Here is a 126,734-nt window from a genome sequence, read left to right as displayed (position 1 = left end):
GATACTTGAAGGATGAGAACTTTTGGAATATACTACAGTGTATATCAGATTATCCATTTAACGTAAGGTCGTAAAACACTATAATTATTAGGTAAATTAAAAATAATATATAAACGTTTTGAAATTTTTTTACATAATTATATAAGTGATTCAAATACAAAATTTCTCTATTAAATAATATTTTTATTACTAATTGTTTTTTTTAATAAATTAAAAAATGGGTTGTTTGTGTATCGTTATTCGTTAAGCATAATATATAGAAATACATTTAATTATACAAATATAGTTATTATACATTTAAATATGTTTGTAAAACTGCGAATGGCAATTCTCAAAATTATAACAAGTAAATTTCAACTTTTCGAGTTAAGATCTACAGTAAGTTGTGGTCAATGATCCAAGAAAGATAATGAACATTGAAGTTATTGATATGCATATATACCTACTATATTGATATGTTAGGAAAATGGAAACTTGGTGAACTTTCAAACATAAACTCTATTTAGCAGTAGCCAACAATTAGTGTTGGTCCAACACTGTCGAGAATTAACTAATTATAAGTTACAAGTCGTAACAGTTACGGAAATATATTTTAAGGACTTAATTAGTAATATTTAATTCCATCTTTTAGATGTATTGATCTTACAATAATGTGTTTCGTTTTTTTTTATTAATGTTTGTGATGTTTGTTCAGGTACACGATAAGTAGTTAAAATATTGCTTCGATTATCTACTCCAGTATCTATTTTGATAGGAGACAATAACTTGTTTGCATTGAGCATTCATAAATAAATACATGTATAAATGCGCCTTGAGATGTCTTTGGTCTGCTCACATCGCCGAACTATAATAATAATAGAATCGCAGAAAAAAAGTCCGGGCAAAAAAGTCCGCCGTAGAAAAGTCCTTAGCCTAAAAAGTCCGGGATAAAAGAATCCGAGATAAAAAAGTCAGTATAATATTATATTATCAAAAAAAAAAATCAATGATAATAATTATAATATATTATAAATAAATATAAAACAATCAAAATAATTAATCATACAAATAAAATATAATTATATATTAAAATTATTTCTTAATTAAACTAAGTATTAATTTTTCCTTTTACCTAATTATATGACATACCTATATCCTATATCGGACTTTTTTACTCGGACTTGTTTTCCTAGGACTCTTTTACCTCGGACTTTTTGGTAGTCTACCATAAGAATATTACGGTGATAACAGTTGGTGAATGAGTTACTAGAGAGCAGTAGTTGTACAGTTGTAACAGTTGTAGTAATGTCGTAACCACGGTCATCACACGACACACGTCAATCGTCTTTACTGATAAGGAAAACATTGAAGCCGACGACCATTTTCCATATATTTGCTTCTTCCTCGTTTTCGTGCCATTCCATTTGGGCGCTGACATCTTTACATTCAAGTATACCTCAAAAATATAATAACTAAACGACCGGCGCTATTACTTATTTTTACTTCAACTACCTACAAGTTATAACGCTAGTTCTACTCGCAGTTACCTTTTATTCCTAGTTTCATTTGTTTGTTATTACTTGTGATTTCGTCCTACGATTAAAAATGTTTTCCAAAGTATTTAAAAATGTCATCAACCAAGGAGCTAGACAGTATTCCTCAAAGGTAATAAAATACATTTTGATAACGATACCTACTAAACATTTAAAAAAATTAGGTTGATAAAAATAATATTATAAGTTAATTTAAACAATTCTTTGTATTTGGTATATTAATATATTATTTTCATATCTACCCTATTTCATTGGTTGCACAATATTGCTCATGACTAAACCAAATCGGTATAATTTCAGTTTAGCTCCCAAGTGATTTTTTCGATTTTTTTTATTGAAACATATGTTTTTCAACGAGTTTAGAACGATGGTGCAAAAATTAGTTGCTGCGAACCATTATTTTGGAAGTTATAGCCTTCCAAAGTATGCGGTTGTATGACAAATAGTACGTATTGCAGCGTGCGGCGCGCTTATCATATAGCACAACAGCTGTTGACTTATGTTACTCTTAGGGTCTAAGTCTCTAACTGGCCATCGAGTATGGCGACCGAAGCCGGTAGGCAGAGGGAGGTCCCTTGAGTTTGGCGATCGGAGTCGTCAGCCGAAGGGAGCCACTATACTTGTGTTACTTTTACTAACAAGGTTAAATTTACTTGTTAGGTCATCCGCCTGCCCACAGGTCAAGTATGCTCTCCCCCCCGCGACCCCGGAGGGGTCGCCCCCCAGGTTTGCTATTTTAGCCTCGGGGGTGGCTTTACTTGATAATTTTGTTATTTAACTCTTAGCTATGTTTTTACCTTGAAATTTAAGTAAAATCATTTGAATACGAGAGTACCTTCATGAAACACATCACAGAATCTACCTAGTTAATATAATTATTATCCTAAAAAAAAAAAAAATTAAAACGTCGTATTACGCATGCGGCGCGCGATAAAAAAAACGTAAAATCGCATACTTTGAATTTGAAAGGCTATAACTTTCAAAATAATGGTTTGCACCAACTAATTTTTATAGATGACATTTTAGAAATTTCTAATTGTTCTAAAAAAACCATCGTTCTTAACTCGTTGAAATACATAATATGTTTCAATAAAAAAAATCGATTGGGAGCTAAACTGCAACTGTTCCACCAAATCATTATGAATTAACTTTAACTTATTACCTAGGTACTTCAATATAAGTATTGTGCAGAGAAATATATTAATTGTTTTTATATTTTATAATCTTGATAAATACATTATTTCAAACATGCAGCCCAAGGCAAAATAATTTCCACCTTCCCCCCTTACCAAAAAAAAATGTATATATATACATATAAATACATATCTATGTATAAAAGTTAGAATCTTTTGCCTCCCTCAAAAATTTTCTGCTTGGAGCATTTACCCTTTTCATCCACCCCCCCCCCCCTCAAATGCGCCACTGCAAACATGTGGTTTGTATTTAATTTCTTATGTATTTTTTCTTGTATTTTTGTCTTCATTTTTTAACTGACTTAGTTATATGTTCTTGTAAATATTTATAGAAAGGTTTAAAAGTAACAGTATGTGGAGGATCAGGCGGCATTGGTCAACCCTTGTCGCTGTTGTTAAAACAAAGTCCACTCATCACGGATTTAGCTATTTATGATATTGCTCCAGTCACTCCAGGTGTAGTGGCTGATCTAAGTCACATGGATACTAATTCAAATGTAACCAGCCATGTTGGTTTGGACAACTTAAAAGTATGTATTTATATAAATTAGTATTTAATAGATAATTGGTTTCTAATTACAAATAAGTATCCTTACTTAGTGCAATCAGGAAATTATCTGAATTATAAAAGTAGGTATATTTTGTTGGCATAAATTGGTAAAATATACACTTATTATCAAAAAATATCCAAAATTAAATAATGTTATATGTACCTATGTGCTGATTTTAAATTTATTATAATTCAAAAGTAATTTATATCAAACCGATGTTTTAGTCTTAGAAAATAGTATCCAAATTCATAAAATTCCATTCCTAATCAAATAAGACCTTTATGAATTGTGATGAACCATCCTAATAATATGACATCATTTTATAGAATATAAAGATTGTTAAAACAACATTAACAAACAAACGTACATAAAATAAATATATTTTTTAACCAATTTAAAATTATATAAAATATTTGATTGAAATATTAATATTTAAGATGAAAATATATAGTGTAATGTTTAAAATAATCAAGAATAGATGAAATTGTGTTATTTCATTAAGTTAATTTATAATAGGTAGGTTATGTTTTTATTTATAAGTATTTATTAATTTTATAATACTTAAATGTTATTGCAATACATTTTCAAAATTATTTGGTTTTATAAAAAAAAAAATTGCAACTAGGTAAATATTTAAATAATAATATAATATAATTAAAAATTTATCTTGTTGTTTCTTTACTGAAATCTTAATTTTAAAACTTTTTATAGAAATTAGTAAACTTGTTAGATCATATAAAAATATATACTTATCAGTAAAGATACAGTTTGTAAGATGTAACTAGCCGCTGTGACAACCGGGGTTACAACATATTATACTGCTCTCAGGCTAGTGTAATCACCACAAAAATTTTATGTTTAATAAACTGAAATAAATTTTAGTTAACTAGTACTAACATAGGCGGTCCCAAAAATTTACATCAGGTGCAGCACATTAAATTATAGTATTCACATAGGTATGTACTTATATCCCAAATTCCCAATATCATTACTAAACATATAAATACATACACACACACACACAAATAAACATTTTATTCCATTTTTCTACTTAGAATTTTAAATCTTATTTATTTTTATAAACAGTTATGAATAATTATAATTAATATTATTATGCCAACTGATAAAAAACAAAAAAGGTGGAGGACGGTTGAAATGTCAAGTGCAGCACAGGCTGCAGTGGCTGCACCCTTAGGACCGCCTATGATTACTAAAATATTTAAAAATGTATAAACAATATTTTATAGCCCATTATTTATATATATATATAATATTTACAGAACATTTAATTCCACATTTCACCACATTTCTTAATTTTTCAATTACCTACTTATAAATTATTGTATAGCACTATGATTATTCAAAACATATGTGTCTGAAGATTTTTTGTTTGTTTAGTATATAAATAACACAATGTCCTTAGTTAATAGTTTTTGCTTACATTATTGCCAATATGTTAGTTTCTTGGCAGTATCAAATTTTATAATTTCTATAAATAAATCATTATTTGTTTCAAGGTAAAGTTTTGATTGCCAATTTTTTACTTCCTAAATTGTGTTAAGTAATAAGGTGTCAATCTTTAAAGTTGGTATAATTTATTTCAACTACTTATTTATATTTATATAATATTATCTACTTAATTTTATATTTAATTTTAATCACATTTTATGTATTTAACTTTTTTAGGATGCAGTAGCTGATACTGATGTAGTTATTATTCCAGCAGGAATTCCCCGTAAACCTGGTATGACACGAGATGATTTATTTAATACAAATATTTCAATTGTATGCGATATTATTAAGGTTATTGGACAAGTCAGTCCTCACGCTCTTGTTGGAATTATATCAAATCCAGTAAGTATTTATTTTTATAATTTAACTAGTGGTTTAGTATCCAGTATAGTTTAGAGCAGTGTTTCTTATCCTTTTTGATATCACGGAACACCAGGCAGTAATATTTTTTTCATGCGGAACCCCTCTGAAAATATCTTTAAAAAAGAAGGGTACACAAAACATGGCGATAAGCGGCAACATTGGCAATGCACTAAACTTTAGTGATTAAAATACTAAATACACTGTATGAAAATACAATTAAATTATTTATTTAGAATTAAGATTATATTATAAACTTTAAAGAATGTAATAGCTCATTGTAAAGTAATAAACTAAAAACTTATAGGTACCTAAAACCTTGCCATTGAACATTTTTATTGTTTATATGTTTTTTCATTATTTATATTTACAATCTGTATTCATCTAGTTACACAATGAAAAAATTGGAGAGGAATTTATTGGTATGAAGGGGAAGTTACCTATAGTTACTTAAGACACCCCATGAGAAAGATTTTAAGAATAGAGTATAGGTCCTCATACCAGTTAATTTTAAGGCGCTTGGGTGGGTTACCCAGAATTTGCTTTGGTGAGATTTTATAATTTATAGTGATTATTTTTTAGTTTTACTTATTGGACTTAATAAAATCTTGATATAGGCTATCTTTTATAACTTTAAAAAAAGTTATAATTTTTTATTTAAACATTCTTTCTATATATCCTGAATATTTGATTAGTTAAACTTAACATGTAGTATATTGTATAATTATATGTTAAGTATTATTTGATAATTTAATATTATTGTTATTATTATAGAAATAAAAATATCTTAAAGCCTTGCTTTGAATGTAATTTATTGAATTTTAGTAAAATAGTACAACCATAAATTACACAATGGTTCATTGTGATAATGATTTATTATTACTCCAAAGCTGAAACACTATTATTATACTTAGAATTTTACAAATTTCGATCAAAAAATCAAAATATTAAAACTGTTTTTATCAAAAAGGTAAGAAACACAATCTGTAACTTTGTTCTTTTGAGTAAATACATAGAATAATGTAGAAAGCAATTGCTACATGGTGTATTAGGACATTAGGTATATAGGTAAATAACAAAATAGTAATTCGATGTTCAGTTTTAATATTCTAATTTAAACAATGGTAGTTTAGTTTTGAGTTTAAAAAAGTAGAAGAATAACAAGTATATACTAGGAAAGATTGAATCAATTAATCAAAATAAAAAATTATTTTTCACTTGATAAATAAAATAACTTAATGCATATAGGTTGTTTAAACTTTGTCTAACCTTGTTAAATCTTTTTTATTTTTATGATAATTAATATTTTGAATGTATAGCAATGATTATAATTATTACGTTTTGATTAAGTAATTAATGCAATATATCAATTTTAATTTAAGTATATTCAAAATAACAGTTACTATACAAAAACTATTGTTGATATTGACCCAACTATTTATAATATACAGTGTGTTTCCTTTTAAAGGTAACACTAAATAATTCTGTCCAGTGACATCGGATTAATATGTGGATTTCGGGAGGGGATAGGGAATACGTAAATACACATTTCTTGATGATTTTTACATTTTTATATCTATCCGTGTGCGCATGCGCAATACAACTTGCATTTTTTTAAATGGCAACAGGTGTTTTGAATACCAAATTCGGATAGACCCAATTTTTTTAAGTCGATTTGGTTCTTTTTACCATAGCTCTAAAATCAAAATTGACTAAATGGCAACCAGTCAAAGTTTCGATTAATATTATTGAATTTTTCACCAATCATACTAGAATTTTATGAATTATTATGAAATTGTATTTATTATTTTTGTATCCGTAGGTTTGCAGATATTATTAAATAATTCAATAATATTAATCGAAACTTTGACTGGATGCCATTTAGTCAATTTTGATTTTAGAGCTATGGTAAAAAGAACCAAATCGACTTAAAAAAATTGGGTCTATCCGAATTTGGTATTCAAAACACCTGTTGCCATTTTAAAAAATGCAAGTTGTATTGCGCATGCGCACACGGATAGATATAAAAATGTAAAAATCATCAAGAAATGTGTATTTATGTATTCCCTATCCCCTCCCGAAATCCGCATATTAATCCGATGTCACTGGACAGAATTATTTAGTGTTACCTTTAAAAGGAAACACACAGTATATATTTAATTTAGAATCTCTGGTCAAATTACATTGATAAGTTTTCAAAAATGTTATTGTTTTGTACTTATGTTTTTAAAAATATATATTGCAATATATTCACAGTACTAATAATGATAATAAACAATAAACTCTGGGTAAAAAGTGTTGTCATCATATTTAACATATACTTTACCTGTTTTACTCAATGAAGTATCATTTTCACATTTTCTTGGTACAACTAAGTTATAGTTGACACCTACTAATTCTATTTTCTTTGTAAGCACTTTACAAATTAAAAATGCTATAAAAATATTTGTGAATTAAAAACTAAAACCCATCTGATATGATATGAATTTGATATACCTCCATATGAACTTGAATGCGTGTGTGCATATTTAGGACATGTTGAAAAGCAAGCACCAATTCCAAATCTCGATCTATATGTCTTACGCCAGTCAATATTATTTTGTGAAATACTCAAAGCATTTGTTGGTGAAGTTGCGTGATATAGTTGTCTTTCTCTCAATTGGTAACTTTTGTTGACTTGTAATTCCTCTTTCCATAATAGATACATACCATAAAGTTGAGGATTGTATACTTTTTTCACATTAAGAATCTATAATCACCGTATGATATTAATATGGTATTACAATAATATACATATTATGCTTTTGCCTATTACATATTATAATATCTATTATGTCAAGCAAAATATTATCAACTAAATTATGATGAAATATTTTCTACTCGAAAACTAGTTCGACCATGTCTACTATATTATTTGGCTTTATTAAATTTATATTTATTTAGAATACTTACTTTAAAAATTGATTTTATTTTCAAAAATAATGATCTATTTGTGTAGTCATTACTATAGTCATAATCTTCAAGTACATTTTGTTGGTACACAGTTACCAATGGTGATGCTTTGGAAAAATCACTAAATTATAATATATAATATTAATTCTATTATACTAATAATATAATTTATTGTGTATTGTTTGTAAATTATGATATACAACATAAATTCATAAGTGCAAATTCCAAAGTACTTTTGCTTAAGAGGACGCTACACCCGCATATGTTGTCTCCGTCTTACAAGTGCGTAACATAGCAAATTTTATGCTCAGCAGATCACATTGAGCTCCGTTAGTTTAAAATTTAGAGAAATTTGACTTCTTACAAAAATTAAAGGTAACATTATTATCGAGGGCATGACGTAGGCTTTTTATTATATTTTAATTTTAAAGTGAGTTATGTGTATTTTAAAATTTTAAATTGTTTGTATATCTTAAAATACACATAACTCACTTTAAAATTAAAATATAATAAAAATCCTATGTCATGCCCTAGATAATAATGTTACCTTTAATTTTTGTAAGAGGTCAATTTACTATAAATTTTAAACTAACGGAGCTAAATGTGATCTGCTGAACATAAAATTTGCTATGTTACGCACTTGTAAGACGGAGACAATGTATGCGGGTGTAGCGTCCTCTTAAGAAGATTATGAACCCGCATTTATTGGCTCTATCTTATAAACCATGTCGTAAACAATAAACTTAGCTAGTTGCGTTCAGAAGTTCAATTTTGTATTATTAAATTTAACAATGGAATAAATAATTTACCTATTATTTAACTTTAAAATAAGAATATTATCTGTTATTGATATTTTAATTTAAAATTGTGTCATAACTTTCTATGTAATATATTATAATTTTTATATCATCATAACTAGTTTTAAAATTTTAATATCAATAAAATTAACCTAGATAATATTCTTACCTTTAAGTTTGACTATAGATCAATTCACTTTAATATTAAAACTAATAATACTAAATTAGTTTTATTGAATGCAGTTCTGTCATGAGTAGACTGGGACAACACTTATGGTGATTTCTTAACAATCTTTGTAACTTATAAATAAACTACATTCAACTACAAAATTTTCTCTTGGTTTAGAATTTAAATATGCATTGTTTTCATAATGCTTAATTTAAATAGATACTTACCAATCTAAAGACATTATTATTACTTTGATCAATTTATAGAAATTTAACTAATTCCAAACTTAAATGTGTAAAACACTTCTAAAAAAGTTATAATTATTTTATAAATTTATAATGAACATCAATCAACACACTTGAGCATTATTAGCTACTAATCCATTTTATTTCTAGATTGCATGTTCATAATTCATTATATGATATCTAAATACAATTGGGGGTATAGTTCTTTTTTCTAAATTGTTATGGATTTATAATTATTATAAATATATTTTATTTTATTTTTTGTTAGTAGATAGTATTCTATATTATTGTCTATTTTAATTTAAGTTCTAATGTCTAGTGTCTCAATAAGATGTAACATACTTTGCACTGTGTATGCTAATAGATTAATTTATCATTTAGGTTATATACAAAAATTAAATAATAATTAATATGTTATGATTATTATTTAACAAGAAAAATTGTTTACTCATTTATAATTAAATTTATAAACATAAAATATAATATATTGTATAATTATACCCTAAATATTATAACTCTCATAGATGTAAAGTTGGAAGTATTTAATATCATAAAATATAATGGCAGATTTTTAATTCTGGATTAAACAGCTTTCCAATATTTGTTCATTTAAATTTGTTTCTTATGTTGCATCACTTTATCTCAGTTTCAATATCCAATTACCAACTATATTTACATTCCTGCTTTGTGTTCAATACATTATTAATCAATACTTAATTTTGTTAATCACTAATTAGCTTAAGTGAATGTGAGTTAAAGATATATTTTATTCAATATTTTTATTTGTATATTTTATTAAGGTCAACAGTGCTGTACCAGCTGCTGCGGAAATATTGAAGAAGCTTAATGTTTATGATCCAAAAAAGTTGTTTGGTGTAACTACTTTAGATATTGTTCGGTCTAACAGATTCATTGCTGAACTTAAAGTAAATATTGTCTGTTGATATATTTCTTAGTTAATAAATACCTACTTTTTTAAGGGTCTTAATGCTACTGATGTCAATGTTCCTGTGATCGGTGGACATTCTGGACCTACAATAATTCCCTTAATATCTCAATGTACACCTCAAGTAAAATTTGATCATGATGTACTTGTCAAGCTTACAAAACGCATTCAAGTAATAGGGTTTTTTTAATAAGATTTGCCGTAATTTTATTTCCGCATATTTTAAAATGAGCCTATAACATTTATTTTATTTTAGGAAGCTGGTACTGAAGTAGTCCAAGCTAAGGCTGGAGCTGGTTCTGCAACCCTGTCTATGGCATTTGCAGGCGCCAAATTTACGACTTCTATGTGTCGAGCGATTCTTGGAGAACCAAATGTCGTGGAATGCTCATTTGTAGAATCGACAGTGACCGACTCGCCCTACTTTAGTACACCAGTTCTTATTGGGGTAATTTTTACTTTATTATTATTCATTAATATTTCACTCTGAATAATTTTCATAGGAATTTATCTTCCTGAGAAATATATATTTATATATTTCATGAACAATAAATATTTAATTTAATAAATTGTCATTCAAATCAATATCCAACAATTGTTATTTTGTTGGGTACCTACATTATTATTGTATACAAATTAAAATGGCAGTTTCATAATTACGAACTATTATCATATTAGAATAAACAGATTCAACTAATTCATTTCTCAATATCTTTATGTTGAATAATTTTCATTGAAGTTTCAATTAAAAGCTATTCTTATACCATGACCAGTGTATAATTTTTACTTTTATTTTTTTATAGAAAAATGGAATTGAAAAAAACTTTGGCATGGGAAATCTGTCAGATTTTGAAAAAGATTTACTTAAGGCTGCCTTACCTGAACTAGCTTCCAACATTAAGAAAGGAGCAGATTTTGGCAAGAACTACAAATAAATTTCATTATAAGTAGATAATTTATTTTCAATCCATTGTATTATTACAACATCATACTGCTACTTAAAAGTATTTAAATTGAAATTGTACCCTCTCTTTGTTATCCTTCTACATGACAATATCTTAGGTTTACCGAATATTATTATGTACAAGATATAAGAAATTGCTTGACATTAAATTATAAACATTAGGCTATGATTTGTTATTTAATATATCATATTATTATCAACTATGTCACAATAAATACTAGTTATATAATAAATAATTATTATTAGGAATACTATAACCTACTACAGTTTGTGTTTTTGTTTGTGTTTCCGTTGCTGCAATAATACCAACAATATTGTTGGAATATAAACCAACATCTTTCCTAATTTTCTTTTCAAATAACATTTGTTACAGTATGTAAACACAACTATTACATACTTGCACTTTGTATGTGTGATTAGTCCATGGCCAAACCGCAGAAACCACTGTTAACCGCCACAGACAGTCAAATAACTGTTGTTCTAAAGCACAACAATATTATTTAATTACATATGTGGTGAATATACTAATTTGTAAATATAGGTTTCTCATCAAACTTTTGCAAGTACCTACCCCAAATACATACTAGAAATGTAGCCAGGTACCTACTAAATTAATAAATTATAGACATCAAGAATTATATTAGACAAAAAGTTTTTAAATAATATTTAACCCTAATTTATTTGAAAAATATATATTTTTATCAAACAATATATTCAATTATAAAAAGAAAGTAAAATGATAATCCTTTTCAAAAATATAATTCTAATAATTTTATTCATAGATAAATCATAAATAAATTATAGGTACAATAATTTTATACCTATACAATATAATTTATTGTTTTAATTAGGTACACATTAATATAGATTTATAAATGTATGATAGTATAAATGTTATTTTTTTATTTCCAACTTTCTTTTCTAATTGAAAATAAAAAAAAATACAAAAACATATGCAATATTTTTAATACTATTGAGTTTTGTTTTAATATTGATCAAACAATTTAATCATTAATGAGTTGAAACAATGATATTAATAATTATTTGAGTATTTTCAATAGACATAATTTACATTTCAGTAAATATACAAACTATTAAATTAAATTTGGAAATTTCAGTCAAGACATCAACAGCAGATTTGTATTGAGTACACATGAATAACTTGGTAACAGGTATATATCAGTATTAAAACTTATGACTAATAACTCATTAAGAGCTATACTCTTTGAATACATTTCCAGCTATTACAAGCCGCTGTATTTCAGACGTTCCTTCATAAATTTCTGTTATCCGAGCATCGCGATAGTGCCGTTCAGCAGGCATGTCGGAAACATAACCCATACCGCCCAACACTTGAATACACTGATGAGCATTGAATGTTGCTGCTTCAGACGCAGCTAATTTTGCCATTGCTGATTCCTTTAAAGGAAAATTTATTTTTAAATTGACAAATTTAACAAAATATGTAATTATTTCTATGAACCTTTGTGTATGGCTTGTGTTCGTCTTTTAAAACAGCTGCTCTCCAAGTTAACAGCCTTGCGCTTTCAACTCGTAAAGACATATCAGCAATTTTATTCTACAAACAAATATTTATGATTTTTTTTAAATTCAAATACACAGTTCAATTATTAAATGACAAACAGTGGCGGTTTTACTGGGGGGGGGGCGATAGGTGCACCACCCCCCACCCACCTTTTGGGCCGTGTAAAAATATAAAAACAATAGGAAAATATAAATGGGATATGTATGTAAATTGTAAGAATATACAAAATATTTTTGATGTCCCCCCTTGTGGCTTCTCAAGAACCTCCCTTAATGACAAAGCACAGTTAAGGTGAAAATTGTTGCAGTACAGCACTCTATTCTATGAATTAATAGCATTTTTATTACAAATCATTACCTGAATACTTTGCAGTTTAGATATAGGAGCTCCAAATGCTATTCTTTTGGTCGCATATTCAACAGCAACATCCAAAGATGCTTGAGCTATTCCTAGTGCCTGAGAAGCTATCCCAATACGGCCAGCATCTAAAATAGTACACTTATTTTAGAATATGTATATATTTTTTTTTTTTTTATAAGAAATAAACAATCTATACAAGAAATGTAAAATAAGCTTATGTGTTAAGGGAATATATGGCATGAAAAATTGAGTAAGAAGCCACCCACTGGCAACACTTAGCATGATTTATTTATATTTATGTTTTGTTTTTTTTTTAATTTTTTAATTTTTTTTTTCTCATGTTGAGATTAAAATGAATATATACATGCAATGAACAAAGTAAATTTTAAATATAATTATAATTGTAGTAGGTCACGGCACCATTTCCTTTTTAGCCTGCGCCTTGGATTCCCAGGGAGGGTTAGAGAGGAGAGGTTTTTAATAAGAGGATTTTGGTGGGATAGACGTCGTGTGCGGAAGCGCAAGTAAAATGATTGAGCTTCTTCATTGATGGTTTTTAAGTGAAAATCATTATGCAATGTTAGGTTAGAGACGTATGATGGTGCATTGGACAGACGACGAAGAGCTAGGTTTTGGAATACTTGGATACTTATTGGTACTGGATTTTTTTGCTGAGCCCCAGAGCTGAATGCCATAAGTCCAAATAGGTTTTAGGAGGGTTTTGTAAATTAGAAGTTTGGTTTTCAGATTTGTTTTATTATTTCTCGTTATTAGATGGTTGAGGATGCACATTCGGGCGTTGAGTCTATTGGTTCGTATATGATTTTTCCATGTTAGTCGTTTATCAAGATTGAGTCCCAGGTATTTTATTGTGTCCGATACGCCATTTGTTGTACCAGTTAGACATTAAGTGGAGGTGGAGTAGCAGGTTTGATGAGGCGACTACCGGATTTCTAATCACTAATTGACAAGATTACTTTATCGTCAGCATAATCAGCCACCATGGTTTGAGGCGTGGTGGGTTGATCGGCGACATATATATTGAATAGAGTTGGAGATAGGATGCCCCCTTGTGGGACTACAGCATTGATTTTGGTTATTTCTGAGTATGCAGAGCGATAATTTACTTGAAAGTGAAGATCGGTTAAGTAAGATTTGATTAGCAGGAAGAGCGGGTGGGGAAGAAAACTTTTGAGTTTGTACAGCAATCCGTTGTGCCAAACCCTGTCAAACGCTTGAGATACATCAAGAAAGACACAGGTACAGTAAAGTTTTTTTTCCAACGAGAAAGATATTGCATCGACAATCCAATGGGCTTGATGAATGGTATTATGTGAGGGTCTGAATCCAAACTGAGTGTTCGGAAGAATATTGTTCGTGACAATATATGGAGTCATTCGTTTTGAGGATAAGTCTTTCGAAAATTTTCGATAAGAAGGGCAAGAGACTTATCGGCCTGTATGAGGATGGGTCGTCCAAGAGTTTATCAGGTTTAGGAAATAATATAATTTTTGAGAATTTCCAAAGGATCGGAAAGTAGGACAGTCTCAGGCATGCATTAAATATATATGTTACCATAACTATTGCTTTTTTGGGGAGGCATCTAGCTACTTCTGCCGTTAATAGGTCGTAACCCGGCGATTTTTTTAAGGAGTATTTTAGGATAGCCTGTTTGATTTAATTGGGCGTGAAATGTTTTTCAAGATGATTAGAGGTTGTATATGTATATAAAAAAAAAAGCGGGTAAGTCGTGTATGTCGCTCTGCTGTACAGTAGGTTACAAGTGGGTTACTGTAATGGATGGAATTAAATTTGAATCCAATGATATTATATCATTGTATACGAAAAACGATTCTGAGCGAAGACGGTTTATCTGTCTAGGATATATTATAGATTATTAAAAATTTTCAAATCTTAGTTTTAAAAAGAAAAATTTTTATGAATTTCTAGTTTGAAATCATTTGCGAATTTTCGTGATTTTTACATATGTTGTCAAAATTCAAACTTTGAATGTTTGTAAAAAAAAAATTGTGACTACGCATTTCTTTTATTTTTCAATTTTTATTGTAAAAATATATTATGAGCCTTGTATTAAATTTTCAAATCTTAGATATAAAAAGAAAATATTTTATGAATTTCTAGCTTAAAATAATTTCTGTATTTTCGTGATTTTTACATAATATTGTTGTAAAAACTCAAACTTTGAATGCTTAAAAAAAAAATTGTGACTATGTATTCCTTTTATTTTGCAACTGCTATTGTAAAAATATGTTAGGAGACTTGTATCAAATTTTCAAATCTTAGAATTAAAAAGGAAAACTTTTATGAATTTCTATCTAAGATAATTTGAATATTGCCGTAATTTTTACGTATTTAGTCAAAATTTGAACTTTAAATGCTTATAAAAAAAAATTGTGCCTACGAATTTTTAATAGTTTTTAACTTCTATTGTTACAATGTCTTAGAAGCCTTGTATTAAATTTTCAAGCTTTTCTACCGAACAAATAAATTTTTATCGATATTTATAGAAAAAAAAACTAATAAAGTTGAAAAATTAAAATGTCAGTAAACAGCTCAAAACAAATCTAAATATTTTGAAAATTTTATCAAATATATAACACGCCTATATAAACATTCAGTCAAAATTTCAAGTATCTGTGGTAATTTGTTTTAGAGTTACACCAAAATAAGGAAATCGCTAAAAGTGAAAATCCAATGTTGTAAACATTTAAATTTCAAATGCTCATAAAAATTTAATTTGAATTTCAGGTGGAATTTTTATTTGTGATAAAGATTGAAAAACTTGTAAGGAATCTTGTATTAAATTTTTAAATCTTAGATTTAAAAAGAAAATTTTTTATGAATTTCTAGCTTAAAATAATTTGTGAATTTTCGTGATTTTTACGTATTTTGTCAAAATTCAAACTTTGAATGCTTATAAAAAAAATTTGTGCCTATGAATTTATTTTATTTTTCATCTGCTATTGTAACAATTTTTATCGATATTAATTTAAAAAAAACTAATAATGATCGAAAATTTGAAATGCCTATGAATAGTTCAACTTAGGTCGAAATTTTTTGAAAATTGCATGGTGGATAGAATATACTTATATAAACATTAGGTGAAAATTTCATGTATCCATGGTCATTCGTTTTAAAGATTTTGTCGAAAAATGAGTGTGCGTAAAATTTCCCGTTTTTCCCTTAATTTTTAGTTTGTTTTTCTCAATTATTTAGAAAAGTATTAAGAGGTACTGAAGACAAAAATCGAAGCATTTTTACTGCCCCAAAACGTGATGACAGACACAAAAAAAAAAAAACACACATGTTAAAATCAATACATTCATCGCTCCGCTCAGAATCTAAAAAGCGGGAAAATGGATGTCGCTCTGCTGTACAGTAGGTTACAAGTGGGTTACTGTAATGGATGGAATTAAATTTGAATCCAATGATATTATATCATTGTATACGAAAAACGATTCAGAGCGAAGACGGCTTATCTATTAATCTATTTATAAATTTAAATGCTTGTAAAAAAAAATGTGAGTATGCATTTCTTTTATTTTTCAACTGCTATTGTAAAAATATGATAGGAGCCATGAATTAAATTTTCAAATCTTAGATATAAAATGAAAATTGTTTATGAATTTCTAGCTTAAAATAATTTGCGAATTTTCGTGATTTTTACGTATGTTGTCAAAATCCAAAATTTGAATGCTTGTAAAAAAAAATTGTGCCTATATATATATCTTTAACTTTTCACCTGATATTGTAAAAATATGTTAGGAGCCTTGTATTTAATTTTCAAATCTTAGATTAAAAAAGATAAACTTTTATGAATTTTCTAGTTTAAAATAATTTGCGAATTTTCGTGATTTTTATGTATGTTGTCAAAATTAAAATATGATTGCTTGTAAAAAAAAATTGTGACTATGAATTTATTTTATTTTTCAACTGCTATTGTAAAAATATTTTAGGAGCCTTGTATTAAATTTTCAAATCTTGGATATAAAAGGAAAATTTTTCATGAATTTCTAGCGTAAAATAATGTGAACATTGCCGTAATTTTTACGTATTTAGTCAAAATTTGAACTTTAAATGCTTATAAAAACAAATCGTGCCTATGTATTTTTAATATTTTTTAACTGCTATTGTTACAATATATTAGAAGCCTTGTATTAAATTTTCAAGCGTTTCTACCCAACAAATAATTTTTTATCGATATTTATAGAAAAAAAAATTAAAAAGTTTAAAAATTAAAATGTCAGTTAACAGCTCAAAACAAATCAAAGTATTTTGAAAATTTTATAAAATATATAAAATGCCTATTTAAACATTCAGTGAAAATGTCAAGTATTTGCGGTCATTTGTTTTAGAGTTACACCAAAATAAGGAAATCGCTAAAAGTGAAAATCCAATGTTGTAAAAATTTAAATTTCAAATGCTCATAAAAATTTAATTTGAATTTCCGGTGAATTTTTTATTTGTGATAAAGATTGAAAAACTTGTAAGGAATCTTGTATTAAATTTTTAAATCTTAGATATAAAAGGAAAATTTTTTATGAATTTCTAGCTTAAAATAATTTGTGAATTTTCGTGATTTTTACGTATTTTGTCAAAATTCAAACTTTGAATGCTTATAAAAAAAATTGTGCCTATGAATTTATTTTATTTTTCAACTTCTATTGTAAAAATATGTTAAGGGCCTTGTATTAAGTTTTCAAGCTTTACTGCCTAACAAATACATTTATATCAATATTAATTTAAAAAAAACTAATTATGATCGAAAATTGCAAATACCTATGAATAGTTCAACTTAAGTCGAAAATTTTTGAAAATTGCATGGTGGATAGAATATACTTATATAAACATTTGGTGAAAATTTCATGTATCTATGGTCATTTGTTTTAAAGTTACATCAAAAACCAAAATCAATTTTGTCAAAAATTGATTGTGCGTAAATTTTCGCGTTTTCCCTTAATTTTTATTTTGTTTTTCTCGATTATTTAGAAAAGTATTTAGAATCTTTTACTTTTGACCCCCCCCCCCCCCCCCCCAAAGTACCAACTAGATTCACTTTCTGATCGAACGAGGTACTGAAGTCAAAAATCGAAGCACTTTTACTGCCCCAAAACGTGATGACAGACAAAAAAAAAAAAAACACACATCATGGTAAAATCAATACATTCATCGCTCCGCTCAGAATCTAAAATATAAATGAAATTACCCAGAGTCATCATCGCAATTTTGAATCCCATACCAGGTTCACCCAAAATGTTTTCTTCTGGAATTGAACAGTCTTCAAATATTAAATTACTAGTAGACGAACCTCGTATACCAAGTTTATCTTCTTTTTTACCCAGTGAAAACCCTAAAAACAAATTTAAATTGATCATATCATACATTTATTAATATCTAAAACTATATTATTCTTAAAATACTTATTTTACCTGGGTATTCTCTTTTAACTAGAAATGCACTAATTCCTTTGTGTTTTTTAGCTTTATCTGTAGTTGCAAATACGACTGATGCTTTGGCTTCATGCGCATTAGTGATCCATGATTTAGTGCCGTTTAAAATCCAATTTGATCCACTCTTAATTGCCAAAGTAGAAGCTGCGCCAGCATCACTTCCATTACCTTAAACAAATTTCAAAATTATAGACTTTAATCAATAATACAAACTTTTACATTTGAATTACTAATAAACAAAACTAAGATGATTAAATATTTAATAGAACCTCTCATTCATATTGCAATGAATTATAAAGATTTTGTAGTAATTAAAAAAATCACAAAATAAGTTATATAATATTATCATTCATAAATAAATTATTTTTTACAAAGCTTGATGCCTTTAACTCTTTCTCAATATAGTACAATGATAACTAAGAAACACACTTGTGAATATTTAAAAATTTGCATATAGGACATAGGTTAAATAACTTATAAATTTTTTTAAGTATGTGTCCATTTTTATGGATCTTTTAAAAAAGAGTTGAGAAGTTAATACTTTTTTTTTTCTCATTAATTTGATTAAATCCTGTCAAAGCTGTAACATTATTAAATATACAGTTTGTTGATGTATGATAAAATTGAAACGTAATTTTAATCTCATTCAATTATAGATAAACATAATATATTAAATTAAAAATTATAAATAATTTGTTAAAGGTCATGTTTAATCTAAATTATTATTAGTAATTACTAATTACTATTTTGTTTATAAAAGGTTGAACTATTAACCCGAAATATGATTCAAATAATTATTCTGATTCTATTCATATTAGTTATTTGTATCAAAACATTAAATATCAATAATCATATCTATCTATTGATTGAACCATGAAATTTGATTGTTTTAACATAATTAATCATACAAGAATTATACTTGTCAAGAATCTCTATAGAACATACTGTGTATTGATAATTAAACAATAATTAATGTTTTATTCACCTGGTTCACTGAGACCAAAACATCCAATTTTTTCACCAGTTGTAAAAGGCCTGATATACTCTTCTTTTTGTTGATCATTTCCAAATTTATTAATTGGGCCAAGGTACAAAGAATTATTTACACTCATAATAACACCAGCTGATGCACAACCTCTAAAATGAACCAAATATATTGCAATCAAATAATGATTAGAGGTAATAAAAAATATATGTATTCTTATGTAGTTTTAATGTACCTAGAAATTTCTTCTATAGCAATAGCATATGCTAAATAATCGAGACCAGTACCTCCTAATGATTCTGGAATATCAATAGCCATTAATCCTAGTTCTCCCATTTCTTTAATCTGAATTACATAAAAATATATTTCAATAATGTAAACACACATTTTAAACATGACATGTAAAAACATTTACCTCAATCATTACAAACTTATTACAATTAATTAACAATGTTTATACCTACCTAGTCAATAATATACACATTTTTTATTATAGCCTATAGGTAATATATGTGATTTTATCTTATATAGGTATTTAAAATATTATCTTTAATCTATTACACCTATTTTATCTGTTTGGTACAAATAATCCTCAAAATAAATTAAGCAAATGACTGCAACAATATTATACTTGAAATGTAACAATAACCTTTGAATTCAATTATAGATGCATTTTAACATCAACTTAGAAGATTATAGTGCAAACATAAATATAAATAATGTAAATTACATAATATAATTATCACATTTAGTAGGAGTATATTTATCATATAGAATTATAGACATTACACATGCATAATGAGAATATAGAAATAAATATCTATAATATTTCAATGGCATAATTACCTAGCTAGGTACCTCAAGTTAAATTTTTTTTTGATAATAATAATATAAATAATCAATGCAAACATAATTTCAGAGCAAATGTATTTATAAAATAGTCCACAAAGGACTTTGTATCATAAAATATCTAGTGTAAGATTATTTCCATATAAATTTCATAGTATTTAGTTATATTACTATAACTATATGAGAGTATTAAGTTACCACATTTATTAATGCTGCAAATATGAATACCTACATTACCTAAATACTTTAAAGTCAAGTGTTAAAAACAAGTCACAGACCTGTTTTTCGGGAAATAAATGTTCCTTATCAATTTTAGCTGCAACAGGTTTTAATTCTCCTTCAGCAAAATCTCTACACGTCTTATACAACAACCGATGAGTCTCTGACAAGGATGACAACGAGGCTATTGACCTTTTTGTGACACCATTCAGAGCAAACTTAATACCTATACAATGAAACAAATCACAATACACATAGTATTAGAACACGACAGTATTCAAAGACTATAAACTACATTATTCATTTTGTATTAATTAATTCAATCTCAATTCAATTAAAATACTGCGAGACAAAAAAATTATAACGTTACCTGAGTTTTTCAAAAAAGAAGATAATTTTAAGCTCGACATTTTTTCTTGTTTTCACTTTGAAACAAACTTTTAATATGTGACGACAATCAAAAATGAACAAAATGACTAAGAAGAATTATTGTTAGTATCTATATAAATATGTAAGACAATATTATTATAGAGTATAGACTACGATTAAGGGCATACATATAAGTGGAAGTGATCGAGTTTAAAAGACAATCTTAGTTCTTAGTGTTCTTACAAGTCGACGTCTCCAAGGACCACGACTGGACTAGTGGACTGGCTGAATGCAGTAGTGCAGACAGTGCAGTACTGCAAATTGCAATACCAATTATTCAAATAACATTTCCGTGAACATAGTCCATCTGTTTAGAAAAATTAATGAAAATCACGACCGCACTCTAGTAGTAATAAAGAGCGTTATACATATTAGTAGACTTCTAATCTTAGTCCGTGGGTACAATTGTACAAATGGTACAATGGATAGAGCAGCTGCAGCTTACTGGCTAATAATATAAGCCAACATAACTGTGACATAACTAAGGTGAATTCTGGCTAATGCGCATGCGCGTTATTTATATCTTGCGCGGTTCAACCTCAATCACCTTAGATCATTTAGGGCGGGTTGCATAAAGAACAGTCTGTAAATTTGTTACCAGCCCTGTAATTTACCGGCTCTATAAGGTTTTTAATGATTGTGTAAACTATTCTCGGGTTGCATAAAGAAATATAAAATTATTAATAACCGTGGTTACCAAATAAATTAAACCATATTAAACCAAAAAATTGTGCGTAACCGCGTAGGTATATTAACTTAAAAATATTTTTTATTCTTTAATAATCGCAAAAACTAAAAAATATATAATATAAATTGAATATTGATAATCTTTGATATTAAAACTTGTTTATCTTATCATAATAATAATATTATATTATTTTAACCGATCTGTAATTAGTTACAGAGCCCAAATCGGATCTGCAGTTTACAGGTCCGGTAGCCGATAATTTACAGAGCCGGTAACTTTACCGAGCGTTCAAGCAACACCTAATTTTATTTACAGATCCGTTAACGTACTTACAGATCTGTAAGTAGTTACAGGACGTTTATGCAACCCGCTCTAAGTATTAAGTATATCATTAGCTTAGATCATATACTAGTATATGATCTAAGATCATTAGTATATGATCTAAGTCAATCACCATTGATTTTGAGTCTTTGAGATTTTGACAATGATAACACTGATAACGAAAAACAAAATTCTGAAAATTCCAGTTATTTTAAAAATTGTCATGAATCATGATAGACTAAAATTATATGTTATTATTGCTGCTTTAATTTTTCTTGGATGTGAAAACGGTACCTAGCTGTTACCTAATTAGCCAATTGCCAATATTGCATATCGAACATGTAGAATGTTTGAAGACTGTCAGTTGTCACAGGTCACTCAACATTTATATAATTTTGATAAAATGGAATTTGAAAATTAAGACTATGATAAAAAAGTTTTTCACCTATGCACTTGAAACTAAAAATGTAAATACTTGTCAACATTTATGGTGGATATGTCTTGTCTTGATATTATGACTGATAATATTATGAAATACTTTCTTAACCCAAAAAGTTTACGATTTTTGTTTTGAATACAATATTAAAATATTTTGAGACAAATCAGTAAAAAATGTCTATATGTTTATACAAGATTGACGTTTCATACAATGATTGCAATACCAGAAATATAATGAAATGCAATACCGCCATAACAATAAATATGAGCTAATAATAAAGCTTTAAAAAAAAATCTTATTAAAATACTAATAGATAATTAGTATATGTTGGTTAATATTCAATATTTGGTGAATAATAAGTAGGCTGGTACTTTTTATTCTCCCGGGTTGAAATCAGCTCTAAAAAAATTCCCAGTAAAATTGAACTTTGAACTTTCTATTGTTGTAAATAAAAAATAATATTATTATCAAAATTCATTAAACTCAGTTAATCAGCTCATAAAAAACTAATACATTTTTATTTTTGTAATTTATGATTTATATTCAAGAAAATATAGTAATTCAACCACACATAAATAAATATTTACAAAAAACCACATTTAATTCCATTCAACATTTTTCTTACAAATTATTAGAAACTACATAACAAAAACACAAAACAATAAACTTGCCGAGATTGACACTAAAAAAAAAACAATACCCTTATACATAAGTGTAATATTTGACAATATGAAAACAATTTTAAAATAATATACAACTTCATTTATTATACAGTAAAAATATATAATTAATAAAAATAGCTTTAGAGAACTGTAATTATATCATCAATGACACTTTTTTATCAATATAGAGTAGATTTTGTAAGTGATTCCAAAATTTTAAACTATCAAACACAATTAAAAATGTATGAATAGCCAATAAATTAAAACAAGGTATATTCTCTTTTATAAATAAAGACACTCTATCAAAATGACAGCGATATATAGATAAAAAGTTTCAAGTTCTTAAAACAGCAGCAAAAAAAAGAAATTTTCATCATATTAATTTTTAAACAAAAAAATTTAAAACAAAATGAGTATTTTAAGCGAAAAAAATACCTTGTATAATTTTATTGGCAATTAATAGGCCATAACTATATTCTGAGATTTTATTTATATATAATTTTGAGAAATTTTTAATTAGGTAAAATAAAATTTATATTTTATTATACAGGTAAATTAAAATACTATGTTTATCTTATACGACTATATAAATTACCTCAATTTTTCCAAGACTAAAACCATTTGTGATAGTTATTCAATCATTCTTTACCTCAAGTTAGGTCCTATTCAGTAGTGACAATTTTTTTAACTTGAACGTAAATTCAAAATTTAGTTCAATTTAAGAAATACCTTTAATATATTTTAAACCTAATATAATAATTTACAGATAAATATTGAATTAAATATGTAAGAGAAGTTAAGTACAAGTTGTGGTAGTCATTAAAGTATTATAATCATTAATAATAAATAACTTATTATTAACAACATTTTTGTTTATAGTATTTGATCTAAAATAAGTAAAACATTTAGCTAACTTTTTATGGACTGAATATAATAAAAGAATCAGCTTTTAATAATACAATATTATGATAAGTATTAAAAATAGTCCTTATTTATTTTAATAATATTGAAAATATTTAACATTTTAAACATAGATAGTAGAATATTGGTCTTTCCAGTATAACAAAAGTTTTAAATAAAATTAAAAAAATTAAGTTCAAATCAGTTTAGCTAATTTACAACTTCCAATAATTTTCATGACGAGTCACCATCCCTAGAAACAAAACTAAAACCATAATAATGATATTAATACATACATTTGTAATTATTTGTATAATAAACCTAGGCTATATAGTACTGATGATTGCAACTATAGGTAATTTATATTTAAAGAAATTCATGAATTAGCATTCTTACATCCATTGTCACATATTTACTATAGTATAACTTTTGCCATTCTTATTTTTACCGATTAAATTTAACTATAAAATATTTGTATAACATTCAGATTTTTGTTAAAGCCTGAAGTACAATAATCATTTAGTGTTTAACCCAGGCCCGTATACAGGGGGGGATTTAGGAGTTCAACCCCCCCCCCAATTTTTTTAAAGTAGTTATATATTTATAATATGTTATCACAATCTTGTCGGAAGACGGACTTTAAATATTTTTAATCCCCCCCCCCCCCTGAAAATTGATCTTGGATACATGATTGGTTTTACCTAACTATTTTATAAACTCTAAAATTTACCAATATCAATTGCAATTTGAGCATTTACCATCATCAGTCTATAATATTAATGGTATTCAAGCTCATACACCAACATAATATTTAATATTAAATAATCATTTACTTATAAATTTAAATAACTTGCATAACTTCAGGCAATAATATTTAATATATTAAGATTAATCACCTTTCAGATAATAATCCATGTTGTGATAAAATTCCTCTCAATTCTTCATTTTCCATTCTTAATTCATCATTTTGCCTATTAACGGCCTCCATTTGTTTCACACAATCCATCAATCTTTGATTAGTTGATTTTAATTCATTAATATAATCGCATGCTTTAGCTAGAATTCCTCCTTTGCTCTAGAATAAATAATGGTTATTTATAATAATTATTGATAAAAAAAATGTAAATATTAATTAATTATTTTGATTTTTAATTAATAGGTACCTAATTTATTAATTAATATTTAATAAATAAGAAGTTTACTACAAATAAATTATAAAATAATTATAAATTCAATTTTAACTATGAAGGAAAATTAATTCCAAAATACAGTCATATTTAACACTTAGGTTGGTAAATAACAGTTGAACTTAAAGCAATAATTAAATAAAAATTATGAATTTTTTTTAACCAATGATGAAAATATTAATATACAACCATACAATTAGTAATACGGGCAATTTTCTTCATATCATTTAGACATCTTTTTCTATGCATAAAATGAAAACAAAACCGACACATCTACTCTTTTAAGCTGCATGTAACAAGCATACTATTTAGTAGTATTATCAACTTTTTTGTAATCATTTCTTAAACAAAAGTTATATATAACAAAAAAAATTTAATATATCATTAAAAGGATCATAAGTTTTACCTGGTTATCATAATTAGTTTTGTTTTCTTCTGCACAATCTGGTATAATTTTGCTCATATACATTATCCATTGATTTATTTTATCACGTCTTCGACGTTCTACTTCATTATGTGTTAATCGTCTTTTAGCATCCCTCTTTAAACATAATCAGACATTTTCTTTAAGCATTTAAGTTAATTTATCAATAGTATGAATTTATAGTTAACAATATAATATATACGCTTTAAAATAATAAAAAATAATTGATATTTATTTCACATATTTAACCACTTCACTGCTACATTATTTATGCTCAGTAACCTGTGTATACTAAATAAAATAAAATACTTTTTATTTAATCTATTAAATTTTTTCAATTTAATTTTTATATCTATATGTATGATTATTTAAGTTGAAAATAATGTGAGCCAATGTTTCTAAAGTTGTACAGTTATCTGCAAATAATATTATATGATAAAATGACATAATAACACGTCTAGAGCAGTGAATGGAGCAAATGTTTTGTGTGTAATAGTATGTCTGGGGCATTGAAAGAGTTAATGATGAAATACTCAAATACATATTATGATCCTAGTATTTAAATAAATGTTGAGTTACTTACTGTTACAACAGTACGATCTACTCGTTTTCTGGAAACTTCACTAGTAAGAGGTACAATTGGTCTTTTAACAGTTGTTGTAGTTGTAAATAAATCATTAATTGGTTGTACAACAAAAAATTGAGCTTCAAACAATTAAATATATACATGTTATACATGTGATATATAATTAAACTAAATACTAAATGTATAGACTACTTACTAGCATTATTGTTTGGTCTGAGCTCATATTGTGTAATGTTTGTGTCGTTGGTTTTACTCATAACAATTCCAGTGACATTACCATTTTCTAAGACAGCAGCAGTAGGTTGTTCATCAGCAGATTCAAGAGATCCATCATCGTCAGTTACGATTAAGGTTTGTGCACCAAGAATATTTGATTCTAACTTAATAAGTTGACCATTGTGTGCCACTTTATATGTATTACTATAATACAAATTAAAATTAAAATTATAAATATATTCATTTAAAAAACTATTTAACCTTGATATTTACAATTCAAAGCAAGTTATTTTAAAACAAGTATTTAATTAATAAAATATAATTTACCCAACATTTAGTGAATCATTATCTGACATTTTAATAGACATAATTCTATTCAAAGTATACAATTACTTTACTACCTATTAACCTTAAGTTGAAAATTAAATACAATTATGAAATTTGAAAAACTATAAACGTAACTCGTTAGAAAATAAAGAGTAACTGAACAAGAAATAATAATGGTAATACCTACAGAATAAATATAGATAAAAATAAATTGTTTTCAATAATCTAAATCTTTAAATATTAAGTTAAAATACAAATATTTTGCTAATTTTAAGTTGATAATATTGATATCAAATCACACCACATGTAATTTTATCATGGATGAATAAAATTAAATATACTTATATACATAATACATAAAGCTATGGCTAATTTATTAAAGCCATGCATGAACTTACATTGAACACCATGAAAGATTGAAACTACGGAAAAAGGTATGTTCAAAGTCTGTTTACCTTTTAAAGTTATAAATTTAGTAAATTAAGCTGTATTAAGTTGTCAATATGTGTACATCATACGCCATACGCGTATGTTCTGTGGTATTATGATGCGAAAGGCGAATATAATATATTATTATTTTTTTTTTTATATTGGTTAAGCATCAAGTATAGGTTGTTACTTTAATATTAGCTTTAACAATAGTACATAGGCGCCAAATCATTCAAAAATATTAAGGGTGCTTAAGCACCCAAGAAATTTTGGAGGAAGCAAAGCCTATATTAGTTTTCTGTGCCGTGTAAAATTAACATTTTTTGAATAAGTCTAAGGGATCAGCAAGTTCGGCCATGTGTTATACTTATTAATTATAAAAATGTTTGGTTTATATAAAATATTTTATGACGTGTTACTGAGGAGTTCAGGATTTGTTTTTTATACAATGTTTTATGTACAATAAAGTATATAAATATTTGAATTAAAATAATTTTAACACCTAGGTACTAACTTTTCTCCAAGGCAGCGATATTACCAGCTTTCTGTACAATATCTTTACGCACGACATTCCTAAAACTTGCTTTACTGAACTCGGTTCCTACGCGGACGACACGGCAATTATGGCTTCCAATGAAAACCCAATCATTGATTCTACATATCCTACAAAGACACTTCAACATAATTGACCTCTGGACAAAAATATGGAAAATTAAAATTAACGAATCCAAGTCCTCCTTTATTACATTCATCCTAAGAAAAGGATCTTGTCCATTTGTCACAACGAACAACATCCCAATCCCCTCCTACTCAAGAAGCCAGAAGTCAAATATCTTGGTCTCATCCTCGACGATAATAAACTAACCTGGAATCCTCATTCCTCACCCCAAGGCCAAAAGCCAAATGAAAACCCCTATTAATACCCGCCCCACCTTCTTAGACCCCTACTGAAATCTAAGATGAATATAAACACCAAACTACTAATTTACAAGTCCTTATTCAGGCCACTATGGACCTACGGCGTTCAATTACGGAGTACCGCTAAACCTTCAAATACCCGTACATTCCATTCCAAACCTTTCATTCAATATGCCTTCGCCTAGTTTCATCTTCACCTTGGTATTTAACCAAAAACAATCTCAATAAAAATCTTAAAATTCAAAATATTATTGCTATTATTACATTATATATATTACATTGTTATATAAAGATAACAATGGATATTTTTTTTCATATAATAAATCATATAAATAATATAAATAATTTTAATTTGTTGTAAAATATATACAATATTGTTTTAGTTGCATTACTTGCATTATATTCATATCGGAGCAAGTGGAGAATTTTTTTTTTGTAAATATTACTTAATATATATTTTACTATTTGTAAAAAGCTCATTATTCTTTCACTTCTAATCAACTATCGAGAAAAACATTTCGACATGATTTAAGCCCGATCCACATACAGAAACAAAACCTGAAATATTATTGTCATTATTATCGACAAAATTTGACAAAATGTCTTCATTTTGTCAGGACCAATTCTAAATTACACCACTGAGGATAAATGATAATATTATGTAGGTATACTGAATATAAATTCTGATAAATCAGATATGTGTTTAAACTTTAAAGGCCATTATTTTCGATTAGATTGATAATTTTTGTAGATACCTACTACCGTGGATTATAAATACTATTAAGGGGCCTCAATACGGCTACTATTTAAGGGGCAATATTTCAGTAATTTCTTAACTCACCATCACACCATCATGTTCGCCAATGTATTATAGTTAAAAAACGATTATTAGTTGTAGTGAGGTTTCAATACGATTATTAATATAAAAGTACGAAATCGTACTTTTTAATACGAAAAATAAAGAACAAAATTTTACAGTGTGTAAACAAAATATGTTTTATTGAACAATTTAACAAACAATGTGAACATAATAATTAATGTCTGCTTTAAAAATGTTAGCAGATTATGCCGAAATATGACATACAATATAATACAATGCAAGTTGAAAAAAAAAACAATAAATAATAATTATAACAAAAAAAAAAGCATCAGAGAAGATGAGGCAATGTGGGTGGTACGTAATGGCGATTGGGTGATAATTGAATATGTTTCTAGTAAGTACATGGCTACTGGTCATTTCTACAACGTTGTTCAGTCGGTCCTGCGGGGCGTTCGAGAATCGCGGGCGCGTTTGCCCGAGTCGAGAAGACGACCATGGCAGCGGACGGAGCCCGACCACGACGGTTGCGAGACGAACGACGATCGGTGACGAGCGACTAGTGCGCGATGTTGTGCGCTTGACGATACTGCTGCAGCCTGCAGGTGCTGAATACGATGGTCGTTGTGCCGACGACACCGGTTACCTAAAATCTGCAGAGCTCTCGGAGCGAGCGACGAAGACTATATAATATATGATGGGTACTGCGGAATCGGAGATGACCTATAGCCGAGGCGTTGTGACTCGGCCGACAGTGTCAGACACCACTGGACGAAAAGGGGAGAGAATCTGTGGTGTGAGACTCTCCGTGATTTTCGCCCTGGCCATCACACCCGTCGGCACCGTGCAGTCTGCCGCGGCCGATGGTCCCGCCGTGGAGTCGCGCACCACCGGAACTCTGAAACGTTTCGTTTCTTCAAGTCCAGTGCTATACTGACATCCGTGTTCCTATCTACCCTGTACATAAATTATAGTCATCCATCACTAATCCATTATGAGCTCCGTGGTATCCGTCGCCGCCGAAGCCGCAACGAGTCGTATTCGTGCATTGCATGTCGTCGTGTTGTCCTCGTCGATCGCATCCGAAGTGGCTGGGCGTCCGCCGCGCCGCCAAAGGGTCTCGCGTGTCGGCGATCCCGAGCGCCCGACGTCCGCAATCCCGTCGCGCCACTGCCGGTGACCGAATAACGTGTATAAGTGACTTACCGCCGAACACCCACCTAAATGTGCTCTGTCGCGTACCTTCCTTGCCCCCACATTGCTTCGCCTTTGTCTGCTGCCCTCAACCAAGAGGGGTACTCTCGTACGGTTTCACTTCGGGAGAAAACTCAAAAAAAAAGAGCAAAATATGCGTGCGGCACTTTTCATGCCTCTCCACATGGCGTTTATGATTCGCATCAAGATGCCCGCTCGTGGAGGTTCGGGTATTGCCGGAGTGACTCCCGGGTCCAGCCTGACGAACGAGTCCCAAAAAGGGAGAGTGACATCCTTTCCCTTGGTTGGCGTGACGTCCAACGCTTCGTCATTTCGCTTAATATTTTCTTCTACGGGCGGCGCTACAATCACGTTGTCTGCAATTATTTTCATCTCATCCGGTCCATGAATGCTGGAGGGTTCCTCCGGTTGAGCGATCACGGTAGTCGACGAGTCGTCGCCCGTGAACTACTTAGCATAATTCAATAGATCCGCCAAATCTCCACAAGTTATTTCTTCTTTGTAATTATCAAATCTGTATAGCTTATTCTCCATTTCTTCGTACTCTGTGTTGCTAATTTTTTTGTCGACAGCTTCTCTAATGATGGTCTTTTCGTTGTGGTCGGATTTCTTGATATTGTAATATGCAGCCATATTGCAGGTGTTTAATAATACGCATGTATGTAGACAGAAAAAAATCAAATGAACCGTTTCCGGATTTCGTCGTAGACCATTGCCCATGATTTCAAACAAACACCGTCATTTATTAGCAGCCAGCTAGTACTCAATAATATTATTATAATCGGCCATCATCAGTTAGACTTGGAGCCCGTTTATTTTTTCAAAAACCATGATTATTATTATTATGATTATTGCTATACCAAATTACCGACTATACTTGGCAGAGATATTCTATTGTATTATAATATTTTGACGAGGATTTATATTTATCGGTTTTCATTATATAATATATACCGTTGTAACAACAATTCTTTTTTTTTAAATGTCACACTTTTTTTAAAAATCCATTCCCTATTTCATTATAAAACTTTTCAAGAATATCAAACATTTCATCATTATATGGAAATTCATGGCAATATATGCATAATGTAAATTAATGATGAAAATGCATCTAGTAACGGAAAAATTAATTCATTAACTTCAACTACTTTAGCAATATCATAACGATTCAAAATTCTTACGGCTGTTGTAGTCTAATGATGAAGTCTTATTTTTTCAGCTTATAAGTTCGATGTATGTTATTTTCTTCGTAAGCTATGGACAATGAATTTTCACTTGATTAATAATTCTAATTTTTTGTACGAACAAACTTTTAAATTAAAATTAATTCCAACTGCACTCCTTTTAGATTCTGAACAGAGTGATGAATGTATTGATTTTGCAATGATGTGTGTGTCTGTGTACAGCATAACTAGTCGAAATAATGCTTCGATTTTAAACTTTGGGGGTGGTTTCCGATGTAAAATTGAAGATCCTTGGTGCATTATATAGGTCAAAAGTAAACATTTTCCAACAGTTTTCAAAAAAATCGAGAAAAACAAAAAAAAAATTACAGAAAAACGGGAATTTTTACGCAAAACCAGTTATCGACCAAATCGATTTTCTTATATGGTTGTAATTCAAAAACTAATTACTGTAAATATACTTGAAATTTTCACCAAATGTTTATGTTAGTGATATTTATATACAGTTTAATTTTCAAAAATGTTTGACTTTTTTTGAGTTGTTTATAGATCACTGAAAAGAAGGTTAGGTTAGATTAGGTATATTTTATTTTTAACTTCATTCAAGTTAATTTATATACTAACAATTATTGAAAAAGTATTTGTACTATGTAAAATATAGGTATAGAATAATTTGGGATTCATAAATAAAATAGAAACAAATATATTGGTGCCCACATTTTTTTTATTACCAAAAATACAATGGAATGAAAAACAACAAATAATACATAAATATTAAGTAGGATGAACATTCACCAAATATTAAAAACATAAAATACTTTAGAATATTCATTAAATAACTAATAAAAAAACCAACAAATTATCACCAGATTACAATGAAATAGATGGGAGTTCAAATGTTATAGGTCAATCAAGTTATTAAAGATACTGTTTAAATGTAATATGCAGCAATCAATATTTTCATTTCATTAGAGCAGCAACCACTGCCTTTGCATTCAGTGATTTGAGATCTGTATATGTTTGACCAGTTCCCACAAATACTATTGGCTGACCTGTGATGTACGTCATTGAAATGGCAGCTCCAACCTAGAATGAAATTATTTTTATTATATACTAATTAGAAAATCTATTATTTTAATTTAGTTATTATTTTAATTAATTAATTTATACCTTGTCGTCAATTGTGTCAAATTTTGTGAGCACAATTCCATCAATCAAATGTGGAGTAACAGAAGACGAATAATCAGCTAAGGCTTGATTAAATTTTACCAGCTGATCAACTGCTTCATTTCCAACTAATGCTTCACCAACAAATAATACCATGTCAGGTTCATTGACTTTAATCAACTTAAAAATCAACAAACAATAAGAAATTTGAACAGGGTAAAAATACTTAGTATTTTAAGATTTTATTAAACAATAAACTACTTTGGTCAAAGCTCGCATTAATGGTTCATTATCTTGCATTCTTCCAGCTGTGTCGACAAGAACTACATCATACTTGGCTTCCTTAGCATGATTTATCGCTTCCATAGCAATTCCAGCTGCATCCTTTCCTGTAATCAACATAAACTTACTAATTGGTAGTATAATTTTTTTTGCTTCTTTTATTTCTAAACCGAATATTAACTCAATTTGGATTTAAAAAACGGTAAATAACAGTATATTGTACAAAAATAATATACAGGGTGTCTCATAGGATTTACCAATTGCGATATCTCCCGAAATATTGGCGATATCGAAATTCTGGTTTTGTAATAAGACTCCCAGGGATAACAACTACAATTATCTCATATTTTAATTTATTTTCATGTTTTGGTGAAAAAGTAAATATATTTAATAATATACATATGTATTTAGTTAAATATTTTTTAATATTTTAGATTCTGAACGGAGTAATTAATTTTATAATGACGTGTGTTTTTTTTTGTGTCTGTGTACAGCATAACTAGTCAAAATAATGCTTCAATTTCAAACTTTGGGAGTGGTTTACGATAGAAAAGTGAATATCCTTGGTGCATTATAAAGGTAAAAAGTAAACAGTTTTCAAAAAAATCGAGAAAAACAAAAAAAAAATGACAGAAAAACGGAAATTTTTACGCAAAACCAGTTTTCGACCAAATCGATTTTTTTATATGGTTGTAATTCAAAAACTAATCACTGTAAATACAAGAAAATTTCACAAAATTTTTATGTTAGTGTTATCTATAAACAGTATAATTTTCAAAAATGTTTTGACTTTTTTTGAGATATTTATAGACCATTGAAATTTTCGATTTTTATAAGAATTTTTTTTTGAAGTGTCGGTAACAAAAAATTTAGATGATCAAAAAAAGGAGCTGTTAGGTGCTTAGGGGTTACAAGGGTCTGTAAGGAACTGTAAGGAGCTAAAAGGGGCTGTAATGAGCTGTAAAGTGTCTGTAGGGGCTGCAAGGGGCTATAAGGGGCAGTAAAGAGCTATAAGGGGCTTTAAGGAGCCGTATGGTTCTACAAGGACCTAGGTATGATAATCAAAATGCTCTTAGACTATCACACATTACCCAAATTAAAGGTTGCACAAAGTTAAACAGTGGGTAGAAAATAGTAATAGTACTGAAGCCGAGTATAGTTAGGAATACTATGCTGAGATGTTCTGGTAAATAATAATTATCAATTTCAAAAACAATGACAGAAAACATAACATTTTTTTTTATAGCTAATGTAAAGATACAAAGTACCTCATTTATAGGCCTATAATCGTAAGCCAGATGGGCATTACAGTTTTAAACATTGACCTTTAAGTATAATTGAAGAATATGCATTATATAACACAATGTCATCAAACATTTAAAATAAATTTCATATTAAATACTAACCATATCCCTTTTCGTATAGTTGTACCATTTGCTGATCATTATGTTTTTTTGCAGGATGTAGTGCATTCAAATGTTTTGTATGAGTTCTTAATTGTTCAACAGCACCTGCTCTAAATGTATCACAAGCTGCAATTAATACTCTTAGATTATTTTCAATCAACCAAAAACATATCTGTAAATATAATATAATAAATAGATTAGTTAAAAAAGGATGCAATTAATTCTGAATAATGACAATTTTTATTCAACCCATACTTTTGCAAGATTTGTAGATTTTCCAACACCATTCACTCCACAAAACGCCATAACATAAGGCTTATCGTTTTTTTTTGCCATCATTGCATCACGCAAAATATCAATCCTCCGTTTTGGTGACAATATTTGTACTAGAGATTCAATCATAGTATTCTTTACTGTTGATGCAACTGATTCAAATGAACCAAGAACCTACATAAAAGTAAATATAAATTTTAAAATGTTGTATGATTATATTTTTAATGAAAAATAATATTTTTTACCTTTCCTTCAAGTTTAGAGGAAACAGAATCACAAAGCTTAGTTGCTATTTCAATAGCTACATTTTTTGCAACTAAGTGTTCTTTAAGTTTTTCCAATACTGGATCCATATCAGTTGCAGTCAAATTTTTCCTTCCAACTAAACCTCTAAAAAAGGTGAATCAAAGTTAATATTATCACTCAAAAAAATATTGAAAATTAATCATTTACTTGAACATAGAGAATACACTTTTTTTACTATCATTCTTCCTCTTGCGTTCAGCAGCTGTTTCAAATTTTTCATCAGACTCTTCTTCGTCACTATCACTATCAATTTCTATGTCTTTAATACTTCCAACCATTTGTCCAACAATCTAATAACAAATAGGTATTTAATATGATTCCCAGGGACAAAAAGTCTGGTATGGAAATAGTTGGACAAAAAGTCCGGATTCATTTTTTGATTGCCTGACAAAAAGTCCGAACACATTTTTAGCGTCGGACAAAAAGTCCGAAAATTCAAAATTGTCTATTCAATTTTCATTTATAATTATAATGTACCTTATATTATATTATAATATTATTATGTAGGTATATATATAGTATACACATGTAATATTATATAATTATATATAGTCAGTTCATGTATAATAATTATTTATTTAAATAATTTTAATACTTTTATTACATTATTATATCATTGTACCTACTACCTACTTTTTTAATATTTTCTTATTTCTTATTATTTCTTATACCTAAAAAAATATTACGGAAATCCGCTATAGTTTGGTAGGTAGGTCTATATGGATGTAATGTTTATCGCAGCCGTACGTCTACAGTTTATCTACCATAATATCATACCTACAATCTACATGCTACAATAGCGTTATTACCACAATTATAATATAAATCTTGATAATTTCTGTTGAATTTATGTTAGGTATAAGAAATAATAAGAATAAGAAAATATAAAAAAAAAATATATATATATATATAAAATATTATAATTACACAATTATGAAAAATTAGACAATTTTGTATTCACCAGACTTTTTGTCCGACACTAAAAATGTGTTCGGGCTAGAAATGAATCCGGAATTTTCGTCCAACTATTTTCATACCGGACTTTTTGACCAATTACCATTTAATATATTTATTTTCTTAAAATAGTGAGAAGTATAGCTTAAGTGTTAAAATACTACTTTTACTTGTCACATCGGTACATTCCTACCACTAGATGGTCCCTACTACAAGATAAGTATCTGTTTTTTTTTTTTTTAAACAGTTGCAAGAAGAGGTTATCTAGTGGTCGGAATGAGACACTACAACGAGTCAGTTCAATATTAATCTAAATGGAGTTTATAAATAGCAATAAAATAAAGTTTAATTCAATATTCATAAACATTTATTTACCTCATTGTTAGTTTCAATTTCAATAGGACTATCTGCGTTATTATTTGGCTTATCTTTAGTATAATCTAAAGAACGTATATCTTTTGCCGCTCCACCTAATGGCCATGTACGCGGTTGTTTGGTAGCTTTAGGAGAAGGTTTTGGAGCTTTTCTAAATCATATAGGTATATAAGTTACTTTCAAAAATAGAAAAGTAAAAATAAATATTTTTAACACTTACTCTTTATTTTTTTTTAGTTTATTTGAATTCATAGCACCCATTTTTTGAGCCATTTTTAATCGGTTTTGAGTGATTAAGTCTTCCTCATTAAATGAAACGCCATTATGATTAACTTCTTTATCATTTTTTTGAGTTTCAATAATTTTTGCTAGACATTAATAATTAAAATATAAGAAAATCAAAGTAATTTTTGTAATTATTATTCTCTTCATTTTAAATTTAATAAGTGTTTTAATTCCGCAGCATACCTACAGTTAAACATTCAAACTTACAATTTTTTTTATTTTCTTTATCATCCCCTTTTCTTTCAATCATAGACGCTACAGTTTTTTTAGATTTTGTAGACTCATTGAATGTACGCATCTGCTTTGGAATACAGGCTTGAGCCTTACCCCATTCTTCAGCAGACTTGAGAACTTCTTTGAAATTTTTACTGAATTCAAATTCCTAAGTTGAAATTAAAATATTAATATTGATATTAAATAAATACACAATAAAATTTTACCATAAAATAGTTTTTTCGGGCCAAGTCATTTTTATACTTATCCCTAAATTCCAATTGTATGTCGTCCAGAAATTTGTCTACATATGACAGTTGTAGTATTTTTTGAAATGCTATCACGAATACCAAATCAAACTCATTGTCCAGTCTATATTTTAAGGACAGAGAATCTTGCTCATAATTATTGTTACTACTAGTCCGTTCCTGAAATGAGTACATATTAATACTTTTAAATTTAATTGCTTGTGTAACAATTGAATATGAAAATAATTTGAAATAATATTGTATCTCTAATAAAATTCATTATTATAGTACTTATTTTAATTCATAGTATTTTATAGTTTTATAAGAATTATTTTTTAGATTTTAACAGATACACGTTGACATGTTTTAACAAAATTATTTTATAAGTGAAACCTATGTTTATCGTGTGACAAAGAAAATTTAGTATTTATTATTTACCTGAAGAATAACAGTTTTGATCAACGAATTTACCGAGGGTATGAAAAATTGACTAATTTGACTGGTGCTTTGGAAACACCAAAGGACGATTCCGCCTTTGCTGAATATTGTAAAAAGGTCCAACATTTTTGAATACGAACACGGAACCAAAATTTATAAATTTAATAGTATTTCATCACAGACAAGACTACGAGTGTGGCGCAAACTGCCAAAGTGCCAACCATTAAAGGTATTTCTTAATTTACATTTACTTTAGTATTTATCACGTATTCACTGTTTGATGTTTACGTAATCAATTTCACTTGTAAAACAGCTGAGTAAAATATATATGTACGTAAAATATGAATATGAAACGTGTAGTTACCAATTGTGTGGTTACCATTAGTTTGGTTACAAAATTGTAAAGATGCAAAGTGATAACAAAGCAAACCGCGTCACAGAAGTCAGAAATATACTATAGCTTATACTTAATATCATGGGCGTCACCAGATATTCTTCTAGCAGCGGGCAAAATTAATTTTAAAAATAAAACACCGTGCCTGGGTAACAGGATATATTCTAAGAAATTTTGTCAACAACGCATTAAATTCCCTCTACCCCTCTATCAAAGGTTACATTTATAACTCTATTCTTATATAGATACATGTTTTGTGGGAACAATAGTTTATTATTATTGCAGTTTACTATGAAATATAAAAGTCAAAGAAATTATTAAAATCCACTTGAACCATCTCACAAAATCCGTAAATACATTTCACATATAACTTATAAGTAAACTATATAGTATATAGGTAGGTACCGAAATGTGCCTAACAATGTGAATAATGTGAATACTATCTACGCTAGATATTAGGAACTATTAGTGATCGGCATGAAAATTAGGGTTACCAGACGTCCTCTTTTCTCTGAACATGCCCTTTTTAAGCTCAAATAAAAACGTCCCGGGTTTTTTTTCAATATTGGAAAATGTCAGGGTTTTTCATGAAATGTGATTTTTTTTAATAATTACCTCGATATCGGTACCTATATAATAGGTATTTATATAATTGTCTTATTCTGTGTTAGTATTTATTTATTTCTGAATCACAAAGAAATTCTATAGTATTTAATTTATTTTCTTAAGTCTAAATATCAACTAATAAATGTGTACAATTAAATATAATTTTCATGATCTTGAAAAAAATGTCCACTTTTATTGTCAACCAGAAATGGTAACCCTACGGCCTACATGAAATCCGAATATCTGAATTATTATCCGGATATCCAAATCCGGATTTATGGATTTGCTTTTAATGTGACTTAAGAATTACAAATATTTTTAAAGTATGGTAAAATAAATTATTTTATTATACTGAAAATTTAACAATAAATTAATACTTTGTATTACTATTTACTTACAGTATATTTATCAATTTCAATGATTATTTATTATTTGTTATTAGTTATCATACCAAGTACTTAGTACATACTAAGACACTAAATACATACTTAAGTAATTGTTTTTTTACAGCTAAGCGCAAAACATCGCTGGTACTTAAAATGCGTTCGAAATGCCCGAAAATTATGTTATAGAATTAAAATATTAGTATATAACAATGAGTCATTGAACGGCAATGTAAAATCAAGTTGAATAATCCGTGAAATCCGAATTTACTAAATCCTGTTTCGACAAATCTGAATAATTCGGATTTTTTAAATCCTAATATGCCCACCACTAAATTAGGAACACTCTCAAACAAATATTATTGTACTAGTACTTCAGTACTTCAAATATAAATACAATATAGGTACCAGTAAAATATTAGTAGAAAATTGACGATTTGTAAAATCATTATCGGTGGAATTACTGGAATTGAACTGAAAGAAACCAAGGCCCGCATACCTATTATAATGTTATACAGTGAAACCTCTAAATAATTTAGTCCGTTATTTAGAGGTGTCCGCTATTCAGAGTGAGGGGGGGGGGGGTTAAATTCCTCGAAGATAACTCGGAGAAATTAATAATTACATATTTCATTATTTATACAATGTTAATAATCAATGATATTTTAATATTTCTATTATTTTAATGCTAATATTAACTGTAGCTACTTTAACCTGTTTAGACCTTAATGCTTGATTTGGTGTATTAAGGCATTTTCTAATTCAACTGTGTTGGAGACAATACGTTTACGAATACGTTCGTATGTTTAATGGAATCACAAGCACAACTAAATACGAGTAGGAAATAGTAATGTAAGATATTTCACAATACATAAACTAAAAAAAATGTTTTAATGGACGCGATAATGGACAGATAAGATTAACTTAAAACTATAATAGATAAATAGATTTTTAGAAAGGCATTTCACGATTATTCTATATTTTAGAATTGTCAAAATCAAAATAAAATTATCATTAAAGTGTCTGTTATTTAAAATGTCCGGTATTTAGGGGTTTTCCTATATAAAAATAGTGAAAATGTCCCCATTTCCAATAAAATGTCCGCTATTTGGAAGTGTCCGCTATTTAGAGGAGTCCGTTAAGGGAAGTTTCGCTGTATTTATAACGTATATAAATAGTGTATTATGCAATATGCATAATACTAAATCATACATTCATACATAAGTACATGGGAACTATATCTATGTTCGGTGTAAGCACTATGTCGGTTACCTACCGATAAGGTAATCGAATTCCGAAAAATAATCTTTAAAATATTTTAACATGTAAAATTTAGAATTTGAAAATCCCTTCATTAAAATACCCAAAGTTCCCACAAAATGATGACATTGATGGATTTTTAAAAATATAATTTTTGAACCATTTCATAAACCTCCTCACTCGTAATATTATTGTTACAACATTATCAAGAACAAAAAAATGTATTTCCAACAGAGCAAACAATTTTCTCAACATCGCAAACAATGCTTAACAGAGCTTTACCACCACTGTTTAAGATACATAGTGTTATCGTGATCTCACCGGATTGATCTATTGACACCAAGTATCGTTGAGTTCGTCAATCCGGAAGTCTCTCGAAAAGGAAGATGAGATGTGATAATACACTGATAAGTGGGCCGGAGGAGAGGCAATGTGAGCAACAGTTCCTTCTCTGGCTCTCGGTTAAACCGGTGGAAAAAAAAATACACTGATAGGTTTAATTATATATGTAAAAATATTTATTGAAGACAAAAATTACTACACACTATCGTTAACTGATGCAGACATACATCGACTGACATCTGACTAGAATATAAAAATATTTATATACAATTTAAGGATTATTATATTATTTAAAATCTAATGGTAGGTATAATATAATGGGTATAACTAATACAATGTCATAGTGACATAATATGACAAAATCGATGTCTTGTATTTACAGTTGTTATTAAAAAATTGATATATTTCAGTGTAATTATTTTTTAATTATTAATCATTATTTAGAATAGATTTATTTCATAAACAAGTAAAGTAAAATGAAACCATAGATATCGGGAGATGTGGCTAGGATTGAAAGACCGGTACAGCTTGTGATCTGTTGATGGCAGTCGTTAGTCTACGTATACAAATGGTATAAATGGTTGCTGTGGTAACAGAAAACTCATTCACCATGGCGTTTAATTGCTATATACACACAACACAAATTTGCTAGTCATAACATTATTGTTTGTTGTGTTACTAGGACACTAGGTATTAGTTAACTAAATAACTTTAATAACTTACAATAACCATTGAAATAACATATTTAAATGTATACATGATTCAAAGATAGTGCATACTTCTTTCTATTCGTTTTTCATACCTACCTATCTGTAGTTGTTTAATCATGTTATCGACAAATTCATTAAAATATGTGATTATATGTTAATAAATGATTAAACATAATTATGTCGAGTTTGAATACTGTAGTATATTTATGCAAAGAAGTATTTGATGAAAATAGTGAACCAACACAAATCGGTAATGTATGTGATATATATAATTATGTTGAAGTAATTAAGTGAATTCTAATATATCAGTTTTTCACAAAAAAATTATCAATTTATAAATTAGAATTATAATAGTTTATATTTTGTGTAAAGTAGGTATAAAATATTTCAAATTTGAGAATGTGTAATTTCCAAATGTTGTTCAGGCCATTCGGCTAAATACGTACTTAGTTCAGTTTATAATATATTGTATTTTATATTATATTTCTTAATTTTTTTTCTATTTGTACTTATTGTTTGTCTTTTTTTATGTTGATAGAATTTTGTCTTACGAGAGCTGCAGCTTTTAAAATCTTATATTCCTATTGTTGATTTGAGGCATAAAATATGCAGTTTAGCTCTTAGGTACGTGTATAAATAATGTATATACTCATGGGCGCCCATTGAGGGGGGGGGGGAAGACAAGGCACTTGCCCCCACTGGAAAAAATATTATGAACTTGTAGCTCAATAAATATTACCACAATATTAGTATATTACCTTATTACCGAGGCAGATTATTTGTTAAAATCACTTTTAAGATATGAAATAAGTATTAAAATACACTCATTGTTATCGTATATTAACATAATAGATAGGTCGTAGTCTGTAGTCCGTATAGGTAGGTTATATATAGGATACGTAAAATTATTTATCGCAGATAATTTGTGGTAAATCCATAAAGATCACAATATAGGTACTACAAATATTTTTAGTTTTATTTTTATTTTTTATTAATTAAAGGCTTCAAATACAAATGTTTATTAGCCTACAATGGTTTACATGTTTAATTTATAATATAATGGAGATTTGATAGTTGTGATGTGCTGTCTTTGGTTCTTGTCTTATATGTTGGTTGTAAGGTCGGCCATCTTGATGAAGTTTACTATGTTTTTTTCTTGTCCTGGTCCGAGTGCGTCTTTGAGTGAGGAGGTGTTTATTTTTGCTTTTGATCTGGCGTTATGGTAAGTGGGGCATTCTAGGAATATATGTTTAACGGTGAGTTCGCAGTTGCATGTTTCACACCTGGGTTTGAGCTCTTTACGCATAAGATAGGAATGAGTGATTCTGGTATGTCCGATGCGTAATACTCTGGCGATCATGGTCTCTTCATGTCGTGTAAGTTTGACTGGAGGGTCCGGCCATTTTTTGGTTAATGGTTTTATTTGTCTGAGTTTATTGTTTTGGTTGGATTGTTTTTCCCATTGATTCTGCCAGAGGGTGTATAATTTCGTTTTGAGGGCGCGGATTACATCGTCGTATATTACATGCGGGTATATTTTGGTGTCCGGGGAGCTAGCAGCTTTCATCGCCAGTTCGTCAGCGAGTTCATTACTGGGGATGCCGATGTGAGATGGAACCCACATGAGTTTGATGGATTTGTCGGTTGAGAGAATTATGTTTTGAATGCTTTGGGCGAGGTTGCAATTTGTATGTACGTTGGTTATTGAGGTGACCGCGCTCATAGAGTCACTTAAGATGAGAACTTTAACGTGGTTAGAGGAGAGTGCGGTTAATGTGACTTCGAGTATGGCGAATGTTTCTGCTGATCAACAAATATTTTATCAGACAACATTGACTACATTTTAGTCGTCCACTTCTGTGTGACATTATATTTAGTGCTGACTGCTGCGAGTGTCATTAGTGATTATTCAATATTATTTTTAAAAATTTCCAATTTTTATTATGGATATTCGATCGTTTTTAATTAAAAAAAAAATCTGATGAAGATAATGCATCTGCTGTGCTTGAGCCACACACATCGAAAGATAGTTACAAGTGCTTTTCCTCAAGTAAATTCAAACCCGGAATGTTCTACGTCAATTAATACGGTACCTACCTACATTAACTATTATTTATATGCCAAATGATTGTGAGTCATATCCAGATTTAGGATTTTATATTAATAAATCAAATTTATCAGATGAACTTAAATATAAATTACTAACAAAACCATATGTTCCTTCTGATAATTATGATTTTAAGAATGACAGTATTGCACAAAAAGGAATTTTAAAATAGAATGACTTAAACAATATTGATGGTTAGTTTATTCTAGACATTTAAAAGGCGGCTTATATGCACACATTGTGTTGTTTTTCGTCCTGTCGTTTAAAGAAGATTATTAGGAGTGTTTATTGTTAGTGAATTTACCAAGTATAAAGATTTTCATTTTCACGCAAAAAAAATATAAGCAATCTGAATGGCATAGAGATTCGGTTTCTCAGTCAACAGATTTTTTAAAAATTATGTCCAACAAAGAAAAAAGTGTTATAGATCAATTAAATACTGCTCAACACTCACAAATTAAACAAAATAGAATAAAGCTAGTCCCGATTTTGTCATCAATAATATGTTGTGCGACACATGATCTAGCTACAGGGGTCACCAACTAATTTCTATGGGGGTCCGTTTTGAAACTTACCAAACTTTACGCGGTCCAAACAGTTTCAATGACTTTTACACACGTTAATAAATAGGTATTTATAATTTATAAATTTGTGATTATACTTATTTATTTACCCGTGGCCGATAAGGATTGTATTAAATTAGAATGATTCTCCTTTGCTAATAGTTCTGTATTTCGAGTATTTGAAGACGCAGATAACGGAATATTACGAATAGTCTCCATAATATCATTTTTACTATCAAATAACGCATTTCCAGCTTCAATCATACATTCTTTGGTTATATCAGCATCGGTAAACGGTTTCATGTGTTTAGCAAGTATCCATGAAATACGCATAGAAGCCTCTGAACATTTTTCTTGTTCACTCATTGCCTCGTTAATAATTTGAGTCGATGTCGAATAAGATAAATATAAACTCTCAATTTTGGATTTACGAAGATTACTTCCTACCTGGTACTTTTCACTAAACGATTTGTGTTTAGTCTCATAATGTCTTTTCAGATTTGAACTTTTGATGATGGCAACTGTTTGTTGACAAATCAAACAAACAGGTAAAGCTCCAACACGGTTAGGTAATGTAAAACAATATAAATCAGTCCATTCTGCGAGAAACTGTCGATTTTCAGCTACTACTTTTCTTTTTTTTCTTTCCATATTCAAAATTTGTACAAGAAAAACTAATAATCGAACACGAACAGAACGTCAACACACACAGTGCAATAAACGGTTTGAACTTATGAACACTATCTATACTCGAAACTCGTCTGTCGCGTCGCGGCGCATACGGATTACTGCGAACTATACACGCGTTCTACGTAGACAGACGCTCGATGTTATGATCTTATCTTATTATTTATTATCGGAATTTAATCAATGTAAAATGAAAACGCGCGCGCGGTCCGTTAAAAAAGTGCTCGAGGTCCGTATCCGGACCGCGGTCCGCCAGTTGGTGACCCACTGACCCCTGATCTAGCAATTAGAGGCAAATTGAGCTGTAGTGGAAATTTTCATAACATTTTAAAATTTTGTGTTGAATCTGGAGAAAGTGTTCTGTCTGAGCATTTATCAACATGTCATAGTAAAGCCTCACATCGCATTCAAAATGAGTTAATTTTATTATGTGATCAAATTGTTCGAGAAGTAAATAGTAGGTAGCTGAAGTTTTTCATTGTTAGCCGACGAAACTTCCGGTATTGAACAACTTTCGATTGGTGTTCGTCATGTTGTTAGTTCAAAGACTATAAGAGAAGGATTCATAGGATTGAGTGCATTACAAAAATTAGATACAGTTGGTATAACTACTTCTATTTTGACTTCTATTAAAAAATTCGGTTTGGATATGAATAAACTTGTTGGCTTGGCTTTTGACGGGTGTTCAGTAATGGCTGGAATGGAAAACGGAGTTGCGAAAATAATTTGTGATTAATATTTTAAAGCAGCATTTTTTCACTGTGCTTCGCATAGACTTAATCTGGTTATAATTTATAAATGATTTGAACGCAGTGACAGAAATACAAAATACTGTAAGAGTAATTAAAGAGGTTAATTTTTTTCGAGAAAGTGTACTTCGTCGAAAATTGGTTACAAACATACCCACTTTTGTGTGATACTTGTTGGTCTGCGAAATATAAATCTATTTGCATTTTTGCTGAAAACTTTATTAATATTAAGTCAGTTTTAGAAAAAACTATCTATAATAATGAATCAGATTTTAAAGTTAACACCACTACTCGCACATAATAGCACACCAATTATTATGTGCGACATCAACATCACAATTTATTATATCTAAATACTCAGCTCATTTATAGGACCAGCTACAAATAAACTGCAGGCAAAATCTATTGATTTATACTCGGTCCAAAATCATATTTAAGATTTATTAACTATATTTAATAATAATAGAGAACAACCAGATATCGTTTTTAATGATGTTTTAAATAACTCCGTATTTATCGTAGAAAAAAAATGGCGCAGAAATTAAAATTCCACGTATTAAATCCAAACAAAAAAATAGATCAAATTACGAAACCGATTCTGCTGAACACTATTACAGACTTTCTATTTTTATTCCGTACTTAGATTTGCTAATATCATTTGTTATTTTTTCTTTCACGACGATTTTCAAGTACAAATAAAATAGCATTCTCATTAAGTCTACTGCATCCTAAAAATATTAAAAAGTACACCATTAATGATTTCAAAGAAAAATTAAGCTGATTAGAGATCATTATGAAATTGAAAATATGATAGACGAATCTTATATTTGGTATCAGGATTGATAAAAATTTTATTGACTCCCAGTGTGATGGAATTTCGTTTATTGATTTATTAGCTCATTGCGAATATTTTTCAAATACTTTATATTTTTATATCACTGCCTCCGACAACGTGCACAATAGAAAGATCGTTCAATACATTAAGAAGAGTAAAAACGTGGCTTCGCTCGACTACAGGAGAAGATCGTTTAAATGGGTTGTGTATGATGAGTCTTCATCGTGAAAGAGTTAACGTAACAAGTATACTTTCATTCAGGATATCATTAATATGTTTGGAATAAAACGAAAAAAATTGCAGGTCTTATTTACTGATACCGAATAATATACTTAATTACATTATTTAATTTCTAGTTTTTTATATACTTATTAAAATTATTATTTATTTATTTAGTCGTATGGCAATTGCTAATTATTATTTATTCATATCGCAATTATTCCATTCAGAATCTAATATAACATGCATGTATACATTCATATTATGTGAAAAATACCATTAAATCTTTATTAGCTTTCATTCGAAAATTTTTAGATTCTGAACGAAGTGATGAATGTATTGATTTTACAAGCATTCTAAAGGTCAAAAGTAAACATTTTCCAATAGTTTTCTAAAAAGTCGAAAAAAACAAAACAAAAAATGACTGAAAACCGGGAATTTTTACGCAAAACCAGTTATCGACCAAATCGATTATTTTTATATGGTTGTAATTCAAAAACTAATCACTGTAAATACTTGAAATTTTCACCGAATGTTTATGTTAGTGTTATCTATATACAGTTTAATTAAAAAAAATATTTTGACTATTTTGAGATATTTATAGATCACTGAAATTTTAGATTTTTATGAGAATTTTTTTTTTGAAGTGCCGGTAAAAAAATGTTGGATGACCAAAAAACTTGAAAATTATAATACAAGGTTCTTTATGAGTTGTTCTTATTGTAAATAAAAAAAATTAAAAATTGTTAGTCACAATTTTTTTTTTATAAGCGTTTATAGTTCAAATATTTACGAAATCTGTCGAAAACGCGAAAATTTACAAGTAATTTTAAAGTTGAAAAATCATAAAAAATTTTGTGTTTATAACTAAGGATTAAAAATACAACATTAAGTTTTCCTTCAAGTAGCTATAGAGAAAACTCGAGTCTCGAAGCGTCATTATAGGAAAAATTTTAAGTGCGTTTAAAGTGCAAAATTCAAATCATCCCTTGATAATCAATGTAACCTCAAAATCACTTTAAAATCTCCAAACGATATCGATGAAGCCGTACACCTCCTAACCAAGTCTATACAAGAAGCTGCTTGGTCCTCCTCCACCCCAATGCCAATTAAAAACACCTCCATAAATCTTCCCCTACATATAAGAATACTAATCTCAGACAAACGGAGAGCGCGTGCAACTTGGCAAAGAACCAAATATCCCTCGGACAAACGCAAACTCAACAATTTAACAAATAAACTTAAAAGACTCCTAGCCTCTATTAGATCAGATAATTTCACCAAACGTCTCGTCTCCCTCTCGGCTACTGACAACTCGCTTTGGCAAACAACAAGGAAAATCCTTCGAACAAAACAATCTGTTCCTCCACTAAAAAAATCCGATGGTACTTGGGCTGTCACTGACCTAGATAAAGCCAATATATTTCGACATCATCTCTACTCTACCTTCCAACCCCACAACAATATTCTCACTCCTTCTCAAATCGAAAAAGTGAACCACTCTCTCTCTCACCCTCTTCCCATGACTCTCCCACCTAAACATATTCGACCTAGCGACGTTGAATATGCGATAAAAAACTCCCCTCGTCACAAAAGCCCAGGCTACGACCTAATCACAGCTGAGGTAGCTACACAACTCCCCAAAAAAACCTTACTTCTCTTAACACACATTTTCAACTCTATACTTAGACTGTCATACTTCCCTGTTCTTTGGAAATTCTCAATCATCATTATGATCCCCAAACCTGGCAAACCTCCCGACTCTCCCGAATCATACAGGCCCATTAGTCTTCTTCCACTATTTTCTAAATTTTTTGAACGAATTATCCTAAAACGCATCCTTCCTATCATTGAAGCCAGTATACCTAATACCCAATTTGGATTTCGTCATAACCACTCTACAATACACCAAGTCCATCGTCTTGTGGATAAAATATCATACACTCTTGAGAAAAAGCTTATTTGCACAGCTGCCTTCCTCGACGTATCACAGGCATTCGACAGAGTATGGCATGAAGGCTTACTCTTCAAACTCAAATCTACTCTTCCACCTTACTATTTTCTATTATTTAAATCCTATTTAGAAAACAGACATTTTTCCGTTCGATCTGGCTTCTCCTTATCCGAAGTTTCACCAATCCACGCAGGGGTACCTCAAGGTTCCGTAACAGCACCTCTACTCTTCAATTTATTCACCTCAGATCAACCTACCACCCCCAACACTACAACTTGTGACTTTGCCGACGACAAGGCGCTTCTAGCGATCCATTCCGACCCCGAAATAGCCTCAAACCTCGTACAAAATCATCTCAATCTCTTATCAACCTGGTATAAAGACTGGGGAATAAAAATCAACGAAACAAAATCCATCCATTGTACGTTCACACTAAGGCAAATAGTCTGCCCGCCCATCTTCCTCAACAATGTACCTCTCCCAACCGCCCAAAATGTTCGATACCTAGGTCTACATTTAGACCGCAGGTTAACTTGGGCAACCCACACCCACAACAAAAGACTTGCCTTAAATAATCGCTCTCGACAACTACGTTATCTCCTCACATCACATCATGTCAACTTAAAAAACAAGCTACTATTATACAAACTCCTACTCAAACCAATCTGGACATACGGTATCCAACTCTGGGGTGCAGCCAAAAAGTCCAACTTAAACAAAATTCAAATCTTCCAATCTAAATGTCTCCGTCAAATAACTAAAGCTCCCTATTATATATCTAACGACACTCTACATAAAGATCTAGCTATTCCAACAGTTCAAAACGTCGCAAAAACCTTCTACAAACGCACACACTCCAAGTTCCACAGCCATCGTAATCCCCTGATCTCCGAACTATCTACCAACACTATTCCTGGTGACCCCAGAAGGCGTCTAAAACGTACCTGGTGTCGTGACCTACTAATCTAAAATTGTTTATACCTCTATCTCCCTTAATTTTGTAATCACACCCTCTCCTACTAGCAAACTAAAATCCTAGCCTAAAATCCTAACCTTAAGTGCCTCCAATGGGCGGTTTCTTATTTCCAGCCTCTCAAAAACCATATCACCTCCATCACATGCACTTATTGTAAAACAACATTTACAGATTGTGTATATTTAAATAAACGTTAAAAAAAAAAAAAAAAAAAAAAAAATTTTTACGAAATAGCGTAACGATAACGATTTATCCTCAAACGATTTAAACATTTTTTATCATTCAAAAAGTATAAGTCGTAGATACTTGAACATTTTACCAGTTATTTAAATTGACATTTTCTTTACATGATTTAATTTTCAAAATATTTTGACTTTTTTTGAGATATTTAGAGACAACTGAAGTGTCGATACAATTGTTTTGGCCCGATCAAAATACTTGAAAATTTAATACAAAGTTCCGCATAAGTTATTCTTAAAGTGACTAAACAATTATAAGAATACATAGGCACGGATTTTTTTTATTAGCATTTGAAGTTCAAATATTGACTTAATACGTAAACATTACGGCAATGTTCAAATTATTTTAAACTAGAAATTCATAAAATATTTTCCTTTTATATCTAAGATTTGAAAATTTAATACAAGGCTCCTAACATATTTTTACAATAGCAGTTGAAAAATAAATGAAATGCATATTCACATTTTTTTTTACAAGCATTTTAATTTTAATTTTAATAAGTAATAACATACGTAAAAATCACGAAAATTCGCAAATTAAGCTAGAATTTCATAAAAAATTTTCTTTTTAAATCTAAGATTTGAAAATTTTTAATCATCTATAATATATCCTAGACAGATAAACCATCTCCGTTCAGAATCGTTTTTCGTATTCAATGATACCTATCATTGCATTCAAATTTAACCTACCCTAGTCAGAGGTTCACCCCCCCTTAATGTTACCTATGGGCGTCCATGTATACATATACTTGGTAGTTTATCGATTTTTTTTTTCAAAATTGCTCTGAATTTGGAAGCTATCGACAAAATGTTCTTTCTTGTTTTTTTAGACAATTATAAAAAAAAAAAAACAGGAAAATAATTGTTTTCCAAACGACTATAATAGTACTATTCAATTAATATATTATCCTAAATAACAATTTCAAAAAAATATTTAATCGTTTTTTTCTTAAACAATTTGTTTTCTTACGTTAAAAATTATGGATCAACATATTTTGACAATCACACCTACTTACTTTTTAAGTAATAACTTTAATAACAAAAAAACTGAAAAACAATTGTTTTTTTTTTTCAAAACTTACATAGTAGATAGTTATTATTTCAATCATAATTTCAAAAAACTATTTTGTTATTCGATGTTTTTATCGTGATTAAGCATAAATAATAAGAGTTTCATGGATACTAGACATTATATTACCTAGTTTAAAAGTTACGTAGTTTTGTTAGTTTTATTGTCATTATATAATCATGTAAAATCATAAATACAATTACATGTTCTCAAATTTGAATGAAAATTCGAAAAGTATCAATTTAATGACCTTTTTATATTTTAAGAATATAAATTAATATTAATCAGTTACAATCTCATTAAAAGGTCAATTTCACCATGTTACTGCAGTGTACTTGTATATTATATTTTATTAGTGGAAACGTATGGTATCTAATTTTTCACTTATTTTTAGAAATTGAAGAACAAGCATTACGATTAGGAATAGACATAGTCAAAGAGATACATCTTTTGAGTATTGCTAAGCAAAGTTTACTTGAACCACTGCCTTCCGATTGGTATCCTTGGTATTTAAAAAAAAAATAGTATTTATATATTATACATATTATCTAAAATAAAATTTTCAATTATTAAGATTTATTTAAGATTATTGTGTTATTATTTCTTAGTTTTATCGAAAAAGAAAATAAGTATTTTTACTACAATGAACAAAGTAAAATATCTCAATGGGAACATCCTTTAGATGAATATTACAGACAGATAGTCGAAAAAACTCGTTCAGAAGATTCGTCAACTGGTAAATCAAAATACAATATCCCTATATTTTTTTATTGAAATTTTAGTTAATAATAGCGGAATAAAAATATCAGATTTTAATTAATCTTCTGATTATTATAAACTATATTATAAATTTATAACTTATAACCTAAGTACTTATTTTTATTATTATTGAGTAGATACAGTAACTATTTGAATGTTATTAAAATGTATAGGTCAAGACATATCATTGAACATAATTCTAGACGAAGAAAATTTAGTCGACACAACTATGTACAACCATACAAAACATGTAAGTTTTTAAAATAATAAAGTTTACACAAATTCCTGATAACCCACCTAGATATCTGAAGACAAGAGTAGGATGTATACGTCTTCTCCACTCCGGTTCGAATAACATTTTCGCATGTACGAGTAGTATGTTTATGTAAACAGATTACACATTTAAGAAGTTATAATTTAATAATTATAACTAATTGTTAACTGAAATAGATTAAATTCAGTAAATAGTAATCCATACAAGTTTTAAGTTAAATTAATAAACTATAATTGAATACAGTGAGTTATATTATTATTATTAATAATAATATTATATAATAATTATATAATGCACTCATAAACGTGTATCTGCAATGGATCGCATATCTCGACCGCCATAAAAACTGTATTCATAAACATACTACAGCTAATATTTTTAAATGCCACATACACACAATAGTAAAAATATGTCATCTCTAAATTTTCGCTCTATAACTATATAGCTAATCTACAGTATGTCAATACTACTTATTGTATATATTATATAATCTACAGGGTTATAATTTAATATTTCAACAATTATAAAATAATATTACCAAGTGTATTTAAAAACTAATGCTATATGATTATTATTTTGATAAAGTTTCTACCACAATTTAAATTTATCTTACCACTTTATAATTTATTAAATCTGAAATAAAACATATTAAAATATAATATTATTGAATCAATGATTAAATTTATCTTTTGATATTACTAAGAGTAACTATGAAAAAAAGATGATTGCTGAAAAACGAACCGTTCGCTTTAAAACTCCTATTGAAGAATCATTAGATTTTGATCATTCCGAAGACAATATGAAGTTTTTAGGACCAATAAAGTAAGTAAAAATTAATTCTGTAGTGATAACATTATTTAAATATAATACTTTTACCTAATTAATATACCAGGTTAAACACACCTTTTACAAATACATCTTCTACTTTACACAATTTACCTCAGTTTTCAACAACTAATACTTTTGATCAGAGAAATACAGGTAAGATTTTAGATTAAATGTATTTTACTAATTATTAATTAACTATAGCTGCCAATTAAAATCCATTTTATATTTTCTTTGACTTGAATGTATCAATTTATACTCAACTACAAGTCTACAATCATTATTATTCTCACTTTTGAAATGATTAGCAAAGAAATTTACTATGTTTTTATTTCGACTCATCTCACTCAAAGAAAAAAAAAACGATTGATAAATAAACAACAATTATTTCACACGTTTTACGCATTCCAATAATATCCAATACTTAAAATTATATTTCTCGGCTACTTAGTAATTCAAGTTAATTTGTCGATTAAAATTCGTGAAAAATTACAAAAAAAAAAAAATAATATTATAATTTATGATTAAAATATATCATTTCCATAAAAAGAGAGCATATACACAACTACTATATAATATATATGTACCTACTAGTATACTACTACATATTAAAAACAAAAATATTTATCAAAAAACATAGTTTATGTTGATGGAAAAAACCTTTGTTAAATTTTCCGATTGGAAAGTTGTACGCAAAGATATTGCGTTATCGTAGACACTGTTTAAAAAAATAAGTATATCCCAGATCCCAAAATGTTTTTTCAAATTTATAGTGACAATAGGTACCTTACACACAAAACTTTATTTCACGATTGTAAATTGTAATAAATAGGTACTTTGAACTTAAGCATAATATTTTGGGCTTTGATTATTATACTCTAGTTAGTCGAAGTGTACTTTCCAAATACAATGTATTACCAAACAAAGATGAACTGTCCAGAAAATCTGAATTGAGTGAAATCATAAAAAAAACAAATGATGATGACCCATCAATGAATTTGGATTATAATACAGGAAAAAACAATTTAAGAAAAATTGATTTAACTTTAACGGAATCTTCTGATCGATCAGAAAGTACTTCATCTGAAATTCAAACTGATAATTTGATCAGCGACTATGAAGGGGCCGGTAATATATTTCAGATTTCTATAATACAATTTGAGTTGATATAATAGTATAAATAGTATAATACCTGTATTATAATATTTTTAAACGTATTTAAATCAAGAATGAATATAGCATAATCTGTCAGAGTTCTTGTAGACAAATATTTATTAATATTAATTTTTAATAGATCAAAAAGAAGAAGATAATATTGTAACAACAGTTCAATTAAATAAACACCACGAGATAATCGATACTCTCAATGATGATAAGAAATCTGCAATCGACAATTTCAATAAATTTCAATCCACAGGAACTACAAAACTACATAATGTTAAAAAAGATGATGTGATTAGCGACAGTGGAAATTCTACAGCAAAAGATTTTAAAATAATACAAACATCAGTAGCTTCCAGTAGTTTTTCTGCGACTAAAAGTAAAATGGCAGAGATAACTAAACGATTTCCACTCAATCAATTTTCGAAAGAAACAAAATTGCTTAAGAGGAAACCAATAGAAACTGATGAAGGTATTTTTAACGTAAATTCTAATCGCATAAAAACTAAAATGGAGCCGGAAAACAATTTAGAAGATGAGAAACCAATATTATTAGATGATGCACGTATTAAAGTTATAGTTGAAAAGCATTGTGATTTGATGAAAATTAACTTAGAAGATACAATTAAAACAAATCAAATCATCTTAAAGTAAGAACTAACAAATAATTAAATATTAAGGTGATATTTATCGGTAGGTATACAGGGTGTTTCTGAAATGGTTGAGGTAACTAATATAGACGATATAGTAATATATAGTATGATCGTACTCAGTGAGATGACCCAATGAAGATTTTTTGACATTTTTTTTAATATTAAAAATCTGGGTCATCTTATTTTTAGAACATTATCTTAAACGTGAAAATTAACACTCAAGTTGTATTTTTTGCAAAATTCTCATACGAATTAAAGTGTCACATCATTTTTACACTTGTCACGCGTTTTTCACGCTCGAATCGCTGACTAAAAAAAAATGGTGTGATACATCGATTCTTATGAGATAACTATAAGGTAAACATTGATGATAGTTATTTGTTGTCATTTACCATAAGTACAAAATGAAATGTTTATCTTATCGACTATCGAGTTAAAATAATTATGTTACTGCGATATCCAAAAATTGGAATTTTAGTATAAATAGGAACATAAATAGTTAGTTTCATTTATCTCTAACTTATGACTTATGACATTACGGATACAAGTTACCATATTTTATTACATGTGCATTTAAAATACATACCTAACTTAAATTCGATCATTTACAACTCTGTTAACACTAGTTTCGTTATTACTTATCAGTTTTATCAGATGACAATGTAAAATAATACACCAATTTAATCATGTATGTTAAATGACAATAAATAGCTATCACCGATGTTCATCTTGTAGTTTTCTCATACGAATACCTACATGGGTCACACTATTTTTTTTTAGTCGGTGATTCGAGCGTGAAAAACGCGCGACAAGCGTAAAAATGATGCGAGACCTTGATTCGTATGAGAATTTTGCAAAATATACAACTTGAGTATTAATTTTCACATTTAAGATAATGTTCTAAAAATAAGATGAATAAACCCAGATTTTGAAGATTGAAAAAAATTTCAAAAAATCTTCATTGGGTTATCACACTTTTTTTATACGGTATCACAAGGGGCCAGAAATACCACTTGGGGCAATTTGCCAGCTCCCCTGCATCGTTAATTAAACAATGTATATATACATCCATTCAAAACAAAAAAAAAAAAAAAACACACACATCATTGTAAAATCAATACATTCATCACTCCGTTCAAAATCTAAAAAAATAATAATAATGTACAAACAAAATAGATGGCCCTACACAATCTCAAATTGGCCTTAGGCCCACATAATACAACACCTTAACTAGGTACGTGCCATATGTTCAGCCGCTTCCCTCTGCCTTAGCCTTCCTCTTTTTCTCTGGTGGAGAGTACAAGTTTGATGTATTCAGCAAACTCCAGCCAATTGCTCCGTGATTTCACCATCATCTGACCTGCGGATTTGGGTGTGAAGTCACTACAAAGCTTGATTTCTAGCTCCCTTCTTTGCCGCCACCACCTGTCGTACTTGAAAACGACGTGTTCAGCATTGTCAATGGGTTCAAGGCAATCGACACACTTGGGGACTTCAAGTTTTTTTAACCGGTGTAGGTATTGCCCGAAGCACCTGTGACCGGAGAGGAATTGGGTTAGATGATACTCCACATGACTAAATCCTCTTGCGCAGCACATTTTAACATTGGGATTAATTCTCTACGTCTATCGTCCGGAGGTTCCACAATCCAACCTTTCTTGCCATTTTACAAATAATGTCCGCTGCTTCAGTTCGATGATGGAGATGCCGTCTTGTCCATTTCGTCTGCCTTCAAAACTCCGCTTCACGTTCTCTAGCCAGTAAGTTGGCTGGCGGTATCGATCCGATAACATTGGAGTTGTGCGGTAGGTGCAAATACATCTAATTATAACCTTGCGTCTTGTTCAGCAAGTTTGCGTTTCTGGGCATTATATCAAGGGCATGGGCCCAACTGGGTGCGCAGTATAATAGCACCGAGTGCAACACTGATTACAATAGCCGACACCTGTCCTTCCGTGGACCACTGATGTTCGGCATGAGCCTGACCAACTGCGTCCCAATTCTTTCGGCCTTCGCTGAAGCGTTCCGGATGTGGCTTTTGAAAAGTAGCGACTTGTCGACAATCATACCGAGATAACGCATCTCAGACGATAGCGTGATGCGGCTTCCACACACCCATAGATTTGGAATTTCGTATTAATACTTATAAGTCAACAAGACCACCTCGGTCCTGTTAACCGCAATGCTGAGGCCGAGGCGAGCAATGCGATCGCCAACCTGCTGGAGAATCCGGTTGGCTAGGGTCTCCAACTCAGCAATCGCCTTGGACGAGACTATTATGAGGGTGTCGTCAAAAAATCCCAAAATCTTAGCTCCACGCGGTAGCCCCTCCCTTAGGACGGAATCGTAAGTGATGTTCTAAAGGAGGGGGTCGACGACGGAACTCTGGGGAACACCACCTGTTATAACAACGTTTAAGTTGCCACCCGGCATTTCATCTGAGGACACCGTACACGATCTGCCTATGAAATAGGAGTGAAGCATGCTGTATTATGTATGCCGGGACTTCCCATCTTCTGAGCACCGTAAGAATATCAAGCCATTTGATAGAATTGAACGCGTTCTTGATGTTAATATTCTAATAGCAACGCAAAATTTGCCGTCAAACTCCCGTACAACAGTATTGTGAAAACTGCGGACTGCGTCATCAGTGGACATTTTTTTCCGGAAACCAAATGTGTTTGAAGAAAAACCACCGTTCCTGACAATGTGATCTTCCAGTCACTGCGCGAGAAGGGATTCAAGCAGCCTCCCGGCGTCATTCAGCAGGCAGAGCGGGTGATATGAGGACCAAAGGACGGGACACCTTCCGGCTTGCTACCTTTCTTAACAAGAACGATTTTTGAAGTCTTCTATTCTGAGAGGAAGGTTCCGTGGCGGAGGCAATCGTTATACAAGTCGACTATAATCCGCCAGTCTGCCTTGAGGACGGGCGAAAGGATATTACCTGTAATACAATCAGGGATGGGGGCTTATTTTTGTTCTTTGCCCTTAAGATGGCTGCGTCGATCTCCGGCTCAGTGAATAGTATGATGTCATCAGAAGGCAACAGGGGTACGTCATTGACTGCGGGGAGAGTTGGAAACAGAGCACCGGTCACGGAAATCAGGGTCTGTCGCTTCATCGTGGATGCTGGGGGACCTCTCAGCTTCTGTAACACAAGTTTGTACGGTTTCCCAAAGGGGTCGCTGTCAACCGTGGAGATAAGCTCCTTCCAGCAGGCCTTTTTGCTGCGCAGGATCGCCGCTTTGAGTAGCCTTTTGGCCTCACGATAAGTATCGTTGGTCCTGGTGAGCTCGGCATTGACTCGGTCTTCATCTTCTTTCATCACCGGTGCACCGCTGCCGGAGTAGGGCTACAGGGGACACCATCCTAACCTTGCGGCGCCTGGCCTTGATGCACTCTAAACGGAGAGAATTAATCTTCTCATTCCACCAGTGCACGGGTGGTTCACAGGCTTAGGTGCTTGCCGCATAAGAGTACACATATACTAGTTACCTCAACCATTTCACAAACATTCTGTATAATTTTCATTAAAACTAAAACCACGTTCTGTTAAAATATTTAAGCAGTAAGAATGTACTTATTTACCAATAGGATATAGTAAAATATTATCGATTTATATTTAGTTATATTAAGAACTTAATTAAAATTATTATGCTTTAGAGAAGAATTGATTAAAAAGATTGATGACGTGATTCATACACAAAGTGATTATTTTAAAAAATACGTCGAAGAAAGACACAATGAGCTTTTTACTAAAAACGAATTACATCTAAAAAACATACTAAACAATGTGTAAGTACATCTTAAGGAAGAAAATATTTATCTTAAAGTTTATTTATTTCCAGTATTGCCTTTTTTTAAGAATTTTATTTTAGATGTTATATCGTTGTGACTGTTATGAGTATTTATATTATTTTATTATTTACGGTAAAATCTTCAACGTTGACACCGGTCAAGTGTAAGAAATTTCTAATTGTCTTAATAATACAGAAAATAACAATCGAGAATATTTACACTATGTAATTTTTCAACGAAATTCCAAATTGATTTATTTTTATTCTTTAAAATATGTTACTAATTTTATTATTATTATCTAGGCAAGAAAATACTGGAAAGTCCTTAATTGAAGAATGCAATAAGACATTTATTCAAAATATTTCAAATACTGAACAAATGTGTGCAGACAATTTTCATAAATTTAAAAAAGATTTAGAGGACTATACAGATTTATTTAAACATAAAATACAGTCGGAACTTGACGAAATGTCAAACAAAATAAAAAAAGATTTCTTTAAAAAATTCGAAACAATAACCGATGGTTGGAACCAAACATTAGTATCGTATAAAAACGTTGAGTTGGAAAACGTAAAACATAATTTTGAACAAACTACAGAAAATATTAAACGTGATATGAATATTGAGATGCAACAAATTCACATACAATTTCAAGAAAAACTCAAAGTTGTATCCGAAGATAAATTAAATAGTATTGCTGAGCATTTGGATGTAGCTTTGAGAGAAGAAATCAATTTAGTTAAACATCGTGTCAACGAAAGTTCTGAACATTATATAAATAATAAAACTACGAAAAATATACCACAATCAAAATTATACGGTGATTGTTTAGATCGTACAGAATTGAATTTACTGTAATTAACGTTCACCAACAATATTTTAACTTACTTATATTATTAGGGATGGGTCAAACTTGAATCATTACGGACATAGTCTTAATTTTTTATCAATCTTGAATTATAGAAAATTGTAAAATATAATAGTAGTAAAATAAATTTTGGTTTTTAAATGTTAAGGGTTCACTTGAAAACAACTTGGCAAAAAAAAAGAATAAATTGATCTGCTATCATGAATTTTACTCAAACATTTCGAAATTAATTATGCTTGAACCACAATTTTTCTCAAACTTTTCTGTTCAAATGTCCTAAAATTCGAGGGTTCGAGAATCCATTCCTAATTTTAAATTAGTAAGTTCTTTAATAATTACTATTTAATTGTAGATATCAAACTGAAGGTTTGCATGGGGTTCACTGTAACAACATAAGAAAAAAAATTCAACACTGTTCGGATGAATTAAACGATGCTCTAAAATTGGTTAACTTAATGTCATCAACAAATGAATACATTGCAAGAGGTAAAATTTTATAATAGACTTATCATAATACCTCTTATTATTAATTAAGTTTATAAATAGGTACGCACTACAAATAATATATTATAAGTTTATAACATTCAGACCAATATCACCATGTTCTTGAGATAAAATATTAAGGTTAGGTAAAAGAATATTTTCTTTCTAGACTTAATTTTTCGCATTCACATCAATGGTTATAGGTATATTGGTGATGATTTGTATAATTTTAATTTTAATAGGACACCAAAAACAATATAAAACTTTTATTAGGTAACATTAAAATTTAAAAAATATTAAACGTTTGAATAATTTTGCGGAAAAAATTAAAAATGATAATGAGCATGTTATTATTAGGTGATATTATAACATAATATATATTTGTAAACTCTCCCTACGAATGTAAGTAGTAAATAAAGAGGTACCAATATAAATTTTAAAATCTAACACAATCAGTATTTTAAATTTTATCTTACAGAACAGTACACGGATTTATGCCCAAATAAATGTTCAGTTTCATGTCAAACCGAGAATATAACTAATTCGGATAATAAATCAAGTCCCAAAGAATTTATATATCCGGCCGAGTCGTCAAGTATGCACTCTATATTTAATAATTCACATGGTTTGTACTTTGTTGTGCCTGTAGGTTATAATTTATAATAACCCGATGTATCTAATAATCATTATTTTAACCGTATAAATACTATAGTGTATTTACAAGATGTTAACAGAAAATACGCTAGTTATTTGGACCAAGCAAAGATTTCTGAAAATCTATGTTCCGACTACTTGCAATCATATTCTCAACAACTTGATTACAGCCCGTTACATACTTTAAGTCAGGTAATGATTTTAATTGATTTTTTGCCATACACAAATAAAATTAATTTAATATTTAAATCAGCAAGAGTTAAAAGTTAAGGCCGCAGAACAAAATATATGCCGTTTAATCGATAAGTTTAACAATTTCCAACACGAGAATGTCATCAATCATATTCCTATCAATACTAATAGTAAGCTATAATATTTGATTAATTTTGTTTTTTATTTTTTATTAGCTTTTAGCAATACTATTACAGCTCAACAATTATGTACATAATTAATTTAACAATAAAATATTAAACGACATAAATACAACAGTTTAAAAATAACAGTTATCTTGAAAATTATATGATAAAACCAGCATCCAGGATAAAATTGGTAATTAAATTGACGACATATTTATAATTGGAGTTGAGGATGAAGGAAATATTTAAGGGGATATTAACGGACTAAAGGAAATTAAACAAAGTAACGAGCTTCGCGTGTAGGGAAGGGCAATCGAAGAGAAGGTGAGAGAGATCGCACACTTTCATTAAATATAGTGTACAGAGCGGGGAGTCGTCTAACTCCAGCTTGTAAGCGTGAGCAGGTAGTAATATGTGACCTGTACGTAGGTCGTTGAAATGTATAATAGTTTCGACTTAGGTTAATAATTAAGGTTGTTGAACCATATTTTGATTGTTTGGTGCAATGATTTTACAAACTCAGCTGGAAGGTTAGACTACTATGTAATATGTTGAACAGAGAGGTTGGATATATGACAAAATATATAGGTACATAAGACAATGAATAAAATAACGAAGAAGAGTTAATAATAGAGATTCAGATAGTTTGAGAGATAGGGTATATATCCTAGAGAAATTGTTTTGGATATTTACTATTATGTTTATTTAAATAACTTTCGCTTGGAGGAGACTATGATTGAACAATTGGTAAAGTGATTCTTTCTTTAGTTTGTGGATGGCTGAATTAATGCTTAATTTTCTTAGAAAAATCACAGAAAAAGTGATGAGTGTCATTTAAGCAAAGAAAATTACCGTTGTAAAGAGGGGTGTTAATATCTATAATTTTAGCTGGAGGTTGATTGACAATTTTTACAATGTCTGAATATTTAAACGCGAGTGTATAACAATTCATTTTCTTAAAAGTTAACGCATCCTTGTATGAGATACTTTCAACTTCCATGATTTTTTTGTTGGGTAGACCATTCTCGGCAACTACCGTCAGTAACCAGGCGTGGACGTTTACAAAAAAGGCATAACGGATCGGTGACTTGGGCAGAGGGACATGTGTCGTAAGCGTGCTTGGTTTCTCTTCAATGACTGCATCGTACTTTGCTATGGTAGAATTTTGAACAGGAGAACGAAACTAGGCTTTACTTCGAATAACGAGTTGAATGCCGATATGACGGACGGGATTTTGATTGCAATATATTTCAATTCCACAGTGAGAGTCTGAATAATTGTACTATATTTTTTGATGGAGATGCATTTAAAATTGTGAAATTGATGAAAAATAATTTTGCTATTTTGAAACAATTTCAATTTCCTAGGTTTTTGTTTTGGTCAGTGCATTCTGCGAATATTATTACAGAACCATTATTGTCCGGTAAAAAGGATCGAAGTAGTGTGTTATTAATATTATTTAATTGAGTATTGATAGTCGGTTTGGTTTGTTAATGAGGTATAATTATCTGTAGATGGTCCCTGTATCGGGCTCATAAGATCGATCGTTGTTGTTAATAGTATCATGGACGATAATTGCCTCGTGCGTGTCATCGGGTATGTTATAGTAGTAGGCAGTGCTTGATATATTTAGAATTGGTGGGATATTCATTATTTGTTCAATCCTGCAGAGACAGAACTGGTTGGATTAGTTTTTGCTTAATACTTACGTGTGTGAGAAACGAGAGTATTTTCAGAATTGGGTCCCAAATTTTTATTTTACGTTGTAGGTTTCATTTTGCTCGTTAACGAGTAGCTGGCTGGCGTGAGAATCGGCGCCCGAAGACGACGACATGAATAATGTATTGATTAACTTATATAACCAATAATATGCTTATACAGGGTAATCCATTTAAGTGGGTAGGTAGACTAATTATCTCGAAAAGTATTAACTTTTTTTTAAACTTTTAGGTTTATGTTTTCATAAAACCATATAATATTATAACTGTTTTCATCCTTATATTTATTGGTGAAACTACTATCAACTTTTGATTTTCAAATGTTAACATGTAATTAAAATATCATGAATCAATAAAACCATTTATTTCATGAATTTACGTGTTAACGTTTTTATTTTTCATTGATTGGTTTGTGAGATACAGCTCTTCAAAATATTGGTGGTTTTTACTATTTTTCCAAAAATTAAGGTAACAAAATAAATCCGATTGGTCTAATTAGTCGATAATTAATGATTAAAGTTCAAAGTACAATAGTAATCTTTAATTAATTGTTATTGCCTAAAAAAATATTTAAGGCTTTATTATAATAAAGTCTGGACTCTAAATTGAATTTTTTTATATAGCCAACACCTTATCCTAAATTCAAGAAATTTCACATATATTCTTACATCATACAAACCATTCCTATTACGATAAGAATATAAGAATAAAATATGTTTGAACACAACATTTATTTATACGTAAACTCCTATATATTTTGACCAAATTCTATTCACCCTGACCAATTCAATTTAGAACTTTACCTAATTATTTACGTACCTAACTCCGATGCAGCCAAAATAACATAGCATGTTATTATAATGAGTTGAACCAAGCATTTTCATATTTTTACTGGGCCATCGTCCTTTTTTTTTCCTGTTCAAAAACCAGGAAGGTGGGAACTGTTCAACACAATACTGCCACCCGTACCTGTATCGTTTATTCACCAAATAAGACAATCAATCTATACAAAATCGGGGGCCTCTAATCACCCAAAAACAAAAACCAAAAGCAAAAAAGCTGGCCTTCGGTCCATAGAAAACAACATTTCTTATACTGCCCGTCCACCTCTCGTCTGCCTGACGCGCTCTGCAGCCTCCTTCTGCCCATGTATCGTCTCCACCATCCTGTCAAATGCAAGCCTCTGCTTCTCTGCCGATGCCATAATCCACCGTCTCCTTGTTATATCATCAGGGAGGCCCTCCTGCTCCGGCCCCAGAATGATATCAGGGACATCCTCGGGCCACAGACGCCAAACAATGCACTGCTCCGTCTCATGTCTACCTTCCTCCCAGTACGGACAATGAAACAGCGTGTGCTCCACTGAGTCTTCCAGTTCCTCGCAGTGGAAGCAGTGAGGATCAGGCGCCCTCCCCCACCTCCATAGAGGACAGCTGGAAGCATCCATGTCCCGACAGTGCTTGCGCCATAATATGGAATGATACATTGACTATCCTTGTCTGGTTCAACCACCTCCGGATGTCCGGGATCAACTTTCGCGTCCACGCTGCCTTTGACGTGTGGTTCCACAGCTCCTGCCACTTACGCAAAGTAACCTCCCGCTCCTGCCTCTTGATGACTGCCACCGTCGTAACTTCACACTTGCGCTCTTCGATTCTAAACCGTTCTTCGGCCAAAAGGTGGGCAGGGGGTTTCTAGCCAGGACTAGTACAGCCATATCGGACACGGTTCTATATAACAACTCGCAACCCGAATAGCAACCCCTCTTTGGATTTGACTGGGCCATCGTCCTACGTACATTCCTATTTTACAAATACAGTGCTATTTGCAAAGTAAGAACAAAACAAGTTTCGCTAAAGTGTGATAAATGTAAAATTCGAATTCTTTTAAAACATAATATATAATTTTTCCCGTTAAGCCTCAACTAGGCCGATTTGCATCTATAATTATTACTACCTACCTTTATAATTATAAATAAAAATAAACAAACTGTATACCTAAAGATATTTAACTAATTTTATCTATTTTCCCAAATTTTAATCTGATTATATGCGATCTAAATTTTTAGATTTTAAGTAATGACAAATTGTTTCTTTATCGCAGTGTCTTCAAAATAGTTTTAAATTAATTGTAAATATAAAACATAATTAGCGCCCTGTTTACTTGTTTGACGTATCCATAACAGTTTTAAAATTGGTGTCCTGTTTAGGTTAGATTAGGTTAGGTGCCTACTCATAAAATAATTCTTATAGCTTTACAAGATTATATAACTCACCAATACCCCCGCTAGTGTGTTTCGCTGATGAAAATCCATCATTTAACACTGAATATTTAAACCAACATTATTAGTGACAGTCACCTCACAACAAATACTAATAATTATTTAACTATATAATTGCGAGTTTTTTCATTTTTCCCTTTAAAAAAATTAAATAGAAATGTCATGCTACATAATTTATAAATTAATATTTATTTTTTAGTTTCTGATGAGTACAAGTATACCAGTATTTATCAAGCGCTGACACCAAAACAAATAGCATACAATCGGACGAAACATTTAAGAGAATGGCTTTACAATAAAGACTTGAAAAATAAAAATAATCGAATTCTCTAGTGTTAGGTTTAAGTTACTTTTAAGTTGTGAGTTTTGACTTGAGTTATTAGTTATTACTTTATTAGTTATAAATTACAATTACAAACAATAAAAATAGTAGTATACGTAATATAAAATAAGTACCTATTATATTTGTTACCTTAGTAAAAATTAAATGTATCATATTTTAATTTCTATGTGTAAATAAAAAAAAAGCAAATAAGCTATAATATTATGTTTTTTAATTTTATTTTTATTAAATCAGAATTTTAGATTCTGGACGGAACGATGAATGTATTGATTTTACGATGTTGTGTGTGTTTTTATTTTTGTGTGTTTGTGTACACGATAAGTTGTTGAAATAATGATTCGATTTCCAACTTAAGTAGCTTTTCCAGTTAGAATGTGAATCTAGTTGGTGCATAGTTTTCAAAAGCGCTAGGAAAAACAAAAATAAAAAAGAATTAATAAAAAACGTGAATATTTACGCAAAATAAATTTTTGAGAAAATCGATTTTAGATATTGGTGTAACTCTAAAAAAATGTAACATAGATAAATGTTTAGACTGGTATTTTCTATACATAATACAATTTTAAGAGTTACTTAAAGACATTTCAAATTTTCAATGTTTTTAATTTTTTTTTTTTTATATATGACAGTAAAATTTAATTCTTTTGGTAAAAAAGCTTCAAAATTTAATACATGACTCCTAATATATTGTTAAACGATAATTAAAAAATATTAAAAATACAGTCACAATTTTTTTTAATAAGGATTCAAATTTCGAATTTTGATGAAATACGTAAATATTACGAAAATTTGCGATTTTTTTTGAGTTGAAAATTTATAAAAGTTTATATTTTTAAATTTAAGTTGGAAAATGTAATACAAGCGTTTTCATGAGTTAGCTTCTTTTATCAAATAAAAAATGTCTACGGGAAAATCAAATTAAATTTTTATGAGCATTTGAATTACAACGTTGGATATTATTCACTCAATTTCTGTTCCACGGCTTCCACCGGTATTCTTATTTTGTTGTTATTCAAAAACGAATTACTGTAGAAACTTGAAATTTACAACAAATTTTTATTTTATCACTTTCTAAATTTTTTTAAATGTTTCAACATTTTTAAAGTTATTTATAGACATTTGAGATTTTCCGTTTATTTAGTTTTTTATTGTATATAACATTTCAGTACAATTTTATTCAATGGGTTAAAAATCTTGAAAATTAAATAAAAGGTTCCCCATAAGTTGATATAATAACAGTTGAAAGATATTAAAATTACATATAGGCACGTTTTTCTTTATAACCATTTAAAGATCAAATTTTGACAAAATTTATAAATTGAAAATTTATCTACTTAACTTTTGGTTGTTAAAAATTTATAAAACATTTAACTTTTATAGCTAAGGATTGAAAATTAAAAACAAAGTTCCCTGTAACTAGTTAATTCTGCGGCGAAAAAAAATCTAAAATCTATCAAAACACAGTTTATTTTATAGTTGTCGTAAGTTCATATTTGTATGAAATTATGTATTAAATAATCAAAAATAACAATTTAGCTATACTATTATAATTCAAAAATATTATCCGTGGGTACTTTGAATTGGATATACCTACTACGAATGACTGAGTGAGTCGTGTGCATAATAAATCTGATTGGATTAATTTGGAATTTATTTTATAGGTAGGTACCTACATTTTAGATTCTGAACAGAGTGATGAATGTATTGATTTTGCAATGATGTGTGTGTTTTTTTTTGTGTCTGTGTAAAGCATAACTAGTCGAAATAATGCTTCAATTTCAAATTTTGGGGGTGGTTTCCGATGGAAAAGTGAATATCCTTGGTGGTTATAGAAGTCAAAAGTAAACATTTTCCAACAGTTTTCAAAAAATCGATTTTTTTATATGGTTGTAATTCAAAGACTAATCACTGTGAATACTTGAAATTTTCACCAAATGTTTATATTAGTGTTATCTATATACAGTTTAATTTTCAAAAATATTTTGATCTTTTATGAGTTATTTATAGACCACTGAAATTTTCGATTTTCATGAGAATTTTTTTTTTGAAGTTAAAATTTTAAGTGCTTTGAATTTTAATTTTTTACGAAATAGCGTAACGATAAAGATTTATCCTCAAACGATTTTAAATATTTGTTATTATTCAAAAAGCATAAGTCGTAGATACTTGAACCTTTTACCAGTTATTTAGATTGGCATTTTCTTTTTTATATTACATAATATTGGCGTATTGTGTTGCGGTGCGTTGCCCATTTACCAAATAAGTCGTTATTGACGTGTGTAAACGAATAAGATAAAAATTAAAACTAATTGTCTAAGACAAGTTCCATCCACACATTTTTTCAATAAGATTGTTATGGTTGTTACATCCATAAAATTTTTAGAAAATAGATAATATTCCACGAATGTTAATTTTAACTAAATTTCGCTCGAAATATGTTTGTGACACTTGTTATTATATAGCTCGATGGTTTCATGTAAAATTGTTAGATTGTTTATAACTATAAGGATTAAAAATACAACACTATGTTTTCCATAAGTTTTCCTTCAAGTAGCTATAGAGAAAACTCGAAGTATCATTAAAGGAAAAATTTGAAGTGCATATGAATTTTAAATATTTACGAAATAGCGTAACGATATGATTTACCCTCAAACCAGGTATATGTATATCTATGATAATTGATAATATAAGGACATAAGTTATTATGAATTATGATAACCACGTGCGATGTTTTTGGAAAAATTGATTAACCATGCAATATGCAAAATGCATCCTTATTGAAAAATAAAACATTTGTTTCAAAATAGAATATATGACAATATTTAAATATAATATATCCTATATCATATAGACTGACAAATCATTTCCGTTCAGAATCGTTTTTCCGTTTTTCGTATACAATGATACCTATCATTGCATTCAAATTTAACCATCCCTAGTCAGAGGTCCACCACACCCTCTAATGTACAGCAGAGCGATACCCACTTACCCGATTATTTTTTTTTTAAATAATAGCAATATAATTAATATAGGTAGTATAATATCTTAGACAAACAAACCGTCTCCGCTCAGAAACGTTTTTCGTTTACAAAGATATTATATCATTGAATTCTAATTTAATACTATCCATTACAGTAATCCACTTGAAAACTACTTTATTTACAGCAGAGTGACATCTACCTACTTACCCATTTTTTATTTTGAATTTTTAACACAGATTATTATGTAAAAGTTATAAAGTGACATAACTATAATAGGTAATTACAGCATACTCATTTGCGAAAATTTAATAACATTTTACAAAGAATCGTTACATATAAACATGCATTTAAATAAAAAAACCCAATATAATTACCATATCCATATTTCATAACACTATTAATGGGCTAAATATTATGTTGTTTTCCTTTGTCATACTCACAAGTGTAATACTTATTGTAATTTGTAACTATCAAACTTGAGTATCAAATATTTATATGTGTGATAATGTTTTAGTTTAAAAACAATAACAAATCATTCCAATATAGTTTACAAATTATAAAGAAATAATGGCAATCACGACAAGTAAAATTTTGTCGTGTCAGGAGAGGTAAAAAGCCTCTGAAATACCCATTACCCAATCATTGGAGTTGAATACCTACATTTAGGCACTTTTACTTGTTAATTGTTATTAAGTACATATTATAATTTATAAATGATGATTAAACAGGGTTACCAAAACGATGGTAAAATAAATTATAAATTATTTAATATATATTACAATGTTATTGAATTATGCATTATTAATAAGTTGGTTAGTATTATTAAGGAGTTGATCGATCTTCAATTTTAATGAACTCAAATCTCAAATTCTATTTAATTTTAGAAAATTTAAAATTATCCATAAAAAATTTAAAATATAAAATAGTCGCGGTCATAAAATAAACTCTTAAATTTTAAGAGTTTAACATTTAATTTTTAAACATAACTAGGTAAGTATAGTAGAAACTCATACTCATAGTTACTACTTATAAGTATGTACCCCTAAGTTCCCAACCCTTGTTTAAACACTATATTACGTTATTACCTACTGTACTTCATAGCTAGTTTACAAAAATACTGTTAAACCCTAATTTATGATTAACTTTAGTTGTCCTGAAACTGATATAGTAAAACTAACGGCTGACAGCATAATTTTACTAACCAAAAACTCCTTTATAATTATATAGTATAATTATTCAAACAAAAATAATCATTTTAATATTAATTAAGTACAATTTATAAAATGATGACAGGCCTATTAATTTTATAATATTGGTAGGTACTTATTTTTAATTAGTAATTATAATTTATAGATTGTAAATTTGTAGGTTCACAAGAAAACTAATCCATACAGAGGCTAAGTTATATATATTATATATATGATATAAAATAGTTAAATTATAGCTAGGTAGTCAATTATCTATACTTAAACTAAAATATTATATTATGCTGGCTTATTATATCTACATTATTTTACCGACAAATTACAACTCGCTCACCTATTAGTTAAATAATTAAATATCAGTAACCATTATATTAACTATTTTATCTATACATACTTTTTAAATATATAGTTATATAATATTTAAATGTTAATGTTGAAAAATTGTCCGAGAATTGACAATTCAAACGAATTCTATGACTGATCTTTAATGTACCTTTATGTTTGCTTTGTATTTTATTCGAAATTAAACATAGTTTTCATACATGTCAATAATATGTCATGAGTCATGGATATTATGCTATAAAAAAACAATTGTTCAGTATTCTATAAGCTACTAGGTGATTATTTAGCAATCTAATATTCGTTATTTCAAAAATTATAAATGTTTTAAAATAGTGTACCTACCTACATGGTTTCTAGTCATTATCAAACAACACTAAAAAATTAATGTTTTTTTTTCTCCAAATATTTTAAGTTTTTTTTTCTCTTTTGAAAGGCAATATACAGTTTTAACTTCGTATTACAACTTGTAATATATTTCTTAGTATTTCGATACATAAAAATTGAATTTAGGACGAGTAGTTTATGAGTTATAACTGTTCTAAGTATTTCAAGTTTAGATATGGCTGATTAAAGTGGTATGAAGTTACTATATAATTAGGTACCCCGAAGACTTTTTGTCCATTACTCCGCCTTCATCTAAATTATTTAAATATATTTATAAGTTATAAATCATAAACTATTCATCCTAAATTAGATTTTTATGAATCGGAACTAAAAAAAAATTTTAAAGATGAAATTAAAACTATATGTTATAATTCAAAAAATTAACATCTCAAAAATTTTGAAGATTAAAAATATGAGATTTTAATGAAAACCGTTTTTTGTGTAAAGATTCGAAAGAACGAAAAAAAGTATTAATACTTTTTGAATACCAAGTGTTTTATGTTAAATTAATCACCTAGCTGGTATAATTTATTAATTTAAGAACATTAAAACTGTTACCTATATACCTTATACAATATAATAATATATCATATCATGTTTGAAGACATAAATCCTCGAAAGCTTAATTTAAAAAACTGTGATTAAAAATAGACAATTGGCTGGAGCGCGTATATTTACTATTTAGTAGGTACCTATTTTACGTACAATAATACATGCATATTTTTATACAATAATAAACGTCACATTATGGGTATGTACGTGCGTGGAGAACGTCAATGATCAGTAAATATGGGAAAACCTCGATCTCGGAACTGCATTACTTAGGTATGACGTATGAAATATGCTCTTATAGTCGTATAACATTCTCCGATCGAATGCAGTAGGTTAGTAGGTATATAACGAAAAATTACATTGGTAGGCATGCGATATGTCTCCTACCACATTATTATGAGTCACGACTAAAGCTGATTCATAATGTGGTTAATAATATTAAGAAACTCATTAGTGTTTGATTAGAGTTGCATACTTGTACATAAGACTATTGCTGCGTACAGTTGTATGCTACGCGAGTAGAAGTGAGATGAACGTATGGTGCATACAGCATACCTAACATTCACCTATAAAGCGTGCCTACGGTATACCATAGATTTAACACGGACCACGAGCGCTGACCCAGAAAAACAATCTTTAAACATATGAGTAGGTATATATAAGTACTGTATTTCAGTAGTGGTAACACGATAGTCGGCGATTCAATAATTTTTACACGTACATAATCTAATCATAATTTTTGAACCGCGGTGCCTTTTACCTATAGTTGATATTTACCAATATATGGCTATAGACGCATAATTTCCTACATTGACCATTCAAAGTCTGTAAGGACGCACAATAGATATATAATTATTAATATCTATAGACATACGTCATAGTGGCGTTTCGGCGATAGGTCGTGTTTCAGTATTTGGATTATAAAAACATTTTCGCCGGCATGGAAAGGTGGAGCAACAGAGTGGCCATCGTGACTGGCGCAAGTAGCGGCATAGGGAAAGCCATTGCCGTAGCTCTGCTGAAATGCGGCATGGTCGTCGTCGGTATTGCCAGACGAGAAGATCTCTTGGAGGTGAGTAGAGGACGTTATAGCCGTATGTATTGCGTATTTTCCGTGATTCGTTACAAACGGATATATATATATATCAAATATTTGAGTCCTGTGACTCTTCTAATTTTGTGTTTTTAGCTTTAATATCAGAGTAAAATATAAAAATCATCAAATTAGAAGTTAAGAACATTTGGTTTTAAATTGTTATTTTTTTTAATGATATTTATATTCTATAGTATATACGTAAAATTAATACCTACTTAAAAATGCTCATAATTCACTTAAAAATTAAAATATTGTAAAACGCTGACGAAACAACACAAATAATGCTATTACATTAAAGTTTGATGATAAGCCACTCTATTATTTAAGTCAACAACGCAAAATTTAACTGATGAACGTAAATTTGTAGACGGTATGTTATACTTATACGGACGGAGACAACACCTGCAAGATGCTATAAAAAGTGATGAGCACTAGTGTCAACTGTTTAGCGCACTACTAAATAATAGAAATAATAGAATAGGTAATATTAAATTTGTAGTTCGTACCTATGCTATCGACTATCGAATAAATTCGTCAATCGATGATAATTAGATACAAACTATACAAATATAAACGTTCAAATCATTTGAATAGTAAATTTTCATTGACTAAATAGTAAAATATAGTAATATACTGATATGTAAGTATTAACTATCGATTATGCTTTAAACTCAATAGTTTTTATTTGAATAAATAATCGATAGTTTTGTTACAAATGACACAATTTATACTTTATATTGATAAAATAATAATAATAATATTGATTATAATAAGGCATTAAATAAAATATTTCTATAACAGCAAAAAAGAAAAATGCTCATCGATTACTTTAAATAAAACCAAACTAGGTACTTTTTCTAAGATGAGATGGGTTTACCATAAACAAATATTCTTAAATTCAAAAATGTATTAAAATAAGATCATGCGTAAATGATAATTGCAATTTTTTAATGTACCTATTATTGTAATTAGTACCTTAACATTGTTTTTTTTTTTATCACCCGATGTTTTTCATAGAAACTAAGCGAAGAAGTTAATAGTTATAGAGGGAAGTTCTATTATAAATCAATTGATATTAGAAATGAGAAATATATAACCGAATGCATTCAGTGGACCGTAACCAAATGTGGAAGTATCGACGTGTTGATTAACAATGCTGGAGTCTATGATGAAACTGAACTATTTGGTAATATTTAAAAATTTATAAAATTACCATTTACGTCCATTAAACAATAGAAATTATATTTAGTAAATATTACATATAACATAAAATATATATTATATATAATATATAACATATAGATATACGTGAAAGGGCCTACTATAATAGATGGTGCATTACTTTTAATGCGAATTCCCAATTGGCGTATAGATAAATAGTCTATACTGGTAACTGGTATAGTATTAGAGTATATGATGACATACATATTAATAAATAATAATAAATAAACGTAATTACTGAAAGATGCTAATATCATAATCCCAATAAGTGTAGGTAGGCTGCAGGTAAGAAATAATTGTTTTGTAGTATTGCCACATACTGGGGATGAACTATTTACACAATACTTAGAGAGGCGGTACCTAACTATAGTCATTAAGTATATAATTTTTGCAGTGGTGCAAAACCAAATCTAATATTTTGGGTTGTAGGAACATTATTGTATGGTCACCTAGAAAAAATTTAAACCACAAAGAGTTTTTACATTTCAGGTAGAAAAAAAATTATGCATATTACATAATTTTTAACACAGATAGGCAGTTAATAACAATAAATAATAATAATAATAGTTATTATAATAAAATCGTGCTTCGTGAATTTTCTTCAAATCCGGTTCGAACTTTTTTCCTAAGTTGCAGACAGAAGAACAATTTTCTACAAATTGGTATTAGCGTAAGTTTTTTCAGCTTAAATGTTTATCACTCGAATCGTGGTTATAATCAGTCCATTTTGTAAATAATTCATACTATGATTAGTATGATTTATAAGTTATAAGTTATAACTCGTCGGTTCATAAAGGCTTGTAGTAACTTTACTCGTACAGTTGTACCTACAAGTCACTTTGAAACACATTTTTAGATTTAATTTTGTAGTTTGGTTTGGTGGTGTATTTTAATGTATAGATAATGTTCTATTCGTCTATTGTGTCACTAAACGCGACACAATTCACGATCGCTGTCTAAAGTTTTGAGCAATTTGATATTATCTTATCTTGCAGTAAAATATATTTCACGGATTAGTTATATCGTACAAAGTGTCCACGATCGATTTTCACCAATTTATTTTCACCGTAAAAGTGTCCGCGGTAAGCAACTAACGTATTAAACAATAGTAGGTAGTAGGTACTATCTGTAAGACTATAGTCTATACTTAATACTATATACTTTTACAATATTAATACACGTCAAACGCATAAATATAAAAAAAATGTATGTTTTTACTTTTTTTATAATTAAGTTTTTCACGAAGTAAGATTGTAAGGTATTTGAGAGGACTAAGCCTAAATGTACAATATTATAATATTTTTACTTATTTGCTAAATTAATAAGCAGGACCTATGTGGCTATATACCTAATATTGTACAAAGTGTCCGTTTACTAATATTTTGTACTTTGAGAGGCGATGGAAAAAATACCTACATACCCGACAACAGACATTTAAAATACATCTAATAATTTAAAGAATGAAAATATTTAATTTATTGTCAATTTAAAAAAAAAAAAAACAGGGAAGTCACTTGGCTGCATAAAAGATTTCGAGCGTACATATCATACATACATGTAGGTCGTTAGACCATAACCATATGGCATATACTATATAACTACCTATATAATACCTATAATATGATCTGAGAGTAGATTGCCGTGTTAAATTGGAATTCAATATGATAAATCAATGCATACATAAACGGACATTAGGGAGTGCTTGAGCGAGGAAACTTTTAGGCCCACAAAAATAAAAATATATAGTTTTTCAGTTCTGTAGGATCGAAGTCTCCCACTCACATTGATATTAAAAATTTTAGCCTCCCTAAAATTGTAATGGATTTTCGTCTATGAATGCATGCGAAAACACGATTCTGAGCTCAGACACACGTCTCTCTATATAGTCTCTGGCCACACATATGGAAATATCTTATGCCCCCCTGCACGGTCTAATTGAATAGTTAGGATTTCCAACAACGTTTCTTTAGAAGAACAAACTGGCTCTGATTTAAAATTTCATGTAGATGTAATGTATAAACATAATTAATATTATTTATATCATTGATTGCATAATACTAATATTAATCTCGAAAATAGTTGCAGTTAACTGATTTACTATTCCTTAAGGCTTAAGAGAACGCTACCGACTACACACATATTTTATGTCCCCGTCTTGCAAGTGCGTAAAGTAGCAAATTTACGAATTTACAAGATCACGTTTAACTCCATTAGTTAAAAAATTAGATTAATTAGAGTAAATTGACCTATTATGAAACTTGATTTTAAGAACATTATTTGTATTTGTATGTGGTTTTTTACGATAACTTACAGGTTTTTAAGTAAGTTATGAGCATTTTTAATTTACGATTTTTTATATACGCATAACTTGCTACAAATTGAACTATCGTAAAAAACCCACATGCCAACATAGATAATGTTCTTAAAATAAATTTTTATAATATGTCAATTTACTCTAATTTTTAAACTAATGAAGTAAAACGTGATCTGCTAAGCGTTAATTCGCTATGATATGTACTTTCAAGATGGTGACATAAAATATGTGTGTAGCCGGTAGCCGTCCTCTTAAGGAATAGCAAATCAGACGCAACTACGACGTTTAAAATGGTTAAATTACTATTTTCGACATTAATATTAGTATTATACAATCAATGATATATATACACAAATAGTTGTGTAGCGTCCTCTTAAGGGTTAAATAACTTAGTTGTCAGATGAATATCGAGCAAACGATTTCAGGTGAATCGATGGACCATGGGAAAATGATCATGGAGACAAATTATCTGGCTGGATTTATTTTCACTAAAGAAGTTATAAACGTGATGAAGTTGAAGGGTATTGAGAATGGGCATATTATCAATATAAATAGGTAAATGGTTTTGGACTTATAAGTTTTTAAATTTTGTAAAAATAATAATTTCATTCAATAGATATTTATTAGCATATCTATAAGTTAGGAGTGGCCACTAACCTTAATTTTAGAAGCCTAAAATTTATGAAGCAGATTCAAAGTGAGTTACATTGTTATTTTTTTAACATATATGTTAATAAAATGAAGACAAATTGTGTAACAAATAAAGGAACATTATTTTTTACACTACACAGAACATTTTTGTTCAGGTACACACTAAAAAATGAGAATTTACTTTTAAGAAATGCTTTTTATATTATATTAATTAATTTTACTCTTATCTTGGTGTCAAGAGCCACATGAGACTGAATCAAAAGTCATAGGCGATAGCGAGCATCTTTGTGGCAATCTATGCTACCTATACGTAATACGTTATAAGTTAGGTTTTTCACCCTCAACATTGCACATTGAGAATAATAAAATTACCTATACATGCTTAACGATACAAATTACAATATTTGTTTATTCGCAATATTTAATAATAATAATCAATAACTTAAATAAAAGGTAAATTATAAGTATAATTATTTTTATTAAAGCAATTCTCTGTCTTCAGTTTTCAATTGATTTGATAATTCTTTTCAATATTAACAGTGATAAGTGGGCAATTAATTCTTGTGTCATTCAAGTCTGTAGCTAATTTTTTTATTCGTCTTATTATACAAATATATGGATTAAAATTATTTCTGATTTAGCGTGGCAGGCCATTATAGGGCTGAACCAATAAAAGCACTTATTCATAATGCCAGCAAACACTGTATAACATTAACAACGGAGAGTATTAGAAGAATGTTGGTTAACGAAGGAAGTAAAATTAAAATAACGGTATGCAAACAAAGTTAATAATCTTGTATTTGCTTAAGAGGATGTCAGCGCACTATTTTGTTTTCTCTCTTTTACCCACGCGTAACATGGACAAAACGCATTTACGCAGAATCATTTTTTCTATATCTAAGTAATTTTAGAGTAAAACCTTCCATTACAAAAAAGATAGAGAATAATATTTTTGAGCGAATGACATATCGATTTTATATTTTATTGATATTTGACTTTGTATTCGACTTTCAAAATAAATAAAAAATACTGTTCATTTGAATGTATGTTTAGACAAATCGATATGTCATTCACTCAAAAATATTATTCTCTATCTTTTTGGTAATGGAAGGTTTCACTCTAAAATTACTTAAAGATATAGAAAAAATCAGCGTCGTAGATACGATTTTTTTCTGGGGGGGGGGGGGGGGGGGGGGTTAAATATAGGTATTTATGATACAAATTACAAGTTATTAGTTAAATTAAACGTCATTTTTATTTTGTTTCAAATTGGTATTAATTCCATCATCGAAAAATGAAAAAAAAGATTACTTTAAAAATAATCAGTATCACAGAAGATAAAATACCAATATAAAAAGTTTTTTTGGTTGGGGGGGGTTTTGGAAACCCCTTAAACTCCTACGTTAACTACGCCACTGGAAAAAATGATTCTGCGTGAATGCGTTTAGTCTATATTACGAGTGAGCCAAAAAGAAAAAACAAATACTGCGCTGACATCCTCTTAATGTTAATTGAGAATGAGTGTTATTTTACACTAATGTTGTATTGGGGGAAAATTTTCAAATTTACCATATTATTTTAACAGTGAACAAATTATATGTCGTTTACTAACGACCTACTCAATGGTTTGTTTTAGAGTTTAAGTCCAGGAGTGACTATTAAAGAATCGACAGAACTAGAATTGAAATCAATCCCTAATATGACATATCTAGAAACAGAAGATATTGTTAATGCCACACTCTACATTTTAGGAACACCACCAAATGTTCAAGTACCTAAATATATACATCTTAATAAATAAAATCTTATTTTTTATAAACTATTAGGTAAATTAATTTAAATTTACTTTTGTATCCCCATTATTTAGGTATGTGAATTGACAATCAGATCTGTTGGAGAAACCATGTATTAATATTTGAATAACATTTGTTTAATTGCAATAAAATATACAAAAACTTTAATTACCAAATTTTGTATAATTTCTACAATTTTATTTTATTTTTATTACATCATTTAAAAAATTTTTCAACAATATTGTGGACTGAATTTTCAATTTAAATCTAATCTATTTTGAATCTCACTAAGTTTTTTTATATTTTATTATTATTAAATATTTAAATGAGTTATGCTTTTTAAATTGTACAATCATAGCACCCTCTTGATAATTTTGTTTGTTTTTAATGATAATTTGATACTTTGATGTGCTTATTATTTTTGTATTACTTATCTAATATTATATATGAATGCGTGCAATTTTTAATGAAGTATTTAATTTTAATTTTAATATGCCAACATCCATAAGCGTGCCCAAACATTACCAGTAGGACCGTCAAATATAACATCATATTAACACACACATACATATATAATACCTGTATTCTTATTCATCACTAAATTATTAAAAAATTAATTTATCTGATTTATTTTGAATGTACCTACTAAGATTATTGCTTGGATATTATGATGTTATTGAATATTAGGAGGGGAATGTTCGCAGAATATATTCAAGTGCCTACCCTGACTACACCGTGCAAACGTTTATGCCAACATCCAACAACATGTTGGATTACAATAAAAAATTAATTTCTTAAAATTAATTCTGTTTTTACTATTCTTAAAGATGCTAAATTTATATCAGTTTCACACAATAGTTAACTTAATCACTTTAAGTCAGATTTTGAAATTCTAGCTATAAAAGTTTTTATTTATGAAAACCTTTAAACTCAAATTAACACAACTCTATTTTAAATAAAAGTCAAACTTTAGATCCCAGTGTTCGGTTCAAGTTCATAAGTTGAACTCAATTTAAAAAAAAACCAGCCAAACAGTGCTCAAACATACAACAATATATAAATAATAAATCTAGACTTCGAACAGTTCAAACATAAATAAAAAATTGAAACACATAATACATTTAGAATACAAAAAAGCGAGAAAGTGGGTATCGCTCTGCTGTACATTAGGTGGTGAGGTGGACCTCTGACTAGGGTAGGTTAGATTTGAATGCAATGAAAGGTATCATTGTATACGAAAAACGAAAAAACGATTCTGAACGGAGATGATTTGTCAGTCTATATAATATAGGATATATTATATTTAAATATTGTCATATATTCTATTTTGAAACAAATGTTTTATTTTTCAATAAGGATGCATTTTGCATATTGCATGGTTAATCAATTTTTCCAAAAACATCGCATGTGGTTATCATAATTCATAAAACCTTATAATTTATATTATCAATTATCATAGATATACCTGGTTTGAGGATAAATCGTTATCATTACGCGATTTCATATAAATTTAAAACTCGAACGCTCAAAATATTTTTCCTATAATGAGGCTTCAAATTTTTTCTATAGCTATTTGAAGCAAACTTATGGAAAACTTAGTGTTGAATTTTATAACCTTAGATATAAATACAAATAATATTATGCATTTTGAACTACAAAATAATTTGCAAATATCCATGGTGTTGACGAATTTTTGTCCATATTTGAACTTCAAATGCTAATAAAAAAAAAATTGTGCCTATGTATTCTTATAATTTTTTAATCACTATAAGAATAACTTTTGAGAAACTTTTTAAAGAAAACATTTTTCAAGTATTTAGGAAGAGCAAAAAAAATTTCAGTTGTCTACATATATATAAATATCTCGAAAAGAGTCAAAATATTTTGAAAATTAAATCATGTATAGAAAATGCCAATCTAAATAACTGGTAAAATTTTCAAGTATCTACGACTTATACTTTTTGAATAATCACAAATAATTAAAACGTTTCAGGATAAATCGTTATTGTTACGCTATTTCGTAAAAATTTAAAATTCAAACGCACTTAAAATTTTTCCTATAATGATGCTTCGAGTTTTCTCTATAGCTACTTGAAGGAAAACTTATGGAAAACTTAGTGTTGTATTTTTAATACTAAGTTATAAACACAAAAAATTTTATCATTTTTCAACTTTAAAATTACTTGCTTTCGGGTTTCGACAGATTTCGTAAAACTTTGAATATAAACGCTTATAAAAAAAATTGTGAATGACGCTTTTAATTTTTTTTAGCTACAATAAGAACAACTGATAAGGACCCTTGTTTTAAATTTTCAAGTTTTTTTGGTCATCTTAAATTTTTTTACCGACACTTCAAAAAAAAATTCTCATAAAAATCGAAAATTTCAGTATAAATATTTCAAAAATAGTCAAAAAACCCGTATATAGATAACACTAACATAAACATTTGGTGAAAATTTCAAGTATTAATTAAAGTGATTAGTTTTTGAATTACAACCATATGAAAAATCGATTTGGTCGAAAACTAGTTTTGCCTAAAAATTCACGTTTTTCTGTCATTTTTTTTTTTTGTGTTTTTCTCGACTTTTTGAAAACTGTTGGAAAATGTTTAATTTTGACCTCTATAATGCACCAAGGATATTTACTTTTACATCGGAAACCACCCCCAAAGTTTGAAATCAAAGCATTATTTCGACTAGTTATGCTGTAAACAGATACAAAAAAAAAAACACACATCATTGTAAAATCAATACATTCATCACTTTGAATCTAAAATATTTAATATTTGGATTTGATTTACACTAAAATGTTCGGTTTTAGACCATAATTTTGAATTCTATCCACCTAAAAATTTTACAAAAAATGATTACTCACAATTATTGTTTGATATCAATTAATTATATTGTAATCAACATTTGTTTCATTGTAATTTATAATTTAACTAATGACAACTATAGGTAAACAAGTCTAGTAGTTAGGTTCAATGCATAAAACTAACATGTCACCATCATATAAAATGTACAAGTATTTAAACATTATACAGATCAATATTATCAGTGTATCTTACTCAAGTCAGAAATGATTCTTATTAAATCTCAATGGGACACTGAAAATATTTTGCAAATACATAAATAGCTCACTTTCATTTTTAGATACATGAGAAGGAATTTTACGAGTATTATTAATCTGATATCCCATGTATGGTGTACTTTAGACATAAACCAATGTTTAAAACTGACCAGGAATTTGTGTTTTGATGACTGTTATATTTGTAAAGTACAGATAACCTCATTTATCCAAACACCATTAGTCTGGAAAGCTGTTTTTAAAATATATAATACTAGTATTATCAGAAAAATAATCGAATAACCTTTGTATTTTTTATATGAATGGAACATGATTTTACAGAACAATAAAGTATTTAAGTACATACCTTGGCATATTTTATACTTGATTCGGTTTAATCTAGACTACCTTGAGTCCCAATTAGTCTGGATTAATTAGGTTTTACTGTACATTCATTAATTATACTTTTGACTTTTATCACAATCACCAATAAACTATTTAGAAGGCCACTAAAAACTAATAATATTAACAAACATTGGCCAAGTATATCAGTCATTGTCCATAGAAATTTATCTTTATACCAACATGATATAACTTTTATTTATAATTATTGTTTTATGGTTAGATTACCACAATGAATATTTATTAGATTTACTATTTATTTACACAATTTTACAGCCTAAGGAGGAGGTGATCCATTCCACCTACTAAAAACCACCATTGAATCAAATATTGGTTAAAACAAAAAATTTATAATTTAATTTCAAACAAATACATTAATAACAGCAATTGAAAATACCAAAATGACACAAGAATATATGCACTTATAAGTATACAAACAATAAAAAAAAAATTACAAAGGTACTATTAATTGAATGTCAATTAAAACTAATTCAGTTTAGAAAAATTTGAAATGTATTACATCATGAACACAATAAAAATATAAAATGCAAATGCATTTGAATTATCATAAATAAAATATTTAACTTTAATATAATAAAATACTTATGAAATTATGAGATAAACTTGTACAGATACAATTTAGGATGACAATAATATCTAAACTATAAAATGTATTAAGTATAATTCAATGGTAAACTTAAAATTATAAAATAAATAAACACTTGTACACCTATTCATTAAAAATGCAAATTTCTCGAAATTTAATAGAAAATTATTGTTTTATACTTTGATAAAAAAAAAAAGAATTTAAGGCAACACCAATGGAATCATTATTTATAAATGATTTTATATTCTGATATTCATAATTTGTAATTTGCAACATACCAATGAATTATTAATTGAATACTAAAAAGTCTGTTTAGAAAAATTTGGAATGAAAAAAAAAACAATCAAAATTGAAAATTTGTGCCAGACTCATAATGCAGCAACAACCCTAGAGTAATTACTTCTGTGTACAGTGCACAAATATGAATCGCTTATTCAGTATTCTTCAATACATAAATCTAAGTAATTTTATTGGAAACACAAAATCTAATAAAAATTTTATTTAAAAAAAATGTATAGACAACTTAATTATATACAGACTAATACTATAGGAAACTAAATTAAAAATACCTTAAGCAAAATATAACTTAATAAAAACTATTACATCAGCAATAATTACCAAAAATATAACAATAATGGAATAATTATTTTAAAAACCGTTAATTTTGAATTTCTTTTTTTAGTGTTTAAAAAAATTATACGTGTGTAGTTTATGCAGTAGAATTATTATAATCCAAGCATTTAATATCTCACTTGTTGAAATCTAATTTGCTGATCATAAATTTACACTGGATGTAGATTACATAGTAACTATGATAGTTTTTAAAGTACATAATAATTGTAACATATGAAATAAGCGATTCATATAACATTTGCATTAAGAAAATTAGTGACTATTTCACAAACTTCCAAAAAGAATGTTCAAACAATTACATAAAGTAAAAAATTCTTAAGATAGTTTAAATTTTATACAGTAAAGACTTATATTAAAATGTTGTTTTATATTCAATAAAGCAATGGTTAAAACATTTTAAATATAAAATAATTAATCAACCTATAAACAATATTTAAGATAATATTTAAGATAATATTTTAATATAAAGGAATCATTCATTTTTTTTTTTTGTTAAATAATAGCCAATAAACAATTATTATTAATACCTATGAATGATCAATAGGTACACTCCTCACTAATTATTATTACTAAATAATTTTGAATAAATATAAATAATTATATTAATTTATTAATATAAATTGAGTTTAAACTCACAGTCACTTTTTAATGAATAATAGCATTATTCCCTTCTTCAAATACTTTTTTAAACAATTCAGAATTCTTTTCAATAACAATCGCATCAATATGACATTGATCATTTTTCATATAAGCATTTGAAGTAACCCATTTATTATCGTGAGGATCATATATTTCAAATGTATTTGAATAAGATGTATTAATCATTTTTCCTCCAAATAAATAAATATTACCATTCATTGCAACAGCACCTATAAATTAATCATAGTAGTTAAGGTATCAAACATTTTTAATTATCAAGTTTTTAAATTTTACCAGAAAACGATCGAGCGTAATTTAGTTCAGATAAGGATACCCATTCTTCAGTTAGTGTACAGTATGCCCATACACTTTTGTAACAATTTTCCATGCGCTGACCACCAATAATATAAATATTACCATTTAATGTGCAAACTGCTGAACCTTTATTAAACTCAGGTATTGGATCAATATATTTCCACTTGTGAGTACGAGCGTCATAATATCCAGCTTCATTCATTCCAATCTAAATTAAAAGTAAAATATTCTTTATTATTATGAATCAATAAATTAGCCAGAAATCAAAACTAAAATACTAAAAACATTGATAAAGCATAATAGAAAAACTGTTTTCTTTAACATACATACATGGAATATAATTTATAGTTAAAACAGTATTCTATACTTTTTGAATTGTAATTCCTTGGTTGAAAAAGGTATTTATTACAAATCTCTGCTGTAAAGTAGGTTAAAATTGGGGCACTATAATAGTGTAATGGATGGTGCTAAATTTGATTCAATAAGATAATTCATTGTATACAAAAAACAATAATTCTAAATGTAGCTGGTCTATCAGTCAATAATATATATTATATTTTTAATTTTTTTTAGAGATTCTTTATACTAATATCAATTTTTATCACAATTTAATATTAAAATAACAAAAATAATAAATATGACTTTTAAGTGACAGTATAAACTACTTATTTCCTACCTTGTTCCTTGTTTGAAATTTTTAATTCTTACATATAAAACATTTGGTGAGAATTTCAAATATCTTTCGTTATTGGTTTTTGAATAACAACAAAATAAGAGAATTGTTTAATGTGAATTTACTGTAAAAAATTCAATATCAGAACAAATTTAACTTCTAACTCTCAGAAAAAATTAATTAGATTTTCCATTAAACTTTTACTGCTAATTTATACTGAACTTTTTTTAAATTAAAATTAACAACTTATTAGGAACTTTATACTTAATTTCGAAGTATTTTGACAGAGCAAACATTTTACTAGAATTATTAAATAAAAAAACTAATAAAATACATGTTTTCTAATGTCTATGATAGCTCAAAAATGGTATAGAAAATGGTGATATAAACATCAAGTGAAAATATAAAATATCTTTGCATTTCAGTTGTTTTATTAAACCAATAAAACTTTATTGATTTTGTCAAAAAATCCTAATTTTCCATTTTGACCTCTCTTAAGTATTAAATTTCTAACCAGAAAACATACTCAGTACATATATACATAAAAAATGAAATCAACAATGTAATCACAACAAATGAATATTGAAAGAGGTTTAAATTAAATATTAAACCAAAGTGTAAGCCAAGGAAACAATTATACTAGTGTGTTTTTCTATATAACCAACTTTTTATCATGGTTTATGAACTTTAATTTTAACCACATTTCAACATTTTAATCAATTGTATTCTATGCATACAACTATTTTACCCAGCACTTTTATAAATAAGATATGTTTACTGTACATTTTGTATATTTTATACATTTTTAGAAAAAAAAAAATCAACTTACTATGTAAATTAATCCTTTAACGCAGGCAACATAATTATTATTTTTAAATGTCTCAACTAGGTTGATTTCACAATTTATGATAGACCATTCTTTTCTCTTTAAATCATAACATTCTATAGCACAGGCATCAGGTCTATCACTAGTGCAACCACCAATCTATTAACAAATTATACATGCATAATATTTCATTGTTATATTTTTTTTTTCAGTTACAATTTTTTTATAAATTAAAACATTTATCAAATTATTATAGTTGAACTGACAAATAGATATTATAAAGTATATATAAAAAAGATTATTACCACATAAACATAAGATCCAAGTTGCACTATAAATGGTTTAAGACGTTCAAAATGCATATCCATCAAGGATACCCATTTGTTTGTTTTTAGATCGAATAGATATGCCGATTTCATTCCAATGCCATATCGAGAACCTCCAGCCGCAAATAAGCGACTATCGTCGAGTAAAATAACTGTGCATAATGTTCTAGGTGGTAGTAAGCGATATTGAAAGGTTTTGCACTGACAATTTTCACACATGCAATTCTGCCATTGATCTAACGCAGCATCATACCATTCTGGAGTTGATTCATATGGATAATGACTTAACACTAATATGCCCTGTAAGAATAAGAGCCAATGAATGCACAGTAAAATCTAAAAATTTTAATTGAAATTTTTCAAAACTTTTAGAATATAAACAATAAATTGATTAATAAGGCACTACTAACTTTTCTAAATGGTCTTCTATGCTCCATTCGAAAAGAACTTAGTTCATTAATTTTAGCACCTGGATACTCATGAACCTTTATGACACCTTGGTAAGTATTAAGAACAAGTGGCAACCGAACATACCATAATAATTCAGAAGAATATTTAGATCTAGTTACTGGATCATATTTTATCCAATTCATAACAACATCATATACCTTTAAAATAATATAGATTCACAACTATTCAATAACATAATTGAAAAAAAAAATTATACCATGTCTTCTTTAGCAAATAAATCATCATTCTTGATTAATAACATTAATTCATCATAATTAGTCTTCATAAACTCTTTAGTGTTAGCTACAAGTCTAAAAATAATTAATAATATTAGTTTGTTTATCTTTCAATTAATTAATTTGTAAACAAACTAACAATTTATTGTATTAACTATGAAACTATATTTAATAAAAAAAACTATTAGTATAAGCACTAATCAAACAATGTTTTTATGATAAAATTAATGAAATAATTATAGGTTTTAAGATCTTCTTTTCTCTCGTACAAAAGACTATATGCACAGGAGTGTTCTTGTACATTGAATAGGCATTTGATTGAGTATGGCACAATGGGTTTCTCCACAACAATAAAGAAATCCCCTCTCATACCTGTACCTACTTATTAAATCTTAGTGATCACCACTTTTCTGTACGCTCAATTTTTTTAAATATTTCTAAAATAGAAGCCGGTGTATTGCAAGAAGCAGCTTTTGCACCACTTATTTTTAACGTTCACACCATAGACTAACCCATTACTCAAAACACAATAGTAGCAGACTTTGGGGACGACAATTTACTGCTTGCATGCCACTTTGACCCAGAAATAGCTGCTTCTTTTATGCAAACCCATCTTGAACTTGTAATGAATTTTGTTTAAAAATTAAAAGTAATACAGCTGTATTGAAAACAATTCATTCAACCGAAAAGTATGAATATTAGGTTATTACTAACAATTAATAAATGTAAATGCAGTAAATGTAGTTTATGTAAAAAATTGTATTGGTTAATACATTTTTTCAATTAAAATAAGGGATATTATTAATTCCCGTATATGATGCCCCGGTTTGGTGTTTTTAAAATCTGGCAACCCTACTCTACACTCCACTTAATCTATCATTTTTTTTTTGTTTTTTTTTTTTTTTTAATTATCTATTTACTTCCTCTATTGTTTTTATTGTTTATATTTTTGTAACAGATTGAATAAAACATTAAAAAAAAAAAAAAATTATAGGTTTAAAGCACTTAATTTCAGTTTTTTAATTAATGGATATCGTTGCCAAAATGTTCCCAGGACTTTTTAAAATCAATAAATATCACGCCACAATATACTTGATATAGTTATAATTGAAGCTCGTGATTTATTGCAATGCATATTTTTGTTTAATAAAAATCCAAAAAATGCCTAAGATATTTTTAAACTATAAGAAATTTGATATACTTCTATTTAATGGGACACCTTTGTTTTTTCTGAAACTCGTGTAGTTAAGTATGCTGAAAACAATGGTGAGTCAACATTTGGAACTCGGACATAGTTTTGAAGTTATGACACTTCAAAGTTAGAATATAATATGTTAAATAATTATAACAGTGAGGCGGGTCGTAAAGGCTCAGTGGTAGTACAGTTACATTGCCATAGAAAGTGGTCTGAGTTCTTGAACCCGGATTTTATATATCTCCGAGGTCCACTTGAGGTGGATTTACACAACAAATGGAGAGATATTTTCAATTTTAATTTCCAAGCAAGGGAGTGTGATTATGGTATCAGTAAATTGTACTATTTAAACAATATTTTTCAAATCCTAAGTTTAACCAAGTTAATTACAAAAAACTATAAACACATATTTTAGAAAAAATAATAACTACACTACAGTACTAACAAGAAGGGTATCAAATGCTGTATACTTAAATACTAATAACAAGATGCTACCACTGCACAACGGTTCAATATGAGAATATTATTATGTATTATAGGTATGTAAGGGTTATTATAAATAAAACTTTGATTAGCTATAACTTCAAAACTAACTTTTTGTGCCAAAGTCTGATTTCACTAACATTTTTTTCACCCAAAAAATGAATTTTTCTCTCTAAAAAATAGGTGTCCCATAATAAAGCAGGAAAGTTACACTAATTTTAAAACACGAAAAATTATATTTGCTGTGCATAATTATTTTAATACATTTGGAATGTGGGATACATTTTTTCATTTTATTTACAGCCAGAAAAATATTAGAAATTGTGTAATTATTAATATTATTTTCTAATGTGCTTACGAGTTTAATAATAATTTATAATTATCATACGAATATAAGATAAAATATTTTACTAAGTTTTTATTATTTTTATGGTGCATTGTCAATTGGTTAGTCAGGCTATAGGCATAAGCCTAAACGTCAGACTCGTCTCTCATATCTTAATTTATTATGAATTAAAATTTTTCATTTACTTAAAATAAACATATTTTATTTGTATTGTGATATCTCTCGAAATAATGGAGATATCAAAATTCTGGTTTTGTAATAAAACTCACAGGGATAAAAACTACAATTATTTCATTTTTAAATTTATTTTAATGTTTTGTTAAAAATTTAAGAATATAGTTTTTTATTTAATTATTGCTAATCAAAATTAAAAATGATGGCTATTTTGATGTTTATTTTTTTTTTAAATATTGACGTTTTAAAATTTTATTTTCATTAATTTTGAAGCAATAAAATATGATTATAACTAGGCACACGGAAGTCGTTCGGCCGGCCGTACAAGTACATGCACGGCACGGCATTTCACATTTTTGATAACTTTGTTAAATAATTCACAATTTTTTTCGAAACTAAAAATAAATTGAAATCAGGAATTTAATGAAAGTAAAATTTTGAAACGTCAATATTTTCAAAAAAATTAACTACAAAATAGCTATAGTGATATTTTAGAAAATAATCAAATAAATAAATTATATATTTTAACTTTTTTATCAAAACATTAAAATAAATTGAAATATAAAATAATTGTAGTTTATCCCTGTGAGTCTTATTATAAAACCAGAATTTTGGTATATCTATTGTTTCGGGAGATATCACAATTGGTAAATTCTTGCAGGACACCATGTATACAGAGTGTCCCAAAGAGATCTGACATTCTGACAAATAAAATAACTTTTGTTCTAATCAATATTTTTTAAAAATTTCTTTTAAATATAATCCATAGACACTTGCGCTACATTTTTTATTTTTTAACACTGAAAATAAAAAACTTAAAAATTGGTAAAAAAAATTTTCGAAATATTCAATATAGCCAATTTGTAAACCTGATTTTTAGAAAAATGTATATGGTAAAAACACTTATTTAAGTCAAATGGCTGATTTTTTACAATTTTTTTAAATATAAATAATTTTGTTAAGTAAATTACGATCTAGTTTATGTTAGAAACCTTGTAATTTCAAATAATAATAAAGTTTTTTAAAAATATTTTATAAGAACATTTTTAAATAAGTGCATGTTAAAATCTAATTATTTTTTTATTGTATTTATTTTAATAATATGTGATGTATAAACTATAAATTACTATAATTTACCAACGAAAATATTGATATTTAAAAAAATTGTAAAAAATCAGCCTTTAGACTTAAATAAGTTTTTTTACAATATAAATTTTTCTGAAAATCAAATTTACAAATTGGCTATATTGAATATTTCGAAAAAAAAATTTATCAATTTTTAAGCCTTTTATTTTCAGTATTAAAAAATAAAAAATAAAAAATGTAGCGCAAGTGTCTATGGATTATATTTAAAAGAAATTTTTAAAAAATATTGATTAGAACAAAAGTTATTTCATTTGTCAGAATGTCAGATCTCTTTGGGACACCCTGTATATTAAAAATATAAAAATTAACTTTAAGATAAATATAAATTATTTTTGGCGATTTACAAAAAATCAATAAGTACGCACTCTATGCAAATGCTCCCCTCCCAAACCACCAACCAAATAACATCCGTGTAAGGTATTAGATGCTGTCTCAAAATTATTAAAAGCAAATAATAAATATGGGTTAATGTAATTATGAATTTATTACATGCAAGTTGCAATGAAATAACGACATGAAATAATTAACCATTCAAGAACAAACGTCTGACAAATAGATTGACTTGAATCATATAATTTTTTTTTTAATTAAAACTAATTTTAGAACTAGATATGAATATAAAAATTACCTGAAATTATTTATTATATAAGTCATACATATAGAATAGAGATCATTTAATCCAAGAGTATTAGCAAAATCTTTCATATTTAAGCAATTTTCCGCGTCAATTATCTTTTTTATGTAGTTTACACATGCAGTTTGGATGTCATCTAATAAAAATATACTGGAACTTATCAACAGATCCTGAAATAAAAATAAAATTGAACATTCAGATATATTTGGCCAAGGTCTCGAGACACGGTTTAATTCTCTTATTGTCAGAGCATAATATATTATAATATTAATATGATAAAATGTTATAGAGAAAACAAATAATAAAATTATATACATAATAAATATTACCTGAACATTATTTTCTGTGATATATATTTCTGATGTGTAAAAAAATTGAACAAGAGTACTCAAAATTTCAAAGCTAACATCAGTTATATTTATTTCTATTTTATCTTGGAAACGCTCTTTGAAATAACTGTCAAACATTCTATCAAAATAGTCACTATTTGAAGCTAAAACATTTTTGTGGGCATTTAGTTTTTGGTTATTCACTACCAGTGATACGTCCATTGTACATTCATCTCTGAAATGTATTATTATTTATTTCAAGTTATATTAACAAATAAATAAATAATGAACTTTAATATTTAATTGTATTATAATTTACACAATTAGTTTACTAATAATTAATAATATGGTGAACTTTAATGTATACATACAATTGCATCAAACTTGGGTAAGGTTCATGTTTCCCTCTGTATCTTAATCCTTTAGATGTTAAAGCAATTTCGTTATCGTCATTTGGGTTTCTAAAAATCATTATAAACAAAATGGATAGGTACAATCTAATACTTGTTCACACACATAACTTAAAAGTAATTCTTTTATTAAGTAAAAATATAATATTTTTAGTCAACAAAATAAATTAGTCCAAAAATTAAATTTAATAAAAATGATAGTTGTTGTTTTTTTAGATTGAAATAATTGAATTAATCTATTACCTGTTGTCAACAATTAAATTAAGAACATAATCTGTGTTTTTACATAAGATTTTTTTTTTTACAATTTATGATTTTTTTAACTATTTAATATTTTACATACCTACTCATAATTTGCTTAATATGTATAGTAGAACCTTAATTATCCTAATCAATTTAAAGGTGAGTTTAGATACCTAGTGGAACTACTATCATAACTGGGAAAACTTTAATAGGTATGTTCATATGAATCATGAAAAAACATACATAATATAATTATAAGACATGAGGACATTTTACAATATATAATTATTAATATTGAACAATTAGGTACAGTCCGTATCATCTATAACGACTGTCAAGGGACCGTAAAATATACGTCGTTATAACCAGATGTTGTTATAACTAAATATTATTTTATTAGAATTTTAAATATTGCTTACATTATACATTTTTTTTTTTTTATAATAGAATTTAAAATATTGTTTACGTAATATATTTTTTTACACTTTCTATTTTACAAAATTATTTTAAGAAGTCAGTGATCTTTAGCTGTTTTGATTTATCATTTAATAGCATATTTTGTATAGTGGATGAATTAAAATTTTGATTCAAGTCAATATTATTTAGTAATGAAAAATTAACAATATTTTCTAGTGATTTATACGCTTCGTCTACAGTTAAATAATCTTTATCTTCATTAGTTATTTCCTCCTCTTCTTCATTTGGTTTGGATATTGTACTCACTATGTCCTCGTCACTTAATATTCCTATGTACGTATGAAAGCAGCTAATATGAGTATAGTAATACATTACAAAATAACTATGTGAAGATAGTAGATACCCTAGTCGTTATATACGATTAAAATGTGTGTTACGGACCGATTTTTAAGTCGTATTAGCCGATATTGTCGTTACTTCCATGTCGTTACAACCAGTTATTTTGTATGTTAAAATAAACGGAATTTTGGCGGGTACTTGAAATTGACGTCGTTATACCCCATATGTCGTAACGACCGGCGTGGTTATAGATGGTAGCGACTGTATATATATTAATTTATTATACATATTAAGACTTAGCTACTTGTCTAAATGATTATGTGTACAAGCATTACAACGCTCACTGATATTCAAATATGTAAATTGCATTTGATATTTGTTTACATAACCGAGGGTTTATTTAACTGGAGTTCAGATAATCAAGGTTCAACTGTAAGTCAATTCACTCTTATGGAAGGAATGTGGAGAAAAAAGTTCTCCCATCATCGTCGATTCCAAACAGGGTAATGAATTTACTCTGATATCAAAGATTATAACACAACATTTCTTCTGCTGAATACAAATTTTATAAGGTATGTGGGACCAATAAATAAAACAAAAGGTAGTGCACTAACAATCATATAAAGAAATATTGGTTAAAGAACATATTTTACAACCTAAGTAAGGTATGTTATAAATAGCAATTTAACTGTGTATATTGTATATTATATACGATATACCACAACAAATAGTCATTATGACTAGATAAAAATGTTATGTTAATAAAATTACCTATTTGAATTTAATGGAACTGTCTCCTGGTCTGATGTATCCATCGAAACATTCGAAACATCCATCTTACTGCCGTTTTAAGCAAATGAGTTCCGTTCAAAATGTCCAACCTCAGTTAAAAATTATATCAATCTCGTTTCTAGTGAGTGAACATCTTTGATAAGTTTGATATTTAAACCGTTAGATATTAATAGACGTTCAAAATGTTGTAGTCTCGAAAATCAAATCTACTGCATGTTTGTAAGTTGCAACAATTCAGCATCACGATATTGAATATTTACCAATCACTATTCAGATTTCTCGGGAATACAGTCGATACAGCAGGTTGATTATGGAATACCGAATGAGCCGCAAGTCGCAACCGAATATGCGCATGGCTCACCGAATACCGAAACGATAACAAGACTACGACTACACAAGGTATGTAAAATGCACAATTAAAGATATATCTTTAACCGTGGTAAAATGTAAAATACAAGGGCAATTCTCAGACAAATGATAACAGCAAATGTTACCACAGAATTACTCCGACAGTCAGAGTTACCAACCGTAAATACAAAATATCAAACATATACGTTAATACGTAAAAATTAATTGTGACCACAACATCGAACCACAGAGGACATCGAAATTTCTATGGTAATATCACTAATATCATTATGGTATGGATGAAAAATCATCAAGACATCAAGTCTTTCTTTCTTTCTTTCTTTTGTCACAAAACGATTGTGTAACCAATTTTCGGTGGTGACTACATTTTTTATTTGTTTTGGGACGAAGAAGAATAATATTCATTTCTTTCATTACTGCAGTAACGCAGCCGACTTCTTGGGTTAAGAATCCGTTTATTTCCATATACACCAGGCTTAAATAATAATGTCGTTCCAAAATCTATAAGATATCTTATGTCAAACGAGTGTGTAGCCAGGGATTTTTGTTGGAGGGGTGTTTTAAACTGTAATTTAACTAGATACTAAATCTGACGATCTGTCTCCACTTCTCCAGTCTCCATCCAAGAAAGTATCCTATACACTATAATTATATTATTTAAAAAAAAGCAGGTAAGTCGTGGATGTCGCTCTGCTGTACAGTAGGTTACTGTAATGGATGGGATTAAATTAGAATGCAATGATAGGTATCATTGTATACGAAAAACGATTCTGAACGGAGATGATTTGTCAGTCTGGGATATATTATATTTAAATATTGTCATATATTCTATTTTGAAACAAATAAATTATTTTTCAATTAGAACGCATTTTGAATAAGGCATGGTTAATCAATTACTAATTAGTGTAGTTATCATAATTCATAATACCTTATCATAGATATACATATACCTGGTTTGAGGATAAATCGTTATCATTACGCGATTTCATAAAAATCGTAAAAATACTAAGTGTTGAATTTTATAACCTTAGATAAAAATACAAAAAATATTATGAATTTTTAACTACAAAAAAATTCGCAAATATTCATGGTTTTGACGAATTTTTGTCAATATTTGAAATTCAAATGCTTATGAAAATTTAATTTGCATTTCCGGTGGACATTTTTTTTGTGATAAAGATTGAAAAACTTGTAAGGAATCTTATATTCAATTTTTAAATAAATTTTCATGTCTTTTTGGTTGTCCAACATTTTTTTACCGACACTTCAAAAAAAAATTCTCATAAAAATCGAAAATTTCAGTATAACCTTATAAATATTTTACCTTTGAGCAAACCCAAATATTTAAATAATTTGAAATAAATGGTTATAGTTTAAGAAACTCATCTATAGTATAGTATTATACGTATACACAATTGCTACGGCCAGTGAATACTATTATTATATGGCGTCTAATAATATTTTATTACTCTAATAACCGATAATAACTGATAAATGTTAGTGGCTGTGCTTTTCCAACGTACGAGTATTCACATCCGATGGATAATTAACTAATACTGTACGTTAAAGCGATCTATAGTGTGATAATCGTCGGTCACATTCTCACGTCATATTATCTAAACGTTATATTGTGACAGTCTAAATTGTGCAACGTGTATATTTCCGTTTTATTTTTGTGCAATTTTGTTTTGGGGAAATGGAGAAACAAATACAAAAACAATTTGAAACAGAAAAAGGTAAGCCGTGTATTTTAGTTGAAGATTATAAATATAGTGAATTTAAAGTTCTGAAGAAATGTGGGAACATTCGGTATAACTGTACAAATAAAAATTGTTCTGCCAGTTTACTCGTTGACAAGTATGTGACCAAAGTGTTAAGTATGTTAAATGAGCACACACACATGAGGTGATTCCAAAAAATATTATTAGTAGGCATATTGTGAGTTCTCGTTTAAAAAGAAAATGTGAAAATGATCTTCTCACTAGGCCAAATAAAATAATTAGGCAAGAACTTAGAAATACCGAAAACGATATTCAGCCGGTTTATTCTGATATAAAGTTATGGAGAAAGTGTATGTATGATAAACGTAGAAAGAATATGCAAAAAATTACAAAATCTTTAGAGGAAGCGATAACTCAGTTGTTTGATGGTCGTGAAAATATTATAACTAATACTGGTGAACTATTTTGTCACATGGAAGAAACTTCAAGTCCAGTTATATTCACTTGCAAAACTAATCTTGAACTATTGAGTCAATCTTCTCATATTTTTGCAGACGGAACATTTTCGTATGCACCCAAATATTTTGAACAACTGTATTCAATACATATATTACAAAATGGTTTTTATGTTCCTGTAATTTATTGTTTTTTAATTTCAAAATCAACTAAAACTTATATACAAATGTGGCACACAATTATTAATTTATGTTTAAGATTCGACATAGATATACAAAATTCATTAAAGTATTCAAATTTTCATTTAGATTTTGAAATAAGTGCTCACAACGCTGTTAGACATTTTTTCCCAAACTGAAAAATTATGGCCTGCAGATTTCATTTAGGCCAATCTTGGTTAAGGAAAATTCAAAGTGACAGTAATTTATTAAAAAAACTATAATTCAAAATCTGAACTAGGTGTTTGGTTGAAACAATTTTTTGCACTTGGATTTTTACCTTCAGAAGATGTAGAAGATGCTTTTACTTATTTAATTGAAAATAGCCCTACTGATAATTTTGAATTTACTGATTATATACTGAACAATTATATATCATCTGATGCCGCTTACCCGCCGATTTTATGGGCAACTGAACCTTCAACAGAGGCAAGAACGACCAATGGGCCAGAATCTTTCCATAGCCACTATAATGCTCAGTTTTATACTTCTACTCCATCTATTCACCTGCAAGTTATACATATTTTATTGGATACTCAAAGTGAAACTTATTTAAAAATATATAGTATAAAACAACAAAATATTAACAAGCCTCGTAAAGAGCAAGAAGAGAATATTGCATTTATAATTAACACTTGGGAAAAATATAAAAATAATGAAATATCTTTAAATGGTTATTTGCTAACATTAGGACCACGTTTTTGTGCTAAAAAGTTATAAGAACTTGATTTATATTATATACACACACACATATATATATATATATTTTTTTTTGACGCGTAATTACTGTGATATATTATAAGATTATTTTTCTACTATACGTATATTATTTTATTAATTATTATTATTGTCATCGTTATGAGCAACTATATTGAACAGTTGAGTGCACTATACAAGTATATATAAAATAATACTTCCAATCTAATAATTAGGTCTAAACAACCAGACTCAGGGACGGCCTGGGAGAAAAATTCAGGCCGGGAAAATGTATTACCCAGGCCACTTATTAATGTTTACCTTTAGGCGTTACTATAGTGGTGGAGGGGGGTAAGGGATTGCTGAGCTTATATTCTAGTCCCACACTACCAATTTATTTATTATCTTATCTTTTAGTTTTTATTATATTATTATGTAAGAGGACATAAATAAAATAGACTTTCAACCTTCAATCAGTATCAATATTTTAGTGAAACTGTACATCTCAATTAAATTTCGAAACATGACATTCTAGTTTCTAGTTACACCTATCTCTATGACTATAGATTTTCTTTAAAGAAATGAACAAAAAGTTCAATTAGCCACTATATGCTGGAATTTTTTATAACAAATTATATTTTATAAACAATAAAATACAATTATTATTATAGCTGGTGTGTAAAATGTAAATACGTTTCATAGAATAATATTATTGTAATAATTTCTATCGGTTATCAATATAGTTGGATCGGACTAAAAATAGAGTAGGTGGTATGGGCTGTGAATATTATTACTATTTATTATTTAGATAGCAATCCCGGACCCGCATTCGTGTGCGCTAGCCGCGAAGTACCTAATCTCTCCGAACTCCGACGAAACATACACAATAATAACAATGCTTTTATGCATTCCAAAATACCCATGAGCAACTATAGTTATTACTTATTATATAGTAATAAGCACTAATAACTTATTATATTACAATTTACTGGCAACGGGTGTTCTAAACGGGATTTTTATACTGTATAGTATACAAGTTTACTAATATTAAATATGTAATTTTAGTTTAAAGAAATTAAAAACTACCTAATTATTTTAAAAAATAATGCGATACAGCCGTCAGGCCAATGAAAAATCCCAATAGGGCAGGCCACCGGGAATCTCCCGGTATCCCGGTGGGCCAAGCCGTCCCTGACCAGACTTATATGTTGCAGCAACTATATTGAACAGTTGAGTGCACTATACAAGTATATATAAAATAATACTTCCAATCTAATAATTAGGTCTAAACAACCAGACTTATATGTTGCAGCAACTATATTGATCAGTTGATTGTACTATGCAAGTAGGTAAGAAAAAATATTTTCAATCTAATAATTAGGTTATAATAACTATAACGTTATGTTGTTGTAGCTATTTAAAGTCTATCATTTTCAACCATATAAAATGGTTGTTCCAACACAGTGATATCAACTATAGACGATTAGGTCTCCCAACTATGTTGAATGATAGTCTGTATAGCTACCATGGTTTATGGTTGGGGTAACTATTTGAATGGTAACTGTAACTATTTATTTTTTTCCGTGCACATCTTAATTCTTTATTTTTTAAAATAAATATCGGCATATATTATTCCTTTTTTTTGACGCGTAATTACTGTGATATATTAAAAGAGTTTTTTTTAAATATAGGTATACGTATTAAGTTATTATTAATGTTGGTAAATTTATTTAAATATTTGTGTTTGCTCAAAGAAAAAATATTTAAGTAGCGCAATCGTGTTGTTTTTTTCTCAAATATAAAAAGGTAAAAAGTCCGCAATCGTGTTATGTTTTTTTTAGGTAAAAAGGTAAAAAGTCCGCAATCGTGTTGCACCGATAAACTCATCATGGCCGTATCCAGCATTTATTTATTTTTTTTTTGTTTTTTTTTAGGGGGGGGGTTCATTTTTAATCTAAAATTATAACAAAATTTTTAAGAATTTGAATTAAATATAACCATATCATTATTTTAGGTACTAATACAAGTACAAATTTACTTTATTATTCAAAATACCTACATCAGTTTTTATTTTAACTGTAATTACGTACCTACAGTACCTAGTTAACAAAAAAAATTAATTAAATATACAACAATTTAACAAACGATTTAGCACCTCTTCTGGATCTATTTCCCTGTGAATTGACATTAATGCTAATCCGTTGATATGAGTTTCACTAGTCGAGTTCCTAAGATATGTTTTCAATCTTTTTAAAGAACAAAATGTTCTTTCTGGTATCGGCGGCTGACATAGGTACCTACCTATAGTTGCTAAGACTTGTAAAAGTTTCCATATATTGGAAAATAAAAGGATGTTCAATTGTCAATTTTTGAAATTGTATTAGATTGTGATTCTTCTTTAAGCCATTTTCAATTATTATAAGTGGTATAACAAATTTAGCGTCTTCAATTGTACTTGCTAACTGATAAGACTTTTGAGCGCTTTCTTTATTTATTGGAGATTCCAATTTTTCTAATGCAACTTATTTTGTTTTTGGCTTTAAAATTTAAAAAAAATATAGATAAAAATATATTTATTTTATATTTCACGATTTTTAGGATTATCAAGGTGTTAAAAAAAATATTTTTCAATGAAATTTAGGGGGGGTTGAACCCGGACCCCGCCCCTAAATACGGCCATGAAACTCATCGAAATAAAATAAAGGTACAACCTATGTAAAGTATTAAATTCGTCAAAAATGAAAATCGAAACAATTTACTTAATTATCTACTGATTATTATTTTCATTGTTTGTCCCATAATTTGTTATGCTGTTGTAGATGGTAGTGTTGTTGTTGTACCTAACATATGGCAACACATCAACACCATACAGATCTATACTCCGCTCTCAAAGAGTTCCTAAAAGAACAAGTTGACGTAGAAATAATTGCCTCTGAACTCAGATAGTATAGGTATTTGCTATTAAGTATGTATTAGAGTCTAGGACAAAAAGTCAAATAAATTCGACCGAAAAAATAAAAGTGATTGTATTTCCAGGTTCATTACCACAGATAACTGAACGTAAAATAATACATTATATTGGAATAGATTTCTTGTGAGCAGTGAATATTGAATCATATCATATATATTCCTTTATAAAACTACATTTTAACTTTTAAGTAGATAAAGTTAAAGAAATATTTATTTTTTATTCTGTAAATAATTTATAAAATTAAGTTTTAGTTATATTAATAAATATACACTGTGACTTTTTAAGCATGCTCGTCCTATTTTTATGATTTGCATATATTAAGATTTTTTTGATTTGATTTTGATTCATAAAAATCGAATTTAGGGCTAGTAGTTTTTGAGTTATAAATATTTAAGTTTAGTTTGCAGAGTGGTACGGGGTTACCCCGCAAAATGTTTGTCCACTACTCCGCTTGTCTAAACTTTAAATACATATAACTCTAAACTACTCGTTCTAAATTTGATTTTTATGAATCAAAATACTTAGAAAAATATTCTGCTTTGGAATATGAAATTAAAACTCAATGTTGTCGTTCAAAAAAGTAAAAAACTTAAAACATGATAAGTATAAAAAATATTTAAAAATATAATTTTTTAATAAAAATGTTGGTTTTTAACAACCTGAAACCATGTAAAAAATATTTTGAAAAAAGTAAATACTTTTCGAGATAATTAGTGTACCCACTTAAAAGAATCACCTTGTATATTAGAGTATAATAGGTTTTCTGTTTGCAGCATGATATAGGTATCATTAGGGAGAAATACCATAAGTGAAGAAGGTCAACAGCGTTACGTAATTCAGTGTTGTAAAAGGATTTTAGTATATTTTGTTATTAGATTTTCGTCAGGGGACTATAATTTAAAAACATTTTAAATGGTTCTATTATTAAACGGAAACGAAATGCTCGCAAACCATTCAAATAAAAATAAAACATTTTACTTTAGTTTGCAATTGTGTTGAGATAATTATTTTAAACGACAAATGTGCAAATGACAGACGTCAGACATAATTTAATTACCTATACCTAATTAAAAAAAAAAAAAAAAAAATATATAATATTTAGAAGTATTCATATTCATTATTGTTGTAATGTTCAAAACAGTTTTTACTGATAAATTGGTTGAATATTACTTAAGTTAGTTTAAATATTATTATACTATAATTCAAGCAATGCAATTATTATTATTAAAAACGATATGCTGTATACTGATTATCAACGTAACATGTAAGCTTTTTTAATTAAAATAGACATTTTTAAATATCAATATTTTATTTTAAGAAATTTGATTTAAAAAATCTAATTTAAGAAATTTTTTGTCATTATTAGTTATGAATCGGTACCTATTAAATATAAATTTTAGAAACATAGTACTAATTATAAGAACGACTATTATATATTTATAGCGACTATAGTACTATACATATAGCTGTATTCCTGTATTATATAATCTATTATATTATAATGATATAATAATAAATTGTTTAGAACTTTATTAGTAGGTAGGATAAATCTATATGGATTATGATGTTTTTTTGGTCATAAAAAGTCAAGGAATACCTATTTATATATATTTGTTGAATAGTATTTTACAATTAAGTTTTTATTTTGTCATTCATCAGGTTTTAGAGCACACTTTCAATCCTCAACTTTTAGATTATTTTCTGGTAAAAAAATTGAACTAGTATTATCAGCACTATTAGGAGGACCAAGTATATATTCCTTATTAATTAAGGAAATCTTAAAGTTTTTTAAAGAAATTAAGGTAAACGGTAGTATTAACAGATTCTTATAAAATCATTTAATTTCTTTATTTTTATTCAAAAACGAATAATAGTGTCATAAAAGTTTAAACTGTCATTAAATATTTTAAAAAAATGTTAACTAACTTATTCTAATCATTATATAGTAAGTCAGATTTTCGACGTTTTTAGCAAAAATGATTTCATCCGTCGATAAAAAGACATAATTTTTAGATAAATAGCTTAAAACATAAATCACTCTGATAATGTCATTGTGTATTTGTGACAGATAGGTATTATTTGCTTAGAGTAGTTTTAGATATATTTTTGGACTGGGTGCTGCTGAATACAACTTTGTTTTTGGTAATCACGATGAAATTTGTGTAAGATTTATTTCATAATCATTCAATTATTTTTTAACCATCATAATTTAAAAATCATAATATCTATGATTTAATGTTTTTCAGTGCATTGAAAAAATTGGTATAAAGTAACACGCTACATTCAAGGTGTATAGATAATAATAATAATTATATCCATAAACCTTGCGTCATGTAAACGTAACGTTTTATTAATCTTTATAAATTACCCACCGTCTTAATCATCTCCTCGGAACGAGCATTATTTTTCGTATACATTGGTATGTCATATGTCTTCGATGATTTAACATTCAGTTCTAGTGCATGTGTACTTACAACACATTCATTACTAATATAGGATGGAATTTAATTGTATAGCAATATACGAATAAATGCATAATAACGTTACTTATTATAGTACCTACACTCATCGAAACCTGCTATATACATATCTATTATACGACACCCACAGTGCAACATTCTGTCACTGCAGTACCGAGTTCCCTGATTTTTTAAAAATTAAAAGTTATGATAATAATAAATTTAAAAATATAATTTAACTAAAACTATGTTCAATCTATAGACTGCAGCAGTTGCTTTAGATCGGTATGTAAAGCTCGTTGTTACTTCAGAAACGGAGGATTCGACTTCGGTTATTGTGAAGATGGAATTTGCAAGTGTGCACCACCGGTGATATACGTTTTCAATGGCGTTGGTCGTGATTTGAGCGACGAATATATAGACAATTCATTGGTCAATGACAATGTTATCCAAAATTCGGTAAACAATGCAATAATTGCGATTTTAATCAATTGTACACAGATATATATATATACTACTTATTACTCAATTTTCACATGTAATATAGAGTGTCCCTATGGTATTATTCTGTACTAACATTAAAGCTGTCTCAATTCAGTGAGTATAGAATCTTAATCCTAAATTGTGATGATAATGAGAAATGTATGTAATAACTCATAACGTGATGGTTAATCTTGGTTAATTTAAAACCTTTTGAAATACTAAATAAATATTTAGAATAAGTTGGGTCTCTTAAAAACCCTATTGTGATAGGTCTCTCAGTTTTTTAGATTTTGTGATGACTAACGTGACCCCGCGGTATTTGAAAATCTCAATAACACTAACACATGTGACCTATCAAAACAGGGATTTTTTGGAAAGATAAATCTTATGAAAGAATAAATTTTTCATTAAAATGTATTGAGCAATTCAAATTTAAAGTCACTATTAAAAATCCTATCCTTGGAACACACACTATAATCAGGTTTTTGATTCAACTCACTGACTACTACACTCAATTGTTATTTTTCGTTTAAATAATTTCATTTTGTCAACATTTGAACTCCAAATGCTTATAAAAAGTATGGTTTTATTCACAATTTAATTTTAATTTTTAGTAATTAATTGTCTAGAAAAAGCTTATATTCCGTTCAAATTCCAAGTAGATATATATTAATATATTATATAAGTATGTTTATTTTAGAATTGCAAAAAAATACATATGTAGGTCGTAATAATCATTATAAAACCAATACTATACAATAACATATCCTTAAATAAAATCAATAATTTTCTAGTATTTGAAAGTTAAATTATTATAATATTATAATTTTATATTTATATAAGATATTTATTATTTATAATTAATATTATAATATTTAATAGATACAAATATTAAGGACTTCAGCATCGTATACTTCTGATAAACATGATAAAAATAAGGTAATTACTAATTACACAATTTTAAAAATTATAAAATAAGTATTATTACTGATAGTATTTTATTGTTAACTTTTTAAAATCTTTCTAGGTCAAGTACTTTTAAGTACTTATTTTTAGTATTGAATAATTTAATTTATTTCTCCAGGTTTTTTATTTTATTTTATTAATCGTAATTTAGAATTTTAATTGGTCATACAATTAAAAATCATCATTTATATTTATAATGTTAAAATAGCTGCAATAGGTATGTTATTCTATTTAACTATTAATCATATAGGTATTGACAGGGACGTCCTTGTGGGGGGAGTAAAGGGGGCGACGGCCACCCATCAGGTGGACCGACTTAGATAGTAATTGTTGGAGAATTTTACAATTTATATTAAAGTACTTAATTTTTTTTTACATGAAATTATTATTTTATATCAAATATCATACCTTATTATCATAAATACGTATTCACGGTCATAGACTCATAGAATTGTTATAGAATATGATAATTTATTATTATTATATTATATTATACAATACTCATAGAATAAACAAGTTTTGAAGTTTATAATCATAATCGCGATTAGGACTTAGAACACATATATATACGAGAACCTATTTAAGATACTTGATATTTGCATAGTACAACTATGGAACATTTTTACTCTCTTATAAGTCTTATATCAAATTTATAATTTAAATATAATTTAATGTTTAAACACAGTATTTATAAAATTAATAAATATTATACTATAAGTCTATAACTGCACTTATTAATAACAAATGTAATAATAACATTTTACATTATTAAATAATATGCTTTTGATTTAATTTTAAAGTACGCTTCTTTTTTATTTTTATTGCTTTTTAGGTTGAAAATTTGCAGGATATGAAGTGAAATGGGCCAAAGTAGATTAACAGGTTTGGTGATTTTGCATATACACAGGCAACTTCCATTAAGCGTAGACAAAATAATAGACCGCTTTGCTAAAAATAAAAGATGTTTAGATTTTGTTTTATAAACAATTAAAATAAATTTGTGTACTATGACTATGATGAATTGTTTTTAATAATGTAATATTTAAGTTTCACAAATACTTTGTAGAGACTAGTTCAAAGTTCCAAAAGCTTAAAAAAAAAATGGTTTTGTGTGAATTTATGTATCTGAATCCCATGTAAATTAATATTAATTTTTATCATTTCATCTCCCCTCCTATACCTAAGATCTGAGGTCTGGGGACACCCTTGAGCAGTTAACCCCCCAAACCAAAACAAAAAATTCAATCTTAAATTTTGATAAATTTTAAAGGAAATTTGACAAACAAAAATATGTGGTTCGTTATGAACTATTTTTATATTATATAAAGTCCTAAACTAATTAGGAAAGAGAATAAATTTAGTTTTAAATAATTTACTTATTTTCCTATTATATTTTTAATTATTTATAAAACTGTTATTATTATAGCACCACCGCAGGTATCGAATGTAACAAACAAAATATATAGTAATAACTAATAATAATAAAATCATTGTGACCGATTATGATAACTATATATAGGTATACTAATATAGGTATATTAATATGTTTGAATAATATTATGTTATTATTATCCTATTACAGTATACATGCAATTTATATTTTTATCTATTGCGGCTTCGTGCCTTCATCATGTGTCTGTGTTACTTGTTTTTCCAGCGGGAATTTGTGTATTTTTAAATATATTAATACGTTGGCTCTTATAAACGTCCATGTACATTTATTTTAAAACTTATTATTATTTATCAATTGAATTTGAATCATTAGGGTTCCGTACCTCAAAAGAAAAAAACGGAACCCTTATAGGATCACTTTGTTGTCCGTCCGTCCGTCTGTCAAGACCGTTTTTCTCAGGAACGCGTGGAGGTATCAAACTTAAATTTCTATATGATACTCAGGTCTACTTTCCCTGGAAGCTGTAGAAAAATCAATCTTCTAAACCAATGCAATCAAAAGATACAGCCATTTGGGCCGCAAATTTCCGTAAATTTTCGAAACTCGCACGGGAATCAAAACCTACAGGGTACTTCCCATGAACTTAGAATCTTGAAATTTAGTACGAAGTCACGTCTTATAGTACAGATATATGAAAAATTACGAAAACCGTAAATTTTTAGTTTCATTATATAAAAAAAAATATTTTTGACAATTTTGAAAATTTCAAAGTTACTACTCCTTATCTCATGAACGCGTTGAGGTATTAAATTAAAATTCATATTAAATACTTAAATCTATAATACCTTTAAACTGTAACAAAATCAAACTTTTATGTCAACGAAATCGAAAGAAATAATAACAATTTAAGCCGCATATTTTCAAACTCGCGACTACTTGCGAGGGAATCAAAACCTATAGGGTACTTCAAGTCGATTTAGAATCTCGAAATTTGGCATGAAGCAATGTTTTATCACACATATAACAGAAAAATTCCGAAAACCTTAAATTTTTAGTTAGATCACATTTTTTTTTTTTTCAAATAATTTTTAACTTCTAATCCTTTTCCTCATGGACGCGTATTTATGATCCTCCAGCTTTCCATATTTTGATGTTATAAATTTCATTTTGCAATAAAAATACCATAACAAGCAGTTCATTGGCGGATATCCATCGAAAAATGTGGGGGGGCTACAATTTTTTTTTATGAACCAAAGCCGCGGGGGTGGAGACTACGCCCCCACACCCCCTCGTTAATAATTTTAATTTAACATTGAAATAATTATACTGAACAACTGAACGAAATATTTTGAATGAAATGATTGTCTAATTATTTTTTTCATATTTAAAATTTAATACTATAATCTTACATAACAAATAATAACATAGTTTAGGTACTGTAGAAAATAAATAGGTACTATAAAATATTTGTCTTAAATGTTTTATTTTAAAACCATCATCCTTGAGGATTTAGAAAATTCATTTAAAATACATTCAGTATCCATATTTTTTGTTACATCTTTCTCTATATGTAGAATAGAAATATTTGTAAATCGTTCTTGATACATAGAAGTTCTCACCCACGTCTTTATTCTTCGCATAGCCGGAAAAGACCGCTCGCAAGTTGAAGAGCTGACAGGTAAAGTAAGTGCTACTTGAAGCTTTTTATAGACATTTGGAAAAATGTCTTTTTTTATTGATGTTTTCAAATCGTCAATAGTCAAATCATTGTTGATTTTATTTATAAAATTTCTGGCAACAGTCATTTCAGATTTAATGTTTAATTTGTTAATATCCAATAAATCCTAAAATATAAAATAATAAAATATTATTTTTGCATTTATGGTACTTTATACATTGTCTACATTTATTTCAAAATATAAATAGCTAATATAAATATAAATATTAATGTGTTTAATATAAATAAGTATTAAATATAATATAAATAGTACCTTATAATGATCAATAAATATTAAGCTTCCTTCATATTGAAGTTGCATGAATTTATCCACAGAAACAGCCAATGTTAAACTATCTGGATAAAATCTTTTTTTTAAATGTACAATTATTGAGTCTAATATTTTATAATAGATATTGGATCTATAATAGTCATGCACAGACTCAATTGACTCGATTGGTTCAGCTGCTGCGCTTGTTGATGTAGTTAGTATGAAAGATAAGAACACGGTGTCACGGACCACGGTACCTCAATAAACTGTTGCAAATAGTAATAACAATTTAACGGAAATCATATCATCATTCAACAGTGCTATGTATGTGTTCTAAATTATTTATATACAGAGTGATCTAACGGGTGTCACCTTGAATAAGTATATAATATAATGAAAATTGTCTCAACATTTTTAACTGAAATGTACAATATATATTTAAAAAAATGTTTCTTAATATTTTTTACTGAACTGTATAATATTTTTATAATATGGCAAACATTTTAGAAGGGGCTTTGCGGCTATCAGGGGGGAGGGCAAAGCCCCCCCAAGCCCCCCCGGATATCCGCCAATGCCATAACTATGACTCGATTGTCGTGATGGGTGAACTTTTACTTCTATACCTACAGGTTTGTACGGAACCCTCGGTGCGCGAGTCCAACTCGCACTTGACAGGTTTTTTTTTTCATTTAATCGTCGTCGAAGAAACAAGGCAGATAAAATATACGGTGAAATATTAAGAGGACGCAATATTATCATATTATTGTCATTGGTGAGTGGTAGTAGATGTAAAACAGAGAAATATTGCAACCAAAAATTGATTTTGGTTTTTGATGTAACTTTAAAACGAATGACCATGGATACATGAAATTTTCACCGAATGTTTATATAAGTATATTCTACCCACCATGCAATTTTCAAAAAATTTCGACTTAAGTTGAACTATTCATAGGCATTTCAAATTTTCGATCATTATTAGTTTTTTTTAAATTAGTATCGATAAAAATTTATTTGTTAGGCAGAAAAGCTTGAAAATTTAATACAAGGTTCTTAACATACTGTTACAATAGCAGTTGAAAAATAAAAGAAATTCATAGTCACAATTTTTTTTTATAAGCATTCAAAGTTTGAATTTTGACAAAATACGTAAAAATCACGAAAATTCACAAATTATTTTAAGCTAGAAATTCATAAAAAATTTTCTTTTTAAATCTTAGATTTGAAAATTTAATACAAGGCTCCTAACATATTTTTACATATTTAATACAAGATTAATTACAAGTTTTTCAATCTTTATCACAAATAAAAATTCCACCGGAAATTCAAATTAAATTTTTATGAGCATTTGAAATTAAAATTTTTACAACATTGGATTTTCACTTTTAGCGATTTCCTTATTTTGGTGTAACTCTAAAACAAATGACCGCAGATACCTACTTGAAATTTTCACTGAATGTTTATATTGGCATTTTCTATATTTGATAACATTTGCAAAATATTTAGATTTGTTTTGAGCTGATTACTGACATTTTAATTTTTCAACTTTTTTAGTTTTTTTTTTTCTATAAATATCGATAAAAATTTATTTGTTTGGTAGAAAAGCTTGAAAATTTAATACAAGACTTCTAACACATTTTAACAATAGCAATTGAAAAATAAAAGAAATGCGTAGTCACAATTTTTTTTTACAAGCATTCAAAGTTTGAATTTTGACTAAATACGTAAAAATTACGGCAATGTTCAAATTATTTTATGCTAAAAATTCATGAAAAATTTTATTTTAATTCTAAGATTTTATTTTTCATAATCTATAATATATCCTACACAGATAAACCGTCTTCGCTCAGAATCGTTTTTCGTATACAATGATATAATATCATTGGATTCAAATTTAATTCCATCCATTACCCTCTTGTAACCCCTACTGTACAGCAGAGCGACATCCAAGACTTACCCGCCTTTTTTTTTTTATGGATATCATCAAACATTATTTTATTATTTTTCCATTTGGTTTGAAGGTCAGTTTTAGGTTTACTTTTGACCCGAATAACGTTTCTTAGAATTTGAAAGGAAATGAATGAGAACGATTGAAAAAGAGGGGGAATAGGAAATACTAGTGAGACAGAGACCGAGAAAGATGTACTTCTGCATTCGTATAATATAATACAAATATGCCGAACATAATATAAAAACATAATACGTTTTATGTTTGACCCTCTGCACGGGGGTTCCCTTTGTAATTTGAAAACCATTTTAACGATATCTTACTAGGGGTTCGAAAACGTGTGTGATTGGACAAATTTGATTCAACAGCAAAGTTATAATACCTTGAAATACAGGTGAATAAAGGTAAAGATGGCTGACACAATTACTCTGATTGGTCCACCTGATTTGTACCTGAACACTTATAAGTAAGAATGAAATACATTTCGCCATTGACGAAAAATTATAGGGAATTTTTTCAATAAGTATCCATAATATTTATTTTAATTGTTTATCAAATACTTTTTTTTAATGTAGTCATTAGTCAAGTCTCAAATCTTAATAATTCGAATTTTTTATTGTCACTTGATGTGTTTTTAAGTTGTGATTGAGGTTTATTTTTATTCCTGAGGTATATTAATAATATACGCAAACGTCAAACTCCGATAGACTTGACTGTATTCATAATATGTACAACATTTTTGTGATGGATTAACAATAATTGGACAATAAAAAAAAGTAATTGTTGAAAAGAATTAGTTGTTATAATAATTAAAAATGTTCGTTATAGAACATCTAATAATAATAATAATAATAATAATTTAATTTAGAGGTAGGTGTAGGACGAAGGTATATAATGAAATACATAATAATATAACAATTATTATAATATATATTATGGAAAGTTATTGATTTGTAGTCTCAACCCGATTTTGATATATTATGACATTAGAATATAACTAATGATATAACATAAGAATACCGATTATGCCTAAGTCCTAATATGGTTAGATGATTATAATGTAATGTATACATACCTATACAAATTAAATATAAATATCATATTAAATATAAATATAAATATCTATGTAAGAAGCCTTAATGTGAATCTTATCTAAATCTTAAAATATGTGTTTTGTGAATCGTGGGGATCCTGTTTTCATTAACCCTTTTCAATTGATGCCTGCAGTCTACCACTGCAGAATTTTTGGCCAATTTTTTTATTTAAGACGTGTTTGCACAATATGATTGTTATATAAACGTTTAATATTATTCCCGAATACATTATTATGTTTTTAGTCATCTTCTCGAGCCAAGAGGATGTAGTCATGGTAGTAATTCAGTAGGTACCTACCTATATATCTAATGGCTCTACATAGCCACATAGGTACTTGGTTGGTATACATATATAATTTATATTAGTTAGGTATTTATTATACAATGTTATTGCACGCAAAGCGACCAATATAGCTGCAACAGCAAATTTAACATGAGTCTGATTTAGGAACCAATTGGTATCCTATATGGGCATTATTGTACAACGTAAACCGGTGCAGTATAGCGACGGCAGTATCGCACGACAACGAAAAGGAAGTTGTCTCGGGCTATGTATAATGTTATATATATTATAACGTCGTCAGAATGGCGGCGCGGCGGGGGTGTGCGCGCAAACTCACACGCACACACGACACTATGCATATATATATATATATATATATATATATACACATATGTGTCACTAAGGGTAGCGGCGGCGTTCAGACAAGATACGATAGAAGCCGGGTGTCCCGGTCGTTGGTCATCAATCACGGCCCTGGTCCGAGAGAGGCTCCTCCCGCGCGCGCAGATGTATATGTATACGCGCTGCACTACTGCTGCGTGCTGCAGTGTGTATATACATCGGTCGGCATTACAATATTATACACACGCACACATACGCTGGTAAATAATATAATATATTTTTTCACCGAGTGGGGGGTATCAACTATATATATATATTATAATATACGCGTATACAGTCGAAGTCTTACCCTGCGGGACGCTCACCCACCCCACCACATACAGTTCTTAATTTAGAGCACGTTCAAGGACCCGCCCGCCATATCTCTCTCTCGGTCGTCGGGATCTTATAGTTATAATATAGTCGTCGTCGTAGACTGCTATAGTTCCTTCAGGACTTCACTAGATACAATATAATCTCACGCATGTCATATACGTACGTTATCCTCCGGACGCAGCACACGTCATCTGCACCGATGTCCCGCGCCTCATAATAATAACTGTATAATTTCGATCTTCGTCGATAGAATATATAACGTCGACCTGCTACCTTTATAGATTGCGCGCACAACAGTCGATTTCCCCGGTGTAGTATACCTAGGTACCATACATTTGCGCGTGGACCGGCGAAATGATGATGGACTCGGACTCGGCGTATAAGCCCAACGGCGATTATCTCATGTCGCCATACAGCTGGCACACGCCGCATGATTTGCAGCAGTTTACCAACGCGCCCATCGTGTATCCGTACGGTGACTACGGATCTGTGGTGGTCAAGTCCGAGTACGACGACGATGTTTGCGGGGTTGGTGGTGGTGATGGCGGCAGCGGCGGAATCGGCATCGGCGGAGACCTCAGCTGCAACGGTGGTGCAAACGGCTGCGGCGATATCGGAGTTGATGGCGGCGGTGGCAGCAGCAGTTCACCCGGCCTTGAACACGACACAGTGGAACCAAAAAAGGGTATATATTCTTTAATATAACGATAAAACTAACAGGCAACAACTATATATGTATACATAATATGTATGAGTACCACTCATATATAACGGCTTTATTGTGTATAATATATAAGAGATTTTAAAATTCGGTACCGATATCGAGATTGAATTATATTGTAATATTTCTCAAAACGGCCAATGCAATATAGCTATAATACTTTTTTTTTTTATATTCATTAAAATATTATGTCGACCCCGTTTCTTATATTTTTCCAATCCGACAGCCGTTTAAATATATGTTTTGTTATTACTTATTACTTATTAATTATTATTACCTATATCTATATAGTTTTAAAGTTTTAAAGTTCAGTAAATTACTTAAAGAAAAAAACATTCATTTTAATAATTTTATCGTACTTTGAACCTACATCGCACTTCCAATATAAATTATTGTTTTATAGATATTCGTAACGAATAATCGTTCAACATTCCGTACTCTTGCCATCCCTTAATTTTCATTTAAGTTTACCGTTTATATATAAGAGTCTATAACTACCGGCATACATAATATAATTTAACTTAATATTATTAAAATCAAATATTTCATGTGTTTTATTATCGATAACAGAATTATAATATACTTATAATAAAATAATCAAAATAAAATAGGCGCCAAAATAAATTATCCTCCGAAAATCAAATACTAAAAACTAATCAACTTAAAAAAAAAAATACTGAATAATGATGTTTCAATTATTTTTAATGGATTAACAAAAAAAAAATAATAAAATAATATAAACAATAATAACAATCGAACATTTTCCGTAGGCATTTCCATAAATAAAATGCACTGCAGTTTTATTTATGTAAGTCCGAACTCCGAAACTATAACTACAATATAATAAAGAAAATATTTTTTGAAAAGGATCTGTGTGGGTTGTATAATTTATAGCTGACAAACTACACCCGTACTACTGCGGACGGTGAAAATAGATCCACAAAATAACGATGTCAATGCATGCATTGTTGTAATTTATACTGAAATAATATAGGTACATATACATACACAATATTTTCATCGCGGGTGGTTATATGTAGCATGTAATCTTTAAGAGTGCAATGTCGAACAACTCATACATTATGTTAATAAGGAATATTATGTTCATAACACAGGAAAGAAACGGTCGTCAAGATCGAAAGAAATCCAAACGCCGTTGAAATCAAGGAGACGATCACCACAGACGCCAGAAGAGATGCAAAGCCAACGGGTGATGGCCAATGTACGGGAACGGCAGCGGACACAGAGTCTAAACGAAGCGTTTGCTTCTCTCCGGAAAATCATACCAACACTTCCTTCTGACAAACTATCGAAGATCCAAACTTTAAAGTTGGCCACGCGGTACATTGATTTCCTGTACCAGGTGCTGCACAAAGCCAATACGGATGAAGTACCCATGGTAGGACACATGGACTCAGATTCTCAGCACTCCATCGGTGAGTATTTTACCACTTTATATACCATCATGTATACCGTGTATCGTGTTGATATATTTGAGAGCTGAGCGCCACAGAGACTTAAAGCAGGGTTGTGAGGGGCTTTATACAGGTGCAGGTTATGCGGTATAATTCCAGTTGCGAATATATATAATTATAATATAATATATATAATAAATATAATATATCCAAATATGATGCATTTAAGTAAATTATACACCTAAGTACATTGATTGAGTTTTACCGATATATGAGTATTATTATTTTGTAAACAAAAATCACATAGGTAATTTTACAGTAATTATGTATGGATAAAAAAAAAACAGAATAATCATAAATTGATTATTAATTGAAGACTTATAATCAATACCGGGACATGTGCCACAAAGTTGATTTTGAGATTTATATACACGTTATTAAATTATTGTTTTGGATACTTAATTTATATTCCAGAATAAATGTAATTTGTTGATGATATTAATTATTAGTATTATACCGTCGTTAGCCTATCAATTTTTTTTTTAAATCGTTTTATAGCATAAAATCGTATATTAATGTTTTCAAATATAAATTTAGAAAAAAAACTATAATTTCTCATATTTGTAGTTAGCAAAAAGATTATTTAGCAGAGACTAATTTATTGATTTATAATTTGAATAAAAATTAAGGTACATAATACACAGAGGTACAAATGTTCAATACATATAATATAATGCTATATACTTAGTTAAACGTGATTATTTTATCGAGTAACATTTTGATATAGATATCTATTCAATAGTTGTAGATTTACCATTCAACAAAAAACAATTTTTAATTTTCTAAACTGTTAAGGATTTACACTACACAAATAAAAACTAATTAAAGATAATAATTTAATTAATTAAATGTTTTTCATAAAAGATTAACAATATTATGATAATTATTTTGCAATTTATGTAAAATCAAGACATAAATTATGGGTCATGAATTATAATTTATTAGTTTTACCTATACCATTTCTATATTTTGATACAGTTTAAGAACTATTAATATTAATTATTGTTAGTTCAGAGAACTATCAGATACCTATATTATTTAATCATATTATTCGTTTTATTTAGGCACATTTTATAGTGAATACCACAATAAATAGGTATACTAATGTAATCATTTTACACAAATATATACAATATTGGTACATCGCCAGTGACACAGCATTACCGCATATTATTATTGAATATTTCTATTGAAAACTCGCTTCTTCATTCAAAATATTTCTGTCATTATTATTTTAATTGTGTCGCAGATGTAATTTGTCATTTCAGTTTTTCATAATTCTACAATTATATACGTTTGGGTATCCTCATAGGGTCGAATCGGCGTGGGGTTTATTCAAGTTCAACATTCATGTGTATATTTGTTATTCAATAGGATTATCTGTTTCAGCAACGTCCCTATACCGTCACAACCGATTTACAAAATAATAATAAATAAGGGAAAAAAAACTACAGCATGCGGTCCATTATTGTGAAACAAGAAAAAAGTCACGTTTTACATGATTTAGGATTTTAGAGGGAGTTTATATTATATACTGGAGTAGGTAGTCAATAGAATTAACTATTATCTTCACGCTTTTCTATTCATATATAACATTTACGATATAACATACAACTTGTAGAATGTAGAGGATTAAATAAAATTTCGACCTTTGTTAAAATGATTTTTTTTTATCGTCAACATTTGAATGAAAAGTATACAATTTATTGTTAAAAGACGAATATCTCTAGTATGATATATATAGATTACAATAATAGTATCCGGTTAATAACATTATATCATAATTATTACGAATGTAATATTGATAAGATTAACATAATATAAGTAGATAACAATATACATCTTCAACATTTTAATATATTTATCGTAACAAATGCATGCCTACTTGGTATTTAAGTTGAATTTAGTACGTATATGTTTACCTACATAATATGTTTGTAGGGTATGCAATGGCTTGCTCAGAGGGGTAGGGGTTATATCCCCCTTCATTGTCTTTTTTTGCTGCACTCAGAGAAAAGTGTTGTAGGGCTAATGAAAAACGACTGTAAAATAAAAAAAGGTGATGATTCTAAGTCTATAAAATTGCACCATAAATATAAATCAATGTACAGTTTTAATTCAATGAAACCATAAGTTTTCAATAATAAAAAAATTCTAATTATTTTAATATATGTATTATTTATGATAAGAAAATATGATACTTTCAAAATTAAGAAAATCAAATCATTTCATCAAATAACATCATACAGAAAACAATTTATTAGACATTAGTTATAACTTTATAAGCGCTATTTTAGAATCGTTACTTAAGAGGACGCCACACACCCGCATGTGTTGTTTCCGTCTTACAAGTGCCTAACATGCCTAGCAAATTTTACTCTCAGCAGTTCCAATGTAGGTCCGTTAGTTTAAAATTTAAAATGAATTGACCTTTAACAAAAATTAAAAGTATAACATTATTGTATACGTTATCACGGAAGCTTTTTATTATATCAAAGTTTTAAAGCAAATTATGAGTATTTTCAAATTTACAAAAACTTTACAATTTTAAAAATACTTATAACTCGCTTTAAAATTAAAATATAATAAAAAGTTTCTGTGATAACGTATATAATAATGTTATACCTTTAATTTTTGTTAAAGGTCAATTCATTCTAAATTTTAAACTAACGGACCTACATTGGAACTTCTGAGAGTAAAATTTGCTATGTTATGCACTTGTAAGACGGAAACAATATATGTGTGTGTGGCGTCCTCTTAATACTTTAATTATTACTTTTTATTAATTATAAGTTATTATCACAAAAAATTATTGTAAAAAGTATTATTATTTATAACATCCTTCCCCCATTGAAAATTTCTGAGCACGCTACTGGATGTATGTATGGTTAGTATGTATGAACTATAAATGCATAATATAGAACATAGGTTAGCAATATATCAATATAAGAATAGGTATATAATTAGATAGTAAAGTATAACAACATAATATATACAAAATATATTAATAATATGAAAACATAGTTTACTCTAAGCAAACATTTTATTTATGAATATTTATATTTAAATTAATTAAAATATTAAATTGTTGTATATATTGTACTATTGTATTATTACTAGCTAGCTGACTTCATGCACTTTGTTGCATCTCAAAAATTCCAACTCTATATGATTCAAACTTTGTTAAATTCGTTATTTTATATTTAGTGTAATGGTGTTCAAAATGTTCTACTATTTCCATTATATAATTTGTAACCAATGACATGATAAATGACCCCGTTTCCGACAAAATACTGCGTTATATTGGTGCATATATCTCGGTTTTGGCGTAACTCAGTAAAGATTTCATATAGCTCTTGGTATATTCCTGAACGTGATTCAAACTACTTTCTAAACTTTTATGATAACTCTAAGAACACTCTGAGATTTTTGTTAAAATTAGAAGTGATTACTGGTTTTCAAGTCCATAAGCGACAAACATATAGACGAAGAACAATTTTATAAATAAGTTTTCATAGCAGCGTCGTTTGAAGTTAAGTCATAGCCTATAGAGTAGCAACAGTGGAAACCCTGAGGGGGGAGAGCTACTTAGCTTTAGCACTCCCAAAATTGATCATGTGAAATCTAAAAACAAAACTTTTCAACATTAGACTACCTAATTAATCAAATGATCAAATAATGATTCATTATCATTTTTTTCTGTCGTAGAAATAGATTTTTCTAAATAGTAGTAATATAAAAATATTATACTTGTAGTGATTTTCTGATATAAAAAAACAAAAAAAAAACAAGAAAATTGTATTTTTTTCCTAAATTTCTCGTATTTCGTACTGATTCGTAGGGTAGCATAACTATTAATTTGCTACTCCTATAAAAATTGTAGGATAACAATTGCTACCTCTTGCTACCCCGAAATGACGCCCACGAGTTTTCATATTAATTGTTTTAAGATAAAATTTGTTGATTTTATTCGAAGTGCGACAATTGTATGCATGATTTTACTAGTTTTACTTTATCTTTCCGAATATCAATAGCAACCATTTATATAATATATAAAAAAAATACTTATTTCTACTTTTACAATTTGCAATTATAATTTGTATTTTTGTAACCTATAGTAGTTATTAATGAACAAAAATATTTCAATTTCCATTGTGAATATCATGATACCAGTTTTTTGACTACCTCTTTAAAATGCAAATATCGAGAAATCCATTTGAAGAACTACTATTTCAAGTTCTTATGTTTTGTAGTTTTTGAGGTGTAGCGATAAATGAGTGAGTAGGAGGTATCTGGCATATACATATACATATAGAATATAGATACCTAGGTAAGTTATAAATTTAAAAATTTACTCGGTTATAGAATTAAGCTATTGTGCAATAATTATGTGTAGGAATACTATTTACCCATTAGCGTTGACAGGAAAAGGGAGGGGTTGTCAGGTGTGCCTGCGCGCCTCCTGGAATTTTTTTATTAGGCTCTAAAAGTTTAGCTTCTGAGCCAGGAATTCGTATTTTACACGTTGGTACTAAATAAAATGTAATTTAAAAATACTTGTATACTTACATGAAAAATTAAAATAAATTAAATTATTACTACCCAAACATCCATGATAATTTACTTAACTTTTAATAAGAGGGCATAAATAAAAGGGGCTTCAAAAATTCTGTGATATGTGCCACCTAAAACTCAGATATATGCAGTTTAGATAAATCTACCTCGTATAATGCTAAAAAATATGTTTCACTGTAGGTAAAATATGGTTTATTTCAAGAAATAATTGTATCTATAAAATTAATACGGCATTAATATAATACCTCAACTAAGAATATTTATTATATAAAATTAATGCAATGCGTAAATAAACTTGATATATCTGGCATTAATCCGAAATCTGATTTCACCGATAAACATGCTAACGCGTTTAAGTTATTTTGTTTGTTTATAATGTGTAACCAGCTATTATAAGGTAAACAGTTTATGCGTCTAAATTAAAGGAAGTTTCGATAGGTAAATAATATAATAATAACAATAATAGTATAATATATTTATATATCATATAGTAATAATATTTATTTAAAAATGCCGAAAAATGATTTTAAAAAAAAAATCATAAATATATAATACTTCTTTTTTTTTTGATACATATTTTAATAATTTGAAATATATATATATTATATATTACATATTTATAGCGATTGCCGATTAGGTAATATATAATTATACCTTATTTCATTTGATGATAATAATTAGTCAGTACTTACAGCATTAATTAATATGATAAAAATATATACACCTATCTAATAACTATTGAAATTATAATAAATTTATACTTATAAATTGTGTTCGAATTGACAAAGTAGGAAAACTCTGTTTATATTAAAAATGGGTGTAGCAAATTACTTTTTATAAACTGACATAACCCTTACCCCATCCCATTATAACGTCCTTCTGAGGTGCATAAAAAAATATTTATAAATGCACAAAACAAAATAAGTTTTAAAATAAAAATCTTCATACTACTTTCAAGAATTAATCAATTTGAAAACAAACCAAAATCATTTGATTAAAAATTGATAATACTTAATACGTTATTTAGTTTAAAATAACTTTTTTTTGTTATTGAAACTTTATGGTATTTATAATTACTTAACCTAGCTTTTAAATTAAAACTCAAATATAATGATTAATGTGATAATATATAACATAATTTTTTAAGTCACCATTGTGACAATAGCTTATAAATCATCCAGCCGCGCTTAGTGGTCAATATAGTTTAATAATTAAATAATAAATATTATGATATGATATCTGCTACCACGTACATTTCGAAAATAAAATGCAAAAAAAGTAAAAATATATCATGCGCACTTCAAAAAAAAAAAAACATTTGAGGTGCTCCATCCATTCGTGACTCGCCATCCAAAAATCGAGCACTGTATACAGAGTGTCCCAAAGAGATCTGACATTCTGACAAATAAAATAACTTTTGTTCTAATCAATATTTTTTAAAAATTTCTTTTAAATATAATCCATAGACACTTGCGCTACATTTTTAGAATACATTTTTAGAATACATTTTTTATTTTTTAATACTGAAAATAAAAAAACTTAAAAATTGATAAAATTTTTTTTCAAAATATTCAATATAGCCAGTTTGTAAATCTGTTTTTTAGAAAAATTTATATGGCAAAAACACTTATTTAAATCAAATGTCTGATTTTTACAATTTTTTTAAATATCAATATTTTCGTTAAGTAAATTACGATATAGTTTATGTTAGAAACATTTTAATTTCAAATAATATAAAGTTTTTTAAAAATATTTTATAAGAAAATTTTTAAATAGGTGCATGTTAAAATCTAATTATTTTTTTTATTGCATTTATTTTAATAATATGTGATGTTGTATAAACTATAAATTACTATAATTTACCAACAAAAATATTGATATTTAAAAAAATTGTAAAAAATCAGACATTTGACTTAAATAAGTGTTTATACCATATAAATTTTTCTAAAAATCAGATTTACAAATTGGCTATATTAAATATTTCGAAAAATTTTTTTATCAATTTTTAAGTTTTTTATTTTCAGTATTAAAAAATAAAAAATGTAGTGCAAGTGTCTATGAATTATATTTAAAAGACATTTTTTAAAAATATTAATTAGAACAAAAGTTATTTCATTTGTCAGATCTCTGTGTCCTGTGGGACACCCTGTAGTATACATACTCAAATTAAATTTAAGTTAATGTTTATAAATTAAAACATGAGATTAAAAGAAGTATTTAAATAACAATAAGATTAAAATAAAATGTGTAAAAACTAAAATTAAAATTAAATATTTTTTTATAGCATTTTAAGTGTTTGGATTTTTATATGTTTACTCTTTATTAATTGTAACGTTATTATTTTTTTTTTCTAGAACAAGGATCTTCCGGAACTGGATCTTGCACTTACGTAGCTCATGAACAACTCAGTTACGCGTTTAGTGTGTGGAGAATGGAAGGCGAATGGAACAACGTCAATCAGGAATAATAATTTTATCATCTTGGTGAACACAGGGGAGGCGGTGTTTGTACATCGAAAAATATTGATATGCAACTAATAGTATTTCCTTTTACAGTTATGCATATATATATGTACCTATTTAGTATATATTATATATATTTAATCTAAAATTATGTTTAGTTTTTATACTTTTTAAACGTTAAGATATTTTTTTATCGATTTTTATTTTTTATTATTATTTGTATGTACATAAAAGCTACCAGTGTATAAATATATTTTTTTATTAAGTTTATTTTTTCTATACGTGTGTGGACATTTTTTTTCTCAATTACTGCAAAACCTCGTCCGCGACCATGCAGATCGGGTGGGAGGAGGCTGTTCACATGCCTTAAGATTAGTAATAATGTCTAAAAATACATTCGCGTTTCTCCATTCCTGGGGGCAGATCGATCGATTGCATTTCGCGTGTGTTTAACGCGTAGACAAAAATCCGAAAAAAAGAGGGGACAAAATATTAAACCGGACGTGACCGATGATGTTGACTTCCTGTGGGCCTTATATGATTCTGGAAAGCGCTAAATTTATCAACACCGTCCCACCATTTCTTACAAAATAAAACTTCTGCCAATGAGTAATAGTATGATTGAAAAAACAATAATGTGGCGATTGGCAAAAGAGAGGAAAATAATGTTATTCAAATTACGTAGGAATAAAAATAAATAATATGTGAAATATAGCGTTTGAAATTCGATTCTATGAAACGGTGTTAATGCGTACCTAATATTAATATTATGCCTGCAAAAAATAATAATAACGTAATGATACGGTACTTAATATTAATTTCAACGATTTTACTGTATGTATTTATAGTATACTGTATGGTTTCTACTTGATACAATTCAATACTCATTAGTCATTACTCATTACTTATATTTTATGGAATCTGCATTAGAATAAAATTTTTGTCAACACTAAAATACAATAATTTTCATACGTGGTTGCCTATACACATTAAAACTTACCTCTTTTTTTCATAATTTTAACATTCAAATACTCATCACATATCCAGGTTGGTTTGCAAAGCATTTTCGCATTATTAAATGATAAATCGGAGTGACCGTATACTTGGAGAATCACTCTGTATAAACAATAATATAATATAATGATAATATGGTCGCTGCAGGATAAAGATACAAACTATTATATCATGTACCTACAAAACGGAAAAGCCGTATAGTCGGAAAGTGATTTTTTCTTTTAAACACTTATTTGTGTCTTACGCTGTTATTATCTTGAAATCGGATATTAACGATGTATAATAATTCTCATTATCCGTATATAGAACACGGAAATGACCTCACGAAACGTATTTATAAAGTATTATACATGTATATGATATCTACGTCCTATTGCAACATAGCATAGGCATAAAAAATCATTTATGATTAACGACTAAATTGGTATACACGGCGACCATATAATATTACAATAAATATGTGTGCTGCACATATATTGGCAATATATTACGGCTTATTATCATTATATATATTATTTTACCACGGTGCGAGTTAATTATTAAAGCGGTGACGGGCCGAATGCAAAGGGAAGATAATAATATTGGAAGATCATTAAAAACGATGTCTGTCCAGAGTAGTGTGTGCAGCCTTCGAAGCTGCAATCGTTAAACGCGTTTAATGAGCTGAAAACGAACCGAAATTTATGTGCGCCCCCGTCACAACTATATTCGACTGCAGCGGCGGCGTTTTTAACATTGTCATTCCGCCGCGTATTCATGTATATATAATATATATATATATATATATATATATATATATATATATATATATATATATATATATATATATATATATATATATATATATATATATATATATATATATATATATATATATATACATAAGTCGTATATATCATATATGATATGATATAATAGGTAGGTATACATAAAATACCATGTTCAATGTGTAAATATATATACCTATATGCGGTGTGCCGTTGTGATACACCGCAGATACTGTATATAAGTATATTTTAATATATATGTATAGTTCACCGCCATCATCAGTCGTACCTACAACACGGCTATAATACACGTCATAATCACTTGTATACAGAGCACTGCTGCTGCATCAGACGATACCCTGCGCTGGCATTTGGTTCTAATTAGACATATATACCGGGCCCAATCTATATCCTGACGTCGCAGTAGCAGCACCATGCTCTACAGTTTTTCACGATCGGATTGTGATCCCTGTGTGACGGTTATTATAAAATAAATATTAACCGCTGCAGACAGGTAGGTAATCTTTTTTATTTATAATGATGAATTTATTCGAATTCTGGTTTATGGAACTTTTAAACATGATGCTCATAGCTCATATTATGTGTTCAATTATTATATAAAAATAATGTTTTTATACACCATATTAAGAGAATGTCTGCAGGCGAACTATTTGTTTTTTCCTCTCTCCCTCTGGCACACACACAACATAATAAATTTACGTTTAACTATAGAATTAACCCAGTGTTATCAATTTTAATAGGTACTAGAGTGAATTCACCAATCGTCGAACTGTATTAAGTATAAGAAGTAAGAAACATTACCTGTGTCTCTACGTTGGCTTTATTAAGATTTTTTAATTTTTATGTAAATAATTATGAATGTATATAAAATATTGCAATTAAAAAATGCTTATATATCGTAAAAAAATAAATTGTAAAAAATCCAACATATAAGGACATAGGTTATATTTTTAGCTTATTGTTTGATAATAGGTAAACCGCTGTTAAACTTAAAGTAACAATACAGGGTTGGCTCTACTGAACATAAATTTGCTATATCGCGAGTGGGCCAGAGAGAGAAAACAAATGGCACACTGACATCCTCTTATGCAAACTTCTTCTTTTTAGAATTTATAGATTCTGTACGAAGTGATGAATGCATTGTTTTACAATGATGTGTTTTTTTTTTGTGTGTCTGTGTACAGCATAACTAGTCAAAATAATGCTTCAATTTCAAACTTTGGGGGTGGTTTCCGATGGGAAATTGAATATCCTTGGTACATTATAGAGGCCAAAAGTTAACATTTTCCAACAGTTTTCAAAAAAATCGAGAAAAACAAAAAAAAAAATGACAGAAAAACGGGGAATTTTTACGCAAAACCAGTTTTCGACCAAAACGATTTATTTATATGGTTGTAATTCAAAAACTAATCACTGTAAATACTTGAAGTTATCACCAAATGTTTATGTTAGTGTTATCTATATACAGTTTAATTTTCAAAAATTTTTGACTATTTTTGAAATATTTATACTGAAATTTTCGATTTTTATGAGAATTTTTTTTTGAAGTGTCGGTAAAAAAATTTAAGATGACCAAAAAAACTTGAAAATTTAAAACAAGGTTCCTTATCAGTTTTTCTTATTGTAGCTAAAAAAAATTAAAAATAGTTATTCACAATTTTTTTTTATAAGCGTTTATAGTTCAAAATTTTACGAAATCTGTCGAAAATGCGAAAATTTGCTAGTAATTTTGAAGTTGAAAAATCATAACATTTTTTGCGTTTATAACTAAGGATTAAAAATACAACACTAAGTTTTCCTTCAAGTAGCTATAGAGAAAACTCGAAGCATCATTATAGGAGAAATTTTAAGTGCGTTTGAATTTTAAATTTTTACGAAATAGCGTAACGATAACGATTCATACTGAAACGATTTTAAATATTTGTTATTATTCAAATAGTATAAGTCGTAGATATTTGATAAATTTTACCAGTTATTTAGATTGGCATTTTCTTTACATGATTTAATTTTCAAAATATTCTGACTTTTTTTTTAGGTATTTATAGACAACTAAATTTTTTTTGGCTCTACCAAAATACTTAAAAATGTAATACAAAGTTTCTCATAAGTTATTCTTATAGTGATTAAAAAATTATAAGAATACATACGCACAATTTTTTTTTATTAGCATTTGAAGTTCAAATATTGACAAAAATTCGTCAACACCATGAATATTTGCAAATTATTTTGTAGTTCAAAATTCATAATATTATTTGTATTTATATCTAAGGTTATAAAATTCAACACTAAGTTTTCCATAAGTTTGCTTCAAATAGCTATAGAGAAAATTTGAAGCGTCATTATAGGAAAAATATTTTGAGGGTTTGAGTTTTAAATTTTTATGAAATCAGGTAGAATTAGTAGAATTATGATAACTACATGCAATGTTTTTGGAAAAATTGATTAACCATACCTTATTCAAAATGCGTCCTAATTGAAAAATAATATATTTGTTTCAAAATAGAATATATGACAATATTTAAATATAATATATCCTAGACTGACAAATCATCTCCGTTCAAATACATATAACTTATAAACTACTCGTCCTAAATTCGATTATTATGAATCAAAATACTTGGAAAAATATTCTGCTTTGGAACATGAAATTAAAACTCTATGTTGTCATTCAAAAAAGTAAAAACTTAAAAAATGATAAGGATAAAAAATATTTAAAAATATAATTTTTTAATAAAAACGTTGGTTTTTTAACAACTTGAAACCATGTAAAAAAATATTTTGAAAAAAGTAAATACTTTTCGAGATAATTAGTGTACCCACTTAAAAGAATCACCCTGTATAATAAAAAAATTCCAGAAATCGATATCTTTATATATTCATTATTGAAGGGAAAAAAGGTAGTGCTACATGGCTCTGTAGCAGTTCAAGTATAGTGACGGTACTACTGTACAACTCACTCTGTAAATATATATATGTTACGGGCAAAGTGGGGTATAGGTAGTCGGGCATTGTGCACAATACCCAATTTTAGTGGTTAAAGTGAAAATAAAACACATTGCTCAGACATTGTGTACAAATGTACAATGACCGAATGCGCGGAGTGTAATATATACTACCATGTATAAAACTATACGTATATATAGTTTTATAAGGTTAAAAAGTATAGCTAGGTATATTTATTTATTTGAGCACGGATTGCTACTGTACCACTTAGAGTTACACAGTTTACCTTTTGCTTTACATTTGCATTTTTTTTGTTTGACATTTCTGACAATTTCAAATACTTCTACATTATAAACATAAAATTTAATTTAATTAAAAGTAGGCAACATTTTTCAAATTCAGCCACCATCATAACATCATATTTTTTTTTAAATTTATATTCTGTACTTGTTTTAACCATGGTTTTCGTTTTTGTTTCTTTTTTATTTCTTTATTTGTCCCTTATACTTTATTTCATTTAAAAATGTGCTATTGGAATTTTTTTTCATTGTAATTTTAAATGTGTATTAAACTATTAAATTCGTATTTCGTGGTACAAGTTTGCAAAACTTACAAATAATTAATAAACTATTACAAACGTTAATAAACAGTCGAACACACTAAACACTGAACACACTATACACAGTATTAAAATCTGCACGTACTAGCTGGAGTATTGCTCTAATAATTTTAGACTATAGTCTAAAATTATTAGAGCAATAGTATCCACATCATACCTAAAGCTTTTCAAATCATATCAGTGTAATAAATATAATATTGATAGAGATTATTAGATAACTGTAGAAGAACTTGTATTATTATAACTCCTTACTCCATTCAATTTCAATATGTATAATGTAAATATATTATTATTTTTGCACCAAAAAATCAAACTTTTATACCTATGACTTGAGATAAATGATAATAATATATAGAGGAAATCGACAGCATATACAACTGAATAACAGGTGTCAAGTGTACCCCATCATTGAGCATCAATAATTCTTTATAGTCGTACATCATACAGTATACATTTTTAAATTTTACATTGGCCAAAAGTATGTTGGACAATTCAAATTGTCCGGATATTGTTAAAGAGTGACCGGTCATAATAGTAAACAATTATTACTTACTTATTACTTTACCCGAAACTGATGGGCACAGTGCACAATGCCCGACTAGTGACTATACCCCACTTTATCCGTAACATATACACACATATATTGATATAGGATATAGCATAGGTAGGTATAGCTGTATTGGTGCGGAGATGCAGTGGCGAAGAGAAAAAAGCCTTACAGGAATTGCTTATTTAGTCTGCCGTGAATTCACCAAACGACGAAACCGAAAACATGTGAACCTCAACACTCAACAGTAGAGATAATTCATTATATACGGCACCATCATTTTAAGCATTTAAAACATACGATAAAGTGTCAAGTTACACATTTAAAAAATATATTTTTTTTACGTTGATGTTTATCGTTATTCAAAAAAACGAATATCTCATATTATTTATTATTTATATATTTTATAAGAAAAAAAGTTGTATTCACAAACAATTTACTGCTATATAAAGCTTACGGAAATCATTTAATATAATATGATCTACTACACGAGATCAGGTCGAGTATGTCGATTTTTATATTATGTCCTTATTGTTATCGTGTCTATGAAATTTACGACTTAACGAGTACTAAATGTTTGTATAATATTATAATACATGATGTTTATTTATTAATTTTAATTTAATTTAATTAATCCGGGACGATCCAAATTATATTAAATTTATATTGAGTTCGAATATATTTTTAGCATTGCGCACATAGAAATTCAACTATTAGAAATTCGTTCGTCTAAAACTCTAAACCGATGCAGGATAATTTTACACTGATTTAACCAATACATTTTTGGACACAACACAAAGTTTAATATTTATGTAAACAACATATTATATTAATCTTCACTACTTAAAAGGAAGATGAAGCCTCGTCGTCAGTCTCATCATAATATCCTAACTTAATGACGTTTGGTCAATTAATTATAATTACTCCTACAAATACGAGGTCAAAGCAGCACACTGAAATGGCTCGTTCATATAGGACATAGGTAATACGACGACAGAAACGACAATTAAAGCGTCAACCATGTGTAAACCAATATAACAGAGAAGAGACTACGAAACCGGCCCAGAAACAGGTGTTTGGCTGTGGTGGAGAAAGATCTGTAAAGGGAATTAGGTAAGGGTGAATGACTAGAGAACTGTATAACTCAAGACCAGAAAAGTGACGAGAAATGAGCAGAGCACTCAAATTATTTTGATTTTGTAGCAAAGTATGATTGCTCGTTTGTTTTTGTGTGACAAAATAAATGACACTTTTAAATCGGTTATAACCGTCAAACATAAATAATCTCCTCAACTTTGAAGAGGTTCCTAGACTTCTAGTAGATAATTGGATCTAGTTTATATAGTTTGAGGGGGGGTCAAAACCAAAAATTTCCCAATACTTTAACTATCAGGAAAAACAAACCAAAAAATATATTAATAAACCAAAACCATTGTTAGGTTAGGCATTAGGGTTTATTAGATATCTAGTTGAAAAAATTTTTTCTTTTCTTTTTTAATTCATTAACATAATATCTGGTAGGTAAGTACCTACTTGAACATTTTCCCCAAATTTAAAAACTTAACAATCTAATAAATTTATAAATACTATAGCTAATAGGTGTCGAGTGTACCTTGTATCAATATAGATTCTTCCCTTCGTTCAGAATTTAAAATATATAATATAAATTAATAATTATCAATGTTACCAGTATTATCATTCTATTCCAGTATATATATATATATATATATATATTCAAAATATGATCAATCGGACAATGTGGTCGGTTACGTCTGCTGTACGCGACTACTGCTGCAGTGCACAACACTTAATTTTATACCACACATAAATGTTGACATAAAAAGTATGTTATGGCAAAGGGATATTTTATAACCCCCCCCCCCCTCCTCTCGCACGTCTGTATAGTATAATTATTATATATATATATATATATATATATATATATATATATATATATAATATGTAGGCTGTATAGGCTCGCGGAGAGGTCTGTCTCACGACC

General features: G+C 28.4%; 11 protein-coding genes and 2 long non-coding RNA genes across 23 annotated transcripts; 7 read left to right on the top strand and 6 right to left on the bottom strand.

Annotated features, from left to right (window-relative positions):
- The first annotated feature begins 1,349 nt into the window (after nt 1-1,349).
- Nucleotides 1,350-11,478, top strand: Mdh2 (malate dehydrogenase 2). The gene is made up of 7 exons (XM_089225433.1): nt 1,350-1,644; nt 3,058-3,255; nt 4,963-5,130; nt 10,112-10,237; nt 10,292-10,429; nt 10,514-10,705; nt 11,061-11,478. Exons 1-7 carry the CDS (start codon nt 1,585-1,587, stop codon nt 11,190-11,192), a joined length of 1,014 nt encoding a protein of 337 aa, XP_089081559.1. The 5' UTR covers nt 1,350-1,584; the 3' UTR covers nt 11,193-11,478.
- On the bottom strand, nt 7,407-9,307 carry LOC149056218 (protein mono-ADP-ribosyltransferase PARP12-like). The gene is made up of 4 exons (XM_089225592.1): nt 9,294-9,307; nt 8,101-8,221; nt 7,645-7,897; nt 7,407-7,582 (listed from the first exon to the last, which is right to left on the bottom strand). The coding sequence occupies exons 1-4, from the start codon at nt 9,305-9,307 to the stop codon at nt 7,407-7,409; spliced, it is 564 nt and encodes a 187-aa protein (XP_089081718.1).
- Nucleotides 11,479-11,977: 499 nt separating the features above from the next.
- Arc42 (Activator-recruited cofactor subunit 42) lies at nt 11,978-21,440 on the bottom strand. 3 transcript variants are annotated; one of them, XM_089225432.1, is made up of 10 exons: nt 21,209-21,440; nt 21,022-21,127; nt 20,711-20,877; nt 19,819-19,928; nt 19,584-19,735; nt 18,578-18,766; nt 18,355-18,498; nt 13,125-13,252; nt 12,705-12,800; nt 11,978-12,640 (listed from the first exon to the last, which is right to left on the bottom strand). In XM_089225432.1, the coding sequence occupies exons 2-10, from the start codon at nt 21,059-21,061 to the stop codon at nt 12,431-12,433; spliced, it is 1,236 nt and encodes a 411-aa protein (XP_089081558.1). In that variant the 5' UTR covers nt 21,062-21,127; nt 21,209-21,440; the 3' UTR covers nt 11,978-12,430. The 3 variants fall into 3 exon arrangements, with proteins under 3 accessions (XP_089081558.1, XP_089081556.1, XP_089081557.1); XM_089225430.1 differs by having other exon boundaries at nt 21,022-21,150; nt 21,209-21,439; XM_089225431.1 differs by having other exon boundaries at nt 21,022-21,150; nt 21,264-21,439.
- Nucleotides 21,441-23,108: 1,668 nt separating this feature from the next.
- LOC107161317 (upstream transcription factor usf) lies at nt 23,109-27,063 on the bottom strand. Its single transcript, XM_089227527.1, has 6 exons — nt 26,831-27,063; nt 26,484-26,707; nt 26,285-26,406; nt 25,684-25,818; nt 24,987-25,165; nt 23,109-24,355 (listed from the first exon to the last, which is right to left on the bottom strand). The coding sequence occupies exons 1-6, from the start codon at nt 26,869-26,871 to the stop codon at nt 24,325-24,327; spliced, it is 732 nt and encodes a 243-aa protein (XP_089083653.1). The 5' UTR covers nt 26,872-27,063; the 3' UTR covers nt 23,109-24,324.
- A 5,034-nt stretch (nt 27,064-32,097) lies between these two features.
- SrpRalpha (signal recognition particle receptor alpha) lies at nt 32,098-37,597 on the bottom strand. The gene is made up of 12 exons (XM_015507688.2): nt 37,341-37,597; nt 36,882-37,082; nt 36,649-36,823; nt 36,377-36,524; nt 36,157-36,307; nt 34,975-35,117; nt 34,767-34,911; nt 34,504-34,695; nt 34,249-34,420; nt 32,822-32,949; nt 32,564-32,740; nt 32,098-32,479 (listed from the first exon to the last, which is right to left on the bottom strand). Exons 1-12 carry the CDS (start codon nt 37,464-37,466, stop codon nt 32,354-32,356), a joined length of 1,884 nt encoding a protein of 627 aa, XP_015363174.1. The 5' UTR covers nt 37,467-37,597; the 3' UTR covers nt 32,098-32,353.
- Nucleotides 32,868-36,824, top strand: LOC149056217 (uncharacterized). Its single transcript, XR_016191634.1, has 2 exons — nt 32,868-32,976; nt 33,337-36,824. It is a non-coding gene; the product is annotated as an uncharacterized LOC149056217 (long non-coding RNA).
- Nucleotides 37,598-40,877: 3,280 nt separating the features above from the next.
- LOC107172151 (centrosomal protein 164) lies at nt 40,878-64,810 on the top strand. Of its 9 annotated transcripts, none has more exons than XR_016191633.1 (15): nt 40,899-41,285; nt 50,828-50,957; nt 51,042-51,169; nt 51,366-51,442; nt 52,170-52,288; nt 52,359-52,447; nt 53,174-53,419; nt 53,586-54,102; nt 57,772-57,903; nt 58,209-58,760; nt 59,127-59,260; nt 59,736-59,882; nt 59,970-60,103; nt 60,169-60,273; nt 64,466-64,500. XR_016191633.1 is itself a non-coding variant. In XM_089227255.1 (15 exons), exons 1-15 carry the CDS (start codon nt 41,213-41,215, stop codon nt 64,597-64,599), a joined length of 2,691 nt encoding a protein of 896 aa, XP_089083381.1. In that variant the 5' UTR covers nt 40,924-41,212; the 3' UTR covers nt 64,600-64,810. The 9 variants fall into 9 exon arrangements, 8 of the variants coding, with proteins under 8 accessions (XP_089083386.1, XP_089083383.1, XP_089083381.1 ...); XM_089227255.1 differs by having other exon boundaries at nt 40,924-41,285; nt 59,736-59,852; nt 60,165-60,273; nt 64,466-64,810; XM_089227253.1 differs by having other exon boundaries at nt 40,928-41,285; nt 60,165-60,273; nt 64,466-64,810.
- A 5,725-nt stretch (nt 64,811-70,535) lies between these two features.
- On the top strand, nt 70,536-77,324 carry LOC107161331 (farnesol dehydrogenase-like). The gene is made up of 6 exons (XM_015507693.2): nt 70,536-71,145; nt 72,187-72,355; nt 75,130-75,259; nt 75,997-76,126; nt 76,992-77,126; nt 77,223-77,324. The coding sequence occupies exons 1-6, from the start codon at nt 71,014-71,016 to the stop codon at nt 77,265-77,267; spliced, it is 741 nt and encodes a 246-aa protein (XP_015363179.1). The 5' UTR covers nt 70,536-71,013; the 3' UTR covers nt 77,268-77,324.
- Nucleotides 77,325-80,946: 3,622 nt separating this feature from the next.
- On the bottom strand, nt 80,947-92,160 carry LOC107161314 (kelch-like protein 23). Its single transcript, XM_089227250.1, has 10 exons — nt 91,809-92,160; nt 90,000-90,089; nt 89,629-89,863; nt 89,294-89,469; nt 85,303-85,396; nt 85,046-85,243; nt 84,615-84,935; nt 84,313-84,468; nt 82,790-83,018; nt 80,947-82,725 (listed from the first exon to the last, which is right to left on the bottom strand). The coding sequence occupies exons 1-10, from the start codon at nt 91,871-91,873 to the stop codon at nt 82,502-82,504; spliced, it is 1,788 nt and encodes a 595-aa protein (XP_089083376.1). The 5' UTR covers nt 91,874-92,160; the 3' UTR covers nt 80,947-82,501.
- Nucleotides 92,090-92,877, top strand: LOC149056216 (uncharacterized). The gene is made up of 2 exons (XR_016191631.1): nt 92,090-92,228; nt 92,300-92,877. It is a non-coding gene; the product is annotated as an uncharacterized LOC149056216 (long non-coding RNA).
- Nucleotides 92,878-99,371: 6,494 nt separating this feature from the next.
- Nucleotides 99,372-103,182, top strand: LOC107161336 (uncharacterized). The gene is made up of 4 exons (XM_089227251.1): nt 99,372-99,524; nt 100,982-101,178; nt 102,085-102,141; nt 103,001-103,182. The coding sequence occupies exons 1-4, from the start codon at nt 99,470-99,472 to the stop codon at nt 103,025-103,027; spliced, it is 336 nt and encodes a 111-aa protein (XP_089083377.1). The 5' UTR covers nt 99,372-99,469; the 3' UTR covers nt 103,028-103,182.
- A 1,818-nt stretch (nt 103,183-105,000) lies between these two features.
- On the bottom strand, nt 105,001-107,977 carry LOC149056215 (zinc finger MYM-type protein 1-like). The gene is made up of 4 exons (XM_089227042.1): nt 107,922-107,977; nt 107,818-107,876; nt 105,553-105,806; nt 105,001-105,405 (listed from the first exon to the last, which is right to left on the bottom strand). The coding sequence occupies exons 1-4, from the start codon at nt 107,975-107,977 to the stop codon at nt 105,043-105,045; spliced, it is 732 nt and encodes a 243-aa protein (XP_089083168.1). The 3' UTR covers nt 105,001-105,042.
- Nucleotides 107,978-109,654: 1,677 nt separating this feature from the next.
- LOC107170066 (uncharacterized) lies at nt 109,655-119,091 on the top strand. Its single transcript, XM_089227280.1, has 3 exons — nt 109,655-110,273; nt 111,425-111,745; nt 118,714-119,091. Exons 1-3 carry the CDS (start codon nt 109,943-109,945, stop codon nt 118,824-118,826), a joined length of 765 nt encoding a protein of 254 aa, XP_089083406.1. The 5' UTR covers nt 109,655-109,942; the 3' UTR covers nt 118,827-119,091.
- The last annotated feature ends 7,643 nt before the right edge of the window (nt 119,092-126,734 follow it).

Source organism: Diuraphis noxia, unplaced genomic scaffold (genome assembly GCF_037042655.1).
Source record: "Diuraphis noxia isolate RWA-SAM2 unplaced genomic scaffold, SU_Dnox_SAM2 contig0004, whole genome shotgun sequence".
Lineage (NCBI taxonomy): Eukaryota > Metazoa > Arthropoda > Insecta > Hemiptera > Aphididae > Diuraphis > Diuraphis noxia.
Note: the sequence above shows the minus strand (reverse complement) of the source record. Positions and strands in the feature narration are given on the sequence as shown.

Excerpts from the sequence above, each read along its gene's own strand:
- Mdh2 (XM_089225433.1), top strand. The coding sequence starts at position 1,585 with ATGTTTTCCAAAGTATTTAAAAATGTCATCAACCAAGGAGCTAGACAG. Across the intron at positions 3,256-4,962 it reads TTGGTTTGGACAACTTAAAA|GATGCAGTAGCTGATACTGA; the intron begins GTATGTATTTAT and ends TAACTTTTTTAG. Across the intron at positions 10,430-10,513 it reads AGCTTACAAAACGCATTCAA|GAAGCTGGTACTGAAGTAGT; the intron begins GTAATAGGGTTT and ends ATTTTATTTTAG.
- LOC149056218 (XM_089225592.1), bottom strand. Across the intron at positions 7,898-8,100 it reads AAATAAAATCAATTTTTAAA|ATTCTTAATGTGAAAAAAGT; the intron begins GTAAGTATTCTA and ends CGGTGATTATAG. Across the intron at positions 7,583-7,644 it reads GCATTCAAGTTCATATGGAG|CATTTTTAATTTGTAAAGTG; the intron begins GTATATCAAATT and ends ATATTTTTATAG.
- Arc42 (XM_089225432.1), bottom strand. The coding sequence starts at position 21,061 with ATGTCGAGCTTAAAATTATCTTCTTTTTTGAAAAACTCAG. Across the intron at positions 12,801-13,124 it reads CTAAACTGCAAAGTATTCAG|AATAAAATTGCTGATATGTC; the intron begins GTAATGATTTGT and ends ATTTGTTTGTAG. Across the intron at positions 12,641-12,704 it reads AACACAAGCCATACACAAAG|GAATCAGCAATGGCAAAATT; the intron begins GTTCATAGAAAT and ends TTTCCTTTAAAG.
- LOC107161317 (XM_089227527.1), bottom strand. The coding sequence starts at position 26,871 with ATGTCTATTAAAATGTCAGATAATGATTCACTAAATGTTGG. Across the intron at positions 26,407-26,483 it reads CAGACCAAACAATAATGCTA|CTCAATTTTTTGTTGTACAA; the intron begins GTAAGTAGTCTA and ends AATTGTTTGAAG. Across the intron at positions 25,166-25,683 it reads AAACTAATTATGATAACCAG|AGCAAAGGAGGAATTCTAGC; the intron begins GTAAAACTTATG and ends TATTTATTCTAG.
- SrpRalpha (XM_015507688.2), bottom strand. The coding sequence starts at position 37,466 with ATGTTGGACCTTTTTACAATATTCAGCAAAGGCGGAATCGTCCTTTGG. Across the intron at positions 36,525-36,648 it reads TAAAGAAAATAAAAAAAATT|CAAAAATTATTGAAACTCAA; the intron begins GTAAGTTTGAAT and ends ATTAATGTCTAG. Across the intron at positions 32,950-34,248 it reads ACTATACGAAAAGGGATATG|GAAAGGATGCAGCTGGAATT; the intron begins GTTAGTATTTAA and ends TGTTGATTACAG.
- LOC107172151 (XM_089227253.1), top strand. The coding sequence starts at position 41,213 with ATGTCGAGTTTGAATACTGTAGTATATTTATGCAAAGAAGTATTTGAT. Across the intron at positions 50,958-51,041 it reads TGGTATTTAAAAAAAAAATA|TTTTATCGAAAAAGAAAATA; the intron begins GTATTTATATAT and ends ATTATTTCTTAG. Across the intron at positions 52,289-52,358 it reads AAGTTTTTAGGACCAATAAA|GTTAAACACACCTTTTACAA; the intron begins GTAAGTAAAAAT and ends TTAATATACCAG.
- LOC107161331 (XM_015507693.2), top strand. The coding sequence starts at position 71,014 with ATGGAAAGGTGGAGCAACAGAGTGGCCATCGTGACTGGCGCAAGTAGC. Across the intron at positions 76,127-76,991 it reads GAAGTAAAATTAAAATAACG|AGTTTAAGTCCAGGAGTGAC; the intron begins GTATGCAAACAA and ends GGTTTGTTTTAG. Across the intron at positions 77,127-77,222 it reads GAACACCACCAAATGTTCAA|GTATGTGAATTGACAATCAG; the intron begins GTACCTAAATAT and ends CCCATTATTTAG.
- LOC107161314 (XM_089227250.1), bottom strand. The coding sequence starts at position 91,873 with ATGGATGTTTCGAATGTTTCGATGGATACATCAGACCAGGAGACAGTT. Across the intron at positions 89,864-89,999 it reads TACCCAAGTTTGATGCAATT|AGATGAATGTACAATGGACG; the intron begins GTATGTATACAT and ends AATACATTTCAG. Across the intron at positions 85,397-89,293 it reads TATATAATAAATAATTTCAG|ACTTGTAGCTAACACTAAAG; the intron begins GTAATTTTTATA and ends AATTATTTTTAG.
- LOC107161336 (XM_089227251.1), top strand. The coding sequence starts at position 99,470 with ATGCAATTATTATTATTAAAAACGATATGCTGTATACTGATTATCAAC. Across the intron at positions 99,525-100,981 it reads ACTGATTATCAACGTAACAT|ACTGCAGCAGTTGCTTTAGA; the intron begins GTAAGCTTTTTT and ends TTCAATCTATAG. Across the intron at positions 101,179-102,084 it reads ACAATGTTATCCAAAATTCG|ATACAAATATTAAGGACTTC; the intron begins GTAAACAATGCA and ends AATATTTAATAG.
- LOC149056215 (XM_089227042.1), bottom strand. The coding sequence starts at position 107,977 with ATGTATTTCATTCTTACTTATAAGTGTTCAGGTACAAATCAGGTGGAC. Across the intron at positions 105,807-107,817 it reads CACACGTTTTCGAACCCCTA|GTACCGTGGTCCGTGACACC; the intron begins GTAAGATATCGT and ends CAGTTTATTGAG. Across the intron at positions 105,406-105,552 it reads TATTTATTGATCATTATAAG|GATTTATTGGATATTAACAA; the intron begins GTACTATTTATA and ends TTTATATTTTAG.
- LOC107170066 (XM_089227280.1), top strand. The coding sequence starts at position 109,943 with ATGATGATGGACTCGGACTCGGCGTATAAGCCCAACGGCGATTATCTC. Across the intron at positions 110,274-111,424 it reads CACAGTGGAACCAAAAAAGG|GAAAGAAACGGTCGTCAAGA; the intron begins GTATATATTCTT and ends TTCATAACACAG. Across the intron at positions 111,746-118,713 it reads AGATTCTCAGCACTCCATCG|AACAAGGATCTTCCGGAACT; the intron begins GTGAGTATTTTA and ends TTTTTTTTCTAG.